The sequence below is a fragment of the Scyliorhinus canicula genome, chromosome 16 (genome assembly GCF_902713615.1).
Source record: "Scyliorhinus canicula chromosome 16, sScyCan1.1, whole genome shotgun sequence".
In the NCBI taxonomy this organism is placed as follows: domain Eukaryota; kingdom Metazoa; phylum Chordata; class Chondrichthyes; order Carcharhiniformes; family Scyliorhinidae; genus Scyliorhinus; species Scyliorhinus canicula.
The window spans coordinates 63,593,378-63,737,556 of record NC_052161.1 but is presented as its reverse complement, the minus strand read 5'-3'; the positions used below and the strand labels follow the sequence as shown (position 1 = coordinate 63,737,556).

Genomic DNA, 144,179 nt, shown 5'->3' with positions numbered 1-144,179 from the left:
AATTTTTTTTGTCAGAACTAGAAAAAGTTAGAGACTTACCAGAGTTTGAGCAAGGGAAAGATTTCGGAGATGTGGTGGGCGGGTCAGGAGAACAAAAGGGAGAGGTCCTGGTTGTCAGGCAGGAGAGTGAAGAAACGATAAATCACATTTTTTCTGATGATGGCTCCTTCCACATCAGTTCTTTTTTCTTCCTCAACTGTGGATTCCCCGTGTTGGACAGGATCCTTGACTGTGTCCATCCCATTTTCCACACCACCCCCTTCCCTTCTTGAATCATGATAGCGATCCCAGTGACCATACCTGATATCCCAACAACCTCTACATTCAATAAACCCTCCTCCCTCCTTTCCACTATGTCCAGTGTAACGCCATTTCCAATGCACCTTATGTCTCCTTTCTGCATTCTGAAAGGAACCAGACACCTTGGTCCACTCTGCAAATCACCTCCAGCAACCTATCCTCCACCCAAGATACCTTCACACTCAAGCACAAGACATGCAGCACCAGCACATTCACCTCCTCCAAACACTCCATCCAAATGAAACAGCAACTAATGTGACTCAGGCTCAGAAATGAACACCGAGGCATCCACGCAGAATGACAATGTCATGACCAGGGCTGTGATCCTGGCATTAGCCCTCCAGAATTCGTCCAGGCAAAGATGGTCAATCAACTGTTCAATGCCACCTGACCACAACCCTCCACAGGCAGAAGCTCAGCCTCCGGCAAAGTGGCGCAGAGGCCCCCACAGTGTATTGGTTGCAGAGGGGAGACACTTAGACTTGCGACCGGGGGGTGGGGGTGGGGGGGGGGGGGGGGGGTGTCAAATGCCCCACTCGGCCCACGGGGAAACCACAATCGATCTCCTCATGGGGCTTGTGGAGTACTGAATTCGCTGGTAGTGCTCGCAACACTGAGCACGAAAGCCGGCCTGAGTAGGGACCAGCATGTTGGTTGTCTCAGTGGGGACTGTGATTTGCAAATCGTCACTGCCATGGGCAGACTTTATGTTTAGTTAAATAAAACTTGTCATTCCTACCCTTGGCTTCCTTGGTCATTAAAGGGCACAAGGTGGGGAACTGGTCAAGAGAGTATTGGATTAGTTTCGGTTTTCTTATTCAGTGGATGTGCGTTTATTGTCCACCCCTAATTACCTTGAAATTAGTGGCATTTCAGAGTCGAATCACATGTAGGCCAGATCAGATAAGGATGGCAAGTTTCCTTCGCATAAGGACTTTAGTGAAACAGATGAGTTTTTTACAATTCCAGTTTTTACAATTTACAATTTTTACGGCAGGCCGCTCAGCCCATCTGGGTCGGAGAATCGGCGTTCGCCGTGAAGAACGGCGAGAGGTGATTCTTCCAAGCCGGGGGGGGGAATCGCGGGGGGTGCCAGGGGGGCGTGTAATTTGTCGGGGGGCCCTCCCGCGATTCTCCCACCCGGCGTGGATTTGGAAGTAAGCTTCAGACAGTTGCAAGGAATAGACATTGTGTCCAGGGAATGGAGTTTGTGATAGGAACCAAAGACGATGACTTCAGTCTTCCCATATTTAGATTTCGATGTCAGAGATGCAGTGTGACAAATCAGACGTGGGGTGAAGTAGAGCCGAGTGTCATCGGCATGGTATGGAAGAAATCAAAAATGTATATGTGCATCAGTGTATTCGTTTGGAACTGACCAATATCAAAGTTTCAGGACAATACTGCAGTAACCAATGGTTACTCAACATCCAAAGGTGTCAGTGAATACTTTCGGGCCATGTAAGATGCTCTTGTACCCCTCTGGGTCTGTGACAAGATAGTGTCAATCTTACTCAGTCTGGCTCAGCTCATTGGGCAGCACGGTAGCAGAAGTGGATAGCACTGTATCTTCACAGCACCAGGGTCCCAGGTTCGATACCCTGCTGGTTCACTGTCTGTGCAGAGCCTGCACGTTCTCCCCGTGTCTGCGTGGGTTTCCTCCGGGTGCTCCGGTTTCCTCCTACAGTCCAACGACGTGCAGGTTAGGTGGATTGGCCATGATAAATTGCCCTCAGTGACCAAAAAGGTTAGATGGGGTTACTGGATTACGGGGATAGGGTGGAAGTGAGGGCTCAAGTGGGTTGGTACAGACTCGATGGGCCGAATGGCCTCTTTCTGCACTGTATGTTCTAATGTGTACTTCTTTCAATTTAGTAAACTGCTAATAATGTGCCCTCCTGGACTGAAGTGGAATAGTGAGTCTGTGAACATAACGTTGAGCTTCCAGTCATTTACCTTTACCTTTATAAGTCCCCCCCCCCCCCCCCCCCCTCCCCCCCCACTTATTCCCCTCTTGGCCTCTTGGGGAATATCCAACACTGCAGTAATGAAGTTCAATGGAAACCCATGCAACTTTCTACAGCAATCCCCCATTTTACATTACCTCACTTTAAGTCATTCTACTTTAAAGTTACGCAATTTTTAGGCTGGTATTCCCAATTTGCATTTTCAACTTTGATTTAATGGGATACCGGGTCCCATAACCGGATCAGCACTATTCTGAAGTGAGTGTGCCTGGAGGTATTCAATCACACTTGAGGGCGCGTACAAAGCAGCGGAGAGAGCGAGAAAACCTCCCAACGTCTAACTGACCCTCCAAGCAACATCTGACCCACATGTACAGCAGCAGAGTCTCTTGGATTTAACAGCCACCTCAGAACCCACCAAACTGGAATAGAAGCTTATCTTCAAACCCGAGGGACTTCCAAAGAAGAAATAGAGACCGATGAATGTTATCTAATTTGAATTTATATGGTTGTTCTTCTATGTTTAGTAATTTATTTTAATTAACAACTTATTTCAGCTCAGAGGGCACACTACTGCTGATGTATATACAATATTTCAACTTGTACATTGATTTTCCTGAACGTGAAATGTCCAAAAGAATGTAACTCTGGGTTTTATATTGATTCCTATAGGAACCAATAGGCCTGTGCTTAAAGTTAAAGTCGGGATTTTACGGAATTAAAGTACAACTTGAAATTAAGACTTACTGTTAACATTTTACAACCTTCAGGGGTCAACATTGAGTTCAACAATCTCAGACCTTTTGTTTGGACAGTTGATTCTGCTGTCGCCAGTTAAATCTCCTCTGAACCCCTCTTCACTTTTCCATTACACCCTTTTTAGTCATTCCTGTCCTCAATCCTATCACAGAGCTTCTCTTGTGTTTTATCCTCGCCGGATCCTCCAACTTACCCTGCCTCTGTACTTGCTTATTTACTATTAGCCCTCCAACCTCCTCCAGTTCTGGTAAAAGTCATCCATCTGAAATGCTAACTCTGTTTCTTTCATTTCCAGAACTTTTGGCTTTTATTTCCGATTTGCAGCATCTGCAGCATTTTGCTTTTGAATAAGTTAGGTTAGAGGTGGTCCGCCCCCTTGTGTCCAAGCTGGGAAATGTATCACAAGGATGGAACTGAGCCTAGTAATGCCCTTTGCAGGTTTGAGGCTGTGATTTCTCCAGCAAAGTAGATTCAGGAGGGCTTGTGCAATCCTGGGTAAGCGAGAAATGAAGAAAAGTCAGGCTGGGTTTCCCACTCTTCATTGACTCGCAATTACACTGGCTTACATGTGATGCCCCTCTTGGGGGAATAGCCCACCAGCACTCACATTTTACTAATAAGGGGGAAACCGCAAAAGGAATGCAACACCGGTGGAGCCTGAAATAAGTTCAACATTCCTGATCAAAAAGAGATTGATTAATTCCACAATGGGTAGGGCAGCATGGTGGCACAGTGGTAGCACTGCAGTCTCACGGCGCCGAGGTCCCAAGTTCGATCCTGGCTCTGGGTCACTGTTCGTGTGGAGTTTGCACATTCTCCCCGTGTTTGCGTGGGTTTAATCCCCACAACCCAAAGATGTGCAAAGTAGGTGGATTGGCCACGCTAAATTGCCCCTTAATTGGAAAAAATGAATTGGTACTCTAAATTTTTTTTTTTAATCCACAATGGGTTAAACAAATAGGTTTTGCAAAATACATGTACATTAAGAAATAAAAAATCCAGGCACTCTGTAGACTCGTCACAAAGCTAAATTGATACTAACTCTAATATTCATCTGAACCCCCATATACAGACAGGATAATCTATAATAATACAATAGATGTATTTGCGTGCACAGAAGCATGCGTATTAGGAATATGCACTTTATTTACTGTGATGTTAGGTCTTCCAGAACAGAAAGTTTTTCTCCACCTTTAGATTCAAAGCAGCACAGTACAGCATGGACCAAAATTCAACTCAATGTGTCACCTGTATAGAGGCACAACCAATGTACTGATATGCCAGCAGAGTAATGTTAAGTTCACCTAACACAGCTGGAATTGACCCAAATTCCCATAAACTAAAGCACAATAAATCACGCCGTAGTTTATGGGCAGTTTAAGATCAACCTTGTAATTGTGTGTGTATATACATAACTTGTTAATGTGCCAGTTAGAAAGATATACTAATGTATAATTGCACAATGGGTGCTCTGGGTCCTTCTCTTAAAAAGAACCAGGTATATAGTGGAATGTGAAGTTATGTATAGAGCCGCATGGGCAGAGTGGTGTTCCGAGATGATAGTGGAGATTATGGTCGAGGGTGAAGTTATGTGTAGGGTAGTGGGAGTCTGGAATTCGCTGCCCGAGTTGGTGGTGGAGGCAGAGACCCTAAACTATTTTTAAAATAACCTAGACCTGCACCTTAAGTGCTGTAAACTACAGGACTATGGACCAGTTGCCAGAAAATGGAAATAGAAAGGGCATCTGGGTGCCCTCGGATTGGCATGGACAAGATGGGCTGAATGGCCTCCTTCGGTGCTGTAATGATTTTCTATGGTTCTATGGCTGCATGGGTGGAGTTGTGTTTACAGAGTATAGTGTGATTATAGTGGAGGGTGAAGTTATGTACCAAGCTACATGGGCAGAGTAAGCTGGAGGGGATGAAGGTAATGCTGGTCAATGTATATGTGCCAAATTGGGATGATGTGGAATTTATAAAGAGGATGTTGGGGAAGATACCGGACCTGGACTCGCACAAGCTGATCATGGGAGGGGACTTTAATAAAGTTATTGATCGGTCATGCTCAAAAATGGGCAGGGTGAATAGCAAAGGAACTGAAAGAGTTAATGGAGCAGTTGGGGGGGTGGATCGATGGAGATTTAGGCAGCCGAGCGTGAAGGAGTTCTCCTTCTACTCCCACGTGCATGAGGTATACTCTCGGATCAATTTCTTTGTTTTGGGTAGGGCCTTACTGGCAGGGGTGGTGGACACGGGGTACTTGGCAATCACAATCTCAGACCATGCTCCGCACTGGGTTGATCTGCAGGTTAGTAAAGATAGCAATCAGCACCCGCAATGGAGGTTAGATGTAGGGCGTTGGCGGACGAAGCGGTGTGCGAGAGGCTGAGGAAATGCAGACAAAATTACCTGCAGGTAAATTATACGGGGGAGGTCTCAGCAGCGGTATTCTGGGAAGTGCTGAAGGCAGTGGTGAGAGGAGAGCTGATCTCAATCCGGGCTCACAGGGACAGGACAGACAGAGACGGACCGACTGGTAAAAGAGATTCTACAAGTCGACAGGAGGTACCGGAGACTCCAGAGATCGGGCATCTAAGGGAACGGTGGAGGCTACAGGCGGAGTTCGGGTTGTTAACCACAGGGAGGGCAGTGGAACAGCTCAGAAAGGTGAGGGGGGAATCTACGAGCATGGTGAGAAGGCCAGCAGGATGTTTGCACAGCAGCTCAGAAAGAGGGAGGCAGCTGGATAAATAGGGAAAGTTATTGACGGGGATGGGAACTTAGTTGGGGACTCGGCAGGGGTGAACAAGGCGTTCAGGGATTTCTACAGCAGGCTGTACAGATCGGAACCCCCTGCGGGGCCGGAGGGGATGAGGCACTTCCTGGAGGGGCTGACTTTCCCGAAGGTGGAACGGGAGCTGGTAGAAGGACTGGAGGCCCCGATTGGGTTGGAAGAGATAGTGGAGGGCTTGAAGGCTATGCAGTCGGGTAAGACTCCAGGACCGGATGGGTGCCCAGTGGAGTTCTACAAAAAGTTCTCTGGGATATTGGGACCGGTGCTGATGAAGGTGTTTAACGAGGCAAGGGAAAGAGTGGTTCTGCCCCAGACGATGTCACAGGCCACGATTTCGGTAATCCTGAAATGGGACAAGAACCTAAAGCTATGTGGGTCTTACAGGCCGATTTCCCTGTTGAACGTAGACGCCAAACTGTTGACCAAAATTTTGTCCTCCAGGATTGAGGGTTGTGTACTCACCATCATTGTGGAGGATCAGACGGGGTTCGTTAAGGGCAGGCAGCTGGTGGCCAATGTAAGAAGGCTGTTAAACATGATCATGATTCCCCCGGAAAGTAGGGAGGTGGAGGTAGTGGTCGCGATGGATGCAGAAAAAGCTTTTGACCGGGTTGAGTGGGATTATTTGTGGGAGGTTCTGGGGCGGTTTGGATTTGGGAGGGGCTTTATCGACTGGGTCAGGTTGCTGTACCAGGCTCCTGTGGCAAGTGTACGGACGAACAGGACGACTTCGGACTATTTTAGACTGCACCGGAGGACGAGACAGGGATGCCCCCTCTCCTCACTGCTGTTTGCGCTGGCTATAGAGCCGCTGGCAATTGCTCTGAGGGCCTCAAGGGGCTGGAAGGGGCTGGTCCGGGGGTGCTGGAGCACAGAGTCTTGTTGTATGCGGACGATCTGCTTCTGTATGTTTCAGATCCAATTGAGGGAATGGAAGAAAGCATGGGTATTTTAGGGGAATTCAGCTGGTTTTTGGGATATAAGCTTAACATGGGGAAGAGCGAGATGTTTGCGGTCCAGGCGAGGGGTCAGGAGAGGCGACTGGGGGAACTGCCGTTTAGATTTGTAGGGGACAGTTTCAGGTACCTAGGTATCCAAGTAGCGCAGGATTCGGACCTGCTACATAAATTGAACTTGGCCCGGTTGGTGGATCACATGAAAGATGATTTCCGGAGATGGGATGCGCTCCCGTTGTCTCTAGCTGGGAGAGCCTAAACAGTGAAAATGACGGTCCTCCTGAGATTCCTGTTTGTATTTCAATGTCTCCCCATCTTCATTCCGCGGTCCTTTTTTAAGCAGGTCAATAAGTTATTGCGGGCTTCGTGTGGGGGGGCAAGTCCCCGCGAGTGAGGAAGGTAATGCTGGAGCGGAGTCAGGGAGAAGGAGGGCTGGCGCTGTCGAACTTTAGCAATTATTACTGGGCTGCTAACATAGCCATGATTAGGAAGTGGCTGGTGGGGGGAGGATCGGCCGTGTCGCGTCTTTTTGTCCGACGTCACTTCGTCCAACGACACTTCGTCCACGTCTTTTGGTCCAACGTCTTTTTGTCCGCACGTCTTTTGGTCCAACGTCCTTTTGTCCAATTATCCAATTACAAATTTAGCTGGACTTACCTGGTGATTTTTCTTAACTAGAAATAACTGCAAATTATCTTCGATGTAGTGCAGTAACACAGACAATACTTGTTTAGAGTTCGAATGCTCTTATTTGACTGTTAAGTGCATGAAACTAGAAAGTTTCCTTTCCCACAAAACTTCATAAAATGTAGCCGATTTAAGTTATTTTTAAAAATCTGCGAGGGACATGCAGAGCGTTGTCACCTCACGCCTGTGAACTTCTGTTAGTTCATTAAGGGAGGCATATGCAGGGTGTACTTGATTTTCCGGTGATTGACATTTTAAAATATATCCATCATTTGGGGCACTGGCGCCTGGCATATTTTAATGCAAAGGTCTTTGCAAAATGTGAAATGACAGCTTTGCGTTTCGCAGATATTAAACAGATTGTCGGAAGGAACTTGGTTCCCGTAAGTACACTAACACAGCAAAATCTGAATCAATCCGTACATGATCGGAATATACATTATTCAATATAAGATTTCAACCCTCTGCTAGGTAAAGTGCAAACACCCCTCTTGTAGGAAACACATACGAAAGGTGTATCACAAGGAATGGCGTGATTATGACAAATTGCAGCATCGGTTTTCAGTGATGTCCCCACTGCTAGTTACAGAGCCGGATCAAATTTAGACTGAGTAAATGTTCTGTTTATATAATCCCTATTTCAATAATCGCAGAGATCAACTCTGGCAATATAAGTCAAGTTACAAAAAGTCTTTGACAAAAAAAATCATCCGAGAAAAAAACGTAACAAGTCACAAAAAGTCTTTGACGAAAAAAATCATCGGACAAAATGACGTTGGACCAAAAGACGTGCGGACAAAAAGACGTTGGACCAAAAGACGTGGACGAAGTGTCGTTGGACGAAATGACGTTGGACGAAAAGACATAGCACCAGGATCGGCATGGGTGCATTTGGAGGCGGCTTCTTGCAAGGGCACAAGTTTGGGGCACTGGTAACTGTGCCTGTGCCTGTGCCACTCCCGCCGGTGCGGTACGCCACCAGCCCCGTGGTGGTGGTGGCCTTGAGAGTCTGGGGGCAATGGAGGAGATATGTGGGAGCAGTGGGAGCATTAGTCTGGTCCCCAATCTTCGATAATCACCGGTTTGACCCAGTGAGGATGGACGGGGGGATGGTTCCGATTATGGTGGAGAGCAGGGATTGAGAGGATGGGGGACTTTTTTACAGAGGGGAGCTTTCCGAGTATGAGGGCGCTAGAGGAGAAGTTTGCATTGGCGGGGGGAAACGAATTTCAATATCTGCAGGTGCGGGACTTTCTGCGTAGACAGGTATCAACCTTCCCACTCCGACCACTAAGGGGGATTCAGGACAGGGTAGTTTCCAGAGGATGGAGAGGAGAGGGGAGCGCTTCTGACATTAATAAGGAACTTATGGGATCAGAGAAGATGCAGACCGAGGAGCTGAAGCGAAAGTGAGAGGAGGAGCTGGGGGGAGAGATAGAGGAGGGCCTTTGGGCGGACGCGTTAAGTAGAGTCAACGCGATCGCAACTTGTGCCAGACTCAGCCTGATTCAATTCTAGGTCGTTCACCGGGCTCACATGACAGTGGTCCGGATGAGCAGCTTCTTTGGGGTGGAAGACAGATGCGCAAAATATCCGGGAGGACCAGCAAACCATGTTCACGTGTTCTGGGCATGTCCAAAGCTGAGGGGATTTTGACAGGGGTTTGTGGATGTCATGTCCAAGGTGTTAAAAGCAAGGGTGGCATTGAGTCCAAAGGAGGTAATTTTCGGGCTTTCGCAAGATCTGGGAATCCAGGAGGAGAAAGAGGCAGACGTTCTGGCCTTTGCTTCCCTGGTAGCCCGGAGGCGGATATTACTAGCATGGAGGGACTCAAGGCCCCCGAAGTCGGAGACCTGGCTATCGGTTATGGCTAGCTTTCTCAGTCTGGAAAAAATGAAGTTCACCTTGAGAGGGTCACTGTCAGGGTTCACCATTCGTCAACTTCTTTGTGGAGAATTAATCGTCAGCAGAGGGGGAGGGGGGGAGTGGGTTAGGTTAGCGTAGATTAGGGGGTTAATTAATGGTGGGACCTATTGGGGAGGGAGGTGGTATTTGCACTATGTTTATATTTTCATGTACATTGTTTATATTGCTGCTGTTACAATGCCAAAAAATACCTCAAGAAAAGGTTTATTAAAAAAAAGCTACATGGACAGAGTGGTGTTCTGTGATTATAGTGGAGATTATAATGTGATTATAGTGGAGGGTGAAGTTATGTATTGGGCTGCATGGGCAGAGTGGTGTTCTGTGATTTACAGAATGTCACAGTGCCCCAGTGTACCCAAGTGTGTATAGCCTGGTTTGGCATTGTAACTGAGGCATTATTCCAAACACTCCATACCAGCAGGTGAGTCTGGCAAGGCCATTATTATACCATCACCCAAATAGTGCTGAATAGATCCACTTCACGGCACACTTGAATTTGTGCAAAACATTTATTCAGTACCTGTTTTCCCAAAGAAGGTGGCAACATTTATCCGAGAAAATTGCCTTTTATACTTAAAAGTAAACTTGCTGCAATAGACTTTCCACTAATCAGCTTGGTCTACAACCCGAAAGGCAGTGCTACGGTTAATCAGAGTGAAAATACAATTGTCCCCTCACAAACTCTCTAATCACCATCAGACAAAGAGAGGGAGTATGCAATACTGAAATGTCAGCTCAGCATTTAACCTGGCAGGTCAACCAATCTCACCAGCCCTAACATCGAAGCAACTGTTATCCACGTGTGACTTGATGTAAAGTGTCAGGCAAGCCTGCCATATGATTTTGCACAAATCAATTAATATGCAAATAGCCAAGGCAGAAGATTCGAAAATTCCCTGGATGGGCTGGCATTCCAAGGGTTAAAAAAAGAGCGTTTCAATTATTGTGGTTGCTGAGTTTCTCAAATGGTCTTGTTTCACAAGTGTTATATTTTTTTTATCTGATTTAATAAAGATACATTATGCATTCGTCAGTCTATGGTGATTGAGTTTCCTCAGATCACCTCGCCCCAGTTAGCACATTCAATATGATCAACTGATTAGCTGCCAGTACCTCGCAATTTCTTTCCAAAGTTACTATTGGTGGGGGTTTGATTCCAAGGTACTCACATGTCATCAGAAACAGTCACGTTCAATCTAACAAACCTTCCAAATAATGGCTCTGCTTTAAAAAGTGCAATATTTAAAATACTTGTTCCGTTTCTTTCCTTTCTGACGAATGTTCAGCCAACAGCAAACCTTTAATAATTCACCAAGATTTGACATGTGTGTATAAGTCCTCAGTTGTGGTGGATTTTAGTACTATCATGACACAGCTTAAATCGTATGGGATCCTTGGCTTTTATTTTGTTGCTTTTACATATTTTGACTAATTATTTACTATTGCCTGCTGCATATATTAGCCAATATGCTCTATTATAAGTTAAGCATGTTTTCAAGGTCTTTGCAGTTTACATAGTGTAGTCCAGACATAAGGACATAAAATTCCTAGAGTGTAGAAGGAGGCCATTTGGCCCATCGAGTCTGCACTGACCCACTGAAAGAGCATAGTTCCTCGACCCATTCCCCACCCTATCACCAAAATCCCATAACTTCACATCTTTGGACACTGAGGAGCAATTTTAGCATGACCAATTCACCTAACCTGCACATCTTTGGACTGTGGGAGGAAACTGAAGCAGCATAGAACATAGAACAGTACAGCACAGAACAGGCCCTTCGGCCCTCGATGTTGTGCCGAGCAATGATCACCCTACTTAAACCCACGTAACCCGTATACCCGTAATCCAACAATCCCCCCCATTAACCTTACACTACGGGCAGAGGAAACCCACGCAGACACGGGGAGAACTTGCAAACGCTACACAAGGCCAGAATTGAACCCAGTTGCTGGCACTGTGAGGCAGCAGTTCTAACCACTATGCCACTGTGCCACCCACATTTTAATGAATTAATTTTCAAATTACACACAGCTGCCACTTAAATATTTCTACACAATGTGAAACTACATTTTCACTCATTGATAGGTTTTCCACTTTAAAATAGTTGGCAGCCCCTGGATACAATTATTATGTGTAATGGTTCCCTTGGTGAGGCTGATTGTAGTTGTGCCCCTCTCTCCCCTGCAACTCCTCCATTCTCTCCCCCCCCCCCCTCCCCCACCCCATTCTCCCTTCCAGATGATTGGTTGGATGCTTTGCTGTTCATCTCTATTGGGTTTCAAAGTATGATCCTTACGTTTCCTTTCTTCCACCCCGCCCTCACATTCACTCTTCATCACTCCATCTTCAGCTCACAAACAAAACCTGCCCCCCCCCCCCCACCCTCCCTCCTCAGCCCTCTGTCACAAAGATCATGAACTTCAGGCCTAAGTTGTGCCTCCCATTTCCTGAAGACAGTAAGAAGTCTTACAACACCAGGTTAAAGTCCAACAGGTTTGATTCAAACACGAGCTTTCGGAGCGCAGCTCCTTCCTCAGGTGAATCTGAGGAAGGAGCTGCGCTCCGAAAGCTCGTGTTTGAATCAAACCTGTTGGACTTTAACCTGGTGTTGTAAGACTTCTTACTATGCTCACCCCAGTCCAACGCCGGCATCGCCACATCATTTCCTGAAGAGGTATTGGTTGCTGAGGATGTACTGTCTGTCATCAGCTACGGGAGCTAGGGCATGCTGATCCTTTATCGGAACACAGCTGTGGCAGCGGAACTCATGACCCAGAGCGATTGACCCATCTTTCCACATTTTGGGCGCTGGCTACATGCAGTGTATTTCCAGTATTCACTGGCTACTTTAGCATTGTTCTTTGATTTGAGCTGGGTTCCAGAGCTCTGGAATTTGCTGTTTTTATTGTTTTCCCATATCTACAGGGATAGATTTGATTGCCTGAGCATCACGAGGTGGGTTTGTGATCAGTGGCGGACTGGCCCGATGGCAAGTGGGCCCCTGATGAAGTGGGCCCCCTATATCAAATAAAAATGCAATAAAGAAACAAACACAGACAACTGTTTTAGTAATAAAAAGGAATAAGAAAAAAAAGAGAACAGGGCACAAATAAGCAGTGCATGAAAAGGAACGAAGCAGGGGAGGTAGTGGAAGGATGTGGAATAGGGGGGCCCGGGTCGGGCATAATTAAAGAAATTCCATGTTTTCAGCAAGAGTGTGTGAATTTAAAGATAAAGTTACAATTCGTGATTTGAGATGGTCGGCAACTTCAAAGGATATCAAGCAGTAGTCTTGGTTCAGCCGGCACATCGGTCCGGGGCCCGGAGAGCCAAGAAGGGGCCCGTGAATCTCTGAAGGGCCCTTAAAAATTATAATTAATTAGATAAATAAATCTCCAACTTCTTTCCTGAGATTTGTATTCTAACTTAATAAAATATAATTGTTTTTAAAAAGAGCAATACCAAATAAAAATACAACAAAGAAACAAACAAATAATCACTCAGTGTATGAAGGAACGAAGCAGTGTTAAACGGATGTGAAAAGGAGTGGGGGGGGGGGGGGGGGGGGGCTGGTTCACCCGGGTCGGACATAGTTGGAAATCCACGTTTTCAGCAAGACTGTGTGAATTTAAAGATAAAGTTACAGTTCGTGATTTGAGATGGTCGGCAACTTGAAAGGATATCAAGCAGTACATAGGGTCGTGAGGTCACCGAAAAGGAGAAGCGGTACCTTTGACCGTGAATCATGAGGTCAAAGATATTGAAGTGATAAGCCATGATCGGTAAACTCAAAGGGTTGCGACTTGTAACACTACACTGGTATCAAACTGGACATGTTAACTTTGGTTGTGGGACCATTCTTAATGTCTTACTATAGTCGGACCAAACTTCTAAGTTTCAACAGTTGTCTCAGTTGCTTGCTGGTGTGAACACTGGACAGTGGATTGTCTCCTCTTCTGAAGCTGTATAGGCCACAGTAGTATTGACTAATGAACATAGCCTATTGAAGTGTAAGTAAGTTATTTTATATTTTTTATCAAGTAGGGGTTTATCTGGTGTTCCTTCAACTTATTCTTGCAATCATCAATATTCATTTTTCCCAATGTGGGCTATTTTTTAATAAGTTTTTATTTCAGGAATATTACCCCTACCAGCATGGAAAAGAAAAAGCATAAATGGGTCACTAAAACGTAAAGAACAAAAAGAAGCAGAAAGGAAGGAATCAGCCAAGCAATGCAGGCCTATTACAGAGTTTATAATACCACAAGCACAATCCACATCAATATCCAGTTCTGCAACAAATAATCAAGAAGCAAGAAACAATGCTCATGGTGATGATGCAATGACATGCGAGTTACAAGAACAGAGAAGAGCTACTTTTAATGTAGAGACAAATACAAGTGCATCCATTACTAATAAACCCAGGCCCAATATTTTTCTGGCTTCCTTGTTCCGGTATCTGTACTGCCTGTAGTTGCAACATCTGAACACATAGATTCAACTAGTGACAAGGAATTAGATATTCCTTCAAGCATAAATGACTTGGTTTCTGAAGCACATCCTGTAAATGAACCTACGCAAGAAAATGAAAGATCAATTACTGGAATCTTCCAATATCCATCACGAGCAAAGCTAAAACAGTTTTTTGCTGAACATCCACTTCAGCCACTTGATGATCTGCCATTTGATGCTCGTGTGTGTGAGAGGAAAATTATGAATGACTCAGTCCCAAGAAAATGGCTAACATATAACAAAGAAAATAGATGCTTATATTGTTCATACTGCTTAGCCTTTGAGTTTCCCAACATTTGTAATCCATCACCCTTTGTATGTGGCTTTAGTGACTACAGGCGTATTAGCCAGAGCTTGACTTTACATGAATCGACAACAACACATGTCAGAAATGTTCAGCAATATATCAGTGTGGTTAATGATGGCACCTTAGATAAATTTTTTGCAGCATCACTAATTAAAAGGAAAGAAGAAGTATTGAAGCAGAGAAGTATTGTCATGAGGATTATAGACATCATAAAGATGTTAGGCAAGCAAGCACTTCCTTTTCAAGGTCACAGAAATGAATCGGCCTACACTCTAGATAATGAGGTTCTGAATCATGGCAATTTTTTAGCTACAGTGTAGTTGATGGCAAAATATGACCCCATTATGGCAGCTCACGCTTCTGCAGTGCAAAACAAGTCTAAACAAAGAATCAAACGATTAGAGCAACAAGGAAAGGCTCAAAGTAAAGGCCATTGTGGACTTGTTACATACCTGAATAAAACAACTATAAACATGTTAATCAAAATTATGAAGAATATGATACAAGAAAGAATTAGTCATGAAGTTTCTCAAGCAAAATATTATTCTATTCAGGTTGATTCAACACAAGATAATTCATCCATCGATCAGTTTAGCATTATTATTCAGTATGTGCTTAAAGGTATTATCTGTGAGCGACTACTCTCAGTTGTGCCAAGTAATGATGGTACAGGACAGGGACTTTTTGATCTATTGATTGAAACATTACAGCATCTTAAAATTGACCCCAAAAAATGTTTATCTGATAGCACAGATGGCGCTGCAAGCTACCATGGCCAGTATAATGGTTTACAAAGTAAAATTGCTGATGTGGCTGATCAACATGTTCATATATGGTGCTATTCCCATGTCTTGAATTTGATGATAACTGAAAGAACAAAATGTTGTGTGCCTGCAGTTTCTTTTTTCAATTTGCTCCAGAATATAGCAACTTTTGTGAACGCATCATACAAGAGAATGGCTGTATGGATAGAAATTGTTGGAAAACATCTAGGACAAGAAAAAATGAAACGATTAAAGCTAATTGGTGAGACCAGATGGTCAGGAAAATCCAATGCAGCAACAACTATATTTGGACGTTTTGATGATGCCGCTGCCGGTACTTTCATAAATCTATTGACATGCTTATCAATGATACAAGATTCAGAAAAGTTTCATGCAAAAACAAAACATGAAGCAAATGTTTTACTTCAAAGTCTTCTAAAGTTTGAAACCATATTGACAGCATTTACTTACTTGTATATATTTGAAACTACAACCCCGTTATCAAGTTATCTACAGACAAGAGGTTTAGATATGTTTACTGCATGGAGTTTGGTGGATTCAGCTACAACAAAGTTGAAGGAACAGACAAGAACATTTGATAACGTTCACAGCAAGGCTTTGGAATTTGTAAATAAATGTAATGACAGGATTTCACAGATGAATATGGATGAAAATCAAACATTGGAAATTGATGCGGTGGAAACAGCATTGCCAGTTAAGAGGCAGAGGAAGAAGAAAAGAATGGCAGATGAGCTTATTGACGATGAAAGAAATTCCTCAGATTCTCTAGCTGATTTTCGAGTAAATGTGTTTAACCTAATAATGGATCGCATTGTCCAGTCACTAGAATCACGCTTTGTACAACACAAACAGTTGTATAAAGATTTGTCCTGCTTGGACCCAGCAAAGTTTAAAACTATTGCAGAGAAGGGCCTTGAAGATGAAGCATTGGAAGGTGTTATTAAGCTGTTTCCACAAATCAGCAAAGATCAAGTAATATTGGAATTGTTTTCTTTTGCTTCAAACTTTGATGTATTAAAGCTATTGCTTAATGATGGTGAGAATATGGATTACAGTTGCAACAATTGTAAAATTTGCAGCACTTGCCCATTGTGTGTACTAAAAATTCTGGCATCCAACAGACTTCATGACAAGGCATATGATAACCTTTATGAACTTTATAATGTCATCTGCACACTATCAGTTACTCAAGTCCAATGTGAGAGGACATTTTCAAAGATAAAGATCATAAAGACAAGGTTAAGAAATTTGCTGTCTGAGGAGAATTTGGAATCATACATGTTGCTATCCATTGAAAAGGAATTGTTAGATGAATTGGATGCAGAAGCAATTATTGGCAGATTTGCACAATCATCTAGCGAACACAAACGATTGCTCTTAATATAGTGGACTGCATGCAATGCTCTATTGTGCTTTTGAACTATCTGTTAATGTGTAAATTGTGCAGTAAACTATTTAAAAATATCAACCAATTACTTAAAATTTTAAAAAATAAATAAAAAATTCAATTATAACATTCTGTATTTACATTTGGTGTCTACTGCCAATAATATGTACAGTACATGTACACTGTAATTACTAAGAAATACACATTTTTTCCACAAAAATTTTAATTGTACCCTTTTTTCCATATGTATTTTTTGAAAATTTTATTTATTCATTATGAAAATTAAATGATAGCATTGTAGTTGTGGGTGGGCCCCCTTTGTCTCCGGGCAACCAATATTTTTAGACCCAGTCCGCCACTGTTTGTGGTATCCCCAGGCTTAGATTGGTGGGAGACAGCGTATCTTTTGTTTTTACTTCAAGTTTGTATGCTCATTTTCAGTTTTTAGCAATCTCTTTTAATGTATTTTCATTGCCTCATTGACCATGGGTGGGTTTTTCCGGCCTTACCTACCACAGGACTCATTGCAGACAAGTAGAAAAATTTGATGGACCCATTGACTTTGGGTAGGAATTTCCGGTCCCATGGCAGGCAGGATTTGGAAAGCCCATCCCTGGTCTTCAAACTTCCTCCATCAGTTTCTATCTTTTCAATGGCATATTTAGCGGGGTGTTCCAAGAAATACCCCGCTATTCAATGGCACTTTGCCCATTTTTTGCCTCGGCAAGGAACTCCCCACCAAGGCAACTGAGCTAACCCGTGCAAGAAGACTATTCGTGGATGGGGGTGCCGTTTTTAAAGGCAACCACGATCTTTTTACCTCCCTCAGCGCCCCCCCCCAACAGACTGAGGACTCCCCCCCCCACTTCACCCAACTTGTCTCTTTCGTGGTCCTCGAACCCCCGACCCCTTATCCCACGTCATATGGATAAGTCCCCCCTCCCGCCACCAGCCCAACACCTGGCACGGACAACCTAACACAAGGGTACCTTGACACTTGAGACTAGCAGTGACCCTGTCAGCTGGGCAGTTCCACCCAGTCACTGTGGCAGTGGCAGGGTGGCACTGCCAGGGTGTCTGGGTGGATGCGCAAAGGTGCCAGGCTGGTAGTGTGCCCAGGTGCCAGGGAGAGTGCCAGATGCGACCCTGCACTGTCCCAGGACACCCAAGGGCCTCAACTCCCCAGTAAGATCCCCTGAGGCCATCACAAATTTGTGAACCAGCAGCAAACGGCGCCCGGTTCAGGCCTCGCTGTTGAATCCCGGCCCATGGTGAATTGGGTGAGCGTATATTTAAATGAGCCTAATGGTTCATTTAAATTTGTGCGCTGGATCTCGCTCAGCGAGAGCGAGGTCCAGATCCCAACGCGCCTCAAGATTCTGTTGAATCTCCACAAATCCCGATCCAGACCCCTCGCGAAAGTCCAGGGTCTCATCCTGACACCGTCGGGCGCGCCGAGGTCGCTGAACCGTGTGCCCTTAGTATATCCATTGTTTACCTTTCTCTCCTTCACATTTTTTGTTTGCGCAATTTACCACAGATATGTGGGTGGCACATTGGTTAGCACTGCTGCCTTACAGCACCAGGGACCTGGTTCAATTCCGGCCTTGGGTGACTCTCTGTGTGGTGTTTGCATGTTCTTCCCAGGTTTGCATGGGTTTTCTCCCACAGTCCAAAGACGTGCAGGTTAGGTGGATTGGCCATGCTAAATTACCCTTTGGTATCCAGGGATGTGCAGCTTAGGTTACAGGGATGGACCGGGTGGACAGGGATGTGGACCTTGGTAGAGCTCTCTTTCAGAGGGGCAGTGCACGCTCAATCGGCTGAATGACCCCCTTCTACACTGTCGCGATTCTATGATTCGATGGTGTCTGCAACTGCAATGCATTTAGTAGATACTCACATGTTGCAATCACCGCACACTACTTGCTTGCCATCTCTGTCAACTGTTATTTAGTTAATTAGTTAATTCGTCACTAATTTGGTGAGCTAAAGTTAGAGCAAATTATAGTTTCTGAGCTTTCAGACAAAAGAAGAACAGCCAACAGTGGCTTGAGGAATGAATAAAAAGCAACGCCTCCTTTTCCTTGGTACCAATTTCCCAATTTAGCAATCAGCTCAGAAAGCATTCTGTTTTTAGATCACTCTGCATTCACAAAACCTTAGTGCAGTGGTAACACTACTGCCTCTAATCCAAAGGTTAGGGCAGCAGGGTAGCATGGTGGTTAGCATAAATGCTTCACAGCTCCAGGGTCCCAGGTTCGATTCCCGGCTGGGTCACTGTCTGTGTGGAGTCTGCACGTCCTCCCCCTGTGTGCGTGGGTTTCCTCCGGGTGCTCCGGTTTCCTCCCACAGTCCAAAGATGTGCGGGTTAGGTGGATTGGCCATGCTAAACTGCCCGTAGTGTCCTAATAAAAGTAAGGTTGGGGGGGTTGTTGGGTTACGGGTATAGGGTGGATACGTGGGTTTGAGTAGGGTGATCATGGCTCGGCACAACATTGAGGGCCGAAGGGCCTGTTCTGTGCTGTACTGTTCTATGTTCTATGTTTGTGGGTTAACGGTCCTGCCACATATCCTCGGCTGACCCTCCAATGTGTATGGAAAGTACACACAGTATTGTTGTAGGCACCACCTTGTAGATGAGATATTAAACCAATGCTTCATTTACCCGCTCAGTTGGACTTAAAAATTCTTTGGGACTAATTGAGACAAGCAGGGAGCACTGCCAATGGCAAACATTGGTCTCACAAACATCACCAATAAGCATATTATCTAGTCACCTATCTCATTGAAAGTTGTGGGGTCTGTTTGAAAAGAGGTTTTGTATTTGACAGCTTTGCAACTGTAGCAACAATTCAACCATGAATTAATTGGGAATGTGAAAGTTGCTCCATGATATCGACTTTTAAAAAATCTGTCCTTTTACATCTGCTGACTGATGTGCTGTTCTTTTTCTAAACATTTTCCATTCTTAGTCACTTTAATAAAACTTCATGATGTTAAGGGAGCAATGCCCCATAAGTCCAGCATTCAGCCAACTTCATTAGGTCCACATGATGTACGGTTAGTTCTCAGCATCATGTCAACACCACGTGCCAATTCAACAGGAATCACTTGGCTTTTCAGCTCTCCTATTGGTGTGTGGCCACAACCTCGCAAGGTGTTCAGTATACTTGGGTATACTGCACTGCACTGCTTTGTGCATTTGGCAGTGAGATGGCAGCTGATTGGGAGATGTCACCAAGGTTTATGGTTGATCCTTGGAAGGAACCAAAAGTGAAGAGGTTCAAGGTCCCTGTGACCTCACACCAGGTATGGAGATATTTTTTTTAAATTAAAAAAAAAATTTAGATTACCCAATTATTTTTTCCAATTAAGGGGCAATTTAGCATGGCCAATCCACCTACTCTGCACATTTTTGGGTTGTGGGGGCGAAACCCACGCAGACACGGGGAGAATGTGCAAACTCCACAGGGACAGTGACCCAGAGCCGGGATCGAACCTGGGACCTCAGCGCCGTGAGGCGGTTGTGCTAACCACTAGGCCACCGTGCTGCCCTAGGTATGGAGATATGATGCACAATTGCAAATGCTAGTGCAAGTGGAATACCAGGAAGGTTTGAAGATGACTGACACAATTGGAAAGCAGGCATAAACACTTATTTTGTGATCAAAATCTTAGTATAGTGAAGATTACTTTAACCTTTAACGCTTCTTCATACTGTGCAATTTGACACTTGGATGACCAGTACTGAAATCAATCATTTAAAAACGTGAAGGGCCACTTGGTAAATTGCTCTATTTGTATTTTGTATTTTGCAAACTGTACTCAATTTTAGCAACAAGATTTCCTTGAATCATCCATACTTGCAATATTTTTTCAACCATTTCCATCTCATTTCAAAACTGAACGTTTTCAGTGACAAGACATGTAGTAATGTACCCAGAATATAAAAAGGGCTGGTCCCTTATAACAGAATCACTCTGCCAGTTCAGAAATTCAAACCGCATTCTTATGAATAAATCCATCAGCTATATTTTTGAAGACGGTCAAAAATATCTTTTCCGAAAACTATTGGAGGGCAATCAAACAGAGTACAGGAACTAGTGATCTTAAAGCATGCTTGTACAAAGTTACTCAGCTCCTGAACATCGAAACTCAAGTGGGCACAAGGAATTGAAGTGTTGGCTTCAATATTTCCCATCAGAATTTCCCGAAAGATAAAATTCTGCTTTAACACGATATTTGTAAAAAAAATAATAAGCACAAGATTGCAGCCACACTCTGCAACTTGTGCAAGTGTCAGTATATTAGCTTTGCCTTTATAATTGCTTTCATAGCTTCCTCAAAACATCAATATCAATAACATTTATAATGTGTTTACCCTTTACTGTGTCGGAAACTAGTTTCTCAGTGTCTCAGAGACAATTATTCAGAGGTAATCATTCATTGAGCTTCATCACAAAAGATGCACAAAGGCCACCGTTGACGAACCTTTGCACTCCTCCACACATTATCGAAGGTGAACATCTAGTTTAGATTTAACAACTTACAAAGTTAGTAATGGATGTCTGAGACAGGTAGCTTATTAAAAGGGTAATGGATGTGGATATTGTTGGTGAACTGTATATGAACAGACGAATATAGGAATAAGGATCAGCAGTAGGCCCCTCGAGCCTGCTCCACCATTTAATAAGATCATGACTGACAACATTTATATAATGGCTTTAACATTGTAAACACTATAACACCGTCACGTTTTCCACAGTGCTGCCCAAGAACAATATCAAATAAAATTTGATACCAAGTTTCATAAGAAGTTATTTTGCCTGCAGAGGCAGGTTTTAAGGATCATCTTAAAGGAATAGCAAAGAGAGCCAGAGAGAGTTAAGGAAGATGTTCCAGTGAGCTTCTGGCCTATTGATGAGCCAGCAATCAAACGCGAGACGAGTTGCTGTACAAAAGTTAGGCTTTAATGAGCTAGAAGTTAGCCCTGCGGTCGACTACAGTAAATGGACGACCGCCGGGTGTTCTGGGTATTTATACCTCGCTCTGAGACGGGGTTAACTCAGCCACTCGACCAATCGGGGAGCCGTCACGTGACTGGTCTCAACCAATCGGTCGAGAGGCACATGACCGACCAGGGCCAATGGTAAGCCAGTGTTCTGCACCAATGGCAGACAGCTATGCAAATCATACAATCACATTCACCCTTTGCGGAGAAAGAAGCCGGGGGGGGGGGGGGGGGGGGGGGGTATCAACGAGAGCCGTGGGGGTTGGGAGGGGGGGGGGGGGGCGAGCTGTGGTATGAGTAGCAGCCAGAGAAGGGAGAAAAAAATTTGGTTTCCCACTGGCCTAGACAATTAACAATAGTACATATTGTCCATACAAGGTCCATGGAGTTGTTGAAAATTAAATAGACTCGATCAGCCTTTTCGTTGCCCGTGACGTCCTGGCAGACCGCCGCAGTGGAGTTGGTGACGTTGGTTCAGCCGATGGTGGTGGGTCTGCTGATGTCCTGGAGTCCGGGAGCGATGGTCCTTGAACAGTCTCCGTCACCCGGGCTGGTGGTGGAGACGCCATGGATGGGGAAGGGGTGGCCTGGGAGGGGCGCTGGAGGAAAAAAAACAAGGGGGGGTCTGTGGTGAAGGGGGGGAGGGCCGCACACCGGCGGGTGCCAGGTCCCGGAGGGAGTCCGTGACCTGCCGACCGTCGGGGTACTCCACGTATGCACACTGCGGGTTAGCGTGGAGTAACTGGACTTGTTCCACCAACGGGTCGGACTTGTGCACCCGCACATGCTTCCGGAGCAAGATGGGTCCGGGGGCGGCCAGCCACGTCGGGAGAGGGGATCCGGAGGACGACTTTCTGGGGAAAACAAGAAGTCGTTCATGAGGTGTCTGATTTATTGCAGTACAGAGGAGTGAGCGGATAGAATGTAGGGCATCGGGGATAACCTCTTGCCATCAAGAAATAGGGAGATCTCTGGACCGGAGGGCTAGTGGTATGGTCTTCCAGATGGTACCATTCTCCCGCTCGACCTGTCCGTTACCCCAAGGGTTATAGCTGGTCGTCCTGCTAGAGGCAATGCCCCTGTTGAGCAGGAATTGATGCAGCTCGCCGCTCATAAATGAGGACCCCCGATCGCTATGTATGTATGTGGGGTAGCCGAACAGGGAGAAGATGGAGAGGAGGGCCTTAATGACGGTCGACGTGGTCATGTCGGGGCAGGGAATGGCAAAGGGGAAGCGGGAGTATTCGTCGATTACCGCCAGGAAGTAAATGTTGCGGTTTCTAGAGGGAATGGGCCCCTTGAAGTCAATGCTGAGACGTTCGAAGGGGCGGGATGCTTTGATCAGATGTGCGCGCTCGGGGCGGTAGAAGTGCGGTTTGCACTCTGCGCAGATGTGGCAGTCACGGGTTACTGTCCTGACTTCCGCGATGGAGAAAGGCAGGTTGCGGGCCTTAATGAAATAGTAGAAACGGGTCACCCCTGGATGGCAGAGGTCCGCGTGGAGGGAGCGGAGGCGGTCCATCTGCGCGCTGGCGCAGGTACCGTGGGACAGGGCATAAGGAGGCTCATTGAGCTTCCCAGGACGATACAAGATCTCATAGTTGTACGTGGACAACTCGATCCACCACCGTAAGATCTTGTCATTCTTAATCTTGCCCCTTTGTGCATTATCAAACATGAAGGCCACTGACCGTTGGTCTGTGAGGAGGGTAAACTTCCTGCCGGCCAAATAGTGCCTCCAATGTCGCACAGTTTCGACTATGGCCTGGGCTTCCTTTTCCACAGAGGAGTGGCGGAGTTCGGAAGCCTGGATGGTTCTGGAGCAGAAGGCCACGGGTCTGCCCGCTTGGTTCAGGGTGGCCGCCAGAGCTACTTCTGATGCGTCGCTTTCGACCTGGAAGGGGAGGGTCTCGTCGATGGCGCACATCGTGGCCTTTGCGATGTCCGTTTTGGTGCGGCTAAAGGCCTGGCAGGCCTCTGTCGACGGCGGGAAGGTCTTGGTTTGAATGAGGGGACGGGCCTTGTCAGCGTAATTGGGAACCCATTGGGCGTAGTAAGCGAAGAAACCCAGGCAGCGTTTGAGGGATTTGAGGGTATTGGGGAGAGGGAGTTCCATCAGGGGGCGCATGCATTCGGGGTCGGGGCCTATCACTCCGTTACGCACTACGTAGCCAATGATGGCTAGACAGTCGGTGCGAAACACGCACTTATCCTTATTGTAAGTGAGGTTAAGGAGTTTTGCGGTTTGGAGGAATTTTCGGAGGTTGGTGTCATGGTCCTGCTGGTCGTGGCCGCAGATGGTGACATTATCGCGATACGGGAAGGTAGCCCACATGACTGGTCTCAACCAATCGGTCGAGAGGCACATGACCGACCAGGACCAATGGTAAGCCAGTGTTCTGCACCAATGGCAGACAGCTATGCAAATCATACCACCACACCTATGCAGGTGGCTAAGGCACAGCTTCTAGTGATGAAGCAATGAGATTCCCAAGAGGCTGGAACTGGAGGAGCCCAGGATACACAAAAGTTCTTACAATATGAGAAGGTTGTAGAGACAGGGAAGGGCAAGGGCACTGATGGTATTGAAAACAAGGACAAGAATTTTTAGAACAAGGAATTTCTGGATCCTGGAGTCAATTTCCATCGACGAGCACAGGTCAATGGGTGAACGGGATTGATGCAATAGAATACAGGCAGCAAAGCTTTGGATGAGTTCAAGTTTACTAAGGCTGAAGAGATGGACTAGGATAGCCCTATGCTTGTCAACTCCAGAGGTAACAAAAACATGGAAGAGGGTTTTAACAGCCAACAAGCTGAGGGAAGGGCAGAGACAGGCAGTAAAGGTAGGCGGCCTTGGTGAGTGTGAGGTGTAGGATTGGAAACACAGCTGAGGGTTAAATAGATTCTGTTGTGGCTCGAGACATACACTGGATTCTTCCAGTAATGAATAACAATAATCTTTATTATTGTCCCAAGTAGGCTTACATTAACACTGCAATGAAGTAACTGAAAATCCCCTAGTCGCCACATTCAGGAACCTGTTCGGGTACACAGAGGGAGAATTCAGAATGTCCAAATTACCCAACAGAATGTCTTTTGGTGCTTGCAGGAGGAAACCTGAGCACCCGGAGGAAACCCATGCAGACACGGGGAGATTGTGCAGACTCCGCACAGACAGTGACCCAAGCGAGGAATCGAACCTGGGAGTCTGGCGCTGTGAAGCAACAGTGCTAACCACAGTGCTACCGTGCCACACACTAACAGAGGGTTTTATTGATGAAAGGCAAAGGCAGTTAGATAACAGGCACTGAACACTATGCAATGAGTCTTTACAGTTCAGCTCCCTAGTCTACATTGCCCAGGGTCCTGCTCCCAGGTAAACTTCCCATTGGCCGGGCTTCACGCTCTTCTGCGATTGGTCCTGAGCTGGTCACGTGGTCAGTGGAGCCCGCCTTCTTAAAGGGACTATCACATCCCTCCCCCCTTAAATCTCTTAATACACTTCCCCATAACAATGTCCAGCAGTCACAATTGTTAATAGGGACACCCAAGGAAAGAGAGTCCATCAAAAAGTCAGTCTGGAGCCCTCGAGTATTCCCGGACCTCCAAGAACAAGCCACAGGCTTGGCACTCCTGTGGGTGCAGAAGTGCTCCATTTCAGTCATCACCACTTCAACAATGGGCGAACTAGCCTCACCAGACTTGACAAGTGAATGGAAATGGGAGCCCCTGGCTCCCCTTGGCCGGACCGAGTTACTGGAGTATTCACAGTGCTCACCGAACTCATCAACTCCACACTGGAGTTCACCACCCCTCGACTCCTCAGGTGCTTCTTAACATCCTTGTAGTGATATAACCACTGTAGTTATGTGTACTGCAGTAGGGGGATGTATGGCTGTACCTGTAATACAGGTTCCTCCGGTAAGCCCCTGCCGGCTAGCTCCGCCCACAGGGAGCTTGTGTATAAATATGCGTGTGAGTCACTGAGATCCTATTCTGCAGCCGCCGCCGGAGGAATAGCATCACACAGCAATAAAGCCACGATAGTACATGTCTTGAGTCTTTGTGTGCAATTGTTAGCGCCACAATTTATTGCTGTGTGATTTTCCTTACACCATGGACATCAAAATCAAGCCTGACCATCTGCAGCTGGATTCGCAGTCGCCTGACACCAGGAAAGACTTTGTTCACTGGCTTGCAGTCTTCGAGGCCTACATCTCTTCAGCGGACCCTCCCCTGACGAAGGCTCAAAAAACAACTCCTGTACTCAAGACTTAGCTCCAGTGTCTTTCCGCTAATTTGAGATGCGCCTGTCTACACCAGAGCTATGGAACTGCTCAAGGAGAACTATGCACAGTCGACGAACACCCTGTTTGCGAGACATCTACTCTCCACTCGCGTCCAGCAGCCGGGTGAGTCAATTGAGGACTTATGGAGGGCCCTTATACCTCTGGTACGAGACTGCGACTGCCGGGCCCTCACAGTCACATAACACTCTGATTTACTCATGAGCGATGCCTTTGTTACAGGCATTGCATCGGACCCCATCCGGCAACGACTGCTGGAAAGGGGCCGCCCTCGACCTCGCGGCCACAAAGACTCTGGCGCTTTCAATGATGGCCGCCTCCCATAGTGCGCGATCTTACTCCGCTAGCCACTCGGCCCACCCGTCCTACCCCTCGTGGACCCCGCAACCGGCCCCCCCAGCAGCCGCCCCCGCACACTACGCCTGCACTGCTCGCCGCACCGTGCTCCCTGGGGGTCCCCGCTGTTACTTCTGCGGTCAGCAGAAGCACCCCCGCCAATGCTGCCCGGCCCACACCGCGACCTGCAAAGCTTGTGGCAAGAAAGGCCACTTTGCAGCGGTGTGTCAGTCCCGGAAGGTTGCCGCTATCGCGCCCCCGTTCCCCCCCTCGCCTCAGCCGTTCGCACAATGGGCCCTGCCGTCCGCTTCCCCCGACCCCATGTGCGATCAGTGGGCGCTGCCATCTTTCGCCGCCCCCGCCATGTGCGCTCCATGGGTGCCGCCATCTTCATTCCCCACCACCATGTGCGTTCCATGGGTGCTGCCATCTTGTCCCGCCCCCACAACGTGCGCTCTATGGGCACCGCCATCTTGTCTGCCGCCATCTTCTCCCACACAGGTACTCCAGAAGCCGCCATTTTGTCCTCCCGGGACAGGGCCACGGGGCACAGGTCGCTACCGCTACTCATCGGACTCATCAGACTCGACTGCCGATCGCCCATTACTCGCCTCCGTTACGCTCGACCAGTCGCGTCCTCGCAACCTAGCACCATCTTCCACAACGGTGCTGGTCAATGGCCACGTGACCACCTGCCTCATCGACTCCAGGAGCACCGAGAGCTTTGTCCACCCGGACACGGTAAGGTGCTATTCCCTTGCGGTCCATCCCGCCAACCGGCAGATCTCTCTCGCCTCCGGTTCCCACTCTGTCCCGATCCGGGGTTTCTGCCTGGTTAAACGTACTGTACAGGGCGTGGAATTAACCGTTTCCGTCTGTACATTCTCCCCAACCTCTGCGCGTCACTCTTACTAGGCCTGGATTTCCAATGCAATCTCCAGAGCCTCACCCTCAAATTCGGCGGACCCCTACCTCCCCTCACAGTTTGCTGCCTCGCGACGCTCAAGGTCGAGCCTCCCTCACTCTTTGCCAATCTGACCGCAGATTGCAAGCCCGTCGCCACCAGGAGCAGACGGTACAGCACCCAGGACAAGGCCTTCATCAGTCCGAAGTCCAGCGGCTGCTTCGGGAGGGTATCATCGAGGCCAGCAACAGCCCTTGGAGAGCCCAGGTGGTAGTGGTTAAGACCGGGGAGAAGCACAGGATGGTCGTGGACAACAGCCAGACCATCAACCGGTACACGCAGCTCGACGCGTACTCTCTCCCCCGCATATCTGATATGGGTAATCAGATTGCACAGTACCGGGTCTTCTCTACTATTGACCTGAAATCCGCCTACCACCAGCTCCCCATCCGTAAATCGGTCCGTCCCTACACTGCCTTCGAGGCAGACGGTCGTCTGTACCAATTTCTTAGGGTTCCCTTCGGCGTCACGAATGGAGTCTCGGTATTTCAACGAGAAATGGACCGAATAGTTGACCGGTACGGACTGCAGGCCACCTTTCCGTACCTCGACAATGTCACCATCTGTGGCCATGACCAGCAGGACCATGACGCCAACCTTTCTAAATTCCTCCACACCGCATCTCTCCTTAATCTCACATACAACAAGGAGAAGTGCGTGTTTCGCACAGACCACTTAGCCATCCTCTGCTACGTAGTCCAAAACGGACTACTGGGCCCCGACCCCAACCGCATGCGCCCCCTCATGGAGCTTCCACTCCCCACTGCCCCAAGGCCCTCAAACACTGCCTGGGGTTCTTTTCTTATTACGCCCAGTGGATCCCACAATACCCGGACAAGGCCCGCTCACTTATCCAGTGCACACATTTTCCCCTCACGGCAGAGGCACAACAGGCCTTCGCCCGCATTTGATCTGACATAGCCAAGGCCGGGATGCACGCAGTAGATGAGACACTGCCTTTTCAAGTAGAAAGCGACACTTCAGATGTCGCCCTTGCCGCCACGCTGAATCAGGCAGGCAGACCCGTGGCATTCTTTTCACGCACCCTCCACACCTCCGAAATTCGACATTCCTCTGTTGAAAAGGAGGCCCAGGCAATCGTTGAAGCGATGCAGCATTGGAGGCATTACCTGGCCGGCAAGAGATTCACTCTCCTCACTGACCAACGGTTGGTAGCCTTCATGTTCAACAACACACAGCGGGAAAAGATCAAGAATGACAAAATCTTGCGCTGGAGAATCGAGCTCTCCACCTTTAACTACGAGATCTTGTATCGCCCCAGCAAGCTCAACGAGCCCCCAGACGCCCTCTCCTGGGGTACATGTGCCAGCACACAAGTGTACCAGCTCCGTGCCTTGCACGAGAGCCTTTGCCATCCGGGGTCACTCACATGTACCATCTAATCAAAGCCCGCAATCTGCCCTACTCCGCCGAGGAAGTACGGACAGTCACCAGAGACTGCCAGATCTGTGCCGAATGCAAGCGGCACTTCTACCGGCCAGATTGCGCGCGCCTGATGAAAGCATCCCGCCCCTTTGAACACCTCAGCGTGGATCTCAAAGGGCCCCTCCCCTCCACCGACCGCAACACCTACATCCTTAGTGTGGTCGATGAATTTTCTAGGTTCCCCTTTGCCATTCCATGCCCAGATATGACGTCTGCCACCGTCATCAAGGCCCTGGATTCCATTTTCGCTCTGTTCGGTTTCCCCGACTACATCCACAGTGACAGGGGATCCTCGTTCATGAGTGATGAGCTGCTGCAGTTCCTGCTCAGCAGGGGTATTGCCTCCAGCAGGACGACCAGCTACATCCCCCGGGGAAACGGGCAGGTAGAGAGGGAGAACGGGACGGTATGGAGGGCCGTCCAGCTGGCCCTATGGTCCAGGAACCTCCCAGCCGCTCGCTGGCAGCAGGTCCTCCCTGACGCGCTCCATTCCATTCGGTCGCTACTGTGCACCGCAACTAACAGTACACCCCATGAACGTGTTTTTGCCTTTCCCCGGAAGTCTACATCCGGGGTGTCGCTCCCGACTTGGCTCACGACTCCGGGCCCAGTCCTTCTCCGTAGGCATGTCCGGCACCACAAGGCGGAACCCCTGGTGGACAAAATACGCCTACTCCACGGCAAAACTCAGTATGCCTACGTGGAGTTCCCCGACGGCCGCCAGGACACAGTCTCGCTCCCTCAGGTGCCGATCCCATGCCCACGCCCCTTTTCACCCCCGCGCCACCCTCTTTGGCCCCGGCGCCCCCGTATTCGTCCCCGCCAGGTCCATCCCTCGTCCCCCTGCCCACACTGGAGGACATGGAAGATTTCGGCTCACTCTCGGAGTCATCCCGCCAGCGGCCAGCACCAACACCGCCAGCACCTGCACCATCGTTGCCATCACCGCCTGTGCCGACGTCGCCACCACAGCTACGCCGATCAAAGCGGAACGTTCGACCGCCAATTCGGCTCAACCTGTAACCTGCTAACCGGATGGACTCTTGGTTTTCTTTGTTTGAACCCTTTTGTAAATAGATCATCCTTTGTATTATAGTAACACATCACCCCCGCCGGACTCATTTTTTACAGGGGGTGAATGTGGTGATATAACCACTGTAGATATGTGTACTTGCAGTAGGCAATGTATGGCTGTACCTGTAATACAGGTTCCTCCAGTAAGCCCCTGCCGGCTAGCTCTGCCCACAGGGAGCTTGTGTATAAATATGCGTGTGAATCACTGAGATCCTATTCTACAGCTGCCGCCGGAGGAATAGCATCACACAGCAATAAAGCCTCGATTGTACATGTCTCGAGTCTTTGTGTGCAATTGTTAGCGCCACAATCCTTCCAGTTAACATCGATGACATAAGACAGAGGACTCGTCCTGGACTCAACCTCTAACCCATCTTTCTAACCAAGGCAAATCTGCTGTGAAATTTCTGACCAAAATCAGGTCTCCCAAACGGAACCACCTGTCCTCTCTGCTCTGACTGCTGTCTCTTCTGGGAGCCCTGACATACCTCCACCCTGCATGCCAAATTTGGAAATGTAAGATCCAATCGGGTTCTCAACCAACAGCCCATGAGCAGCTCAGTTGGTGTGACCCCCTGTGGTTGAATGAGGGGTCGAGTTATACAGAAACAAAGTTAGCCAACCTCTGGAAAAGTGGTTTATCTGACTGCATTCATGGCATTCTTGAAAGTTTGAACTTCTTGGTCAGCCAGTTCAAAGCTGGGTGATGGGGGGCTATTCTCGTGTGCCGTATGCCATTCGCTCTCACAACTTGCTAGAAATCATCGCTGGTGAAAGGAGTACCATTGTCCAAAGCAATAGGCTCAGCAAGCCCATGAATGCCAACCACACGGTGCACAGCCTCTACCGTGCCCACCGAGGTACTAGTCCCATCTCCTGGACTGATAGCCACTTAAGTGGGCATCTACCAACACCAAAAATATCTCGCTCAAAACCAGGCCAGCTTACTCAATGTGGGCTCTGCTCCATGGGTTACTTGGCCATTTCCAGGAGTGAAGTGTGACGGAAGATGTCAAAGATTGCTGCATTTAGAAAGGGTGACACTGTTGTACGAGCTGTTCAATGGCTTTGTCTATTCCCAGCACCAGATGTTACTGCGTGCCAACATCTTCATCATTGTCTGACCTGGGAGGGTGTTATGTAACTATTGTAGGAGGGACCCCTAGCCTGAGACGGGATGATCACGTGTGATTCCCCAGAGAATCATGTCATCTTCACATGTCAACTCAACTTGACGAATGAAGTACGGCCTAAGCAGTTCAGACTCGTCCTCGTATTGCCAGCCAAATTGTATCATTCGTTTGATCTTTGGAAGAATAGGGTCTCTTTGAGTCCAGCCGCGGATGTGCCCATGGATACTAGCAGGTAGTCTCGGAGGTTTAGGGCCAGAATGATATCCTGGGGTACAGGTGGCCGCAGAATGCTCCTTGGTAGTGGCAAGCGACTTAACGCATCCGCATTTGCAATTTGCATCCCAGGCTGGAGCTGAAAAGCATAGTTGTCGGCCGTCAACAGCAGGGCCCCATACTGACCCTCACTGAGGCTTTGGCGGTATGGGCTTATCTTCACTTAAGAGGTCCAGCAATGGCTTGTGGTCAGCCACAATGTTGAACCATCGACCGTGCACACACTGGTGGATTTCCTCACACCGAATATAACCACTATGCCCTCCTTCTCAATCTGGGTATAGTTTTGCTCTGCTTCAGAAAGAGTATTTGAGGCAATGGCAATAGGTTGTTCCAAATCATCCACCATTTTGTGGGATAAAATGGCCCCTGTAAGGTAATTTGATGCATCACGGGCTGAATCACCAAGAGTGGCTCGGTAATGCCACCACAGACCGAGCAGGCTGGGTCCCAAAGGACATAGCTGCTAAACTAGGACTGCAGCAGGTGGTGAGGGAACCAAGAGGGAAAAACATGCTGGACCTCATCCTCACCAACCTGCCTGCTGCAGATGCATCTGTCCATGACAGTATCGGAAGGAGTGACCACCACACTCCTTGTGGAGACAAGTCCCGTCTTCACCATTGAGGATACCCTCCATCCTGTTGTGTAGCACTCCCACCGTGCTAAATGGGATAGACTTTGAACAGAGCTAGCAATTTAAGACTGGGCATCCACCATGAGGTGCTGTGGGCCAACAGCAGCAGCAGAATTAGAATTCTCAATTCTCCGATGGGCTTGGACCTTAATCACGGCTGCTTCTAAGGGCTGTTGGGCAGCCAGGATCAAGACCTTGATTAAATTCTCATGCTGTATGTGTCCTCCGCTGGCGGTCACAAATCCTCGCCTACTCCAAGCTGTCATGTAGTCATGAACTACACCAAAAGCATACCTACTGTCCGTGTACACATTGATTTGCTTTCCCTTGCCCCATTCCAGGGCCCTTGTTAAAGCTATTAGTTCAGCTATTTATGCTGAGTGGTTACCGGGGATCTGTTCTCCTGCAATCAACTCACCTTCAGTATCCATTACAGCCCATGCTGTACGGGGCTCTCCTATATACTTCCTTGCTCCATCCACAGATAAGTTGCTCACTCCCTCTCCCACCAGTGGCTCTTCTGCCAAGCCTCCACTCGTGTCCTCCTCCACGTCCACAATGCATTCATGCTCCGTTCATTTTCCCTCATATCTTCTTTTTTTAATTTAGTTTACCCAATTACTTTTTCCAATTAGGGGCAATTTAGCGTGTCCAATCCACCTACTCTGCACATTTTTGGGTTGTGGGGCGAAACCCACGCAGACACGGGGAGAATGTGCAAACTCCACACGGACAGTGACCCAGAGCCGGGATCGAACCTGGGACCTCAGCGCCGTGAGGCGGTTGTGCTAACCACTAGGCCACCGTGCTGCCCTTCCCTCATATCTTTACAGATTTCCACATGTCTGTCCCCAGGTAAAATATTAGCTTCCCACTTTGAGCGCCTACTATCCGACACGCCCTTCAGTCTTCCAGCCTCTAAGAGTTGAACAACGGTTTTTTAATGGGCCATATAGGTGAATTAGTACAGGAGGAAGTTTTAGTTACAATCCGTTGCTGTTCCAGATCAGCAATGATTCTGGGTTAATAGGATACTGCTTGTGTGGAGGGTGAACTCCTCTAGGGATTGCTGTGGGGGTGGCGGCAAGGTAACAGCTATCCTGCTTGTGGCCCAGACTTGGGGGTATTGGGAGGCTAGGTTTCCCCAGACCGTTTCCTTCTCCCAACTGGACCGAATAGTCGCTACCCGGGAAATTGTACATCCTTTCCGTTGCCCCCACTGGTCCCGTCTGTCAGGTTTGTTCCACATTATGGAGGCTGCCTTTGTGTCAATTACAGTTCCCAGCTGTTCTAATAAATCTATCCCCAAAATGCTGCCTTCCGCAGTCGAGCATTTCCAAATTTGAACCTGTTGTGCTTGACCCCCTATTTCGAAAAATATCGGTTCACTTAAGATTGCTGTTCGTGTTCCTCCAGTCACTCCCTGTAGTTGCATACTATGCTCAGTTGTCGGCAAGGGTAAATCTGTAATGGACACGGCTGCCCTGGTGTCAATCAGCATTGTACATTCGGGGGTCCCTGCCCTGGGTTCCCAGGGCTGCTAATTGTCATTTCTGTCCCAACACCTTCTGCAATTGGGAGGCTGTGATTTGAATCAGGTGAGGCTGTGCTGAGATGAGGTTGCTAGGGAGGAATGCTGTGCCAGTCTTTGATTGTTTGGGTTCCTGTCCTTCCTTTCCTCCCCCTTTCGCCTGGCAGTCCCGTTTCTCATGGACATTTCTCTGACAGTTAGTACATCGAATTACCCTTCCGGCGGCCCTGTTCTGATATTCTCTCGCAAAGTATCCTTTCCTCCCAAATAAAAAGTGATGCACTCTCAATTACGATGAGACGAGAGTAGAGAGTAATCAAGGCTTTACTACGCAGAGGTGTGGAGCCTCCCGCAGTTGCTGCCGAAATGGCTGCTGGGCGGAGCCAGCAGGCAGGGATCTACCCCCGTACCTGTAGTACAGGGGCCTTACCGTAATACTCTCGTATGCAGTACATAATACAACAGTGGTGACTACCACATTCACCCCCGTTAGAAAAAAGTCCAGCGGGGACGGTGGAAACTATTTACATACAGGTTGTTGAGAACTATTTACATACAGGTTGTTAAAAAAGCCTGAAAAAGTCTACAAATTCAGACGGTCGGCGCCTTGATCCGCCATTGCGAGCGTCGCAAGTATGGTGTTGATGCCGGCATTGGTTCAGTCGTCGGTGGCTCCGGGGAGCGTGTCAACCTCATCTTCATCCACGGGTGGGACCAAGGGGAGGGTGGATCGTCCTGGAGCGGGGGCTGTGGAGTAGAGCAGATTGCGGACCTTTATGAAGCGATAAAAGCGGGTGACCCCTGGGTGACAGAGATCGACGTGCAGCGTGCGGAGTCGTTCCACTTGTGCACGGGCACATGTACCTCCGGTTAGGGCAGCGGGGGGTTCGCTGAGTGTACCGGGGCGATACAAAATCTCGAAATTATAGGTGGAGAGCTCGATCCTCCACCTCAAGACTTTAATGTTTTTGATCTTGCCCCGCTGTGTGTTGTTAAACATGAAGGCAACCGACCGTTGGTCAGTGAGGAGAGTGAATCTCCTGCCGGCCAGGTAATGCCTCCAATGCCGCTCAGCTTCTACTATGGCCTGGGCCTCCTTCTCCACAGAGGAGTGCCGAATTTTGGAGCCATGGAATGTGCGGGAAAGGAATACCACGGGCCTGCCTGCCTGGTTGAGGGGGGGGGGGGGGCGGGCAGAGCGACGTCTAGTGCATCGCTCTCGACTTGGAATGGTAACGTCTCGGCGACCGCATGATCGCGGTCGTGGCGATGTCGGCCTTGATGCGGTTGAAAGCCTGGTGAGCCTCGGCTGTCAGTGGGAAGGCGGTGGATTGAATGAGTGGGCGGGCCTTGTCCGCCTAGTTTGGGACCCACTGGGCGTAGTACGAAAAGAACCCCAGCCATCGTCTGAGGGCCCTGGGGCAGTGGGGGAGTGTGAGTTCCATGAGAGGGTGCATGCGATCGGAGTCGAGCCCTAGAACTCCGTTCTGGACCACATAGCCGAAGATGGCTAATCGGTCCGTGCTGAACACACACTTCTCCTTGTTGTAAGTTAGGTTAAGAAGTTTGGCGGTGTGGAGGAATTTGGAAAGGTTAGCGTCGTGATCCTGCTGGTCGTGGCCGCAGATGGTGATGTTGTCCAGGTACGGGAAAGTGGCCCGCAGTCCGTACCAGACAACCATTCAGTCCATCTCCCGTTGGAAGACCGAGACCCCATTAGTGATGCCGAAAGGAACCCTAAGGAAATGGTAAAGGCGGCCGTCCGCTTCAAATGCGGTGTACTGGCGGTCCGCCTTGCGAATGGGGAGCTGGTGGTAGGCAGATTTCAGGTCTACTGTCGAGAAAACCCGGTACTGTTCAATTTGAGTGACCATATCAGATATGCGAGGGAGGGGGTACGTGTCGAGCTGCGTGTACCAATTGATGATCTGACTGTAGTCAACGACCATCCTGTTTTTCTCCCGTTTTTACCACAACCACTTGGTCTCACCAGGGGCTGTTGCTGGCCTCGATAAAACCTTCCTGTAGCAGCCACTGGACCTCAGACCTGATGAAGGTCCTGTCCTGGGCACTGTACCATCTGCTCCTGGTGGCGACGGGTTTGCAATCCGGGGTGAGGTTCGCAAACAGGGAAGGTGGGTCGACCTTAAGGGTCATGAGGCCGCTTACAGTAAGGGGTCGTAGGGGCCCACCAAATTTCTGGAGGTTGCACTGGAAGTCCAGGCTGAGTAGCAAGGCAGTGCAGAGGTTGGGGAGGACGTAGAGGCGGAAGCCACTGAACTCTATGCCCTGGATGGTGAGGGTGGCAGTGCAGTACCCCCGGATCGCCACGGAGTGAGATCCGGAGGTCAGGGAGATTCTCTGGTTGGTGGGGTGGACCTCAAGGGAGCAGCGCCTTACCGTATCGGGGTAGATGAAGCTCTCAGTGCTCTCGGAGTCCAGAAGGCAGGAAACCTTTTGCCCGTCGATCTTCACCATCGTCGACGTGGTCGCGAGGTTGTGCGGTCGTGTCTGGTTGATCGCAACGGAGGCCAGGAGTGGCTGGTCGGCGGTGGTTGCAGGCGATGGGTGGCCATATGAGGTGTCCGACGAGCAGGGATCCTGAGGCGGGGAAGACGGCGGCACCCACGGACCGCACGAGGTCTGCAGGGAGGAAGATGGCGGTGCCCGGGGGTCGCACATGGGGGCACCAGGGCAACGGCGGCTACCGAGCGGGCCTGACACACAGCAGCAAAATGTCCTTTCTTACCGCAGGCCCTGCAGAGCGCGCTCCGTGTGGGTTAGCGTTGTCGGAGGTGCTTTGACTGTCCGCAGAAGTAGCACTTGGGTCCCCTGGGGTTGTGTGGTTGCCGCGCGGAGCAGGCCTGGGTTGGCTGGGGGCGGTCGCTGACAGGGTCCATGATGTCCAGGAGGGGTGGGCCGCGCGGTCGGGGGCATATACTTAAATATTGCGTGAGCGAGAGCGCTAATTTCTTGGTCGCTACGAGGTCAAGTTTAGCCCTTTCTAAGAGTCACTGCCGGATGTAGACCGACTCTATGCCTGTAACAAACGCGTCTCTGAGTAGCAAGTCCGAATGTTCAGAGGCCAAAATGGCCTGGCAATCGCAGTCTCTCACTAGGAGTTGCAGGGCACACCACAAATCCTCCACAGACTCACCGGGGAGTTGATATCGCGTGGAGAAGAGGTGCCTAGCGTAGATCTTGTTGGTCTGCTGCGTGTAGTTCTCCTTCAGTTGCGCCATGGCCTTAGCGTATGTTGGCGCATCCCTGATGAGGGGGAAGATATCCGAGCTCAGGCACATGTAGAGGATCTGGAGCTTCTGTGCCTCTGAGGGTGGTTCAGTCGCAAATCCTATGTATGCCTCGAAGCAAGCCAGCCAATGTGCGAAGGCTGACTTGGCGTTGTCTGCTTGAGGGTGCAGCTGCAGGCGATCAGGCTTGATGCGGAGATCCATCGTTTTAAATTCTCTGTATAATAAATTGATGCACTATCAATTACGACGAGACGAGAGTAGAGAGTAATCGAGGCTTTATTGCAGAGATGTGTAGCCTCCCGCAGCTGCTGCCGAAATGGCTGCAGCTCGGAGAGCTCACACATTCATACTCCGCCAACTGGGCGACCGTGAGCAAGAGCGCTAGTTTCTTGGTCGCCGCGAGCCACCAGGCAGGGATCTACCTCCGTATCTGTAGTACAGGGGCCTTACCGTAATACACCTCATATGCGGTACATACAACAATGGCGACTACCACAAAGAAACATTCCCCTTTTGCTTTGGGTTGGAATTCCACAGTTTGAATTGCGGTTAATTTGGAGTTTTTCTGGCAATTTGCCTCAGCTTTCATGGCCCAACTCATAATTTCCTGATATGTATTTCCTACCGGAGACCCATTTCTACTATTTTAGTCAGGGCTGGACTGAACCCATCCTTTAACATATTTAAAAATATCTCATCATCTTTCTGGGGGTTGACTATACATCCCTCATCTACATAACTTGGGAACTTCCGTTCCCTGTATTTGTCTGCTGTTTCTTTGGGACCATGTTTAACGAGTGTCAACTTTGTCCAATTAGCATTATCGTGTCCTAAGGCTCGTCCCAGGTCCCATTTAAAGTGATCACATTTCTGCTGGTCTGTTCTGCCGGCTGCCGTTATCCAGCCCCTGCTTTGTACATTGGCAGGTAACATCTGCCAGGCTGAACCAGGTCATTTCCCCTATGTTAACAGTCTTGCATCATCCATGGTTAGATCGTGGGTTTCCCTTAATTCATCCATGGTTTCCCAAAAGGCTGAATTAGTATGGTTTCGGCGCTATGAACCGAGTTTGTCCATGAACATTTGTTTCTCCGCTGCAGTCAGCGGCATTGCTTGAGTGGCCGTTATGGCTCCTCTCCCACGGCAGATTTGAATGTGGTTCGAATTGGTGCCATGGGAGTGGATGGGATTTTAAAATTATACAGGGGTGGATAGTCATTATACTGGGGTGCTTCGTCAGCTAAACATCCCCCGTCTATTTTCCCCTGTTCTCCTTCCTCCCCAGGGAGGGATATAGTGACCCAGCCACCATCCTTCGCTGTGGTTTGTTAAGTCCCTCCTCCTGCGCTTTTCTTATAGAGGCTGCTTGTTTCTGCTCTGCCTCAGTGTTGAAGCAATTTTTCATCAGAGCAGCAAGTATTACCGCTGCCATCTCTGCTTTATTTTTAGTCTGCCCTAGCCACCAAGCCTTTTGCTCAGCTTCGGGTGCTTCTGAATCATATCCTTTTTCAACCATCTTTTTAATCAACTTCCTATGCTCAATAACAATGGTTTGTATCATACTGCCATCAGGTCCCTACTGGGGGCTTCCTGTTTTGGACTCCATCGAATCATCGCGGGGCCCTACCCTTTCCAGTCTTCCTTTATTAAAACGCACGGCGGTTTATCCTGCACTGCTCCTTGGTGTGGTACAAAAGTCCGCCTTTGCCCACCCAATATTAGAGCATTCTCAGTGTTGCTTGTGTCTGCTGCTACCTACTCGCAACTTGCACCCCTTATTCGAATCGCACAACTTATGGATCCGACCTGTGATACGCAACCTCTATCTACTGGGTGGTAAATTAAAATGTACTCAACCGGGGAGGCATATCATTCTGGTCAGAATCCTGTGGACAGTAATGAGCGGTATCAAAGCCTGTGTATTGAGTCGACTTCCATGTGGGCTTTTCTCCTGTGGCTCAACTCAGTACAAACAGCAGCAGACACATCAACAATCTGAAGATGGTTTAATATTCTACAAGCTTGCTTTCATGTACATGAGGGATAAGACATGGATAGCTGCCAAGGTCCTTCTACAGAACAAAAACACAAACACAGCACGTATACAACATTCAAAAATCAATAGCCTTCCCCAGTGGGATGTGATTCAATCCCTGAAGCTGCTATGTTTAAACTCACCCAATAGAATTGCAAGCAATGTTTAAACTTCACCCAATAGAATTGCAAGCAATGTTTAAACTTCATCCAATAGAATCGCAAGCAATGTTTAAACTTCATCCAATAGAATCGCAAGCAACCCATGATTGATGCCAGGATCCTCATCCTGACAGCAATGTACAATCTCAACATCTTGTGCTGTTTGTTTGTGAGAAACAGAACAACGGAACCAGCACCCTGGATTGTTTCACTATTGATTACTTATTACTGCTATGTCCTAAAAAATACATGTTTAATGGTTAATAATGATTACTTGGTACACTTCCTCTAATTCATCTCAATCCTTAAGAAAGTAATTTATGTAAAACTACTCTGGAGGCATGCTAACTATTTAGTTTTAAGTGGTATCATCGCTGAACCCCCCCCCCCCCCCCCAACTTCATCTGCAACCCCATGGCCCGGCATATCCCCCACTCTACCATTACCACCAAGCCAGGTAATCAACCCTGGTTCAATGAAGAGTGCAGGAGAGTATGCCAGGAGCAACATCAGGCATACCTAAAAATGAAGCGCAGTGGTTAGCATTGCTGCCTCATGGCACTGAGGACCCAGGTTCGATCCCATCCCCAAGTCACTGTCCGTGTGGAGTTTGCACATTCTCCCCCTTGTCTGCGTTGGTGTTATCCCCACAACCCAAAGATATGCGGGCTAGGTGGATTGGCCATGCTAAAATTGTCCCTTAATTGGAAAAAAAATAATTGGGTATGCTAAATTAAAAAAACTAAAAATGAAGTGTCAACCTGGTGAAGCTACAACACAGGACAACTTGTGCCCCAAACAGCATAAGCAGCAAGCAATAGACAGAGCTAAGCGATTCCACAAAGAATACATCCGACCTAAGCTCTGCAGTCCTGCCATTTCCAGCCGTGAATGGTGGTGGACAATTAAACAATTTATTGGAGGAGGAGGCTCCACAAATATCCCCACCCTCAATTATGGAGCAGCCCAGCGTATCTGTGCAAAATACAAGGCTGAGGCATTTGCACTAATCTTCAGCCAGAAGTGCCGAGTGGATGATTCACCTTGGTCTCCTCTGGAGGTCCCCAGCATCACAGATGTCAGTCTTCAGCCAATGCGATTCACTCCACATGATATCAAGAAATGGCTGAAGACACAGGATACTGCAAAGGCTATGGGCCCTGACAATATTTTAGCGATAGTATTGAAGACTTGTGCTCCAGAACTTGCCGTACCCCATGCCAAGCTGTTCCAGTACAGCTACAACACTGACATCTACCTGGCAGGGTGGAAAATTGTCCAGGTATGTCCTGTACAAAATAAACAGGACAGGGCAGCACGGTAGCATTGTGGATAGCACAATCGCTTCACATCTCCAGGGTCTCAGGTTCAATTCCGGCTTTGGTCACTGTCTGTGCGGAGTCTGCACATCCTCCCCGTGTGTGCGTGGGTTTCCTCCGGGTGCTCTGGTTTCCTCCCACAGTCCAAAGATGTGCAGGTTAGGTGGATTGGCCATGATAAATTGCCCTTAGTGTCCAAATTGCCCTTAGTGTTGGGTGGGGTTACTGGGTTATGGGGATAGGGTGGAGGTGTTAACCTTGGGTAGGGTGCTCTTTCCAGGAGCCGGTGCAGACCCGATGGGCCGAATGGCCTCCTTCTGCACTCTAAATTCTATGAAAAACTTAACCCAGCCAATTGCTGCCCTATCAGTCTACTATCCATCATCAGCAAAGTGATGTAAGGAGTCATCAACAGTGCTATCAAGCAGCACTTGGAAATAACCTGCTCATGGATGCTCAGTTTGGGTTCCGCCAGTGTCACTCAACTCCTCATTGCAGCCTTGGTTCAAACATGGACAGAAGAGCTGAATGGCAGAGGTGAGGTGAGAGTAACTGCCCTTGACACCAAGGCAGAATTTGACCGAGTATGGCATCAAGGAGTCCTGGCTAAACTAAAGTCAATGGGAATCGGGGGGGAAACTCTCCATTGGTTGAAGTCATACCTGGCACAAAGGAAAATGGTTGTGGTGGTTAATCATCTCACCTCGGAGACATCACTGCAGGAGTTCCTTAGGGTAGTATCCTAGGCCCAACCATCTTCAGCTGCTTCATCAATGACCTCCCTTCCATCATATGGTCAGGAGTGGGGATGTTTACAGATGACTGCACAATGTTCAGCACCATTCGCAACTCCTCAGATAATGAAGCAGTCCATGTCCAAATGCAGCAAGGCCTAGACAATATCCAGGCTTGGGCTGACAAGTGGCAGGTTACATTTGCGTCACACAAGTGCCAGACAAATATTATTATCATATAATTATTATCTCCCACAAGAGAGATCTAACCATCGCCCCTTGACATTCAATTGCATTACCATCGCTGAAACCCCTACAATCAACATCCTGGAGATTACCATTGATCAGAAACTGAACTTGATGAGCCATATTAATGCTGTGACGATCAGTGAAGGTCAAAGGCTAGCAATCCTATGGCAAGTAACTCACCTCCCGAACCCCGCAAAGCCTGTCTATCATCTACAATGCACAAATCCAGAGTGTATTGGAATACACTTGCCTGGATGAGTGCATCTCCAACAATACTCAAAACGCTCGACACCATCCAGGAGAAAGCAATCGGCTTGATTGCTTCCCTTCCACAAACATTCAAACCCTCCACCACCGACAAACATTGGCAGTCATGTGCACCATCTACAATATGCACCACAGTAACTTGTCAAGGTTCCTTCGGCAGCACCTTCCACGACCGCTACCATCTACAAGGACAAGAGCAGCAGATATCTGGGAACCCCACCACCTGGTAATTCACCTCCAAGTCACTTACCATCCTGACTTGGAGATATATCGCCGTTCCTTCACTAATTAACCAAAAATTTCTCATCCTTGGTGTTTTATATATTCATTTGAGAAAGGACAGAGACTTTGTGCGAAAATATTATTTCCCCAATAAAGGATACAATGAAGTAACCATCAGCCTGTGTATCTCACAATATCCAATGTAATTTCTTTCTTCCCATCACAAATTAGGGTAGCTTCACAATTTTCTGCCCAGATGTCAGTCATATTGGATCAGCTGCCTGGCAAAGAACCCACCCAATTTTCACTTCAATGGATCAAGCTGGACATTAAAAAATCAGGCAATTTCCAGCATGGGCTGCAGATCTGTAATTTCAGTTCTATAGCAAGCTGATAAATTGCAAATCTATACCACTGTATTCCCAAATCTTAAAAAATATCTCTTGAAGAGTTTCATGAAGATTTTGGTTTCTGATCAATGATGCCTGTAAAAGTCCAGTGTCATCACTGAAGAATAACCCAGATTATAACAGTCAATAGTTGATTTGGATTCATCAAAAGTAGCATCTGAAGTTATCAGCTCTTAATATTTCATATTACTTTAACTACATCTATAATAAAGTTACAAATTTAATTAATATAAGAATTCACCATAACACAGTTTTCAAAGATTGCGGTGACTGGAATTTTACAATCTCCCAGGAAAGGGGTGGCAGGTGAGAGGGGGGGGGGGGCATAACATTGGGCGCCATGGCAGAAACCTGGCAGACTTGTGGCCGTGCAATGTCAGAGGCTAGAGGCTCCGCAGACAATGACATAGGACCTTGAGAAAGCCGCCACGGACCAAGGGGACTGAATCGCGGCACATGAGGCCGAGGTGGCGAGGCTGGTCGAACCAGAAGGGATTGAGGGACAAAGTCGACGACCATCAAAACCGATCATATCAGCAAAACTTGCGAATATGGGGCTGCCAGAGGCAACAGAAGGAAGAAACCCCACAGAATATATTTCAGCGATGCTCGGGAAGCTGGTCATCAAGAAGGGCTTTGTCAAGGCCCTGGGAGTAGACCAAGCCCACATGTCGCTTCGGCAGCGACCCAGATCTGGTAAACCATTTTGGGCGATAATCATGAGACTCCATGGATGCCAGGATAAAGAAGGGATCCTGAGGTGGGCAAAGAATTCAAAAGGGTGCAAGTAGGAAGGACCTTACATTCACATGTTTCAGGATATCGATACAGATCTGGCCAAGCGGCGGAAAGAATTCAAAAAATGGACTGGGTAACCAATAATAGAGAGCAATGGCCAAATCGAGGGCTGCAAGAATCTGAGAGGGATGGGAGCAACCAAATGCAGAGGTGTAGGGGGGGGAGGGATTAATTGGGGAATCCGACTGTTGGGGAGCTGTGACACGAATGCGCAGGGTGGCGTATGGAGGTACAATGAAGGAGGAGCCCATGGTGCACCTCCCAGGAGGGTGGGAGTGCAATGGAAGAGGGAAGGGAACAACAGAATTTCAGGGGAAACAAAGGGCAAGAAAGGGCAGATCGGAGGGGCGGGGGGGTGCACAAGGGTAGGGCAGTGCAGGGGAGAATTAGAGGTGGAGTAGGGGGAAGGGGAGGGTACAGCACTGGTTGCAACAGGTCACATGTGAAGACGGCGAAAATGAGGAAGTAGTCGGCGGCTATCGGGAATGGCCTGTGAGCAAGGGCGGGACAGGATGAACAGGGCCACGCCCACAGGGTGAGTAGGTGGACCCCAAAGGAGAGGAGTGCATAGTAACATGGAACGTGAGGGGCCTCACTGGGTCGATGAAAAGATCCAGAGTCCTCTCCCATCTCAAGAGTCTGAGGGTGCACATAGAGTTCCACTTAGGAGAGAGGACCGACTGTGTGTAAGGAAGAGCTGGGTGGAATAAACGTTTCATTCATGTTTCGACATTAGGGCAAGGACGTTGGCCATACTAGTCAACAGGATTGTTTCATTCATGGTGATAAGCACAGTGATGGACCCTGGGGGGGGTGGTTCGTTATAGTCAGCCCAACCGTGGAAAGGGACCCGTTAGTCTTGGTAAACATATACACCCAAACTGGGACCACGCAGCAATTGTCAAAAAACAGTGGCTGAAATGCCTAACCTAGACACCCACTGGCGTATCATAGCGGGGGGGACTTTAACTGAGTGCAGGACCCAACAATGGACAGGTCCAACCCTAGGACAAGAACCCTGTCAGGTATAGCACGGGAATTAAACGCCTTTATGGAGCAGATGCGCGGGGGTGGGGGGGGGGGCCATGATGGTTCAATCATCCGGGAGAAAAATAATTTTCCTTCCACATGGACAAGGTTGACTCGCATACAGACATTTTTGTTATCTGTGACCATGCGCCACACTGCGTGGATGTGAAAAAGAAGGTCCAGGCCCAACCATGGTGGCTGGATACAACTCTCTGCGCCGATAAGGAATTCTGTACAAAGATATCCCAAGCCATCGATGGTTATGTAACCTGCAACCAGAACGGGGAGGTCTCACCCTCTCCACATTCTGGGAGGCATTGAAGGCAGTGATAAGGGGTGAAATCATAGATTATAGGGCCTTTAGGGTCAGGAACGAAAGGGCAGCTAAGCAGTGGCTGATGGACTCCATAGTCAAGGTGGATCGGCAGTAGTGCAGGTGGATCGCGGTAGTGGAGGTGGATCGGCGGTAGTGGAGGTGGATCAGCGGTAGTGGAGGTGGATCGGCGGGTAGTGGAGATGGATCGGGGGTAGTGGGTAGATCGGCGGTAGTGGAGGTGGATCGGCGGTAGTGGAGGTGGATCGGCGGCAGTGGAGGTGGATCGGCGGTAGTGGAGGTGGATCAGCGGTAGTGGAGGTGGATCGGCGGTAGTGGAGATGGATCTGGGGTAGTGGAGTAGGAGCGGCGGTAGTGGAGGTGGATCGAGGGTAGTGGAGGTGGATCGGCGGTAGTGGAGGTGGATCGGCGGTAGTAGAGGTGCATCGCGGTAGTGGAGGTGGATCGCGGTAGTGGAAGTGGATCGGCGGTAGTGGAGGTGGATCGGCGGTAGTGGAGGTGGATCTGCGGTAGTGGAGGTGGATCGGCGGTAGTGGAGGTGGATCGGGGGTAGTGGAGTTGGATCGGCGGTAGTGGAGGTGGATCGGCTGTAGTCGAGGTGGATCGGCGGGAGTGGAAATGGATTGGCGGTAGTGGAGGTGGACCGGGGGTAGTGGAGATGGATCGGCGGTAGTGGAGGTGGATCGGCGGTGGTGGAGATGGAGTAGTGGAGGTGGATCGGCGGTAGTGGAGGTGGATCAAGGGTACTGGAAGTGGAGCGGCGTTAGTGGAGGTGGATCGGCGGTGGTGGAGATGGATCAGTGATAGTGGAGGTGGATCGAGGGTAGTGGAAGTGGAGCGGCGGTAGTGGAGGTGGATCGGCGGTAGTGGAGGTGGATCGGGGGTAGTGGAGGTGGATCGGCGGTAGTGGAGGTGGATCGGTGGTAGTGGAGGTGGATCGGCAGTAGTGGAGGTGGATCGGCAGTAGTGGAGGTGGAGCGGCGGTAGTGGAGGTGGATCGGGGGTAGTGGAGGTGGATTGGCGGTTGTGGAGGTGGATCGGCAGTAGTGGAGGTGGATTGGCGGTTGTGAAGGTGGATCGGCAGTAGTGGAGGTGGATTGGCGGTAGTGGAGATGGATCGGCGGTAGTGGAGGGGATTGGTGGTAGTGGGGGTGGATCGGTAGTAGTGGGGGTGGATCGGTAGTAGTGGGGGTGAATCGGCGGTGGTGGAGATGGATCGGCGGTGGTGGAGATGGATCGGGGGTAGTGGAGGTGGATCAGCGGTAGTGGAGGTGGATCGGCTGTAGTCGAGGTGGATCGGCGGGAGTGGAAATGGATTGGCGGTAGTGGAGGTGGACCGGGGTAGTGGAGATGGATCGGCGGTAGTGGAGGTGGATCGGTGGTAGTGGAGGTGGATCGGCGGTAGTGGAGATGGATCGGCGGTAGTGGAGGTGGATCGGTGGTAGTGGAGGTGGATTGGCGGTTGTGGAGGTGGATCGGCAGTAGTGGAGGTGGATTGGCGGTTGTGGAGGTGGATCGGCAGTAGTGGAGGTGGATTGGCGGTAGTGGAGGTGGATCGGCGGTAGTGGAGGTGGATCGTGGTAGTGGAGGTGGATTGCGGTAGTGGAGTGGATCGGCGGTAGTGGAGGTGGACCTGGGGTAGTGGAGATGGATCGGGGGTAGTGGAGGTGGATCGGGGGTAGTGGAGATGGATCGGCGGTAGTGAAGGTGGATCGGGGGTAGTGGAGATGGATCGGGGGTAGTGGAGGTGGATCGAGGGTAGTGGAAGTGGAGCGGCGGTAGTGGAGGTGGATCGGCGGTAGTGGAGTTGGATCGGCAGTTGTGGAGGTGGATCGGCGGTAGTGGAGGTGGATTGGCGGTAGTGGAGGTGGATCGGGGGTAGTGGAAGTGGAGCGGCGGTAGTGGAGGTGGATCGGTGGTAGTGGAGGTGGATCGGCGGTAGTGGAGGTGGATCGGGGGTAGTGGAGGTGGATCGGCGGTAGTGGAGGTGGATCGGCGGTAGTGGAGGTGGTTTGGCAGTAGTGGAGGTGGATTGTGGGTAGTGGAGGTGGATCGGCGGTAGTGGAGGTGGATCGGCGGTAGTGGAGATGGATCGGGGGAAGTGGAGATGGATCGGCGGTAGTGGAGGTGGATCGGCAGTAGTGGAGATGGATCGGCGGTAGTGGAGGTGGATCGGCGGTAGTGGAGATGGATTGGGGGTAGTGGAGGTGGATCGGCGGTAGTGGAGGTGGATCGGCGGTAGTGGAGGTGGATCTGCGGCAGTGGAGGTGGATCGGGGGTAGTGGAGGTGGATCGGCGGTAGTGGAGGTGGATCAGCGGTAGTGGAGATGGATCGGGGGTAGTGGGTGGAGCGGCGGTAGTGGAGGTGGATCGGCGGTGGTGGAGATGGATCGGTGGTAGTGGAGGTGGATCGAGGGTAGTGGAAGTGGAGCGGCGGTAGTGGAGGTGGATCGGCGGTAGTGGAGTTGGATCGGCAGTTGTGGAGGTGGATCGGCGGTAGTGGAGGTGGATTGGCGGTAGTGGAGGTGGATCGGGGGTAGTGGAAGTGGAGCGGCGGTAGTGGAGGTGGATCGGTGGTAGTGGAGGTGGATCGGCGGTAGTGGAGGTGGATCGGGGGTAGTGGAGGTGGATCGGCGGTAGTGGAGGTGGATCGGCGGTAGTGGAGGTGGATTGGCAGTAGTGGAGGTGGATTGTGGGTAGTGGAGGTGGATCGGCGGTAGTGGAGGTGGATCGGCGGTAGTGGAGATGGATCGGGGGTAGTGGAGGTGGATCGGCGGTAGTGGAGGTGGATCGGCAGTAGTGGAGATGGATCGGCGGTAGTGGAGGTGGATCGGCGGTAGTGGAGATGGATTGGGGGTAGTGGAGGTGGATCGGCGGTAGTGGAGGTGGATCGGCGGTAGTGGAGGTGGATCGGCGGTAGTGGAGGTGGATCGGGGGTAGTGGAGGTGGATCGGCGGTAGTGGAGGTGGATCAGCGGTAGTGGAGATGGATCGGGGGTAGTGGGTGGAGCGGCGGTAGTGGAGGTGGATCGGCGGTAGTGGAGGTGGATTGTGGGTAGTGGAAGTGGAGCGGCGGAAGTGGAGGTGGATCGGCGGTAGTGGAAGTGGATCGGCGGTGGTGGAGATGAATCGGCGGTAGTGGAGGTGGATTGTGGGTAGTGGAGGTGGATCGGCGGTAGTGGAGGTGGATCGGCTGTAGTCGAGGTGGATCGGCGGTAGTGGATGTGGATCAGCGGTAGTGGAAGTGGATCGGCGGTAGTGGAAGTGGATCGGCGGTGGTGGAGATGGATCGGCGGTAGTGGAGGTGGATTGTGGGTAGTGGAGGTGGATCGGCGGTAGTGGAGGTGGATCGGCTGTAGTCGAGGTGGATCGGCGGGAGTGGAAATGGATTGGCGGTAGTGGAGGTGGACCGGGGGTAGTGGAGGTGGATCGGCGGTAGTGGAGGTGGATCGACGGTAGTGGAGGTGGATCGGCAGTACTGGAGGTGGATTGGCGGTTGTGGAGGTGGATCGGCAGTAGTGGAGGTGGATTGGCGGTAGTGGAGGTGGATCGGCGGTAGTGGAGGTGGATCGGCAGTAGTGGAGGTGGACCGGGGGTAGTGGAGGTGGATCGGCGGTAGTGGAGGTGGATCGGTGGTAGTGGAGATGGATCGGGGGTAGTGGAGGTGGATCGAGGGTAGTGGAGGTGGATCGGCGGTAGTGGAGGTGGATTGTGGGTAGTGGAGGTGGATCGGCGGTAGTGGAGGTGGATCGGCGGTAGTGGAGATGGATCGGGGGAAGTGGAGGTGGATCGGTGGTAGTGGAGGTGGATCGGCAGTAGTGGAGATGGATCGGGGGTAGTGGAGGTGGATCGGCGGTAGTGGAGGTGGATCGGCGGTAGTGGAGGTGGATCGGCGGTAGTGCAGGTGGATTAGCGGTAGTGGGGGTGGATCGGCGGTGGTGGAGATGGATCGGTGGTAGTGGAGGTGGATCGAGGGTAGTGGAAGTGGAGCGGCGGTAGTGGAGGTGGATCGGCGGTAGTGGAGTTGGATCGGCAGTTGTGGAGGTGGATCGGCGGTAGTGGAGGTGGATTGGCGGTAGTGGAGGTGGATCGGGGGTAGTGGAAGTGGAGCGGCGGTAGTGGAGGTGGATCGGTGGTAGTGGAGGTGGATCGGCGGTAGTGGAGGTGGATCGGGGGTAGTGGAGGTGGATCGGCGGTAGTGGAGGTGGATCGGCGGTAGTGGAGGTGGATTGGCAGTAGTGGAGGTGGATTGTGGGTAGTGGAGGTGGATCGGCGGTAGTGGAGGTGGATCGGCGGTAGTGGAGATGGATCGGGGGTAGTGGAGGTGGATCGGCGGTAGTGGAGGTGGATCGGCAGTAGTGGAGATGGATCGGCGGTAGTGGAGGTGGATCGGCGGTAGTGGAGATGGATTGGGGGTAGTGGAGGTGGATCGGCGGTAGTGGAGGTGGATCGGCGGTAGTGGAGGTGGATCGGCGGTAGTGGAGGTGGATCGGGGGTAGTGGAGGTGGATCGGCGGTAGTGGAGGTGGATCGGCGGTAGTGGAGATGGATCGGGGGTAGTGGGTGGAGCGGCGGTAGTGGAGGTGGATCGGCGGTAGTGGAGGTGGATTGTGGGTAGTGGAAGTGGAGCGGCGGAAGTGGAGGTGGATCGGCGGTAGTGGAAGTGGATCGGCGGTGGTGGAGATGGATCGGCGGGTAGTGGAGGTGGATTGTGGGTAGTGGAGGTGGATCGGCGGTAGTGGAGGTGGATCGGCTGTAGTCGAGGTGGATCGGCGGTAGTGGATGTGGATCAGCGGTAGTGGAAGTGGATCGGCGGTAGTGGAGATGGATCGGCGGTAGTGGAGGTGGATTGTGGGTAGTGGAGGTGGATCAGCGGTAGTGGAGGTGGATCGGCAGTAGTGGAGGTGGTTCGGCGGTAGTGGAAGTGGATCGGCGGTGGTGGAGATGGATCGGCGGTAGTGGAGGTGGATTGTGGGTAGTGGAGGTGGATCGGCGGTAGTGGAGGTGGATCGGCTGTAGTCGAGGTGGATCGGCGGGAGTGGAAATGGATTGGCGGTAGTGGAGGTGGACCGGGGGTAGTGGAGGTGGATCGGCGGTAGTGGAGGTGGATCGACGGTAGTGGAGGTGGATCGGCAGTACTGGAGGTGGATTGGCGGTTGTGGAGGTGGATCGGCGGTAGTGGAGGTGGATCGGCAGTAGTGGAGGTGGATTGGCGGTAGTGGAGATGGATCGGCGGTAGTGGAGGTGGATTGGCGGTAGTGGAGGTGGATCGGCGGTAGTGGAGGTGGATCGGCAGTAGTGGAGGTGGACCGGGGGTAGTGGAGGTGGATCGGCGGTAGTGGAGGTGGATCGGTGGTAGTGGAGATGGATCGGGGGTAGTGGAGGTGGATCGGCGGTAGTGGAGGTGGATCGGCGGTAGTGGAGGTGGATCGGCGGTAGTGCAGGTGGATCGGCGGTAGTGGGGGTGGATCGGCGGTGGTGGAGATGGATCGGTGGTAGTGGAGGTGGATCGAGGGTAGTGGAAGTGGAGCGGCGGTAGTGGAGGTGGATAGGCGGTAGTGGAGTTGGATCGGCAGTTGTGGAGGTGGATCGGCGGGTAGTGGAGGTGGATTGGCGGTAGTGGAGGTGGATCGGGGGTAGTGGAAGTGGAGCGGCGGTAGTGGAGGTGGATCGGCGGTAGTGGAGGTGGATTGTCGGTAGAGGAGGTGGATCGGCGGTAGTGGAGGTGGATCGGGGGTAGTGGAGATGGATCGGCGGTAGTGGAGGTGGATCGGTGGTAGTGGGGGTGGATCAGCGGTGGTGGAGATGGATCGGTGGTAGTGGAGGTGGATCGGGGGTAGTGGAGGTGGATCGGGGTAGTGGAGATGGATCGGCGGTAGTGGAGATGGATCGGTGGTAGTGGAGGTGGATCGGCGGTAGTGGAGGTGGAGCGGCGGTAGTGAGGTGGATTGGCGGTAGTGGAGGTGGATCGGCGGTAGTGAGGTGGATTGGCGGCCTAGGGTAGTGGAGGTGGAGCGGCGGTAGTGAGGTGGATTGGCGGTAGTGGAGGTGGAGCGGCGGTAGTGAGGTGGATTGGCGGTAGTGGAAGTGGAGCGGCGGTAGTGGAGATGGATCGGCGGTAGTGGAGGTGGATCGGCGGTAGTGGAGGTGGATCGGGGGTAGTGGAGGTGGATCGGGGGTAGTGGAGGTGGATCGGCGGTAGTGGAGGTGGATCGGCGGTAGTGGAGGTGGATCGGCGGTAGTGGAGGTGGATCGGGGGTAGTGGAGGTGGATCGGCGGTAGTGGAGGTGGATCGGCGGTAGTGGAGGTGGATCGGCGGTAGTGGAGGTGGATTGTCGGTAGTGGAGGTGGATCGGGGGTAGTGGAGGTGGATCGGCGGTAGTGGAGGTGGATTGTCGGTAGTGGAGGTGGATTGTGGGTAGTGGAAGTGGAGCGGCGGTAGTGGAGGTGGATCGGGGGTAGTGGAGATGGATCGGCGGTGGTGGAGATGGATTGGTGGTAGTGGAGGTGGATCGGGGGTAGTGGAGATAGATCGGCGGTAGTGGAAGTGGAGCGGCGGTAGTGGAGATGGATCGGCGGTAGTGGAGGTGGATCGGCGGTAGTGGAGGTGGATCGGCGGTAGTGGAGGTGGATTGTGGGTAGTGGAAGTGGATCGGTGGTAGTGGAGATGGATCGGGGGTAGTGGAGGTGGATCGGCGGTAGTGGAGATGGATCGGGGGTAGTGGGGTGGGAGCGGCGGTAGTGGAGGTGGATCGGCGGTAGTGGAGGTGGATTGTGGGTAGTGGAGGTGGATCGGCGGTAGTGGAGGTGGATCTGCGGTAGTGGAAGTGGAGCGGCGGTAGTGGAGGTGGATCGGCAGTAGTGGAGGTGGATCGGCGGTAGTGGAGGTGGATCGGCGGTAGTGGAGGTGGATCGGCGGTAGTGGAGGTGGATCGGGGGTAGTGGAGGTGGATCGGCGGGTAGTGGAGGTGGATCGGCGGTAGTGGAGGTGGATCGGCGGTAGTGGAGGTGGATTGGCGGTAGTGGAGGTGGATCGGCGGTAGTGGAGGTGGATTGTGGGTAGTAGAAGTGGAGCGGCGGTAGTGGAGGTGGATCGGCGGTAGTGGAGGTGGATCGGCGGTAGTGGAGGTGGATCGGCGGTAGTGGAGGTGGATCGGCGGTAGTGGAGGTGGATTGTCGGTAGTGGAGGTGGATCGGGGGTAGTGGAGGTGGATTGTCGGTAGTGGAGGTGGATTGTCGGTAGTGGAGGTGGATCGGGGGTAGTGGAGGTGGATTGTCGGTAGTGGAGGTGGATCGAGGGTAGTGGAGGTGGATTGTGGGTAGTGGAGGTGGATCGGGGGTAGTGGAAGTGGATCGGCGGTAGTGGAGGTGGATTGTCGGTAGTGGAGGTGCATCCGGGGTAGTGGAGGTGGATCGGCGTTAGTGGAGGTGGATCGGCGGTAGTGGAGGTGGATCGGCGGTAGTGGAGGTGGATTGTCGGTAGTGGAGGTGGATTGTCGGTAGTGGAGGTGGATCGGGGGTAGTGGAGGTGGATCGGCGGTAGTGGAGGTGGATCGGCGGTAGTGGAGGTGGATCGGCGGTAGTGGAGGTGGATCGGCGGTAGTGGAGGTGGATCGGGGTAGTGGAGGTGGATCGGGGGTAGTGGAGGTGGATCGGCGGTAGTGGAGGTGGATTGTCGGTAGTGGAGGTGGATCGGGGGTACTCCAGAGCCCCAACTGTGGAATTGCTGATGGAAAAAGCTGCAGATTAAATTTGATGTGCTCTCCACAAGGAAGGCAGGCCATCAACTCCGCCAGGCATGGGGGGGGGGGCCTTTTACGAGCATGTAGACAAGGCCAGCTGCATGCTGGCACACCTGCTAAGAAAGCAAACAACCACAAAAGAGGTAGCAAAATTAGGGACATAAATGATAGGATAGTAGCAGACCCAAACAAGGTTAATGAGGCCATTGCAAACTTTTTCCGAGGTCTGTACACCTCTGAATCCCCGGAAGGGGACTCGGACATGAAGCAGTTCCTCGACAAACATGTCCGCAGTTTAACAGCACAATCCCAATTTCTTCCACCTCCTTCCAGATGTCCTTCCAAATGACTAACTTGGCGTTTGGAAGGGATAATGAGGCAGGTGTACTTCGGCTCTTCCCACCTCATTTAAATGTGATTTGCATACCTGCACCTGTTGCAGGAGCAGGCATGCTGCCACCACTAAAGGCAAACCCCTGATAAAAAGCTCAAGGTGTAGATGAAGGGGTCATCAGAATTATCTCAACCTTTCTCCTGCATTTTGTCATTGGGAAAAGGCAGAGGAAAATCGACTCTCACATCTAAAGAACAACGTTGCAATGTGTTGCAATAGATCTTAAGCTTGCACTCCACTCCAACCCTGCACTAAGTTGTTCACAGAGTACTGGCCTCAGGCAGTACAGTCCCTTCCAATCTGTAACTGAAACAAGCTAACACACTTTAGCTAAGGAAGCAAGCCCATTGATTGGCTTTGTACAGAACTCAGAACTAAGAAATAGCAAGAATAATTATCAGTATGCTTGTCAGTAAGATTTAGTGAAATATTGGAAATTTGATATAGTAACATTATTTATACAAAATCATTTGCTGTGCGTAAAATATGAATGGGCATATGATAGCACGGCGTGTATGTTACTGGACTAGTAATCCAGAGGCCTAGACTAATGATTGTCATGAATGTAAGAAACTTGTGTTATATATTATATTTTATATATGTTGCAGTCATATGTTGTGGCAACACAAATGGACAAGGTAGTCAAGAAAGCATACGAATGCTTACCTTCATTGGACTGGGCATCGAGTTTAAAAACTGGCAAGCCATGATACAGTTGTACAGAATCTTGATAAGGCCACACTTGGAATATTGCGCACAATTATGGCCACCACACTACCAGATGGATGTGAGGGCTTTGGAGAGGGTGCAGAGGTTTGCCAGGATGTTGCCTGGTCTGGACCGTGTTAGCTATGTGGAGAGGCTGAATAGATTCGGACTGTTTTCATTAGAAAGACAGAGATTGAGGGGTGACCTGATAGAGGTTTACACGATTATAAGGGGCATGGATAGGGTGGATGGACAGGCACCTCTTCCAAGGGTGGAGAGGTTAGTCACCAGGGGGCATAGGTTTAAGGTCCGTGGGGCAAAGTTTGGAGGAGAAGTGCGAGGCAGCGGGTGGTGAGTGCCTGGAATGCATTGCCAGGGGAGGTTGTGGATGCAGATACATGCCGTTCAAAAGGTATCTTGGCAAACACATGGATAGGATGGGTATGGAGGGATACAGCAAAAGGAAGTGCTGATGTTTTTGGCAAAGGTTGGTATCATGACCAGTACATGCTTGGAGGGCTGTAGGGCCTGTTCCTGTGCTGTATTGTCATTTGTTCTTTATTATTAAAATCCGAGGTTAAGGTATATATTGGTTGCTATAATATTATTAAATAACCTAGGTTAAGGTATCCAGACTGTGTGTCTGCTAAAGCTGTAATTAAGGAGTCATAAAAGGTGACGCTATGGTTCATTCTAACCACTTACTTGTTTACATATAGAGGGCAAATGGAATATTGTTATGGTTGGTGGAGATTCCCTGGAGAGTAGATAATTTATGAGGGGCTGTATTTAGACTTGCTAAGCAGGTCTTATGACATCTTAGTGGGAGGAGCCAGGCCTGTCTGTCATTTTGTAGTTTGCCATAGGATTTGAATCTGACAAGACAGAAGGATTTAAAGTACAACAGCAGATTGAGCAGAAGTGTACTGAATCTGCTCTTGAAAGGAACATTCTCCAAAAGTCTCTACACTGCTGAGCACGTAAACCTGTTCTGTTAACTTTATTTATAAGTGGCATTTGAAATAGGGTGCTTAACTGGAGTTAGTAGCAGGTATAGATAGTAAGTTTAAATTATTCCGTTTGTTTAAGAACTGTTTAACTGATAATTGTAAAGATATTTTTATGTTAATGTAGTTAATTCTGTGTTGAAAATAAATTTTGTTTTCATATAAAAGATACCCTCTTGAGGTGAAGTATGCTTTCCTCACAGTTTTACAAATTTAAAAAAAAATGTTTGCTGTTCTCGCCTGGTATCCTAACAAATGTTGGGGAACTGGTCCAGTATCTGAACATGATTTAGATAGATGTGCACAAGCCAACACAGCATCTGAGGAATTTAAACTCAATCGATTGGATTTGTTTTTAAAAGCCAGTCTCAGTAATGTGACTGTCATAATATTCACTCGTGTATATCATGAGATGCAGACAGGCAGTGATTGACACACAGGATAACCAATGAACACACATGACACGGAACAACCAATCATCAGACAGGACACCACCACTATAAAGCCCACAGGGCATTAAGGCTCTCCCTCTCTCACAGGACACGGCTAGGGAGATAGTCACAGTGCACAGGCCAATGAACATCATCACCATGTGATAGAGAGCTAGTCTGGTCAAGGTAGTAGGAGGTTATCAGTTAGGTTAATAGAGTGTCAACCCACAGCAGATTATGTACAGCAAACAGCAGGTTCAATAAAACAGTGTTGCAACATCTCCTGTGTTGGAAGCCTGTTTCTCGTTTTACTGCATCCAGTTGCAGTCGATGTTAGACCAACACAGATAACACATCAGTGACCACGAAACTAGTGGATTGCCACACAAGCCAATATGGTTCATCAATGTCCTTCAGGAAAAAAAGCCTGCGACCCTTACCTGATCTGGCTCCAATGCACAGCAATATATTTGACTCTTAACTGTCCTCTAAAATATTCTAACAAGCCACCCAGTTGTACCAAACCACTTGCAGAAAGTTTATTAAGAATAAAAATGGTGGGCTACCCTGTACTGACCTTTCTTTTTATAAATTTCGACTACCCAATTATTATTTTTTTATTTTCCAATTAAGGGGCAATTTATCGTGGCCAATCCACTTAACCTGGGTTGTGGGGTGAAACCCACGCAGGCATAGGAAGAATGTGCAAGCTCCACACAGACAGTTACGCAGGGCTGGGATTAGAACCCGGGTCCTCAGCACCGCAGTCCCAGTGCTATCCACTGCACCACATGCCGCCCCACACCCTGTACTGGCCTAAGCACTGGATTTGAACATGACAAAGACACAACCTTCCATGCCAACTCTACAAACGCTTCCTCACTCCCATCTGATGGCTTGTACCAACATTGGGAGAGTTGTCCCATAGACTGGCCAAGCAACAGCCTGACATAATCATACCTACCTCACAGCCAATGCTCCAGATTGTCCCTGGTACCAGATGTGGCAGCACAGTGTTACACAATCAGAATAGCATCGTCCTGGGAAATGTCAACATTGATCTCAGACCTCATGGCATCATGTCAAACATGGGCCAGGAAACCTCTTGCTGATTACCACCAAGCACCATCCCTCAACTAATGAAGCAGTATTTATTATTTATTTATGTGAAAAAGGTATTGAGGGTAGTAAGTGCCCAGAAATATACTAGGTAGGGTACCATACCTACTGATCAAGCTGGTAAGTCCCAAGGGACATAGTTGTCTGACTGGACATGTAAATGGTGGCGAGATACCTGACGCAGGAAATGCAGTAGGATGTGGACAATATTCAGGCTTGAGCCTATCAGTAGCAAGTAAGATTTTCACCACACGTATACCCAGCAATGACCATCTCCAACAAAAGGGTTTCTACCAACCTCCCCATGACATTCAATGACATTAACATCATCAATACCTTGGTTGTCACTATTTTTTTTTTAATAAACAATTTTATTGAGGTAGTTTTTGGCTTTATAAACAGTTACAAACATCATCAGAAAGGAAGCAAAAAAGGCAAAAATGTGCAAACATCCACGTACTTTCAATACTTCCACCGTAACATATTGCACAAGCCCGCTCCCCTCCCACCGGTACTACCCGCCATATTTTCCCTCCTACTCTACTCTAACCCCCCCCCCCCCCCCCCCCCCCCCTGCTGACGCTCACTCTCCCGCAAAGAAGTCAATAAATGGTTGCCACCTCCGGGTGAACCCCTGCACAGAACCCCTCAAGGCGAACTTAATTTTTTCCATCCCCAGGAAACTCGACATGTCCGCAAGCCACCACTCCGTCTTCGGGGGCTTTGAGTCCCTCCACGCCAATAATATTCGTCGCCGGGCTATCAGGGAAGCAAAGGCCAGCACATCGGCCTCTTTCTCCCCCTGGACGCCCGGGTCTTCCGAAACCCCAAAAATTGCCACCCCTGGGCTCATCACCACCCTTGTTTTTAGCACCTGGGACATGACCCCCGCAAATCCCTCCCAGTACCCCCTCAGCTCAGGGCATGCCCAAAACATGTGAACATGGTTCGCTGGTCCTCCCTGCGCACCTAGCGCATTTGTCCTCTATCCCGAAAAATTTGCTCATCCGAGCCACCGTCATATGGGCCCGGTGAACGACCTTAAATTGGATCAGCCCGAGCCTAGCACATGTCGCGGTCGAGTTTACCCTACTCAGGGCCTCTGCCCACAGCCCATCCTCCATTTCCCCGCCTAGCTCCTCCTCCCATTTAAGTTTCAGTTCCTCTGTCTGGGACCCTTCCTCCCTCATGAGCACCTTATAAATACCCGAGACTCTACCCTCCCCTTCATCCCTCCCAGAGACTATTCTGTCTAGGATCCCCATTGGCGGGAGGCGCGGGAAAGATGGGACCTGTCTACGAACAAAGTCCCGCAACTGTAGGTATCTAAAATCATTTCCCCTTACCACCCCAAATTTCTCCTCCAAGCTCCTCAAACTCGCGAAGCTCCCTTCCAGGAACATATCACCCACCCTTCCCGCCCCTGCTCGCCGCCATACTCGGAACCCCCCATCCATACTGCCGGGGGCAAACCGATGGTTGTCGCAGATTGGCGCCCAGACAGACGCCCCCATCTCCCCCACATGCCTCCTCCACTGGCCCCATATCCGCAGGGTCGCCACCACTACCGGGCTGGTGGTGTACTTGGCCGGCGGCAGCGGTAGAGGAGCCGTGACCAGGGCTTCCAAACTGGAGCCCCTGCACGAAGCCGCCTCCACCCGCTCCCAAATAGACCCCGTACCCACCATCCACTTCCTTATCATAGCGATGTTGGCCGCCCAGTAATAATTGACCAGACTCGGCAAAGCCAGCCCTCCCTCGCTGCGGTTCCTCTCCAACATCGCCTTCTTTACCCGCGGAGACTTTCCCGCCCAGACAAAGCTCATGATCAGCCCGTTAACTCTTTTGAAGAAGGACTGTGGGATAAAGATCGGGAGGCACTGAAAAATAAACAAAAATCGAGGGAGGATTGTCATCTTTACAGTCTGCACCCTCCCTGCCAGCGACAGCGGGAGTGCATCCCATCTCCGAAACTCTCCCTTCATTTGCTCCACCACCCTGGCCAAATTTAACTTATGCAGCCTGCCCCAGTCTCGTGCCACCTGGATTCCCAAATACCGGAAATTTTCCTCAACCAGCCTAAACGGTAGCCCTCTCAATCTGTTCTCCTGGCCCCTTGCCTGGACCACAAACATTTCACTCTTGACCGTATTTAATTTGTATCCTGAGAACTGGCCGAACTCCCTCAGCATTCCCAGTATAGTTCCCATCCCGGCCACTGGGTCCGACACGTACAGGAGCAGGTCGTCTGCATAAAGGGAAACCCTGTGTTCAACCCCGCCCCTCACCATCCCCTTCCAACCCTCTGCGGCTCTCAGCGCCATCGCCAGCGGCTCTATGGCCAGCGCAAACAGCAGCGGGGAGAGCGGGCAGCCCTGCCTGGTCCCTCGGTACAACCTAAAGTACTCCGACACTTCTCTGTTGGTCCTGACGCTGGCCCTCGGGGCCTGATATAATAATTTGATCCAATCCACCAATCCCTCCCCGAACCCAAACCGTCCGAGCACCTCCCATAGATAGTCCCACTCTACCCGGTCAAAGGCCTTCTCGGCGTCCATTGCCACCACTACCTCCACCTCTCTACCCGCCGGGGGCATCATTATCACGTTGAGCAATCTCCTCAGATTGGCCGCCAGCTGCCGACCTTTCACGAACCCAGTTTGATCCTCCCCAATCACCTCCGGTACACAGTCCTCCATTCTCCCCGCCAGTACCTTTGCCAGGAGCTTGGCATCTACATTAATCAGGGAGATTGGCCTGTAGGACCCGCACACCTCCGGGTCTTTACCCCGCTTCAATATCAGAGATATGGTGGCTTGTGACATTGTCGGCGGCAGGGTCCCTCTGTCCCTTGCCTCATTGAAAACCCTCGCCAAGACCGGGCCCACCAGCTCAGAGAACTTCCTATAAAACTCTACTGGGTATCCATCCGGCCCCGGGGACTTCCCCGACTGCATGGCCTTTAGGCCCCCCAATACCTCCTCTACTCTAATCGGGGCGCCCAGCTCTTCCACTTGCCCCCCCCCAACTGTTGGGAATGTTAACCCGTCCAGAAACCTTTTCATACCCTCCGGTTCTTCCGGCGGCTCCGAAGTATACAGCTTACGATAGAAGTCCCGGAATACCCTATTCAATTCTGCCGGATCCTCCACTTTGCGCCCCCCCTCGTCCCTCACTCTACCTATTTCCCTGGCCGCCTCCCTCCTCCTGAGTTACTGCGCTAACAGTCTGTTAGCCTTTTCCCCATACTCGTACACCACTCCCCTCGCCTTCCTAAGCTGTTCCACGGCCCTGCTCGTGGATAGTGCCCCCAGTTCCGCCTGTAGCCTCCGCCTTTCCCTGAGTAAAACCTCCCCCGGGACTCCGCGTGCTCTTCATCTATCCGGCCCATTTCCCTGACCAATCTATCCATCTCTGCCTGGTCTGCCTTGGCTTTGTGGGCCCCAATTGAAATCAGCTCCCCCCGAACTACTGCCTTTAGCGCCTCCCACACGGTCGCCGCTGAGACCTCCCCAGTGTCATTCACCTGCAGGTAATTTTTTATACATTTCCGAAGCCTCTCGCAGATCCCCTCCTCCGACAGCAGTCCCACATCTAGCCTCCATTGCGGGCGTTGATAACTCGCTCCCCCGAACTGCAGGTCCACCCAATGCGGGGCATGGTCTGAAATGGTAATTGCTGAGTATTCCGTGTTCTTTACCTCCCCATACAGTCCCTGCTTATTACAAAGAAATCTATCCTGGAATATACTTTATGGACGTGCGAGTAAAACGAGTAGCCCCTTCCTGTTGGCTGTCCCTCTCTCCAGGGGTCCACTGCCCCCATTTGACCCATAAACCCTTTCAGGTCCCTTGCCATTGCTGGGAGTCTACCCGTTCTGGGACACGACCGATCCAAAGTCGGGTCAAGGACCATGTTAAAGTCCCCTCCCATTATTAGCTTGCGAGAATCCAAGTCCGGGATCTTCCCCAGCACTCTTTTAATAAAGTCCACGTCATCCCAGTTCGGGGCATATATATTCACCAGCACCACCCTTCTCCCCTCCAGTCTGCCCCGTACCATCAGGTATTTGGTTGTCACTATTGACCAGAAATAGGATCAGTCACATAAATGTTGTGACAACAAGAGCAAATCAGATGTTGAGAATTCTGTGGTTAGTGATCCACTTCCTGAATCCTCAAAAACTGTTCACCATCTTCAAGGAACAAGTCGAGAGTATGATGAAATACTCCCCACTTGTCTGGGTGAATGCATCTCCAGCGATAAGTAAAAGGTTAAATGCCATTCATCACAAAGCTTGATTGGCAGCCTACCTACCACCGTAAACGTTCACTCCCTCGACTGCCAGCATGATGTTGGTGTATTGTGTGCTGCCCACAGGATGCACTCAATAACAGGCCAAGCCTCCTTCAACAACACCTCCAAAACGTGAAATTTAACTGGAAGAACAAGGGTAACTGTGTGGAGTCTGCACTTTCTCCCTGTGTCTGCGTGGGTTTCCTTTGAATGCTCCGGTTTCCTCCCTCAGCCCAAGGGTATGGCAGATTAGGTGGCTTGACCATGCTAAATTGTCTCTTAGAGCGCAAAGGTTAGGTGGGGTTATGGGATTGCAGGAGGCTGGGCCCAGGTACAATGCTCTTTCAGAAGGTTGGTGCAGACTCGATGGGCTGAATGGGCTCCATCTGCTCTGTCGGGATTCCTTGAATCTATGATTCTTTGAACTGGCACACAGAAATACCACCAATACAAGTTCCCCGTCAAATCATACACCACCCTGACTTTGAAATATATTGTCGTGCCTTCATCGACACTGGGCCAGAATGCTGGAACTCCCTCACTGGTATCGTTGAAGGATTACCTTTACCACATGGGCTGCAGTGATTCAGGAAGGTGGCTCAACGCCACTTTCTCAACGTCACTTAGGTATGGGCAGCAAATGTTGGCCTTGGCAATGACGCCCACATCACGTGAATGAACAAATAAATAAATCAATTGAAAGACTCCAGTCAAATTCCTCGTGATATTGTGTGTACAGCTCTTATGCGCGGTGGAATTTTCCACCTTGTGTTGCTATTTTTTGTCCTTTTCGTTTTGATTTGATCAATAATTTGTTCTGAAGATGGCTTGGCTCAGTCCACTTTAAAAATTAGTTACTATCTCCACAAAAGTAAAGGATTCCAACCTTTTCTGAAATGCCCGACAGAACAATGTACAAATATTGCAAAACTACCATCAGTAAAACCCATTTATACAACACCCTCATTATAAAATCTAGGTTTATGACAAACATTAAACCAAACGTAGTTTTTTTGGAAAATATATTTTGTAGGCGTCGTATAAGTTAGTCAAGCTCAAATGTTCATTGTACAATGTAAACATCAATGCAGCATTTTAAAAAGTTGATTGTATTGCCACAGATCAATAACAATAAAATCTGGCTACACACAAAATTATTTCGCCTAAAGTTGATGTAATCTTTCCTTCAAATTATTAAATCAGGGCATTTCTTTGAAACTACGCTTTTGAATTTATATTGGAAAATGCATTGTAACATTATTTTAAGGTGCCATTTCCAGTCTAGGCTTAATTTTAAACAGCTTTTCCATTGTCACAATTTTAGGATTTCACACTGCGTAGTTTCTTGAGTTCATGGGTACAGGTCAATCCCATGAAATGGACTTTATACTCCTTACAATCTAGTGTGTATCTTTTCCTGTCCTTATCTAGTTAACTTATAGCATCACCCAGATCATAACAGTGAACCTTTGCTCTGTGCACTTGCTGAAGTGTGTTATCAGTTGCCATGTGAACTCTGGCTCTGTGGAAAGTGGATTGCATACACACCGAAACAAATCTCAGGCTTCAAATCAGTAAGTGGTCTAACTGCACCAGCTATATGACTGAATTATAGCGGGAGATTCTCCGACCGCATTGCGCCCGATGCAAATCCTGCTATGTCAGGCGAAGAGCGAGAGAGTCCCAGGGCTGGATTCTCCGATCCCCAATGGTGAAATCGCGTTCGGCGGCAGGGCGGAGAATCCCTGATGACGCCCAAATCGGGCGCGGCGCCGCTTTTGCGATGCTCTGCCCCTTGAAAAGCCACGTTTTCTAGGAATAAGCCGCATACCATATCCACGGCCTCAGGCCATTGTCTGAAGCCCGCCCCACGATCCTCCGTCCCTGACCGGCCGAGTTCCTGACAGCGTGGGACTCTCATGGTCTCACCCGCCGTGAACTCAGCGTGGCGGCTGCAGACTCAGTTCAGCGCTGCCACAGTCGGGGCAGGGTCGATCCCCAGCTTCAATCAGTGCTGGGGGCACTGTGGGGGGTGGTCTGGGGCGCACGCGCCATCTAAAGGGGAGACTATTTTTGCGGTCAGGGTCCGTGGGCTGCGTCCGCCATAAAGCACGGTGTGGCCGTTGCAGGCAGCGGCCGTGCACACGCACGCCTACTGACCCGGCAATGCTCCGGGTCGTATTGGCAGCTAGAGCTGGGAGCTCTATGCTGCCTCCCAACTAGCCCACCCCATCCCCCCTGGAGCAGGGAATTGGTGGTTGTTTTGCGCCAGTTTTCCTGAGGTAAAACACTACCGTTTTCACACCGCCATGGGGACTTAGTCTCCCAAACGGAAAACTCCAGCCCCCAAAATGGGGTTCGGCCGGGCGCTGAACAGAGCGTGATGCTCCCGTCCCGCTGAAGCAGACAAAATCTGATTCATACTTAGATTAGCATATTTAAATAGCAATTTAAATATGCAGGGTCAGTTTGAGGTTCATTCTCCCGATTCCAGGTTGTCCCCCCCTCTCCCCTCCCCATCCCCCTCAACCGGAGCAGCAAGTAGCTGATAGGAATTACTCCAGGTCTTCACCACAGAAGGCCAGGCATGATGACCATGCTGGGGAGTTCTGAGAGCATTGGAGCTCCCAGATGGTCGTGAATATGGCAGTGCCACGGTGCCAGGGGACAGTGCTTGGTTGGCACTGTCAAGGGGAAGGGGTGTGACCGGCAAGAGGGGGGCATGAATGGGGGACATGAAGGAGGGGCATGAAGGAGAGGCATGAGGGGGAGAGCAATGGGGCGGGGGGGGGATTTTGCCGACCCTATAGAGCGGTGTTGCTCACCTGCAGGTGGAATAGGGGGGGAGGTCAGGGGCGCTTGTGCCAGCAATGGTGGGATGCCTGATGTCGGCAAGAAGGGGGGTCTGAAGGGAGAACCATTGGGAGGGTCCTTGTTGAATCCGCCGAAGCAGCACGCATGAAATAGTCGGTAGAAAACCATGAACAATGTTTATTTAGCAATACAATAAAACACTCCTCTCCCCAAAGGATCTCCCTCCCTGACCTGCACCCAGGTCAGGGTCTTTATACTAGTGAGGGCTCCACTTGTTGAGAGGAAATACCGCACCTGGGAAGTTCATATTCCGTGGAGATCATGGGAAATCGGATTGTTCTTGTTCCTTGACCTCCATGGGGTTATAATATTCCGTTGCCCTGATTCCAGAGATCCTTGGGGGGGGGCCCTGATTCCAGAGATCCTGGGGGGGGGAGTCGGAGGGTATTGATGCCGCCAAGGATGATGGGGAGGGGCAATGAAGCCCGAAGCCAGCGATGTTGAGGGGCCTGAACTGTCAGTTTGGAAGCGGGGTACTCTTTATAAATGGTGCCCTGATCTCCATGAATCTGGGCTTGCTAGTGTGTTTAGGCCCCGTCCTCTCAGTGCCAGTGCAAATCACATCCCCTCCAAAGAAAATGACTCAGTGCATGAAGATCGCGAAGAGAATCTGGCGTCACTCGCACCGATTTTCTCGCCCGAAATGACACTTCATCAATTTTGGGAGAATTCCACCCATGCAGTATTAGAATGTGAACTTTCATAAACTCTTTAGCATGTAAAATTATAAAGACATGTCTTGCTTTTTATCGAAACCCCGGCTCTTATGATCACTTCCAGGAACCTCATCCCTCACAGCTAAACACAGCTTTAAGGCACGAACAGTCCCTTGGATCTTGGCTAAGAAATTTACATACAATTTGGCTGACAGTGTTTCTTTGTGAACCATCCCGGGTGGATTTGCAAGGCGATGTTTCGACCCATCAAATTGTCAGTCATGGAGGAAATTAGGTGCTTGCCTGATCTCTAGGGGGGGGGGGGGGGGGGGAACAGACTGGCTTCAGGCTGACATTGTAAAATCAATGGGAGTTGACCCCTTATATACTGAATCTAGCATATAAACATTGATCTAATTTGTCACCTGTGGTGTGGAACAGAAAGAGGGTACAAATAGCACAATTAAAACAAGATAAACTCTGTTAAACCAGGACAAAGTGCGATAAAACTGGGGAACAGCAGTCGAAACACACATACCCACACAAAGACACATGATAATCATATTCTTCAAATGGCATCATCCTCCACATACAATATAATCTAGGTGGACAGGTCCACAGGTCACTGAAAGGGGCAACACAGGTGGAGGAGGTAGTCAGGAAGGCATACGGCATGCTTGCCTTCATTGGTCGGGGCATTGAGTATAAGAATTGGCAAGTCATGTTGCAGCTGTATAGAACCTTAGTTAGGCCACACTTGGAGTATAGTGTTCAATTCTGGTCGCCAAACTGCCAGGAGGATGTGGAGGCTTTAGAGAGGGTGCAGAAGAGATTTACCAGGATGTTGCCTGGTATGGAGGGCATTAGCTATGAGGAGCAGTTGAATAAACTCGGTTTGTTCTCACTGGAACGACGGAGGTTGAGGGGCGACCTGATAGAGTCTACAAAATTATGAGGGGCATAGACAGAGTGGATAGTCAGAGGCTTTTCCCCAGGGTAGAGGGGTCAATTACTGGGGGGCTTAGGTTTAAGGTGCGAGGGGCAAGGTTTAGAGTAGATGTACGAGGCAAGTTTTTTACACAGAGAGTAGTGGGTGCTTGGAACTCGCTGCCGGAGGAGGTGGTGGAAGGAGGGACGATGGTGACATTTAAGGGGCATCTTGACAAATACCTGAATAGGATGGGAATAGAGAGATACGGACCCAGGAAGTGTAGAAGATTGTAGTTCAGTCGGGTAGCATGGTCGGCACGGGCTTGGAGGGCCGAAGGGCCTGTTCCTGTGCTGTACTTTTCTTTGTTCTTTGTTTATAATCTATCACAAGTCACAATGACCTGAGGAAGAGTCAGAAGAACGCCATCCCTTTAAGTCACTTGCTGTGGCAAAAATCAACTTCATGAAAAAAACTAGTTCTATCTACAGCAATAGATGCATTGTTTCAGGAGGAAATTGCATCAAATTGAGCTAATGCAACTACATAAATTAGGGCAGAGTGATATGTAAACTATGTATCATCTTCAGTTAGAATAGCATCCAGCAGCAGTTTATTATACGCCAAAGAAATTATTGAAGACCAATTTATAGGACTAAAGTATAAAATTATGCATTTTGTTGTTATTAACCATTGAGAAACACTTGGTTAAAGCCCAGGATATAGGAAATCAATCCCAAGATTGGTTCCGGAATGTATTGCCTGAAAGTGTAGTGGAGGCAGATTCAATGGAGGCATTCAAGAGGGAAACAGATGTTTATTTGAATGGAAACAATGTGGAGGGTTACAGGGAAAAGGCAGGAGAATGGCACGCAGTCATAATGCTCAGTCGAAGAGCTGGTGCGAATGCAATGGGCCGAATGGCCTCCTTCTGCACGGGAAGAATTATGTGATTACCAATGAACCCTTCAGCAGCAAATGAACAGATTCTCTCACGTCTGTAAAGAGTTTGGTGTGACCATTATCATCAGGAAGAAAAATGCCACGGTCCAGGAAGTTGCCGTACCGTCATCGATAATATAAAGCCAAAAGTTGTTGACAGCTTCACACATCTAGACTTCACAATCACCAACAATCTGTCAATTGATGTGAAGTTAACATGCATTTGAAAAGTTTCAGCTGTTATGTCCATGCTGAGTGAGAGAGTGTGGAACACGCAGCCTGACTGAAAACACCAAACCGCGAGTCTACCACATCTGCATTCTCAGCGCATTCCTCGACAAGGTTGAGACCTGAACAACATGTGCTTGTCAGGAGAAAAGGCTGAACGATTTCTATCTTTGCCATCTCACACATATTCTCAACAGCTTTTGGCAGGACAAAGTCCAATTCAGAGGTCCCGCAGCATCCACATTCCATCAGCATCCATTCATTGTGAAGGCAAAAATGTCTGTGCTGGCTCAACTACATTGCATTATTTGTTGTGTTACGGTGAGCTGGTCATTTTGTCAGGCTACTCCCCCTGGAGGACAGGTAGTGCAACTGCACTTACAATACAGACACATGTATATACAGATTATAATCCGGTGTGAATCACATTCACCACTACAACCTCTTGGGCTTTCATCCCTCCATTGCGAGAATGTCTGCAAGTGGGATGTGAAGATGGTGGAGATTCACATTGGCAGCCAGGAGACAGTTGCTGACGGCTGTGCCCTCTGGAGGCTGACTGTTTCGAAGGGCATTGGAAGAGGTGAGAAGAAACAGAAAGCTCAGCTGGTCGAGAAGAGAATCCAGGGAAAACAGAGGGCAGCGAATCGTGCACCTTCGCAGCCCACTACCTTCCTCTGCGGCAAATTTAGCAGACTTTGCCGAGCCAGAGTGGGGCTCCTGTGCCACATCAGGTGATGTTCAACATAAAGTTAGCCACAAAAATAACCATCGTCTTTTGAGATGGAAGGTTGCCAAGCACAATTCTGAAATGTACAAAACGTTTCCACAGCACTCGGCACAGTGGTTAGCACTGCTGCCTCACAGCGCCAGGGCCCCGAGTTCAATTCCAGCCTTGGGTGGCTGTCTGTGTGGAGTTTGCACTTTCTCCCCGTGTGTGCGTGGGTTTCCACCGGGTGCTCTGGTTTCCTCCCACAGTCCAAAGATGTACAGGTTAGGTGGATTGACCATGTTAAATTGCCCCTTAGTGTGCAAAGATATGCAGGTTAGGTGGGGTTACGGGCATAGGGCGGGGGTGTGGGCCTAGGTGGGGTGCTCTTTCAGAATGTCGATGAAAACTCTACAGGCTGAATGGCCTCCTTCTGCACTTGTCGGGATTCTCTGGTTCTATAATGAACTCCATTCTAAGAAACTGAGAAAATGTTACTTGTGAATGTAACTATCAATTTCTTTCTTTCAAACTTTGGGAATGCTGGATATATATTTACTTTCCTTATCAATCATTCCAACTAGTTAGGCGAGACCAAGCCAGATGGGATACAGGGGGCGGGATTCTCCGACCCCCTGCCGGGTCGGAGAATCGGCGGGGGCCAGCGTGAATCCCGCCCCTGCCGTCTCCCGAAGTCTCCGGCACCAGGGGGAGGGGGCGGGAATCGCGTCGCGCCAGTCGGCGGGCCCACCCCCGACGATACTCCGGCCCACGATGGGCCGAAGTCCCGCCGCTCTCATGCCGGTCCCGCTGGCGGGAATCAAACCACCTACCTTACCGGCGGGACTAGGCGGCGTGGACGGGCTCCGGGGACCGGGGGGGGGGGGGGGGCACGGGGCAATCTGGCCCTAGGGCGTGCCCCCACGGTGGCCTAGCCCGCGATCGGGGCCGACCGATTGGCGGGTAGGCCTGTGCCGTGGAAGCACTCTTTTCCTTCCGTGTGGCCATAGGCTTCACGATGGCGGATGTGGAAGTGACCCCCTCCCCTGCACATGCGCGGCGATGACGTCAGCAGCCGCTGATGCTCCGGCGCATGTGCGGACTTCTGCCGGCCAGCGAAGTCCCTTCGGCCCTGGCTGGCGTGGCGCCAAAGGCTGTTCCCGCCGTCCAGCGGGGCTCCACGGCCGAGCCCCTCAAGGTTAGGGCTTGGCCCCTAAACGTGCAGAGAATTCCGCACCTTTGGGGCAACCCGACGCCGGAATGGTTCACGCCACTCCATCCCGCCGGCACTCCCCGCCCCGCCGGGTAGGGGAGAATCCCGGCCAGGATCCTTGCCATTTACTACGTGAAAAGAGATACAAGTTATCCTGAATAAAAAAACACTTGGGGCGTGATCTTCCGGCCACTCTGCGCCAGAAAAGCATATCGCAGTGGCACAGTGTGGCCGGTGAAAGCCAGGAGACCCTGCTCCCGGGATCTACCTGGCTCGCAATGCCTCTCAAGATTCAACGCAATCTCATGAGATGTTGCAATGTGAATCCCGCCCACAATGGGTGAGATTGCTTTTTGGCAAATCTGCATATTAGAGCGAGGCAGTAAGTCTTACTCTAATATGCGTATTCCCGAGGTATCTGAGGCTTTGGGACCAGATAGAATGGCACTCGTGGGGGTCTTCAAGGAGATCCGAGGCCCCCAACTGCATGCCCTTTGGGCAGGGTGGTGCCCTGGCACTGCTGGTGCCACCTGGGTACCCTGGCAGTGCCATATTTACACCCTGTCAGTGCCAGCAGAGCACTCAGGCATTATTAAGGTGCCCAGCTGGCAGTGCCAACTGGCAGGGGCACTGCTAAAGTGCTAAGATGGCATTTTTTGCACGTGCGCCATTGGGCCGGGGTTACCCGGTGTGGGTGTTGGGGCGGACAGGGGGACCCTCCTATGTTGCAGTTAGACCGGGGGTGGGGGGAGGTTGGGGATTTTTTTGTGGGCCTCAGAGATCGAGCCGCCACTTACAAATAGCATCCCAATCTAACGCTCTCACTCGGGGACTTTGTTCCCTTTTGGGAAGTCATACCCTTGGTGTTTCTGCAATCTCTCACAGGGCTCCTGGAGTTTCTTATTCAAGGTTATCTCAAAGTTCTAAAGGACCTATCCATGGAATGTTCAAAACAATGAGCCACGGAACAATCTAAGTCATTCATTTTGAACTCAGGGTTGATCTGGCAATGTTTCCGGACATTGCTAAACCCAAGGACTGACATTCATAAAGCACATGGCTCTGCAAATAATTGATTGAAGTCTGCCGTGCAAACTAGCATTTACCTTCACTCTCCAAAATGTGTGATCCTTTTCCACAAAAATTGTAACCCTTACCTTGTGTTCAGTGGGGTAGTTGGGGGGTCTTGAGTGAGATGAGACTGACGGCCAAAGGCTGGCATTGAAACACTTGTATTGTTCAAGGTTCCTAATCGGATATAAATTAAAGCAAAATCTAATAAAAGAAATGTTGCTGGAATTCTGGCAATGAAGTGGGAAAGGTAAATCTGAAATCAGTGTTGCCTTCCGAAGCAGCACATCTGCAGAGTTAGTAGTCCCCTTCGTATAAGTTGTACAACAGATAATCATGGAATCATAGAATTTACAGTGCAGAAGGAGGTCATTCAGCCCATCGAGTCTGCACCAGCTCTTGGAAAGGACACCCTATCCAAGCCCACAATCCCACCCTATCCCCATAACCCAGTACCCGCCCAACACTAAGGGCAATTTTGGACACTAAGGGCAATTTAGCATGGCCTATCCACCTAACCTGCACATTTTTGGACTGTGGGAGGAAACCGGAGCACCCGGAGGAAACCCACGCACACAGGGGGAGAACGTGCAGACTACGCACAGTGACCCAAGCCGGGAATCGAACCTGGGACCTAGGAGCTGTGAGGCAATTGTGCTAACCACTATGTTACTGTGCTGATAATGAAGATAATCAAACAGCCGAGACTCCCTTGGGCACCTTCATTGATTGCAAAGCCTTATATCAGTTTGAGCACAGCATCATATGTCAGAAAACACTTCCTGTGGATTTCATACGTCAACAATTCTCTGCAGAAAGACATCTCTCCCAATATCTCTCTTAATTCACAAATAAAAGTATAAATTAACGGCAGCTAGAGTCAAGCCCCAGTCTCTACTAGATTAATGAATTTAATCAGAATATAATTGGAATACCACCATTTATCTCCAATGCTTGTGGATTGGGGATGATGGTTGGAAGAGATGGTAAGGGGAGATAGGAAGGAGGAAAAAGATTTGTCTCTGCTCTCAAATAATCTCTGCTAAAACCGGCCTGTGAGTCTGGGGTTAAACACAGATGCAACACATCATATAGTTATTTACTGATGCTCAAATTCGAGGTTTACACATGAAGATTGGCACATTAGGTACAGGCCTAGTGTGCAGAAGTCATGCACATAGCAGGTGTCAGCAGTTTAAAATAAATTTTGAGGTAATATTTGATTTCAGGCGGACTTATCGCACATGGAAAAACAAAAAAATTAAGCTCAGTAAACAGAAGCTTGAACCTTTGAATACCCTTCTGCAAAAATAAATAATTTTGACCTTTAGGTTTTTGGCAAGACTGCCAAACAGCAACATTTAAAAAAAACATCAACTTATAGAAAGACTGATAATTTATTTGGCACATTTTCTATCTCTCAAATATCTGCGACTTTCATGGACAGTAAATTACTTCAAAGAGCAGTGATAATTGGTAAATATGCAGTCCAATAGTGCTACATGAGAACAGAGGCCGATTTATAATGAAACATTGGGCAGGATTCTCTGCTCTCTGACACCGAAATCTCGTTCAGTGATCGGCCGGTGGCTCCACTTTGGTGCCGAAATCGGGGGCGGTGCCGCTTTTGCAATGCTTCGCCCCCTCCAAAACAGTGTACTATAGGAGTATGCTTCACGCCGTCAGGATGGCCGCAGGACGTTACCTGAGGCCCTCCCCCCGAAGCTGTTCCCCCGATGGGCCGAGTTCTCGATGGCGTGGGTCTCTCACGCTATTTTTGTTTTGGTAATCCGGCGTGGCGGCTGCAGACTAAGTCCAGCGCCGCCACAGTCAGGGGGGAGCCGATCTGCGGGCAGGGGGGGCTTTGGCGGGGGCTGGGAGCTCTGGTGGGTGGTGGTCCGGGGGTGGCGAGCTTGGCCAAAGGGCGTCACTATTTGGCAGGCTGGATCCGCGCGTGGCTGGCGTGATGTTGCACGGCGTGGCCGCTGCAGGCCGCCTCCGTGCACATGCACGGCCTGGGGCCCGGCAATTCTCCGGCCGTATCCGCAACCAGAGCTAGGTGCTCTACGATGCGTGCCTGCTAGCCCCCCACCAGATGAGGGATCGGTGGCCGATTTGCACCGTTTTTTCCCGGTCATAAAACGCCACCGTTCCCATGCAGGCGTAAGCACTTAATCTCAGAATCGGAGAATCCAACCCATTGTACCTCGGCACAGAGTCTCTACCAATGGAGGATCTCCATGTTGATTGGTGGATTTGGGGGCAGCAATCATTGGGAGAGTTCCCTTAGGGCAGGGAACACTGCCTGAGATTGTTGAGCGGTAATGGTGATTTAGAGGGAGAGAGTGCAGTACTGAGGACCTCCCAAAAATATTTTTTTAAATGCTGGTTTCTGATTGGGGGTTGAGGAGGCCAGATAGCTAGGTAGGTAGCCATGCCAACAGCAAGATGGTCAAGCTTGCCTCAGATGTGCGAGCCTGTGAGGGCCAAGCAAGGGACAGGCAGGTGCTGGCTGGCAGTCCTCAAGGGGAGTAGTGGTGCAACTCCCGGCCCCCAAGCCAGGGCTGAGGAAGGTGGGTGCGCAAACTAAAAGTATATTTAAAAAGCAGCAATTTCTGTCCGAGGGCCAGCGGGCTGAGGACGCCAGAGAGCCAGGCAGGCAGCCTGTGAGACAACACAACTCCCGAATGTATCACTGAGTAGAGCTTGAGGTGAGGTACGAGGATTGAGGAGGCTCCCTGTGGTCGTCAAGGGAGAGAACTCAGCGGGGTGACTTAACCAGGCCAGAGGGGCTGAGGGGGGCTGGGCCATGAGGCGAGGGTGAAGGGAGGAGCCTAGATAGCCAGCCAGATCACAAGTGAGTCAGCACACCTCCCAAGGTCGTCGTCAGGCAGGGCTCAAGATGGGGTGCGAATGCCGAGGAGGCACTGGCAGTCATCGAGGGGACAGCGGGGCCATTCGACCCGGCTAACAGGGATAAGGAGGGCTGGGCGAGGTGAGGAGCCCAGATAGCCAGGTAGGCAGCCAATGAGCTTGTACAACTCTCGAGGTCATTGTTGAGCAGTGCCGGAGATGAGGTGCGAGGGCCAAGGAGGCGCAGTGGTCATCAAGGGTAGCAGCAGGGTGACTTGACCCCCAGGCCAGAGGCTCAGTTGGGCTGGGTGATCAAGGGAGACGCAAGGCCAGAGAGCCAGGCAGGCAGCAGTGAGGCACAGCAAGGGGCACAGCAGCAGGGGCGACTTGACACCCAGGATTAAGAAGGGCTGGGCAACCGACAGCGAGGCCATGCCATAACCGGGCAGCCTAAGCCAGCACCGAGGCGAGGTTGTCAAGCTGAGTAGCGACAACTTGAGCCCCAGGGCTGAGGAGGGAATGAAAAGCCCGGGGCTGGATTCTCCACAAATGGGGCTACATCCTCACCTCAGCGAACGCACGCTGGCGTTTCACTCTGGACTTTCCTTAAGATACGGGGCCTCGCACTTCCGGTCGGGAATCCGTGCCTGGCCATCCATGAGGCCCCCCCCCCCCTCGGTGAATCACGGGGGTGGGGCCTCTATCAATGGTTCCATACCCGCGCCTAGTAGACCATGCGCGATTCGCACAATTCCCATGCGAACATCCATTCTCCGCCCCCGCGCCGAACGCGATTTCAGTGCAGCGGCTTGGAGAATCCTGCCCCTGATCTTTCAGAAAATTAACTTGTGAAAATCAAAAATGATCAGCCAATATGAAGCGACGCTACCAATCTGGCAGTCTAAAGCGTAGAAAATTGAAGGCGAGGTGAGAGGACCAAGTTAGGCAAAAAGGTATTGCGATTTTACTTTAGAATGTTTGAGGTGTTAATAAGTGCACAAACTGTGCATTCATCCTCTTCCATCCGAGGTGAATTATCTGATGACTTCCACGTTGCCTGCAAAAGCTGAACAAGAACATGGAAATAAAATATATGCTGATTCTTCAGCTGAATTGAGAGAAGAAACCTACTCTGAAGACATTGCCTTCAGGCCAAAGTCTGCTCCACTGGGTATGATGGAAAATATCACACTGAATTGGCAAGTCATGTTGCAGCTGTATGGAACCTTAGTTAGGCCACACTTGGAGTATACTATTCAATTCTGATCGCCACACTACCAAAAGGATGTGGAGGCTTTAGAGAGGGTGCAGAAGAGATTTACCAGGATGTTGCCTGGTATGGAGGGCATTAGCTCTGAGGAGACGTTGAATAAACTTGAATTGTTCTCACTGGAACGACGGAGGTTGAGGGGTGACCTGATAGAGGTCTACAAAACTATGAGGGGCATAGACAGAGTGAATATCAAAGACTGTTTTCCAGCATAGTGTGGTTAATTACTGGAGGGCATAGGTTTCAGATGCGAGGGGCAAGGTTTAGAGGAGATGTCCGAGGCAAGTTTTGTACACAGAGGGTAGTGGGTGCCTGGAACTCGCTTGCCGGAGGAGGTGGTGGAAGCAGGGATGATAGTGACGTTTAAGGGGCATCTTGACAAATACATGAATAGGATGGGAATAGAGGGATATGGACCCCGGAAGTGTAGAAGATTTTAGTTTAGACGGGCAGCATGTTCGGCGCAGGATTGGAGGGCAAAAGGGCCTCTTCCTGTGCTGTACTTTTCTTTGTTCTTTGTTCTTCTTTGAATAAACCAGATGACATAGGTAATATGGCAAATTTGAGAGAAGTGTTTGAGGTCGGAGGCCGAAAGCAGTTTAGAAGTCTTCATAAGTCCCATTTTCCAAGGTTGAAGAAAAATGGGATGATGGAAACAAATAATTGGTTGATTTCTTTGGCAATCTCTAAGGCAGTCTCCCAAATTATTCCCCAACCCTAGTAAAGGGACACAAGCATTTGTCGACGGGTACTCGAAGTGGAGAACTGAATATGAAGCTTCCAAAGCTCATACAAAATCTATGCGCGCGTTCATTGAAAGATGTAAATTATCTGGAAGAATTGATTCTGAGTTATCGGCTCAGTTTGAAAAGGAGTGTTCTTATTGGAGGAAAGTGCCACAGTCAAATGCTGTCTTCTTTGGGTCTGCCTTGAATATCTCAGTGAATTTGATGAGCTTCTCAAAGACCATTTGAAAAATTATAAATATTATGGCTCAGGGAAGACCAACTTTTTACGCACAGACGCTACGCCCATTTCATCGCTATAATGGCAGAGCAGCTCAGGAACCTATTCACTCATGAAGTAAAAGATGGCAAATACTATTCCATAATAGTTGATTCATTACCAGATGTGAGTCATGTGGATATAAGTTCATGAGATATAGGAGCAGAAATAGGCCATTCGGCCCATCAAGTCTGCTCTGCCATTCTATCATGGCTACTATGTTCCTCATCTGCTACCTGCAATGTTGCAGACCATAGCTGGATTGCGAAATCAGTTAGAGCATCTCCTGCCTAGAATACATGACCTAGGAGCAGGAGTAGGCAATTTAGCCTCCCGAGCCTAAATACCATCAATGTGATCATGGCTGATCCCATCCTGGCCTCAACTCACCGCCTTGCCCATTCTCTATAACCCTTCAACCCATTACCAATTAAAAAGCTGTCCCTGCATCCACCACACTCTGGGGTAGCGAATTCCACAGATTCACAACGCTTTGGGGGAAGTAGTTTTTCCTCAAATCTGTTACCTCTTATTCTAAGATTATGACCTTTCATTTTAGAATGCCTCACAAGAGGAAGCATCAGCTCCACGTCTACTTTATCCATCTATTTCGCATCGTGTATACCTCAATTAGATCTCCCCTCATTCTTCTAAACTCTAGAGAGTAGAGGTCTAAACTGTTCACTCTCTCCTCATATGACAAACCCCATATCTCTGGATTCAATCTAGTGAACCTCCTCTGAACTGCCTCCAATGCCACTACATCTTTCCTCAAATAAAGGGACCAAAACTGTGCACAATACTCCAGGTGTAGTCATACCAATGCCTTGTATAATTGCAAAAACACTACCTTACCCTCATACTCAATTGCTTTTACTATAAATGCCAACATTACATTTGCTTTCCTTATTACGCGCTGTATCTGCATGCTAGTTTTCTGGGACTCATGCACAAGGACACCGAGATCCCTCTACATCGGAGCTGCCCAAAGTCTCTTCCCGTTTAGATAATAAGTTGCCTTTCCATTTTTTCGACCAAAATGCATGACCTCACATTTATCCACATTAAACTCTACCTGCCACATTTTGGCCCACTCTCCTAATCTATCTATATCCATTTGTAAGGTTCTTATTTCCTCATTGTAACTTCTGTCCCACCTATTTTTGTGTCATCTACAAATTTGGCCATAGATCCTTCTATCCCTGTATCCAAGTCATTAATATAGATTGTAAATAGCTGGGGCCCAAGGGCCAAACCCTGTGGCACCACTAGTTACATCTTGCCATCCAGAAAAGATCCAATTTATCCTGACTTTCTGTCTCATGCCTGTCCGCCAGTCTTCTATCCAAGATATGTAGAGGGATAGGTAGCATTGAGGAAGCAAGAGGGCTGCAGAAGGACTTGGACAGACTACGAGAGTGGGCAAAGAAGTGGCAGATGAAATAAAATGTGGAAAAGTGTGAGGTTATGCATTTTGGGAGGAGGAATGGGGCATAGACTATTTTCTAAATGGGAAAATGCTCAGGAAATCAGAAGCACAAAGGGACTTGGCAGTCCTTGTTCAAGATTCTCTTAAGGTTAACATGCAGGTTCAGTCAACAGTTAGGAAGGCAAATGCAATGTTAGCATTCATGTCAAATGGTCGAGAATACAAGAGCAGAGATTTACTTCTGAGGCTGCATAAGGCTCTGGTCAGACCACATTTGGAGTATTGTGAGCAGTTTTGAGTCCTAAGGAAGGATATGCTGCCCTAGGAAGAGGTCCAGAGAAGGTTCACAAGCATGATCCCTGGAAAGAAGAGCTTGTCGTATGAGGAACTGTTGAGGATTCTGGGTCTATACTCATTGGAATTTAGAAGGATGGGGAGGGAGGACCTTATTGAAACTTACAGGATGCTGCGAGGCCTGGATTATCATAGAATGTACAGTGCAGTGGGAGGCCATTCGGCCCATCGAGTCTGCACCGGCTCCTGGAAAGAGCACCCTACCTAAGGTCAACACCTCCACCCTATCCCCATAACCCAGTAACCCCACCCAACACTAAGAGCAATTTTGGACACTAAGGGCAATTTATCATGGCCAATCCACCTAACCTGCACAGTTTTGGACTGTGGGAGGAAACCGGAGCACCCAGAGGAAACCCACGCACACACGGGGAGGATGTGCAGACTCCGCACAGGCAGTGACCCAAGCCGGAATCGAACCTGGGACCCTGGAGCTGTGAAGCAATTGTGCTATCCACAATGCTATCGTGCTCCCCGATAGAGTGGACGTGGAGAGGTTGTTTTCAATTGTAGGAAAATCTAGAACCAAAGGGCACAATCTCAGACTAAAGGACGATCCTTTAAAAAAGAGATGAGGAGGAATTTCTTCAGCCAGAGGGTGGTGAATCTGTGGAACTTTTTGCTGAAGAAGGCTGTGGAGGCCAAATCACTGAGTGTCTTGAAGACAGAGATAGATAGGTTCTTGATTAATAAGGGGATTATGGGTTAAGGGGAGAAGGCAGGAAAATGGGGATGAGAAAAATATCAGCAATGATTGAATGGCGGAGCAGACTTGATGGGCCAAGTGGCCTATTTCTGCTCCTATATCGTATGGTCTTATGTGGACCAATTATCAAAATTTCATGACATGTTAACAGCGATGATAAAGTTGCTGAGTGATTTCTCTGACTTGTCCAGTTACAATCCCACATTTCTGAATGCCTGGAGACAACTGTTTTGGAAATAATTGCAAATTTAGGTTTAGACATTAAAAAATGTTTTAAGACAGAGATTCTTGATTAATAAATGCTGGCTTTCATTAACAGGGTGATTGAGTTTAAGAGCTGTGAGGTTTTGCTGCAGCTTTATAAAAAATTGTGTCCAGTTCTGGTCACCTCATTATATGATGTGGATGCTTTGGAGAGGGTGCAGTGGAGATTTACCAGGATGCTGCCTGGATTGGAGGGCATGTCTTATGAAGAAATGTTGAGGGAGTTAGGGCTTTTCTCACTGGAGCGAAGAAGGAAGAGAGGTGACTTGATAGAGGTGTAAAGGTGATGAGAGGCATGGATAGAGTGGATAGCCAGACATTTCCCCAGGATGGAAATGGCTGTCATGAGAGGACATAATTTTAAGGTAATTGAAGGAAGGTGTAGGGGAGATGTCAGAGGTAGGTTCTTTACACAGAGAGTGGTGGGTGCGTGGAATGCACTGCTAGCGGAGGTGGTGGAGTCAGAGTCAATAGGCACATTTAAGCGACTCTTGGACAAGCACATGGACAGCAGTAAATTGAAGGGGTGTAGGTTTGGTTGATCTTAGATTAGGATAAATGTTCGGTACAACATCGTGGGCTGAAGGGCCTGTACTGTGCTGTACTGTTCTATGTTCTATGTTCTAAGTGGATCAAGGGTATGGGGAAAAGGCAGGAGAATGGGGATGAGAAACATATCAGCCATGATTGAATGGCAGCGCAGGCTCGATGGGCATAATGGCCTAATTCTGTTCCTATGTTTTATGATCTTATGGGTAGAGCTTCTATAATGCTGCAAATATAGCTATTCAGGTCTACAAGCTAGACAGAACAATGCAAGACCCTGTGAATTCTTCATCACATGTTCCAGTCAGTCCTTGAACTTAATGCTGCAGCTGAATCCTATAAGGCAGCCCTACATGGTTTTGACTTTGTTCAAAACTTGTATGCTTTTTTTTCGGTTTCCACGCATCGCTGGAATATGCTGCATCACGCTTGGAGCAGACACAGGAAAAACATTTGACGGTGAAAACTGAAGTGAAATCCTTAGAAAAGTAGTTTGAAAAGTACAATATTAGTTTTGACTGTTTTGTGAAACAGTTTACTTCAACTAATTAATTCCGTCAACAACTCACTGCAAATTTTGATGCAACTTTATTAAATGTTGCATAATTGTTAGCCTCAGTTAAAAGATTTGTCATGGAAGTTCTAAATGACTATAGCTCGGTGGAAGCAGAGGCACTAACAGTCGCAAAAATTACAGTTCCCTCTGGTGATAAGCGTACAAGACACAGAAAGCTACTTTTCGATGAAACTAGAGACAATAAGGTCACTTTAAAAGAAAAAGAAAAGATCATCGTTGAAAGTATCAATGATATTTGGGACATTATAATGGTGCAACGCAGAGTAGAATTGAATCTCTGAAGAAAACTGATGATTTTTTTTCTATGTTTCTCAATAGCAGTTTGGATGAGAATGCTAAAAGCCACTGTAGTAAGAAATTAAGTAAATTCCATCAGGAGGACCTAGACACAAATCTTTTTGCAGATGAAGTGAAACAATTCATTCATTTCATCGATAAGAATGAGCTTTGAGATCACCAGCTGACTTGTACGTGATGGTTTGCTGGCAATCTTTCCAAATGTGGAAACCACTCTGAAAATATTTTTAACACTGCCTGTCACAAATGCTTCTGGTGAATGTTTTTTCTCTCTTCTGGAAAGAGTGAAAAATTATTTCTGAAGTACAATGAGTCAGGAACATTTGACAAGTTCAGCAATATTGACGATTGAAAGTGCGTCTTTACAAGGTTTTACCTACGATGATGTATTTGATGATTTTGCAGAGAAAGAACATAGAATAAAAACTATATAAATTGCCATGCCAACAAGGGGTGAAGCAAAAAAAATCTTTAAAATATGCCCCTCTTCCATTTTGTCTTGTTTCAATTCTGTTTTTCAAAAGGGTCCAATTTGCTGATCTGATATAGTGGCTGCTGGTCACATGCAGGCTGTTGTAATTGTCCTTCTCCCATCGCTCTCAAGTCTTGTCTTCAGAAAGTCTCTTCTAGGACAAAGAAGGGAATCCCGACAAAGCCACGCCACTTATATTGGACTTGGACCTAGTGGACTTGACTTGATTGGAGTATTTGCTCCTGCACTTGACTTTCTCTGGCTCAATCTGTCCTGCACTGGCCTGTGCTGCAATCATGTCATCGGCTGATTTTTTTCATCTCCTTACTCATCGGCCAGTTCTGTATTTTCTCGCCTCACGATACACAGATCGCAATGTTGACTATCTTTACCATCCTTCTGAGAACAGGTAGGCTTGGATTTCAGACGTATTTTTACAAAGAACTAAAACGGTTAAGCAGTGATAAATTTGTTTATTTTGATAGCTTGCGCCTTTGCATTCCATGGTATGAAGGTTGGCGGGGTCGGGAGAGCCGAAGCATCATTGAGGGGTGGGGTGACATCATGGGGGGTGGGCCATTATTTCACTGGGGGTGAGGAGTTGCGTCAATCAGGGGTTGAAAAAGCACATGATTGGGGGTGGGGCGTAACCTCATGGGAGGGGAGGGGGCGCGTCGGCTGAGAGATTCTGCCTCGTGGAGCGGTTCTCAAGGTCTTCCAATTTCTCTCTTAACTCCTTCTGGCTATTCAGTACCATCCCCATCTTCATCTCCAGTGAGGCCAGCCGTTCCTCATGCTCCCCCACCGAATCGTCCACCTTCTGGATTGCCAGGTTCTGAGCCTCCTGCCTCTGCTCCACTTATTCAATCGCCACCCTGGGCGGTTGCGCCAGAGGAAGATCTATTAAGGGACAGACAGAGGTTCCAGACGGAGTTCGGATTTGTGTCCACGGGAAAGGCAATGGGGCAGTTGCGGAGGGCTGAGGGGCAATGTACGAGTATGGGAATAAGGCAAGTAGGATGCTGCCTCACTAGTTGAGGAAACAGGCAGCAGCGAGAGAGATTGGTAGGATGAGGGATGAGAGGGGAAGGCAGTGACGGACCCAGAGGGGGTGAATGGGGCATTCGAGGCCTTCGATAGGAGGCTGTATGAGTCGGAGTCCCCAAAGGAGGAAGAGGTGATGGATGGGTTGGAGTTCCCCAAGGTGGAGGGGGTGAGGATTCAGGGGCTGGTGGCCCCAGTTGGGGTGAGGGAGGTAATAGTTGGCATGGGTCGATGCAGGCAGCGAAGACCCGGGGCTGGATGGGTTCCCAGTAAAAATTTATAAAAGGTTTTGCGCGGAGCTGAGGCCACTGCTGGTGAGGATGTAAAATAAGGAAGAGGGGGGACCTCCCACCCATCCCCATCCCCCCACCTTGTCATAGGCCTCCATCTATCTGATATTAAAGAAAGACACGGAGCCGGAGCAGTGTGAGATGTACCGCCCGACATCACTGCTGAACGTTGATACTAAGCTGTTGACGAAGGTGCTAGCAATGCAAATTGATGTGTGCCGGTGGTGATAGGTGCGGACCAGAAGGGATTTGTGAAGGGAAGGCAGTGGCCGGTCAATGTGTGGTGGCTACTTAATGTAATTAAGATGCTCTCTGAGGGGCAGGAGGTAGAAGTGGTCGTGGCAATGGATGCAGAGAAGGCTTTTGATCAAGTGGAGTGGGCATATTTGTTGGAGGTGCTGGGGCGATTTGAGTTCAGACAGGGATTTGTGGACTGGGTGCAGCTGTTGTACAGGGCTTTGGTGGCGAGCGACAGACGAACCGGATGAGTTTGGGGCACTTTGGTCAACATGGGGGGTGGGGGGGGGGCTGCGAGGCAGGGGTGCTGGCTCTCCCTGTTGATTTTTGCCTTGGCGATAGAGCTGTTGGCAATGGCGCTTAGGGCGGTGAGGGTTTGGAAAGGGGTTGAGCGGGGGGGATACCGAGCATAGGGTTACGCTACACACGGATCATTTGTTGTTATATATCTAGGACCTGGTGGGCAGCGTCGAAAGGATTATGGAGATTTGGGGGGCTTTGGCCGGTTTTCAGTGTATATATTAAACATGGGAAAGAGCAAGGTGTTCCCAATCAATGCCAGAGGGCAAGAGAGGAGACTAGAGGAGTTGTTGTTCAGGGTAGTGGGGACAAGCTTTAGATATTTAGGAATCTAGGTGGTGCGGAGCTGGGCCCAGCTACACAAATTGAACTTGGCATGATTGGTGGAGGGAATGAAGTCGTATTTTAAGATTGATGGAGAGGTAGGGCGCTCCAGTAGAGGAGATTAAGCGCAAGTGGGAGGAGGAGCTGGAAGGGAAGGTGTGTGCCAAGACATGGGAGGAGGCCTCCTCGTCGTGTGCAAGGATGAAACTCATCCCGTTTATTGTGGTGCACAGGGCCCACGTGACGGTGGCGAAGGTGAGCAGGTTCCTTGCGGAGCTGGAAGACAGGTGTGGGCAGTGCGCGCGGGGCCTGCGAATCACGTCCACATGTTCTGGCCATGTCCAAGACTGAGGGGGTTCTAACAACGGTTCTCAAATGTTATGTCCGAAGTTCTGGATGTGAGGGTGGCGCCGAGTTCAGAGGTGCCGATATTTGTGTCGGAAGACCCAGGAGTCCGGGGGGGGGGGGGGGGGGGGGGGGAACAGAGGCCGATGTATTGACCTTTGCCTCTCTGATAGCCCGTAGGCAGATTTTGTTGTGTTGGAGGGCCTTGAAGCCTCAGAAGGCAAGAGTGTGGGGAGTGACCTGGCAGAATTTCTGAAGTTGGAGAAGATCAAGTTTGCTCTATGGGTGTCGGCCATTCATTGATTTCTTCAAGGAGGGTTGAGGGGTCAGGAAGGGCAGGTTGGGGAGTTCTAAGGGGGTTAAAAGGAGAGGTGTGGTGGTATTGATATCAGGGGAGTTTGGGGATCTTGGTTGTTTGTTTCAGTTGATGTGTTCTTCTAATATTTTGTGTATATATGTAAAAAGTCTTGAATAAAAATATTTTTAAAAAAAGAAGGCAGGGAGAGAGATATCAGACATCAGGAACATTTTGGAATCTATTATTAAGGAAGCGCAATGCATTTAGAAAATCATTGAAAGATCAAATAAAGTCAACATGATTTCACAAACGGGAAAACATGTTTGGTGAGTGAGCTTTTTGAGAATGTAACCAGTAAGTAGATAAGGGGAGCCAGCAATCATAATATATTTGGATTGCCAAAGACATTCAGTAAGGTGCTATATAAATGATTAAATGGCAAAATAAAGGCTCATGGAATTGGGAGTAAAATATTAGCATGAAAAGAGGCTTGGTTAGAGACATAAAGCAGACAATAGAATAAATGCAGCATTTTCAAATTGCCAGACTACTGTGTGACAGAAGGATTGGTGCTGGGATCCAGCTATTTCCAAAGTATGTTATGACTCAGTTACAAAGGGAATAAGAGTAATGTATCTAAGTTCGCTGATGATACAAAGCTGGGTGAGAATGCAAGCTGTGAGGAGGACACAAAGAGGCAGCACAGAGATAGATGTAGGTTAAGTGTTTGGGCGACAGGTGGCAGGAAGATGGAATATAAGCAGGAGGAATGTGAGGTTATTCACATTGGTAGCGACCATAGAAAGCATGTAAGTACAGCAAGACTTATGACATCATTTGGCATAGTGGCAATTATTGGAAGCGTCTAGAATACTAGAACAAGCGATTCTTGCTGTAATTGTACAGAGCTTTGGCGGGACTACACCTGAAGTACTGTGCACAGTTTATGGTCAACTTTTCTTAGGAAAGATATGTATGCATTGCAGGTGGTACAGCGAAGGTTCACGAGATTTGTTCCTGGGATGATGGCTGCCTTTACTGTGAGGTGGAGTGAATATAGAATTTAGGAGAATAAGAGATTAACCTCATTAAAACACAGAAAGTTCCGAAAGGATTTTACAGGCTAGATGGTGAGAGGGTGTCTCAGCTGGCTAGGAAATCTAGAATGGCAGGGAATAGCCTCAGGTTAAAGGGTTGATAATTTAGGGCTAAGATGAGGCGAACTTGATCATTTAAAGGTTAGGTGAATCTTTGGCATTCTTTACCCCCAAGGATTGTGGATGCTCTATTGTTGGGTATATTCAAAACTGAGATGGAATCAAGTAATACGGAGAGCAAGCAGGAAAATAGAATGGAGACGGAAGATTATGGTATTGAATGATGAAGCAAACTCAAGGGGCCAAGCGGTCTATTCCTTCTTCTGTCGATTATGTTCTTATGTTAAGGCATATTAGTAAGTAACCCAATGTTCAGCGATCACACATATATCTGTGAAGGTCTAAAACAGTTGGCACTGAAATCTTTGTATGAAGGATATCGCCTCGGTGCTTTTGTCATTGGAAATAGTGAGGGGTTTTTTTTGTACGTGGGTGTAAATCCACTGGGTGGAACAGGATTGGAGGTCAACTGCCTGAACTCATCAGAAATCCAGCTGAGTTTCTGGTTTCATCATAATTTGAACTTTTGGGACAAAAATAAACATAATTGTTTGGGGTGGCAACTTGCCCATTTGGGAGGTTGGATATCAGATGCCACCAAGTCTCAAAGGCCTACAGCAGCTTAAAGAAACAGGTCGCCGCTCTTGATTAAACAGAGAGAAGCATCTCCGGGAGTTTCACTGTCATGTCTTTCCGAATCAAGAACAGTGGATGTCTGTGTTCTTAGTCAGAGCCAATGAGCTCCTTGTGGAACCAGCTGGGGCCAGGAGGGGTACCCTGTTTCTGGTGCTATATCGCACTAAGAATTGGAGTGCAAAGAGTTGACAGGAAGTCCCCAGACATGTCTTTCTGATCCCCAGTCTCCTTTCTGGATACAAGAGCACCTCCACGTGCTGTAAACGGCCCAGCAGTAACCCCACAATTTTCCCAAAGCAAGGGCCATCTCCAAATGTTACCAAAATCCAGGATCCCCTTCCCCACCTCAGTATTCGACCACTGCAGGACATCAGATCTTGTGATGCATTCTCAGCTTTAGCATGTTAAGGAGCAAAGAGGAAATGGTTGGACATGATAATAGCCATTTATTTACAACTGCCACCAAATAATTATCAACACCGTGAAAAGTGAGAAATCCCAGATTATTACATTATTATGAAACTTGACCTGTTCTGTCCGTGTCCACCAGTGGCCCAGAGCCCCCCCCCCCCCCCCCCCCCCCCCCACATCACCACCCCGTTCATCCTGACTGTTCCTGGACAGTATGTCTGATGCTTCACCATGTGGAATGCTACAGAAGATCCATCAATATTTTTGGAAAAGTTTTGCACCCCTTCTTCGATGAAATGGAAGGAGGGAGGATCTTCATTTACATAGCGCCTTCAAGGCCCCAAAGTGCCTTTCGACCGCTGAAGTACTTCTTAAACTGGTAGTCCCTGTTGGTCATGGAGAAGTGAATGTAAGTATGACCCTCCAGATCTCCTGTCCTATTCACCACCCACAATGGGTAATGGGAAGCATGCCAAAGGCCAGAGGGAGGAAATGTAAAATGGAACGAACAGGCAAAACATTAAAAAAAAGAGGCTAACAGGTCCCGGGAGGTCCCACACTTGTTGGGTGCCATGTATGTTGACCAATATTAAAACAAAAGGGTTTTAAAAGGAACAACCTCCTGCAAAACTCAGCTCCCTCGCAGCTTGACTCTCACTCTCGGCCTCTGTACAATAACCTTCCAGTTGCCAATCAAACCGAGCAAAGGCTGCCCGGCGGGGAGATAGAGCAAAGTTAAAGTTTAACCTGAGCCGATTGTTAAACAGCCGCCCGGCTGAACCTTTGGATTTTTGATATGATGACTGCAGAATAACATAGGTGACACGTCGCAAACCTGATCATAATCAAGGAGGACTTTTCCGGGCGCTGATCTCTGGAATTGCTCAGGTATTGCCTTATTTTTTTCTTCCTTGGCGTCAATTCACAAGTTAGTTGTGTTGATGTGTAGTTGTAGTTGGTTTGTGTGTGTGTGGGTGTGTGGCAGGAGCAGCTTTTATTTCTGCCTCTTCTTCAGGGGAGCAGGCTTGAGATTTTGCAGTGGGAGGGTGGCCGGGGGCGGTAGGGGCATTGCAAACTTAGCTGGAGCATTTGAGTGAAGTTTGAGAAGAGTATGAGAGAGCAAGAAAAGCGGTCATTGATTGATTTGGCGAAAACGCCCGAACAGGATTTCTTACAGCTAAACACCTCGAGTCATAGTGACACACACACACACACACACACAGTATCAGGTAAAGCATCTTTAAAAATAACGCGTCAGCCTTCTGCTGCGTTGGCTTTCAAATCTACATTCAAATGTATTAAGCTGCTGCAAACTCCTCTGTCAAGGCTGTGGTGCCCTTTTAACTGTGTCGTACCGTGGCCCCCGTCACCATATGGGGTTTTAACTAAAGTCAACATGTCTGCAACAAGCCACCATCGATCTGCACAAGACAAACAGCCGAATCGTGTTATCTCGTGTGTGCAAACAGTAACCAGGCTTCTCCAGAGAGCTCTTTCGCTCTGGAGGTAAACGAGCTGCAGGGAACAGACCAAGTCAGCAGGAGTTTACCCAGTTAGCATAATCCAATCTTCTCAAGTACCTGCACTGTGCTGGAAGGGAGGAGAGCGAATGTCCAGCTCTGGGTAACATCAGCATGTGGCTGGTATGTCTGTGTGTGTGTGGGTGGTGGGGCTAATTAATGTTAATACAATGTCTCCCTTTTATTAAAATATAGGAGATTGACAGCTTTAAGGCCATAAAGCAAAACAAGTCGGAAGAGTAGGGTCAGTAGGCAGTAATCCCCCTCAGTTGATAAGGCAAAGTGATATGAGTGAGGGGCAGTGATGTAATGTGTCCCTCTTCAACCTGGAAATATTTTGCTAAATCTCTCCCGCCCTAATAAAATAAAAACTGCCAGTGAATGTTTCCATATTTGGTGCAGAGACACAGGACATGTTTGCATATGTTAACCCACTTCTGTTACTGACCTGAAGTAATGGACGGAGGTACATCATAAAGCATTGGTCAGTGAATATAATGGAGTACTTCAAACAAGTTTTACTATCTTTACAACAATGATAGTTTCTGATAAATATTGATAGCCATGGAACTATACAGCATAGAGAGTTCATTTGTGCTGTTGTGGCTGAAGTGGCAGCACAGTGGTTAGCACTGTTGCTCCACATGCCAGGGTCCCAGGTCCGATTCCCGCCTTTGGTCACTGTCGGTGCGGAGTCTGCACATTCTCCCCGTGTCTGCATGGGTTTCCTCCGGGTGCTCCGGTTTTCTCCCATAAGTCCCGAAAGACGTGCTTGTCAGGTAATTTGGACATTCTGAATTCTCCCTCAGTGTACCCGAACAGGTGCGGGAATGTGGCGACTACGGCCTTTTCACAGTAACTTCATTGCAGTGTTAATGTAAGCCTACTTGTGTCAATAAAGATTATTATTATTAAGTAGTTATCACTTAGTCACATTTTAAATGTTTTTTGTTTGGATATTTATCAGTTCCATTCGTTATGATGATAGACTTTAGCAAATATTCAATGCCCCACACACTCTCTGTGGAAAAAAACCTCAACCTTTGTTCCTTTGAAGATCATTTTAAACCAGTGATGGGCAACCTAGGCGAGTGAGTGGGCCTCCTTCATCTCAGTGGGCCACAAGATTGAAATTGGGCTGATTCACTAACCAACACCCTTGAATAAGATGGAATACATTTAATACACGCCGAGCTATGGAAAATGTTTAATCATTTATATATTAATAGAGCTGTCATCAACAGTAAAAGTGGTAAAAACAAAATAAATATTTACGCTTGATTGGACACACGGCTCTCACAGTCAATGTTGTGAGCAAGCAGCACGCACCTTGCTTCACTTGTCCTTGATTTATGTGTGAATCACTTTAGTTATACTGGGAGGAAAAAAGCTACCGGGGTGGAAACCAGCAGAATGTGACAACCCTGAGCGAGGCTAACGGTCAACAAAATGTCTCGTGGGTGGCGCTCAGAACCCCAATGGGCCGCATGTGGCTCCTGGGCCATAGTTTGCCCACCACTGATCTAAACTGATCCTCTCTAGTTACAAAACTTACTGACCACAGAAAACTATTTTTCTGGTTTACTTCATCAAAAGCTATCATTTTTCACGCCTTTATCAATTCTCTTCTTAATCTTCCTTATCAAACGAGAACAATCACAGTTTCTCTGACTTCTCCTCATAATTAAAACTACTCATCCCTCGTGTCACCTGTGTGAATCATGTCCGTATGAACTCAATCTCCTTGTAATTTTCCAGAAATAAGGAGGCAAAGCCTGGCCTGATTGGCCTTTCCACAGGAAGTACATGTAGTTGCTTAGTACACAGTATGAGTTTTGCTGAAAATAAGCGACATGTTGTTGAAGCCTTTCATCTTGCACTCATCAGAACAGATGCAAGAATGCCAAATTTCAAAGGCAGCAACAATTTATACTGCATGGGAAAAGGGTGCTGATTGATAGATTGCATGAGTTTGCAATATGGCTCACTTACACTTGCTAGAAGTCACATATATTCATACACAGGGACCTGTCCTCTGTAAGCAAAAGGAACATGTCCAGACATTGTGCCTTTTTGAATTAAACAAGAGCCTGGGGGACAATAGTTCCCAGGTGCATTCTTCATGACAATGCCTTAAGCAAACAGAGTCAACTTGCCCACCAATCAGCACCCTTTTCTCATGCAGCATAAATTGTTGCTCCCTTTCAAATTTGGGATTCTTGCATCTGTCCGGATGAGTGCAAGACAAATAGTTTCAAAAGCATGCCTCTTTTTTCAGCAATGCTCAAGAACTACACGAACAACTGAAATGTCACAAGCAGAGCTAATTGTCCTTTTGGCCTGGAATGTGGCAATGAAACTTCACTAATTACAAATCAGCACCAATTTTAGGCCCTGTGGCATAATATTGCAATGTTAGCCATGGTTCATTTGGTCATGCCTGTACATCAGAGGTTGTGAGTTCAAGTCCACTCGAAGACTTGAAAACAAAAATGTCTATGCTGACACACCAGCGAACTGAGTGCTGCATTGTCAGAGATTCTGTCTTTCATGTGAGACAATAAACTGTGGCCTGTCTGCCGACTCAGGTGGATGTAAAACATCCTATGGCATTATTTTGAAGAAGAGTAGTGGAGTTCTCCCCAGTGCCGGGACCCTTAGCATCACAAAAAGCAGACAATCCAGCCATTATCACATTAGTGTTTATTCAAGCTTATTGTATGCAAGTTGACTGTTGCATTCCTTCATTCCAATGGTGACTGTACTTCAAAAAGTACTTCATTGGCTGACGTGATGTTGCAGTTCAATAGCTCACATACAGTTGTCGAAATTCCAAAAACTGAGCCTCTTTTTAAATGTCTTCAGATACTCAACAAAACAGGAAAGAAAGTAAATAAACACCTAGCTCATCTTTGAGCCTAACTTTATACACAATATATCTGTAATTAAACATAGACGGTTAATCCGTTTCCCCGGAAAAATTCGACACAGTATATAAAAGCGACGATCAGATTACCAATACGGGTTCTCATACAGACCAAAGTTCATTCTAAATCAGGGTTTTTGTCGACTCCGAGGTCAGCACCGAACACACAAAATGCACACAGCAAATTCTTCACTCTCCGAGTTGGCTTCTCCCCGAGCAGGGCTCAGTGCTCTGCTCATATAGTCTATCAAGGCTACACTGCTGATCCTCCTTGCACTGATTCCTGATAGGGATTTTCCATCAGTCTGCCATGTGACTTTCAGGATGATTTTGTGTGGCCATCTTAATAGGGGGAAACTCTTGTCAAGAAACCCGAGAATCTATTGAGAAAAGTACCGTCCTTCCATACACAGCCCCTGGTGAAACCACACTGCAAAGTACTTTGAAGTGTCCAGCGATCATGAAAGTTGCTATATAAATGCAAGTCTTTCCTTTCTAAATTTTGTTAGCACATTTATAAAAAACATAGTTGGCAAGATTCAATAGACCCCAGAAATGGACAGAGAATGCGTGATGAGTAATAAACCCAGACACATTGAGGGCGATGCAGGCTGTGCACCAATTTGTGCTGCTTAGACATTTCAATGATCTCAACTTCTAGCCAACGCTAACCGTGCTGTTCATTGGCAGTAGACATCATCAGGAGGGCCAATATTATGAGTGGTTAGTAAATGTTAAAAGCCACCCTGCACTGTTTAAAGCTGGCCTGAGCCTCTGAATGTGGCTGCAGAAGGTTCCGTCAGTTGTGCAGGTGGAGAATCTGACCTGGTAAACATTGAATAAATGCGGGAGACAGCAGGCTTCCAGGTTTTCACATGCTGCACTGGAGGGCTTGGTGGTCGAGATGGACAGATGGAGAGCTGATCTGTATCTGCAGAGGGCCAGGATGCCTCCTTGGCCCATCCTCCCCAACACACTGTCAGAAGGCAGTGGAAACAGACAGCCATGGAGGTCACTGCCAGGATCCAAGCCTCTAGGATCTGGATGCAGTGCCGCAAGAAGTTGAATGAACTCAGACGAGTGATCAAGGTCAGCGAGTGTATCTTCAAATGTCATATCCCACCAACTGCACCACTAGCCTCAGATACTGCTCCATTCATCACATTTACGTTCTTTACCTACCAACAGTCTCTATCAATTAGGACTCATACATAATACTGATTACTACACCTCATCTTCATACACATAGCCCTGTTGCAAGCAACGTTCCATTCAAAGTTTATTTGCCGTACACAGCCTGTTTTCCAATGGGTGGCCACTTTAAATTTTGATGTGCAGCTACACACGTGTTACTTATCACAGAACAGGGTACCTGTTAGGCTGATGAGTGGCTGCACATCCATGTAGCTTAGTGGGAACATTGGCTGTAAAACCTCATGCCCACATCTCACAGCTTACACACACTGCCAGCTACTCAAGCATGACAGCTACATCACCCATAGAGATTGCCCACACTCACTGATGCACTTGCCTCTCTCTTGCAGGACAGGCTGGTGCACCACCCGCCAAAGGTCATCAGGGGGAGCTGCATATTCTGACTGCCAATGATAGTGATGGCCACTTCTGAGGCCTGGCCAGCAGCTGGGTTGAAGCCATTGAGGAAAGCAGTGCCCTTATTAACTCTCCTTCTTGCATCCCACGATCCCCTCATCCCACACTCTCTTCTGATTTACACCACACACCCTTCTGCCTTTCTCCTTTCACATGCTGCAGACGTGCAAGCCTTGCTATCGTGCTTTCTAGCCCCAGATATGCTCAAAGTTGTCCCCACTTGAAAGTAAGTAACATTTGACGTACTTTTGACAAGATCTGCCATTGTATTGAGAGCCTCAGTGACCTTCATGACATCCCAGTGGCGATGCATTCCTTGCATTATTCCAAGGTTGCAGCTGCAGCTGCAGCAGGTGATAGATTTCAGTGATAACATCCTTAATGAAGCACAGACCTCTCACATTTTCCTTGCTGATGTTCAGGTAGGACATTTTCTCCTGGATATTCAGGACAAATATGGTCTCCACTACCTCCAGCAACTTGACCTGCTCTGCATGGCCTCTGTTTATTCTTCAAGTCATTCTGTATTCCAAGGGAAATGCTTCCAGTGGTCTTTCACCGGCCACCTCACCCATGAGACATCTAGCAGGATTTGCCCCAAAAGTGTGTGGCAGCGACAGACACCATTTGAAGCTCTAAAGATCACTCATAGTATCCCCAAATTGGCACAAGTTGTCCCAATTTCTCTTCTGCAGTGCTCTAAACCGTGTGGTGGATATGGTCACATATTCAGATCCCAGTAGAAGCTTAGGCTGTAATTTATACTGTACAAGCCAGTCTGAGATCAGTATGTACTTTGATGGATATCAGTCATCAAGATCAAACTTCTGGCCCCAGTACACAATCATTTTCTTTCCTAGTTGGTAAGACAATTGAGATTTCCCACAACTGATGGAATTAGATACATTTGTGCAGGATCAACCATGTGTGCATAGGCATTGGTTATTTACATGGAGTTCCTGTCCGTACATAGTAAGCACCTGTTCCTGAGAAGGTTAATGGTATCCTTAAAAGAACAAAAGGACAGCACAGTACGGACAGCAACTTTGATTGACTTTGTCTTGCTGTAAAGTGCAATGCTTGCCGAAAATCATAAGTGATGAAACAACAGCATTCAACATAAAAACAATGTCATCCCCAAAGATTTATTTCATGGTATCAGGTGTAAAAGTGTCAACTATAGGGGGCTAACATTTCTTGCTGTCCAATATCAATTTAATACCCACATCTCCCTGTTGCAATAGTGCCTATGAAAGGCAGAGGAATAAAATGGGAGACAATACAAGGAAAATTGGCTTCTAATGTGAGCGTTGACTAAACTAAACTCATAGGTGAGCATGCTGGCTTGAGATCACTCCACTGTTGTACGCTGATGAGAGTTAAAGTGTGTTGTGCTTCTGAAGTCACCAACTTCTGTTTCCTCTATTATTTGCCAATGTCCAATTGTGTCCGAATTCCCCTGTTAAAGCTGGACGTCAATTTTTCTTTTAAATGTTACCGAAATCAAAATTATCTGAAATGTAAACTTCCTTTTATTGGTTTGTCAATCTGAAATATTATCCCATTTCATCCATATTGCCTCCTCCAAAATTCGGGGCAGGATTTTACGGGTTTGAGACTGCACGTTTGCGGGTGGCACAGAATTCCTTGGGTGGCCTTTGCGCCAACCTCATACCCACCCAGTTGTCTGTAACTTTCCAGGGAACGTTCATTGCCTCAGGTGGCCAATTCATACCACTTCAGGGCAGCTTCCCATCCAGTCTCAATTTTGAGGCCTGCAGGGAAGGTTTATGGGTGGGAGGGGTGATGCCAAGCAGGTCAAGCATTGCCTCCATTACTGACTCCCTTTCAAGATCAGGCGCAAACGTTCTCTCCCCAACTGTCCTTCTAATTAACCACTCAGCCCCCTCCCAAGGTCTGCCCGCGAGTCCTCGGACCTCCCTGTCTCCTGTAGGCCCTGCACTTTGATTTGGGGAGACTGCCTGCAGTCCCAGCAGTGACCACTGCTCCCGGTGGCAGCTGCTGAGATTGCAGAGCTGCCGGCCACTCGGATTCGCCAGCAGCTCTCCGAGACAGGGCTTCTGCCCGCGTGAGGGATGGAAGTCTCACCTCTGGCCCATTAACACTTCTGGCAGTGTTACCTGTCTGTGGGGCAGCCAGGATACCGCCAACTTCTCTGGTGATGGGGAAACTCCACCATTGGAAAATTTTTGCCTGGGTGCCATATGTATGAGAGAGTTACTAATAAAGCTGACAGAATTAATGAGGAAGCTCTTTACCCAGAGAGTGTTGTGTATGTCGAACTTCTGACACACAGATTGAGATGAGTAACATTAATACCTTGAAGAGGAAGGTAGATAGACACTTGAGAGAGACTGGAATAGCAGAAAATTTAAATAGAGTGAGATAGAGTGAGCTGAAGCAAGGCTGTAGGAGGTTCGAATGGAGCATAAACCATGACCTAGACCAATTGGGCTGAATGGCTCTTTCTATGCATTAACTGCTCTGTAATTCTGTTTAATTTTATGTAATTCTATAACTTAGGTGTTGTCTATCATTTATCGATACAATTGCAGATTAATGGCAATATTTTTACAGAGCTTGAAAAGAAACGCACCAAACATTTTAATGTAATTTGACTTAAATACGTGTTGAATTTGGATTTGATTTCAGTGAGCACCTCTAATTATCCTGATTTATTTTGCTGATAATCACACACAATGGAATCAAATCAAAAAAACGGGGATGGATTGACCGGAACTCAAAAAGAGGCAACTTTACGTGCATTGATTCAGCGCACAGGATATAGCTTGGTACAGGTAGGAGTTCAAAAACACCAGGACAAAAGAATTGCATTGATTTTTTTTTTAACCAGACCACTTCTCATTGGTGTATAAGAACTCAGGAACAAATACAGGCCCTTGAGCCCCTTGAGTATATTTTGCCATTAATTTAGATCATGGCGAATCAGGGCCTCAACCCTATTTACCTGCCTTATCTTCTTGTCCATTGCAGCTCTGCAATCTCAGCAGCTGCCACCGGGAGCAGTGGTCACTGCTGGGACTGCAGGCAGTCTCCCCAAATCAAAGTGCAGGGCCTACAGGAGACAGGGAGGTCCGAGGACTCGCGGGCAGACCTTGGGAGGGGGCTGAGTGGTTAACAAAAATCGATCTATCTCAGTATTAACAGCTCCAATTGTCCCGGGAGAAGAAGGTTCCTGGTTTTTCCAGGTACACCGTCTCAAAGCTAGCTCTTTGAAAACTGATAATGTCTTGAAAACTGGATATTTGTTTCAGCTGCCATGCAAGAATTTTTGTTTTTATTAGATGAGGAAAATTACCCACTGGCTTGCTGAACTAGTTGCTGCATCGGCATGGTGGCATGAAAACTAGTTATCGGCTTCACCCGTCTGCTTTCTCCTGTGCTCCAAGTGGCCTGAGCGACCCTTGACCTGGCCGAGCTCAAACTGCCCAACCCAAAAACTAGCACACTCCGAAATCTGGCACGGATCCGGCCCCAAGGTTGCCGGTTTTGAGACACTGTACCTGTCGGACTCCGTGGATGGGATTTTCCGGGGCCCTTCCAGCCAGCAGGATCTTCCGGTCCTGCTGAAGGTGACCCCCCCCCCCCACACCCCCGCCCCCACCCACCCCCCCTCCCCGGTCTCTGAAGCAGGTTCCCTGCTGGCGGAACAGATGAACCATGCAAACCACTGTAAACATCGGTGGGACCGGAAGATCCTGCTGTCAGCCAATGAAGATCAACCTTTGCCATCGGAAAACACACCACGGGGGAGGGGCAGAAAATCCCACCCTGTGTGTGAAAAAGCATTTCCTGATTTCACTCTGAATGGTCGAGCTCAAATGTAAAGATTATATTCAAACTTGATTCAATAGCCTGCATCATTAAATATGAACAGCCTATAATTTGTAAATGTTATTTCTGGAAAAATTGTACACAGGCAAGTTTGATCCACCTTCAATAATCATGGTCCGAAGCTAATTGATCCATGTGGTCCCATTTATTTTGCTTGACCAAATTTCCCCTACGATAACTTATACTGATGTGCTGAGGAGGACATGTTGAGTGAGGTAGAATTTACAGCAATTCAGAATATGACAGGGATCTGTTTTGATTTACCCTGATATTTTTTATCATCATTTTAACATTTGATCTGACGAAGCAGAACAAGTCGTTTATGAGGAATTAATGTTTCAAACAGAGTGGCCAAAACTTTAAGGAGCAAGATGAGTTTGAAAATTTTCTTCTTGGCCTAATTGCTAGAATGAAATGCATCAAGTGGACAAGCATCAGTAATTGCCGTTTATTCAAATATATTAAAGACAGCTCCATTTTTTTATCGGTTTAAAATCCCATGTTTTCTTTTCCAGTGCCAAAAAGCAGGAGAAAATTTGAGGGGAAATATTGGACCCTCAAATCACATATTGCTGACCCAATAATAAATCAAATCAGAACAGGAAGCAGATGTGATTATATTGGTGACAAACATAAACGACGGCTGTAAATGTGCTTTTTTTGTCCCCACTCGTTGAGATTTTAGAAAGTTTGATATTTGCGACAAAATGTGAAAGAAATCACGCTGAGGTGAATTACGCAGGACAGAACTGACACTTGGAATTAAGAAATAAAAGCCTGCTGTCAAACTTAATTTCTTTTCACCCTATTATCTAATTTCTACCTTGTGGCTTCATTATATGTTACTGAATTAAATGCTCTCTTTAATCTTCTGGCTGTAAATATCCATCAGTTCATCATATTGAAGCCATCTCCATGAGTCCTCGGACCTCCCTGTAATTAATATTTATAGAAAACTTATTTTTTATTCAAATATATGAACATGTGACTACCTGATCTCTCTCTCTCATTGCAGGAAAATGGACAAAGAAAATATGGGGGTCCCCCTCCAGAATGGGAAGGTCCAACTCCTGAGAGAGGCTGCGAGATTTTCATTGGCAAATTACCCCGGGATCTTTACGAAGATGAACTCGTACCAGTTCTGGAAAAAGTAATGCTTTATATCTGCTTTTTTTAAACTACTATGTGTATATTTGATTTGAAACAACAAGGATTTTCTTACAAATAACCAAACAAAGCTTGAAAAGTCTGAGATCTGGGACGAGATTTTAACTCACTCAGAAACCATTCACTTGAATGCAATTATCTGGATTTTTCATCAATGGATTGTTTTTTCAAGATTAAATTTAAAAATAAAATTAGGTCAGGCATTATCTTCTTTCAAATTACTGTTCAATTGCCTATACAAAGGAACATTTTTGTACCTTTTCCAGTGTTCACTGTCCCCTGCTTTAAGTCTCTCAGGTCTCCACCAACTTTCCTTGGTTTAATTATTAATAGTAAATTAGAGGGGATTTTCAATTTTAATGTTTCCTTCCTGTACAAGTACAGGTAAAATCATAAGTTCATGCTATGGGGGAATACCTGCTGAGATCTTTTTCCAAATTCCTATTTGGGTGGAATTTCCCCCCAAAAGGTGTCGGCTTCAGTCAAAAAAACGGCGTGTTTGAGAAACAGGCCGGTTTCCGGATGAGATCTTCCCACACTTTGCCAATTTTTTGAAGGGGGTTGTGTTTTGCCCGTCATTGGGAGGGGCAGTGCCTAATCATTCCGGCAAGCCTAAGCCACCGGCAGGAAACCCGCGGGCATTGGTGCGCGGCTGGCGAAGCAGAAGATCCTGCCAACAGAGAATCCCGCAGTGATTCTTTTTTTAAAAATATTTTTATTGAACATTATATATATAAAACAAATACCCCAAAAGAAAAACATGCCCACCCCTCTTCCCTGCTTCCCTGCCCCCACCTCACACCCACTTCAACATCTGATGCTGACCAATTCCTTGAAATGCATGTCAAATGGCTGCCATCTTATATAATAAAGATAGATTCTTAATCAGTAAGGGTTACGGGGAAAAGGCAGGAAAATAATGTGAGGAATGTCGTCGGATCAACCATGATCCTATTGAATGGTGGAGCAGGCTGGAGGGCCGAATGAACTACTCCTGTTCTTTATTCTTATGGTCTTTATCTTGACCCTCCTGTTTTTTTTTTTGATTCCCTTAGCTTGCCCCAACACAACCCCACCCCTCCCAACATGGCCGCCTTCCGCTTGTTGTTCAGTTTTGCTTTCACTGAGCACTGACCTTTGTTCTCCTATTAGCACATTCTGCTATCTTACCTTTATGCCACTTTTAACACTCTTCAGTCCTTTGAAGACTGAATACCCCCTTTGGCTTATGTCCATGACATCTTTGTCAAGTTCTCCGTAGCTCCGACCTAATCCAGAATTTCCGTTAATTGAATATTTATTGGTCATCAATAGCAACCAAGATCTCAATAGGTTAGACCGTAAGATTTAAGAACAGAATTAGGCCATTCAGCCCATCAAGTCTGCTCCACCATTCCATCATGGCTGATATGTTCCTCATCCCCATTCTCCTGCCTTCTCCCCATAACCCCTGATCCACTTAATAATCAAGATATCACCTTATTACTTAAAAACACCAGATTGTGCTTGAGGTGCTGTTACATACAAGGCTACAGACCAAGAGCTGGAAGGTGGAATTAGACAGAATAGTTCTTTCTTGCAACATAAGATCATATGAACTATGAGCAGAAGCAGGTAATTTAGCCTCTTGTGCCTCATTCACCGATTCATACGATCATGGCCTCAGCTCCTCCGTTCTGCCCAATCTCTGTAACCCATTACGAATAAAAATCTGTCCAACTCCTCCTTCAATTTACTCACTGTCCCAGCATCCACCACACTTTGGCGCAGCGACTTCCACAGATTCACAACCATTTGGGAGAAGTAGTTTCTCCTCATCTCTGTTTAAAATTTGTTACTCCTGATCTTGAGACTATGACCTCCTTCTAGAATGCCCCATGAGAGGAAGCATCCATTCCGCGTCTACTTTATCCACACCTTTTATCATCTTGTCTTCCTTCATTTGAACTCCGCTCATTCTTCTCAATTCCAGAGAGTATCAGCCTATACTGCTCAATCTCTCTTCATAAGACAACCCCCACATCTCTGGAATCAATCTAGTGATCCTCCAATGAACTGCCTCCAATGCAACTACATCTTGCCTCAAATAAGGGGACCAAACTGTGCACAATACTACAGGTGCGGTCTCACCAATGCCTTGTACAGTTGCAGCAACACTTCCTCACTTTTGTACTATTGGTGGCTGTGGAATTGTTATTTTGACACATGTCGCCAGTTGCTGGTGGTATATTCTCTCCTAGCAAAGCAACTGCAATTTCATGCATTAGTCTATCATTCTAGCAGATACAGTGAAGGCTGCATGGGCAGCTCATGGCCACCTTCAATAATTGTACACAGTTTCTAGAGACTGAGATATCTAGGCCACGATTCTCCGAGCCCACGTTGGGTCGGAGAATCGGCGGAGACGCGGGAAATTCCCCCCACGCCGCACCAACACCGGGACGCGATTCTCCGGTGACTGGAGAATGGGCCCGACGCCGGGCGGGGGCCATTGAAAGTATCCCCCGCAGCAATTCTCCGCGCATGACGGGCCGAGTACCCGCCGCGTTGCGCCGAGTCCCGCCAGCATGGTTTACATATGGTCCCACCCGGCAGGACCTCAGCGTTCTGGCTGCAGGGCCATCCTGGTGGGGGATGTGGGGGAATCCGACTCCAGGGGGGCCTCCACAGTGGCCAGGTCCGCGATCAGGGGCTACCAATCGGCGGGCGTGCTTATTCCAGGGGCGGCCTATGTTTCTCCACACCGGGCCCCTGCAGGGCCCCACCAAGTTGCCCGGGGGCTGGCGCTGGTTGTGTAGGGCCAGCTTTCGGCGCCGGAGCAGCGCACAGCACACTGCTGTCATGGGAGAATGACTGGGCCTGGGGGCCGGTTGATGAATTGTCGCTCGCGCCGGTTTTGAAGCCGGCGCAAACACTTGGCTGGGATTTCGGAGAATCCCGACACTAGTCTGTCACAAGGGTGTACCTTTCTATGCAATAATTGTGGGCAGAGAGCTGAGTGAAAGCAGTAAGTGGATTCAGGAGGGCTGACATTGCCCAGCACCTGTCTGACAGTGATAGCCTGACCGGCTTGACTCCCACAGGAAGTGGGAGTCAAAGAACATCCCTTTTCCCGTACTAGTAATAAGCTTCAGTGTGTGACTATTTTGACGTTAGCACAACAAATTAGATGGTGATTTATTTCATTGCTATTTGTTTTGGACATTGCTGTGCACAAAATGCCTGCTTGTTTTTGCCTGCAAACCAACTGCGACTGTAGTAAATAACATTAAAAAATTGTGATGCTATTGAAGAAAGAAAGAACATGCATACATATAACATTTTACTTGACCTCAGAATGTCCCAAGCGCTTTACCCGAACAAATACATTCTGATATGCAGACCAACGGTTTTTGACCCTCCCCATCCTCCCCTCCGGCGGAATCTTCAAGTCCTGCCAACGGCGCGTTCCCTGGTGCAAACGGTGCAGGGCATGCAAAACCCTGTAGATATCGGCAGGACCGGACGATCCTGCTGCCAGCCATTGACAGGTTATCTTTGGCACTTGAAAATATGGCATGGGGGGGGGGGGGGCTTGAAAATCCCGCCCATACTCACTGTTGTAATTTAGGAAACGTGGCAACCAATTTGTAACCAAGAAGCTCCCACAAACAGGTCAATAGCCAGATAATTTACTTTGGTGGTGTTGATTGAAGAATAAATATTGGCCAAGGCACAAGCGCAAAATGTCGAAACTTCTAATTTTTTCTGCCCAATTAACTTATGCTGCCTGCATTAGGAATGACTAGCCTGAATACAAATATTTCATCATTTTCTTGCTTCCTCCCTCAGATCGGAAAAATATACGAATTGCGGATGATGATGGACTTTAATGGCAATAATAGAGGATATGCCTTTGTATTGTTTACCAGTAGACAAGATGCCAAGAATGCAATTAAACAGCTTAATAATTATGAAATAAGGTTAGTTAATGACGCAGCTGAGATATACAAGCATGGTGTCAAGCAGTGCCTTGAATTTAAGAGTTGCATAACTCATACCAGCCATATCTTGTGTTTACTGAAGCTTTGGTAAATGTGTCATAAAGCAAACATAATGTGGATGAACGAACATTACAGATTCTCATATTATAGTAGCGTTTGCTACACCTTACATTGGGTAGCAAATGGCACCTAATCAACTCACCAGAACATAGAACAGTACAGCACAGTACATGCCCTTCAGTCCACGTTGTTGTGCTGACCATTTATCCTAATCCAAGATCAACCTAACCTACACCCCTTCAATTTACTGCTGTGCAGGGGCAAAATTCTCCGACCCCCCGCAGGGTCGGAGAATCGCCCGGGGCCGGCGAAAGTCCCGCCCCGCCGTGGCCAGAACTCTCCGCCACCCGAGAATTGGCAGGGGCGGGATTCACGCAACGCCGATTGGCGTGCCATCCGTGCCGATCGGCGAGCCCCCTGCGGCGATTCTCCGGCCCGCGATGGGCTGAAGTCCCACCGCTGAGAGGCCAATCCCGCCACCGTGGTTTCAACCACCTCTGGTAGCGGCAGGATTGGCGGCGAGAGGTCCCCCGGGGCCCTGGGGGGGGGGGGGCGCGGGGCAATCGGATGCCGGGGGTGCCCCCACGGTGGCCAGGCCCGCGATCGGGGCCCACCGATCGGCAGGCGGGCCAGTGCTGTGGGGGCACTCTTTTTCTTCCGCCGCCGCCACGACCTCTACCATGACGGAGGCGGAAGGGAACCCCCTAACGTGCATACGCCGGTGGTGATGTCAGCGGCAGCTGAGGCACCAGCGCATGCGCGAACCGGCGAAGGCCTTTCGGCCAGCCCCGACGCCGGCCGGCGAGCGTCAAAGGCCGTTGGCACTGGTTTTGGCGCCAGTCGGAATTCTCCGCACCTTTGGGGGCTAGGCCCGCGCCGGAGTGGTTGGCGCCACTCCGCTACACCGGGACCCCCTGCCCTGCCAGGTAGGGGAGAACCCAGCCCATGTGTCTGTCTAACAGTAGCTTAAATGTCCCTAATGACTCTGACTCCACCACCTCTTTTTTTTAAAATAGTTTTTATTGAAAAATTTTGAATTTATACATCGAACCATAATAAAATACCAACAATAACAATAATGATAGCAATCATAAGCATTCGCCCCTCCTTAATGAATAACACAACATATTAACAACAACTTAAATTAACACAATGTTAAGTTACATAACCGTAGCGAAAAAGAAATAGAAACTATTATAAGGAACACCCCCCCTTACCCCCTTACCCCCCCCCCTTCTCTCTCTCTCTCTCTCCCCCCCCCCCCCCCCCCCCCCGGTTGCTGCTGCTCTTGACCAAGATACCTATCTTTGAGCCAGGAAGTCCAGAAAAGGCTGTCACCGTTTATAGAACCCTTGTACTGATCCTCTCAGGGCAAATTTGACCCTTTCCAATTTTATAAATCCCGCCATGTCACTGATCCAGGTCTCCACACTTGGGGGCCTCGCATCCTTCCGCTGTAGCAAGATCCTCCGCCGGGCTACTAGGGACGCAAAGGCCAGCACACCGGCCTCTTTCGCCTCCTGCACTCCCGGCTCCACCACAACTCCAAAAATCGCGAGTCCCCACCCTGGTTTGACCCTGGATCCAACCACCCTCGACACCGTCCCCGCCACCCTCTTCCAGAATTCTTCCAGTGCCGGGCATGCCCAGAATATATGGGCATGATTCGCTGGACTCCCCGAACACATGGTGCACCTGTCCTCACCCCCAAAGAACCTACTCATCCTAGTCCCGGACATGTGGGCCCGGTGCAGCACCTTAAATTGGATGAGACTAAGCCTCGCACATGAAGAGGAAGAGTTGACTCTCTCCAAGGCATCCGGCCAAGTCCCGTCCTCTATCTGCTCCCCAAGTTCCCCCTCCCATTTAACCTTCAGCTCCTCCACTGACGACTCCTCCACCTCCTGCATTACCTTATAGATGTCAGACACCTTCCCCTCTCCGACCCACACCCCAGAAAGCACTCTGTCCATCGCCTCCCGCGAGGGCAGCAAAGGGAACTCCTCTACCTGTCACCTAGCAAACACCTTTACCTGCAAGTATCTGAACATGTTCCCTTGGAGGAGCCCAAATTTATCTTCTATTTCCCCCAGGCCCGCAAACCTCCCGCCAATAAACAGGTCCCTCAATTTACTGATGCCCACCCTTTGCCACCCCCTAAATCCCCCATCATTGTTCCCCGGGATGAACCGATGATTTCCACCCAATGGAGCCTCCATTGAGCCCCCTGTTTCCCCCCTATGCCATCTCTACTGTCCCCAGATTATTAGGGTCGCTGCCACCACCGGGCTCGTGGTATACCTCTTAGGAGAGAGCGGCAACGGCGCCGTTGCCAAGGCACCCAGGCTCGTACCTCTACATGACGCCATCTCCATTCTTTTCCACCCCCCCCCCCCCCCCCCCCCCCCCCCCCCCCCCCCCCCTCCATCACCCATTTACGCACCATTGACACATTGGCCGCCCAATAGTACTTCAAAAGGTTGGGCAGCGCCAGCCCGCCTCTATCCCTCCCTCGCTCCAGGAAAACCCTCTTCACTCTCGGAGTCCCATGTGCCCACACAAAGCTCAAAATACTGCTAGTCACTCTCCTAAAGAAGGCCCTGGGGATGAAGATGGGCAGGCACTGAAAGAGGAACAAGAACCTCAGAAGCACCGTCATTTTTTATATAGAATTTACAGTACAGAAGGAGGCCATTTGGCCCATCGAGTCTGCACCGGCTCTTGGAAAGAGCACACTACCTCCACCCTATCCCCATAACCCAGTAACCCCACCTAACACTAAGGCAATTTTGGACACTAAGGGCAATTTATCATGGCCAATCCACCTAACCTGCACATCTTTGGACTGTGGGAGGAAACCGGAGCACCCGGAGGAAACCCACGCACACACGGGGAGAACATGCAGACTCCACACAGACAGTGACCCAAGCCGGGAATCGAACCTGGGACCCTGGAGCTGTAAAGCATTTGTGCTAACCACTATGCTACCGTGCTGCCCATTTTGACGGACTGCACCCTCCCCGCCAACGACAATGGCAGCATGTCCCACCTCTTGAACTCCTCCTCCATCTGATCCACCAGCCTGGTGAAATTATGCTTGTGAAGAGTCCCCCAGCCCCTGGCCACCTGCACCCCCAGGTACCTAAAACTCTCCCCTGCCCTCCTAAGCGGGAGCCTACCAATTCCTTCCTCCTGGTCTCCAGGGTGCACCACAAACACCTCACTGTTGCCTAAATTTAGTTTATAGCCTGAAAAGGTCCCAAACTCAGCTAGCAGCTCCATCACCCCCGGCATCACTCCCACCGGGTCCGCCACATACAGTAACAGGTCATCGGCATACAACGACACCCTATGTTCCTCCCCACCTCGCACCAAACCTCTCCACCTCCCTGAATCCCTCAACGCCAACGGCTCGATTGCCAATGAAAACAACAAGGGGGACAGGGGGCAACCCTGCCCGGTCCCTCGGTAAAGCCGGAAGTACTCCGACCTCCTCCCATTCATGGCTACACACACCATCGGGGCCTCATATAGCAGCCTCACCCATCTAATAAACCCGTCACCAAATCCAAACCTCCCCAACACCTCCCATAAGTACCCCCGCTCCACTCTATCGAAGGCCTTCTCTGCATCCAGTGCCACCACTATCTCAGCCTCCCCCTCAATCGCCGGCATCATGATCGACTCCACCACCTCTGCTGGCAGTGCATTCCACGTACCCACCACTCTCTGTGTAAAGAACCTACCTCTGACATCTCCCCTATACCTTCCTCCAATCGCCTTAAAATTATGTCCCCTCGTGACAGCCATTTCCACCCTGGGGAAAAGTCTCTGGCTATCCACTCTATCCATGCCTCTCATCACCTTTACACCTCTATGAAGTCACCTCTCTGCCTTCTTCGCTTCAGTGAGAAAAGCCCTAGCTCCCTACACCTTTCTTCATAAGACATGCCCTCCAGTCATAGATCATAGAACCCTGGTAAAATTCCTCTGTACCCTCTCCAAAACATCCACATCCTTCCTATAATCAGGTGACCAGAATGGACACAATATTCCAAGTGTGGTCTAACTAGGGTTTTATAAAGCTGCAGCAAAATCTTGGGGTTCTTAAACTCAATCCCCCGTTAATGGAAGCCAACACACCATATGCCTTCTTAACAACCCTGTCACCTGGGTGGCAACTTTAAGGGATCTATGTATGTGGACCCCAAGATCCCTCTGTTCCTCCACACTTTCAAGAATCCTGCCTTTAACCCTGTATTCAGCATTCAAATACAACCTTCCAAAACAAATCACTTCACATTTATCAAGGTTGAACTCCATCTGCCACTTCTCAGCCCACCTCTGCATCCTATCAATGCCCTGTTGTAACCTGCAACAAACCTCAACACTATCTATAATTCGCCCAACCTTCGTGTCATCGGCAAACTTACTAACCCACCCTTCCACTACCTCATCCAAGTCATTTATAAAAACCACAAAGAGCAGAGGTCCCAGAACAGATCGTTGCAGGACACCTCTGGTCACCGACCACCAGGTGGAATACTTTCCATCCACTACCACTCGCTGTCTTCTTTTGGCTAGCCAATTCTGTATCCAGACAGCCAAATTTCCCTGTATCCCATGCCCCCTTCCTTTCTGAATGACCTACCATGGGGAACCTATCAAATGCCTTACTTAAATCCATATACACCACATCCACTGCCTGACCTTCATCAATGTGTCTCGTCACATCCTCAATGAATTCAATGAGCCTTGTGAGGCATGAACTGTCCCTCACAAAACCATGCTGACTATCTTTAATCAAACTATGTTTTTCTGAATAATCATAAATCTGGGGCGGGATTTTCCACCCCCCCCCCCCCCCCCCCCCCCGGGCCGTGTCGAAGAATCACCCGGGGCCGGCGTCAAACCCGCCCCCGCCGTGTCCCGAATTCTCCGCCCCCCGAGATTCGGCGGGGGTGGGAATCATGCCGCGCCGGTGGGCGGGCCCCCCGCGCCGGTCGGTGGGCCCCCCGCAGCGTTTCTCCGACCCGCGATGGGCCGAAGTTCCGCCGCTGACAGGCCTCTCCTGCCGGCGTGGATTAAACCACCTACCAGATCGGTGGGATAGGCGGTGCGGGCGGGTGCCGGGGTCCTAGGGGGGGCGCAGGGCAATCTGACCTCGAGGGGTGCCCCCACGGTGGTCAGGCCTGCGATCGGGGCCCACCGATCGGCGGGCGGGCCTGTGCCTGGGGGCACTCTTTTTCTTCCGCCTTCGCCATGGTCTTCACCATGGCGGAGGCAGAAGTGACCACCTCCCCTGCGCATGCGCCGGTATGAGCCAAAGGCCATTCATGCCAGCCGGCAGAGTGGGAACTACTCCGGTACGGACCTAGCCCCTCAATGTAAGGGCTTGGCCTCTAAAGGTGCGGAGACTTCCGCACCTTTGGGGCGGCCGATCGCCGGAGTGGTTCACGCCACTCCAACACGTCGGGACCCCCCGCCCCGCCAGGTAGAGGAGAATCCCAGCCCTTATCTCTCAGAATCCTTTCCAATATTTTGCTCACCACAGACATAAGACTGATGGGTCTGCAATTCCCAGGGATTTCCCTATTCCCTTTCTTGAATAGGGGAACAACATTCACCTCCCTCCAGTCATCTGGTACTACTCCAGTGGAGAGTGAGGACGCAAAGATCATCGCCAGTGGCGCAGCAATCTCCTCCCTCCCTTCCCATAGTAACTTTGGGTATATCCCGTCAGGCCCAGGGGACTTATCTATCCTGATGCTTTTCAAAATTTCCAGCACATCCTCCTTCTTAATATCAACCTGTTTGAGTATATTAACCTGGTTCACACTATTCTCATGAAAAACAAGGTCCCGCTCTCCAGTGAATACTGAAGCAAAATATTCATTTAAGGCCTCCCCCATCTTCTCAGACTCTAGGCGCAAGTTCCCTCCACTATCCTTGATCGGCCCTATTGTCACTCTGATCATCCTCTTATTTCTCACATAAGTGTAGAACGCATTGGGGTTTTACCTAATCCTTCCCACCAGGGCTTTTTCATGCCACCTTCCAGCTCTCCTCAGTCCATTTTTGAGATCCTTCCTGGCTACCTTGTAACCCTCTAGAGCCGAGTCAGATCCTTGCTTCCTCAACCTTACGTAAGCTTCCTTCTTCCTCTTGACTAGAAGCTCCACTTCTCTTGTCATCCGAGGCTCCTTCACCTTACCATTCCTTCCTGTCTCAGTGGGACAAAACTATCCAGCACTCGCAGCAAGTGCTCCTTAAACAACCCCAACATTGCTGTTGTGCATTTCGCCAAGAACAATTGTTCCCACTTATGCTCCTCAGCTCTTGTCTAATAGCAATATAATTTCCCCATTCCCAATTAAATACCTTCCCATACTGTCTGTTCCTATCCCTCTCCATGACTATGGTAAAGGTCAAGGAGTTGTGGTCACTGTCACCGAAATGCTCTCCCACTGATACATCTGACACCTGGCCAGGTCCGTTGCCGAGCAACAAGTCCAATATGGCCTCCCCCATAGTCAGCGTATCTACATATTGAGTCAGGAATCCTTCCTGTACACACCTGACAAAATCTGCTCCATCCAAACCATTTGCACTAAGGAGGTTTCAGTCAATATTAGGGAAGTTGAAGTCACCCATGACAACAACCCTGTTACTTCTGCACTTTTCCAAGATCTGTCGACCAATCTGTTCCTCTATCTCTGTGCTGCTATTGTGTGTGTGTGTGTGTGTGTGTGTGTATGTGGGGGGGGGGGGGGAGTTCTGTAGAAAACTCCCAATAAAGTGACTCTTCCTTTCTTGTTTCTGACTTCCACCCATACTGACTCAGTAGACAAACCCTCCTCAATGACTCCTTTTCTGCAGCTGTGGTGCACATCCTAATTAACAGTGCCATTCCCCCGCCACTTTTACCACCCTCCCTGTTCTTCTGAAAACATCTGAACCCCGGAACATCTAACAACCATTCCTGCCCCAGTAAAATCCATGGGCGAAATTCTCCGACCCCCACGACAGGTCGGAGAATAGCGGGAGGGCCTTCCCGACATTTTTCCCGCCCTCCTGCTATTCTCCCCCCCCCCCCCCCCCCCCGCCCAACTCCCGACACGAATCGCGTCCGCCGTTTTTTACGGCCGGCAGCGATTCACAGCTGTTCGATGGGCCGAAGTCCCAGCCCTTTACGCTGTTTTTACGAACGGCAAACAGACCTGGTCTGGCCGTTCGTAAAAACGGCGGGAACAACTCGCTTTTTATAACCATGGCACCGATTGGCACGGCAGTACCACGGCTGTGCCACGGGTGCCATGGGCCCGCGATCGGTGGGCACCGATCGCGGGCAGCGGGCCCGATGCCCGCGCACTATTTGTCCTTCCGCCGCCCCGCAGTATCCATTCGCGGGGCGGCTGAGGGGCATCCCGGCCCGCGCATGCGCGGGTTTCGCGCAAATACGCGATGACGTCATCCGCGCATGCGCGGGTTGGAGTCTTCCAATCCGCGCATGCGCGGCTGACGTCATATGACGCGAAATTCGTTAAGCCCGTGATGCCGGAGCTTGCGGCGTCGGGCTGCTAGCCCCGACCGGGGACCAGAATCGGTTCCCGGTCGGGAAGGGGCGCGCTGGCGTCAAACCCACCCGGGTTTGACGCCAGCCTTACGATTTCTCCCGTTTTGGGAGAATCGCGCCCCATGTCTCCGTAATGGCCAGAACATCGTAGTTCCAAGTACTGATCCATGTTCTAAGTTCATCTCCCTTATTCCTGACAATACATGCATTGAAACAGACACACTTTAACCCATTCCACTGAGTGCAACTTTTCCCTAGCAACTGTCTATCCTTCCTCACAGACTTGCTGCATACTGTTTCTGCCTGTTCATCAGCTACCCTATCCTTTGATTCATAGCTCTGGTTCCCATTCCCCTGCCAAACTAGTTTAAACCCTTCCCAAGAGCTTTAGCAAACCTCCTACCCAGGATATTGGTGCCCCTCCAGTTTAGGTGCAATCCGTCCTTCGGTTACAGGTCCCACCTTCCCCAGAATGTATCCCAATGATCTACATATGAAGCCTTCCCTCCTGCACCAGCCCTGTAGCAACGTGTTCAGCTGCACTCACTCTCTGTTCCTTGACTCACTTGCATGTGCCACCTGTAGCAATCCTGAGATCACTACTCTGCTTGTCCTGCTCTTTAGCTTCCAACCTAACTCCCTAAAATCACTTTTTAGATCCTCATCCCTTTTCTTAGCTATGTCGTTGATGCCTATGTGCACCACGACTTACGGTTTCTCACCCTCCCCCTGAAGAATCCTGTCGACTCGATCTGAGACATCCCTGGCAACCAGGAGGCTACATACCTCGTTCGCGACCACAGAATTTCCTATCCATTCCCCTAGCCATTGAGTCTCCTATCACTATTGCTTTTCTATTCTCCCCCCTTCCCTTTTGAGCCATTTGCCAGGCTCAGTGCCAGAGACCTGTCCGCTAGGGTCTTTCTTCGGTAGGTCATCCCCCCCCAACACCATTCAAAACTGTATATTTGTTTTGAAGGGGAACGGCCACGAGGGATCCCTGCACTGTCTGCCTCTTCGTTTTACTTACCCTGACTGTAACCCAGCTACCCTTGTCCTGTACCTTGGGTTTGGCTACCTCCCTGTAACTCTTCTCTATCACCCCTTCTGCCTCCCGGATGATCTGAAGTTCATCCGTCTCCAGCTACAGTTCCCTAACGCAGTCTCTGAAGAGCTGGAGTTGGGTGCACTTCCCGCAGGTGTAGTCAGCGGGGACACTGATGGTATCCCTCACCGCCCACATCCTACAGGAGGAGCATGCAATTGCCCTAGCCTCCATCCCCTCTGATCTGAATTCACAAAGAGATTTAAAGGGGGGAAAAAAGAAAAGATTAAACACCCGTTAGGCCCTTTTAAAATATATATCTATATATTTATATATATATTTATATATATATTGTTGCTCCTCTCCCAAGTGAACCCTCTAAAATTGGTGATTCTGCAAATGATACAATGATAGCTTGCTGCCCCCCCCAAAATAAACAAACACAAAAAATAAAAAAATGTTAAATTAAAAATTTTAAAACCCCAAAACAAACAACTCTTACCTTACAGAATGTAGCTGCCCTGTGAACCAGCTGCAACTCCGCCCTCCAACTCAGCTCCCAGTCAGCTGTACTCTCTGTAAACTCCCGGCTCCCTTGACGCTCTTTGAGGAAGTGTAGGAAACAAAATGAAAGGAACACCTTGCTCCCTCCTCACCTAACTCCCTCAGTCACCACACTCTCACTATAGCACTCAAATGCACCCAAATTCAGCACTACCTCAGTCACCACACTCTCACTATAGCACTCAAATGCACCCAAATTCAGCACTCAGTGCAAGCAAAGTCAGCACTGCAAGCTGGCTCACATTAATACTGTGGTCAGCTAAAAGAGAAAACAGGAATTTCTAATCAAAGTGATGTTTATTTTATTGCCTCACTGGTACAAATTTTAATTTTTGGTGACATCGTCTACAGGGCCCAGTCACCTATACATGAAGGAGTTTTTAACTTCCAAATACACTGCAAGTGGTATTGGGGATTGGCCTAAAAGCATGTGGAAAACTACTGGGAGTATGAGTTTTCCCATGTATGAAATTTTAACATATGACTTTCGGACCTGACGATTTCTTACCAAAATGCCAGCATGATAAGACCATAAGACATAGGAGCTGAATTAGGCCACTCGGCCCATCGAGTCTGCCCCGCCATTCAATCATGGCTGATATTTTCCTCATCCACATTCTCCTGCCTTCTCCCCATAACCCCTGATCCCCTTATTAATCAAGAACCTCTGTATTAAAGACACTCAGTGATTTGGCCTCCACAGCCTTCTACGGTAAAGTGTTCCATAGATTCACCAAGCTCTGGCTGAAGAAATTCCTCCTCATCCCTATTTTAAAGGATCAACCCTTTAGTCTGAGATTGTGTCCTCTGGTTCTAGTTCTTCCTGCAAGTGGAAACATCCTCTCCACGCCCACTCTACTCAGGCTTCGCAGTATCCTGTAGGTTTCAATAAGATCCCCCCTCATCCTTCTAAACTCCAACAAGTGCAGACACAGAGTCCTCAACCATTTTTCATATGACAAGCTCTTTATTCCAGGGATCATTCTTGTGAACCTCCTCTGGACCCTTTCCAAGGCCAGAACATCCTTTGTAAATAAGGGGTCCAAAACTGCTCACAATACTCCAAATGGGCCTGACTGGAGACTTATAGAGCCTCAGAAGTACATCCCTGCTCTTGTATTCTAGATCACTCAACATGAATGCTAACATTGCATTTGCCTTCCAAACTGTGGACTGAGCCTGCACTTTAACCTGAAGAGAATCTTGAACACGGACTCCCAAGTTCCTTTGGCTTCTGATTTCCTAAGCATTACCCCATTCCTCCTTCCAAAGTGCATAATCTCACACTTTTCCACATTGTATTCCATTTGCCACTTCTTTACCCACTCACCAACCTGCCCAAGTCCTTCTGCAGCCCCCCCTCCCACTGTCCCTCTACAGATCTAATTGACAGATTTAGTTTCCAGTCGGATGGGGAGTATTCAACAGGGGGCCACAGGACTGAGGTGGATACTCCAAACCCCAACCCTGGCAAGGGGGGAGGGTTGCCCAATGATGGGGGTTCTGATCCTGAGCTCTGGGGATCTAACCTGGGTTGGGAGATGGAGTTCTGATGATGGGGAACTTTCAGGAAACTGGAGGAAGCACTTTAGCTTTTACCACTTGCTATGCTGTCCGCACCTTGTTGGAGCTGCCCTGGTTACTGATCGGGCTCAAGACCGGTCACAGTTAAATCAGCAAAGCAGGTTAACTGCAAGGCTTTCTTCCACATTAACATATTTAACCCACTGCCTGGGTGAGGGTTATCCTGCTTCAGCAGTACCAGAAACCAGTGTGTTGGAGCAATCTTCCCTATGCACTTGGAATTTCTTTTTTTTAATTTAAAGTACCCAATCATTTTGTTTTCCAATTAAAGGGCAATTTAGTGTGGCCAATCCACCTACTCTACACATCTTTGGGTTGTGGGGCAGTGACTCGGGGCTGGGACTGAACCCGGATCCTCAGTGGCGTGAAGCAACAGTGCTAAGCACTGCACCACTATGCTGCTCCCCTCCCCGCACTTGAAATGAAAATGAAATGAAAATCACTTATTGTCACGAGTAGGCTTCAATGAAGTTACTGTGAAAAGCCCCTAGTCGCCACATTCCGGCGCCTGTCCGGGGAGGCTGGTACGGGAACCGTGCTGCTGGCCTGCTTGGTCTGCTTTCAAAGCCAGCAATTTAGCCAAGTGAGCTAAACTTGGAATTTCTATCCATTTAATCACCTGACCCACACCCACATATACTCAACAACCCCCCCCCCCCCCCCCCCCATGGAAAGTTTTAACTGTTAGTCACATGCTAGATCCTTGTACAGAAAAGCTGACATATCCAAAAGCATTAACAGACACTCATCCCGATACACAGGTTGGAGAATGGTCTCAGAGTTGTGAAGCCAGTGTCGTGTTTACTAGCAAGAGCAGTTTGTAGACCGGAACCTGAATTTTGATATTCGTTTTCACACACTCTTGGACTTAAATTTATTTAAGTGCAACTAATACCTACCTGCATTTATTCAAGCTCTGTTTATTGCCTGCTGGCATCATTGGCTGACACCACAGCTTGAAGAATGCCAACTAACAGATGAGAGCTGAAACTGAAGGGTTAATTATCCAAATCCTGTTGGGAATCTCACCCAGCAGTATCGGAACTTTACAGGGCCAGCGAATTAGCCTACTGAAATGCTTCCGGTTATTCTGTGTCACTTTTGTCAGAGTTCACTGCGAGTGTCCGGACACTGGTTTTGCTGAGTAAAGATTCAATGGCCTTGCCCCGCCCCCCCCCCCCCCCCCCCCCCCCCCCACCCCCCGCAATGTGAAAGAAGATTAAAGAAACAATTGTACATACACACATGCTGTGAATTAAGCTGTAAAGCAAAATCAAAATATAGATACATTACAGTGCTAAGAATAGAAACTGTTCCACTGGTGCTGGGTTGATTACCAGAGGACATTCATTTTAGATAATCGATAAAAAGAACCAGACAGGAGACGTGGAGGATTTTATTTGATGCCATTATTTGCATCCACTGCCTGAAAGGATTGTGGAAGTACATTTAATGGCAAATATCAAAAGAGAATTAGATTTATATTTGGAGAGGAAAATGGTCAGGGGAGTGTGGTGAAAGAGCAAGGGTGTGAAGATAATTGGATAAATGATTGGATAAATCAGCAGAATGAAATGAAAATCACTTATTGTCACGAGTAGGCTTCAATGAAGTTACTGTGAAAAGCCCCTAGTCGCCACATTCCGGCGCCTGCCCGGGGAGGCTGGTACGGGAATCAAACCGTGCTGCTGGCCTGCTTGGTCTGCTTTCAAAGCCTGCGATTTAGCCCAGTGAGCTAAACCAGCCCCTATGGGCACGATGGGCTGAATGTTATCCTCCTGCGATGTAAGATTCCATGAAGAAAATTTGCCTGGTGATCCGTAACCCAGGTCTCTGCTTTCCCTGCAGAAACGGCCGGCTCCTGGGTGTGTGCGCCAGTGTAGACAATTGTCGGCTGTTCGTTGGTGGGATTCCTAAAACAAAGCGAAGAGATGAGATTTTGGCCGAGATGAAGAAGGTGACAGAAGGGGTCGTTGATGTGATTGTGTACCCCAGCGCGGCAGACAAGACCAAAAATCGGGGCTTTGCCTTTGTGGAATATGATAGTCATCGGGCTGCGGCTATGGCAAGGCGTAAATTGTTACCAGGTTTGAAGTCTTTTTGTAGCATGTTTCTGCAAAGGGCAATTGCGAGATAAGCTGAGATCTATCCCAGGATCTCATATTAATGTTAATGTACTTATACAGTGTGATAATCTCTCTGAGTTAAAGTAACTGCCACGAATGTTGATTTTAATTTTGTTTGACTCAATACTAATTGATAAAGTTATTGTGGAGCCACTTTTAAAATGGAAAATGTTGTTAAATGTCAAAATATTTGTGCACAGATACCATATTGTAGGATTTGCAGACATGCACTGTTACTTTAAAGATTTCAATGATAAAGTATAAACATAACAGCTAGCTGATCATAGCTAGATTGACAACAGGACAGTACTATCTGCTTCACAGCCCCGGATAAGGAGGAGGAAGCTCTCCAACCGAGGCTCCCATTCCTGATTGATAAACAATGCAAGCCACGGCCTTCCCCATTTGTGGAATCTTTCTGAAGCCCTATCCTGCAATTTACACAAATCTAGTAAGTGGTCAATAGCCACCAATCTTCCCTAGTTAGTAGCCACTCCACAAACTGTTCCTGACTGTTCCAAGTGCAGAGTGGTGGAGCAGTGGCAATAAAATTCGGGTAGGGGTTAAATTTGGCATGTCATTCAGCTGCAGCTAGTAAGTGGGAGATGCTTTCAGTGTCTCACTCTGCGCAATTCGAAAGTTCATCGCTTAATCTCACTCAATTGCTGAGAATGAGCGTAAAACCAGCTGAACAATGATCAGGTCAATCTGAGCCAGGGCCAGCTTTTGGCTTCATTTAGCTGCACTGTAGCTTATTGGGCAAGGGCTATTGTTTCACTGCAATCTGGGAAAGTGAAGATCACAATGCAAAATTGAAAGGTTTCACGCTGGAAAAATACAGTGTTGTGAATTTCTCTCCTTTTCATAGAATTTACAGTGCAGAAGGAGGCCACTCGGCCCATCGAGTCTGCACCAGCTCTTGGAAAGAGCACCCTACCCAAGGTCAACACCTCCACCCTATCCCCATAACCCAGTAACCCCACCCAACACTAAGGGCAATTTTGGACACTAAGGGCAATTTATCATGGCCAATCCACCTAACCTGCACATCTTAGGACTGTGGGAGGAAACCAGAGCACCCGGAGGAAACCCACGCACACATGGGGAGGATGTGCAGACTCCACACACACAGTGACCCAAGCCGGGAATCGAACCTGGGACCCTGGAGTTGTGAAGCAATTGTGCTATCCACAATGCTACCGTGCTGCCCTAACTTAAGTTAACTGCCCTAACTTAACTTAAGTTAACTCATTTCAAATCTCTGTCCCCGAGATGTGTATTTATAAAGGACATTGTCTGCTATTATCTAATTCATCCCTGCCTCTCAGTATGTTGCAAGGTTAGGTTATTTTTATGAGTCTTGATCCTGTTATAGTCCTAAAGTTAGCTTCCTGCACGACTGTGCCTTGTTTATACTGCCTCGATAAACTTACGTCTTATTACTGGAAGTGAATTTGGTGAATACGTGGTAACAAGCACATGCAGATCTTTTCTCCCAGAGTCGAAATGTAAACGCTTAGATGCTGCCCCCGGCAGCAAACTAATATCTAAATATTTGAACTCAGAAACCTCCAAGTGGTAACGTTTTACTCTGAACTGGAATTACATTGTACGGCTTGGGTAAAAATTAGAAACGGCATCACATTAAGGCTGATGCTACTGAGTAAACATACCCTTAGTTAAATGCCTGCAAGATCCAGGGAGAGGACTCTTTTCTTTGTGAGGGACAGGAATCCCTGGAATAAGATAATCCCGGCAGGGGGAGGGGGGTTGGGGGGGCCTCATATTTCTTGGAAAGGACCCTAGTTTGGTAATCCTGTGGTGACCCTTACACTGGATCTTGAAAAATTTGGGAAAACGTGCAGTCCTAAAACTCAGAAGGCCATTCAACCCATCATATCTGTGCTGAAATGAAATGAAAATGAAACGAAAATTGCTTATTGTCAGAAGTAGGCTTCAAATGAAGTTACTGTGAAAAGCCCCCAGGCCCCACATTCCGGCACCTGTTCGGGGAGGCCAATACGGAACCCGGACAGTTCTGGACAAGGGTGTGCTGGGCGGACGCAGGAAAGGTGGCTGTCCTCCTGGAAGTTGGAATTTAGCCCAAACATTGGCTACTAAATTCTGCAACCCCCCCCCCGCCGCCCCCTGCACCTGCCCCTCCGTCCCCTCCCCCTCCTCCTTCCAGACCACCACAGCTACCGAAAAATCCCACAAACAATTCTAGGGGGCGAAAAGATGGCAGGATCAGTAAGAGCCTGTAAAGAAAGAACGGGGTGACAACGAGCATAGGGAGTGGGACAGAGCCAGTAGCCTCCTAAATCACAGAGATACCATCAAACTAGAGATGGTGGCAACAGTGAAGACATCATTTGCAGACATTCTGGTCCCCTTTAAGGTGGTGCTGGAATAGATGGAGCAATGACTGGAGATGCAGGAGGCAACCATCAGGGAGCTGGAGAAAGCAGCAACCGACCACAGTGGTTGAATTGCCTCATTGAAGACAGCAATGGCATGCTTGGTGGTGAACCAGGGGACTCTGAAAGGGAAAATCGAGGACCAGGAGAACCGGTCGTGAGGCCAGAATCTCCGCCTGTGGGCCGACCGGAGGGTATCGAGGGCAGAAACCCCATGGAATAATTGGCCAAGATGCTGGGGAAACTAGTCAGGGGAGAGACATTCCCCATTCCCCCAGAGGTATGCAGAGCCCACAGGTCACTCCAACCAAGCCCATCATCACGAAGCTACATCAGTGCAAAGATGTGGAGAAGGTCCTGGATTGGGCAAGGCACACATGGTCCTGTAAGTTGGAGGGACACTCGATCCATGTGTACCAAGTGATTTGGGTGGACCCAGCCAACCAGGCCAGGCGCCAAGCTGAATTCAACACAGCCAAGGCAGCCCTATACAAGAACAAGGTGCGGTTTTTGGATGCTGTACCCGACCAAGCTCTGGGTAGCCATCCAGGAGAAGGAGCATTACTTCACCGCACCGGCCGAAAAGGACAGACTTGTGCTCAGGCACGAGCTGGGAAGGCAGCAGCAACAACATTGAACACAAACTTGTTTAAGAAATAAGGACAATTGCGCGGGATAGAACTGCCTCATTTTCGCTCTGCTATGAGTCCCAGCCACCGCACTCGCAAGCAAGCTACCGCAGTGGGGTTTAGGAGAAGTGTGAGCCATGGCACAGCCCCCGAGGGGGATAGAATGCCTGGCAGATGGGGGGGGGGGGGGGGAGAGAAAACTCTAGATAGGGAGGAGGAAGCGGGGAAAGAAGAGGGAGGTGGGGGGAGGCCCTCAGGGGCATGGGGAGGGGGAAAAGGTGGGTAGACAAGCCCAGGGGGAAACTGGGAGTGGGCTGGGGGGGGATGGGGTAGAACACTGGCTACAGTAGGGCGCATATAGCAACAACAGAAACAAGTATACCACAAATGGCACTTTTGGATGGCCCCCAAAAAATGGAAACCCCAACGTGCAGGGGCCCATCCACATGGTGAACATGGCGATAACGGCCATCTTGGATGGCCCCCGGACAAAGAAAAACCCCAGATTGCAGGGACGCAGCCGCAAGGTAAGTATGGTTGACCCCGCAGGAGAGATGGTGGACAGAAAACCCCATCAGGATAGTCACCTGGAACGTCAGAGACTTAACGGCCCAGTGGAAAAAAAATCCAGAGTCTTCACCTATCTGAAAAGTCTGAGGGCCGATTAATTCTTCCTCCAAGAGACATCTGAGGGAGAAGGACCGACTGTGGGTTAGAATGAGCTGGGTAGGACAGACTTACCAATCATTCTACGATAGTCACTATTTGAAAGAGCGAGACCGAGGGGAAGGGATCTACGCGGACATGTATGGATGACTGTTAGAAGAGGTACACTCACTCCTGGATGAGACAAAGAACAAATGGAAGGCAGAGCTAGGTACGAAGATGGGGGAGGACTATGAATCAAAGTACTGCACAGGGCAAACATCACCTCCACATGCGCAGGGCTGAACCCAACGTAAATAAAGGTGGTGCGCAGGGAGCATCTAACGAGAACCCGAATGAGCAGGTTCTCCCCGAAGGTGGAGGCCAAATGCAAACAGCTGGCGATCGGCAGCACCATCCAAGGCTGCAGACCTGTAGTCCAACCTGGCGGAATTTCCCAGGCTGGAGAAGATAAAATTTGCCATCCATGGGTTGGAAGCCATTCGCCAACTTGTTTCAAGACCTGTAGACCTGTTCTTAGCCAGCAACCAATAAAGGCGGGTGCGGTGTGGGGGATGCAGAGCAAGTCATGCAACAAGGAAGAGAAAGAAAGGGGGAGGGCAAGGGAGGGAGGTAAGGGGATGAATGCACCCAAGAGGATCAGGCAGAGGGAAGGAAAACTAAAACAGATCGGTTTGTTGGCAGATCAATGCCAGAACCAGATGCCAGAACAATCAATGCCAGATCAATGCCAGCAGGGTAGCAAGGCAGCAGGGTAGCATGGTGGTTAGCATAAATGCTTCACAGCTCCAGGGTCCCAGGTTCGATTCCCGGCTGGGTCACTGTCTGTGTGGAGTCTGCACGTCCTCCCCCTGTGTGCGTGGGTTTCCTCCGGGTGCTCCGGTTTCCTCCCACAGTCCAAAGATGTGCGGGTTAGGTGGATTGGCCATGCTAAATTGCCCGTAGTGTCCTAATAAAAGTAAGGTTAAGGGGGGGTTGTTGGGTTACGGGTATAGGGTGGATACGTGGGTTTGAGTAGGGTGATCTTGGCTCGGCACAACATTGAGGGCCGAAGGGCCTGTTCTGTGCTGTACTGTTCTATGTTCTAACCACATTGTACATAAACCACTGTAAATATGTGTTTTGGCCAAGTCTGACAATGTAAAGTTGGGCTACTGTTGCAGTTGTCTGTTGGAACTTTCTTTTTGTTGATATTCGTGTTGGTTTTGTTTGGCTTTTGTGATAAAGAATGTTAAAAGCTCAATAAACATATTAAAAATAAAACTAGAGGAAATAATAATATTTCTGTACTGACTCTTTGAAGAGTGTCACTCATGCTTGATAGCTCTGAAGATAGGTGTAAATCTTGTACTCGAGTGTACAAATTCCCATGGCACGTTTCCTAAGGTGAGCAGCTGCTCATAATTTTCTTTGTTGTCTGTGGCATTTTCATACATAAATGCGAGCCCTTTAAATTATTCTGCACGCCCGCGCACACACAGTAACTTAAAGGAAGCTACATGTATTCGGTACCCGCTTGGTGTCATCACTGCTGCAGGTTGCCTGGAAATCCTCGTGACCTGGTGCCAAATTCCAGCCAAATAAAGCAATTCAATAAATTGAACAGAGGTGTTTTCATTTATGGAGGAATCCATAGGAATCCTAAATATAAAGATAGTCACTAATAAATTCAAGAAGAAATTCAAAGGAAACGTCTTGACAGAGACAGTGGTGAGAATCTGGAGCTCCCAACAGTGGGGAGTGGTTGAGGTGAATAGCATCTCGAGGGAAAGTTAGAAAAGTGCAAAATGTAAAAATGTAAGAGGATATTCTGATTGAGTTAGATGAAGCAGTATGGGAGAAGGCTGGTGCAGAACCTGGCATGGCTCAGCTCGGCAGGATGGCCGGTTGGCCGGTTTCTGCATTATAAATATTGTAGAAATGTTGTGTAATTATATAACAATAACCTTTTATTATCACAAGTAGGAAGTTACTGTGAAAAGCTCCTATTTGCCACATTCCGGCGCCTGGTCGGGTAAGACTAGCATGGGAATTGAACTCGCGCTACTGGCTTTGTTCTGCATCACAAACCAGTTGTCCAGCCCACTGAGCTAAACCAGACCCTCCGGTAACTGGATTCAGAATTCATATTCTTTATCCTTTTGGAAAACACATTATCGAGGTTCTTGCAATTATATAGAGAGAATGTTTCCTCTTGTGGGGAAGAGCATAGCTAAAGGCCTTCAATAAAGATACTCACTATGAAATCTAATAGGGAATTTAGAGGAAACCTCTTTTCCCAGAGAGTGGTGAGGATGTTGAACTCTGCCTCAGAGCGGCTGAAGTGAATAATGTCACTGCATTTTAGGCAAAACTAGGTAAGCATATGAGGGAGATGGGATAGAGGGTTCTACTGATGGATAAGATTGAGGAAAGATGAGATGATTCTTGAGTGGGGAATAAGCACGGGTATGGACCGGTTGGGCCAAATAGCCTGTTTCTGTGCTGTATATCCTATGTAATCCAATGTAATTTGAATTCCAGGTTGCTGTGCAGCTTAGAGGGAGCATTGGGTATGTCGATAATAACCAAGACCAATATTTTCAAATACTGAATTGTACAACACAGACTTGTGACTGGCTCATACCACTGGTAGACCTCTCCGTCCTTGTGGCACAGTGGTTAGCACTGTTGCCTCACAGTTCCAGGGACCCGGGTTCGAATCTGACCTTAGGTGACTGTGTGGAGTTCGCACATTGTCCCCATGACTGCGTGGGCTTCCACCTGGTGCACCGGTTTCCTCCCACAGTCCAAAGCTATGTGGATTGGCCATGCTAAACGTGTGCCGTAGTGTTCAAAGATGTGCCGGTTCGGTGATGGAGTGGTGGAGAATGGGTAGGGCCGTGGACCTAGGTAGAGAGCTCTTTTGGAGGGTCGGTGCAGACTCAATGGGCCTCATTCTGCACTGCAGGGGTTCTATGGTGCCTGTTTTATCATTTAATGGAGGACTTAGCAATTGAAACATGCTGCCTTTCCAATTCAGGAAGGATTCAATTATGGGGACATCCAATAGCAGTGGACTGGGCTGAACCAGAGGTTGAAGTTGATGAGGAAACAATGTCGTCAGTCAAAATTTTATATGTACGTAATCTTATGCTGCCAACCAGTGAAGAAGCGATTGAAAAAGAATTTAATAGCATCAAACCAGGTACGAACGGTACAATTTGAATATTAGCAATGTGTGATTTGGAAAGGTTGTAATCTGATTTAAATGTCTTCTTTCAGATTTTAGAGTACCTGAATTTTATATTATAAGTGGAGCAATGTCAACTCACTGTGTACAATGTAGCACAAGTCGTAAAATATCTCAATCTTGATATTTTTAATTGGCATATCTTCAACAGCTTTTTGGGGGGAGAATGCCAGACTTCCACCATACACTTTATGAAGATGTACCTTGGATAATCTGGCTCTAATTTTAAGATTGTTCCTTGTTCTGGACTCACCCACGAAAGGAAATGATCACTACCTATCCAATCAACTGCTGTGATCATCATTAACACCCCAATTAGATTACCCCTTAATCTTTTACATTCAGTGTGTATCTCAACAATGCACTGCAGGGCTTCTTTTGCAACACGTTCCAAACCCTTGATCTCTACCACCTAAATGAACAAGGGCAGTAAATGCATGGGAACATCAGCACATGCAAATTCTCCTCCTGGTTATGCAACATCCCGCCTTGAAATTGTGTTGCCTTCCCTTCACCGTCACTGGGTCAAAATCCACAAACTTCGTTCCTAACAGCACCATGGGTCAACTACACGAGATGGACTGCAGCAGCTCAACAAGGCACCTCGTCATCACATTCTGAAGGGCAGCCCCACACAATCCAAGAATGGAAAGTAGAAAATTCACGGGGATACAACCCAATTTATACAACCCATTCTCATGGTTTAATACTTTTAACCCCAGTATCATTCTAGGCCGTCTGCTCTGCAACTGAGCAAGAACAATGGCCTGGATTCCTCAAAAATGGAGCTATGTCCCCATGCCCGCCAGAAAACGGGCTCGAATCACTCCGGATTTTTTTCTAAAATGTCCGGGGTGAGTCCCCGTTTTTAAGGGGGCTTGCAGGGCCCCGGTGTGCACCGCGCAGCTCCTGCTGCCGATATGGGCCTGGCACATGCGCGCAGCGGCCACCTGAGGGGCCGACCCTGCAAAACTTGGCGGACCCACACAGCGGGCCAGCGTGGAAGAAGGTAGCCCCCCTCCAGATTGTACGTGCCCACCAATCATTGGCCCCCGATCGTGGGCCTGGACGTCGTGGAGGCCCCTCCCAGAGACTGATCCCCCCGCCCGCCACCAGGACGGCCACCGGAGCCGCAAGCTAAGGTAGAACCATACAAGAACCACGCTGGTGAGAACACGGCTGGTTGCCCATGGAGAGTCGCAACGGCCCCCGACCGACACCGCTTCGGCCGCACGCGTACGGCTGGCGGCGATTCTCCGGTCACCAGAGAATCGCGCGAAGGCGTCGCGGGTCCGATGCCCCATTCTCCGGGAACGATTGCAGTGCGGGGGCTCAGAGAATCCCGGCCAATATATTCCTCCTGAGGTGTTGCACTCAGAACGGAATGTGTTCTTCAGATAAGATGTAAGCCGTGCTCCGTACAGCAGTAACGTAAGTTCTACCCCTTTAAATCCCAGCCTTCCTGCGATAAAGGCCAATATCCCATGAACCTTTTTAGATTCCTCATGTCCGGGAATTTCTTTTCCTCCTGAATTGACGCAGGGTTTTAGTAAATCGGAATTTTAATCTGAATTTTTTTTTCTCCCCCAACAGATCGCGTGGCTGCTGGTGGGGTGTGTGCTGTGTGTGTGTGTGGGTGGAGGGGGAGGAGGAAGGATTGTGGGACATTGTGGCGGCATGGGGTGGGGACTTTGTTCTCCAGGGCACATTGGAACAGATGGTCTATTTTTGTACATTCATTACAGGTGTTCATATTTGTAGTTGACGGGGCAAATTAATTCCATGAAAGAAGTTTATTCGATCACCATTATGAGATTTGAATGTTTTGAATTGGTGTGATCGCACATTCAAACATGGCATGATATGGAATTACAAGTTCTTGCACCATGCAACAGATTCATGATTTTCATCCTGTACAATGGCCCTGAGGTTCCACCAAGACATCAGTGCGTTCTGGGCCGAATTGACTGAAACAATGCAAACGTTTGGGCAATTTAATCATGACTAGGACTTTGTTAGATACAATGACTGTTTCAATGGACATGAACTTGGCTCAAATGTGTTTACTTTCAGGCATAGTTGAAAGAGTCAAGAAAATCCGAGATTATGCATTTGTTCACTTTGTTACCCGAGAAGATGCGATTAATGCCATGAACAGGATGAATGGAAAGGTATTATTGGAATTTCTAATAACCAAGGCAAACTGTGAGTTATGCATTGGAAGATATTGATGATAACACATGTTTTCTGTGCGTTCCTGAAGGTGTTAGATGGCTCACCGATTGAGGTCACGCTCGCCAAGCCTGTGGATAAGGACAGCTACGTGCGTTATACCCGAGGCACGGGCGGCCGAGGGGCTTTGCTGCAAGGAGAATATACCTACACCTTAGGACAGGTATACGATCCTGCAGCTGCCTACCTTGGGGCTCCTGTTTTCTATGCACCCCAAGCCTACGCTGCTATTCCCAATCTGCGGTTCCCAAATAAGGGGCATCTCAGTGCGAGGGGGATGATACGAGCTCCCTCTGTGAGAGGTAATTCCAACTTTCGGCATCTATCCTACAATAACAGCAGAAATCACAAGTACAACAACAGTATTGATTCTAAATGTTAGGAGCTGGTGCCTTGATAAGCCACTAACAGCTTCCGAATTCCTTTCGTAAAATCGGAAAAGAAAATGGGATCAAGGATCAGTGAAAGAATTCAGGATGTAACATTAGTCTCGTAATCCAGAGACACCACAGGTACTTCATATTGACTAAAAATAAAGCAAAGCGTAAAGGCCACACAACCATTTACAGTTATTTGGAGAGCTCTGGCTCGAGAGAAAAAAGTGGATCAATCAAATTGCAATAGATGTTTAGGAAAATTTCATACAACAAATGATAGCATCACTGAACTAGATGAACATCTTAAAACCACTCCCCCTTCAATTCAATACTAAATCTTTTTGGCGGTTGAAAGGCCTGGAAAGCATTCAGTCATCAAAATGGTCAGTGTGTATGTATGATGTACAAATGGGACTGGACAAAAGTGGAAGACGAAGTGGACAGATTTGCTGGTATGGTTCCCTGGGGCCATATCGAGTGTAAGATGAGGGCCCCATCAAGAGAATGGTCAGATCTCTCAATAAATTTAACTTCACAACCGTCACCCCAGACATGGAGGGCCACTGCTGTGACTGCAGCCTGTCCAGGTTCCCCCTCCACAGTCACAGCCTGGCAGCTGAGGTCACTTTTTATTTTTAAACATTGAAATTTCTTAATCTTGAGACCCCTCGCTTTCTCCAACCTACATTGGCAGTGCCCATCTCTGACCAGGGCAGCACGGTAGCATAATGGTTAGCACAGTTGCGTAACAGCTCCAGGGTCCCAGGTTCGATTCCCGGTTTGGGTCATTGTCTGTGTGGAGTCTGCACGTTCTCCCCGTGTCTGCATAGGTTTCATCCTGTGCTCCGGTTTCCTCCCGCAATCCAAACATGTGCAGGTTTGGTAGATTGGCCATGCTAAATTGCCCTGTAAGTCAAAAAAAGGTTAGGTGGTATTACGGGGTTAGGGTAGAGATGTGGACTTAGGTAGAGTGCTCTTTCCAAGGGCCGGTGCAGACTCAATGGGCTGAATGGCCTCCTTCTGCACTGTAAATTCTATGAACTATCTATCTATGAACTGTGACTCTTAAACTGCCAATCCTTCAGTGTTGGGGGATTTCCTATCGGCCATCCAGCCTCGGGAGTCAAGCTGCTGCCTTTTCTTGGACAGGGCTCCCGGAAGAGGCTACTAAATTGTTTGCATCCTCCAAGATCTCCCTTGGGGGCATTGGCACCTGAGGGTCCCTGACCTGCATTTAATCCCAACAGCGTAATCAGGACTCTGAAATGAAAATCCTGCCTATTGTGTGGGCAACAATAAGACTACATTCTCCTTAATAACACAGTTCACTGGTGTATCGGTGCAGTTTTCAACCATACTACTCAAAGAAAAGAAAGATTTGAAATGCAATAGTTTTCCAATTTTATGTTCAATTGGCTGCAGTTGCTAAATTATTTGTGCTGGAGGCAGTCATTCACTTTGTCCCATTTCTATCCATGTGTATTCAGGACAAACTAATGTGTTGGAAAGAAAGAGTTACAGATCTGACTGAGAACAAAATAAATGGTGCAAAAAAAAAAGTAAATGAGTGATGTGACTGAAAACAGTTCAGTTGTTACAGTAAATGTGTGAATTTATCAATTTTTAAAAAACATTTTATTCAATGTGAGCATCACTGGCTGTGCCAGCATTTATTGCCCATCTCTAATTGCCCTTGAACTGAATGGTTTGCTAGGCCATTCAGAGAGCATTTAAGAGGCAACCACATTGCTGTGTGGATCTGGAGTCACATGTAGGCCAGACCAGGTAAGGATGGCAGATTTCCTTCCGTCAAGAACATTAGTGGCAATGGTTTCATGGTCATCATTAGACTTTTAATTTGAGATTTTTAAAAATTGAATTCAAATTTCATCATCAGCCGTGGCGGAATATGAATCCAGGTCCCCAAAGCATTACTCGGGGGTCTCTGGATTACTGGAAAGTGACAATACCACTATGCCACCCTAAAATTGAAAGCATTTGAAGGTGATGCTGATTTGCAATGATATGTTTTGAAAAGTCTTGTGTGTCACTAAAATTCAGACAGTGGGACAATTTGTCAGTTGGATAATCTACATTGGGAATGTCTTGAGCAAAAGAAAAGTACTTTTTCTGGTTTGCACATTAGTAAATCCTGTTAGAATATGTGTGGTGTCTTATGAAGGAACCAGCTTAATTTTGATGAATGATTATAGTCATAAAGGAAGAGTATTGTGGTTATACGTTCAAAGCATGCCAACCTTGGAATGGGTATCGTTTTCAATCACTAATCACAGGTACTTTGATTTCTTTACTCACAAATTCAAAATTAAAATCAGATTTCCATAAAGGAATCGCAAATCTAATCAAAATGTCTCGTATTTTGAATGGCAATGTTTTGCTATCAGATATTTTGCATTCAATATGGAAATAACAAAAACAGAATCAGTTTTAATCTGTGCATGTTATAAATAATGCTGAACCTCAAACATAAGCAATATTCTGAAAGATGAGCTCATTGGAAATTAATCGGCAACATTTTCACATGGAGTTGATGTGCTGATTAAAAGCTTCTTCGGGGGTATGAAAACCTGCCTCAGGATATTTACCCAAGTCTTTCCCACCCCCTCACCCCCTATTTTGTTCATTAATATGTAATCTTTACAGAAACTGACCACAAAATCATCATGGTAGCTTTCTCCATGGCCTGCAATCAAGGGAAATATTTCACCTAAGTCATTTCCTCTTTAATTTTCATACCACCATGTGAAGTGCCGAAGTGGAAGATGCACATGCCATTATTTAGTGCATGGACGCCATCTTTCAACCAGCTTGATGATCGAGGTTCAGCCTTTTCATTTAAAAATGAGAATCAAGGTGATTTCTGGTGATTCAGTTTGATGCCTTCTTGCATTCCTAGAAATTTACATGAATGTACCTGTAGGGGCTGCAGGAGTTAGAGGGCTAGGAGGTCGAGGTTATTTGGCTTACACGGGTATTGGGCGTGGTTATGCAGGTTACCACGTGAAAACAGACAAACGGCAAGAGGAGAAACTTTACGATCTCTTGCCCGGAATGGAACTCACTCCAACCAACCCAGTGACCCTAAAACCACAAGGAATGAAGCACTCATCTCAGGTAAGAGCTTTTATATGTTCCTCCCAAAGGTTTCGAAGCTTCATGGCAGTTAAAGTTGTTCAATGATGCTGACATGGGGACAAAATATAATTATGTTTTAATCCAGATCTTAGAAGATATATGCCAGAAAAATAGCTGGGGACAGCCAGTTTACCAGCTTCACTCTGCAATCGGGCCTGACCAAAGACAGCTCTTCGTATACAAGATCACCATCCCTGCTCTTGCCAATCAATACACAAACATGTATGTCATAACATTTAATTTTGCATTATATTTATCTCGCTTATGTTCCTGCAATGGATCATGTGTTGAGACTACTAACATCAACAGCAAAATTAGAGGGGCGAACTGACTATCTAGCCAGGTTTGAAACGCAGTCTTTATTGTAATGCGGGAAATGCAGCCGTCAATTTGCTAATCAGTAAGGCTCTACAAAAAGCAACTAGATAGCCTGCTTTTAGTGATGTGAGCCGACAGATAAATATTGAACAGGACACCAGGAGAATGACTCTGTTCATCCATAGCACTTCCAATGATACAGCATTCATCAGTACCTGCACCATCATATGGTCAGCCTCAATCATATGCTCAATTCCCTGGAACAGGATTTAAAATCGCACCCTCCTGACTGAGAGGTGAGAAAACTAAGCCCTGAATTATGGCTGACACCTCTGCTGGTAGCGCTCAAGTACAAAGTTTCACACTGCTCCTCACTGCGCACAGTGTAACTCAAGTGTAGTGCTAGACCACATTTAGAAGGTTGCCGCGAGGCCCACTGCACCTTCTGAGGACTTTGCAAATTTATGCACCCTTTGAAACTTGGGATTCGTGCAAATCGTCCTGTTGAGTGCAAAATGAAAAACTTTTAACAGCATGTCTCTTTTTTCTTATTTTAATCCAAGTTGAAATGTTCTTTTTGATATAATTGGATTTGAGATCTAGTTCCACAATCAAGATTTTTTTTTTAATACATCTGGACATGACCAGAACACTGGCCGGGATTCTCCGATCCCGCGCCAGGTTGGAGAATCACCGGAGGGACGCGCCATGCCGCTCCGACATCAGCCCACCGATTTCCCGGCGCCGATTCTCGGGCTCCCGCGGGATTGGCGGTCCGGGCCCGCCCCCGCGATTCTCTGCACCTCGACGGGCTGAGTGCCCGCCGAATTCTGCCACGTCCCGCTGTCATGGGTTACGTATGGTCCCATCCGGCGGGACCTCAGAGTTCTGGCTGTGGGGGCCATCCTGGTGGGGGTGGTGGGGGAATCCAACTCCGGGGGGGGGGCTCCACGATTGCCTGGCCCGTGATCAGGGCCGACCGATCGGCAAGCGCACTAGTTCCGTGGGGGGCCTATGTTCCTCCGTGCCGGGCGCCTGTAGGGCTCCGCTATATTGCCCAGATGCTGGCGCGGAGACGGGATCACATGTGCATGCGCGGACTCGCGCCAGCCGTGGCACACATGAGCGGACCCGCGCCGGCTGTGGCACGCCGGCTTTTAAGCGCTAGAGCAGCAGACACCACTCCGGCGCCGCACTAGCCCCCGAAGATGGGGTGAATACCTGGGCCTGGAGGCCCATTGACACTGGAGTGGCTCGCGCCGCTTTTGAGCCGGCATCAGAACTTGGCCACGGGATCGGAGAATCCCGGCCACCATGTCTGATAGAGATGATAAAAATAATTATTTTATCCTGGTACTCAAGGAAGATTGATTTCACAAATCGACAAGCTAATTGCAGCCTGTACAAAACACTTAAGGGAGCAAACACAATTAAATCCTTCTGGTGTCTCATCTCTGAACATTCTTATTAGCCTCACTACTGTTATCTTAAGATATGAGCTGTGAATGTAAACTAAATTTTAGCCATCTTCAAAGAGATAGTTCAGATGGAAGAAATGATAATGTGGAAGAAATACTTCATTTCAGTCTTTTCGTCCTTTTTGAAGCAATCTTCAAGCATTACTTAATACTTTTTTAATTTTCCTGTATCATTCCCATTTAATTCACATTCAACAGGCACTTTAAGGGAGCACTTGATTTAATGCCTTGATCTCAAATTAACTAGTTAGGAGTTGCTCTGTTTTTGCTGCCACCATTTAAGGTGAATAGACATTTGGACTTATATGCATAGAGAGCTCAGTGCAAGGTTCAGTGAGCAGTGTGACTTGAATGTGCTACTTGAGTTTTGCTCTCTACAGAAAGTTTCAAACCAGAAATGCAACTGCACCGTCATCTGTAATGGGGAAATTATGGTTTTTAAGTATTCGTTCCAGCTGTGGATATTGCCACACAGAAGCATATTGATTATAAACGCAAACAGGGAGATACTTATTGGTGCTATTTCCTACCACATCTTCAGTCAGTAAAGGTGAAAAGGTATAATCAAGGCCAAGAGAAAACAAGATATAGGTTAAGGTGATAGTCTGAACTCGACAAAGATTGTAAAGTCTATAAGAGATGAAAGAAATAAATACAGGAAGGAAATCGTCTCAAATTGAAGTCTTCAACAAACAACAATCACTTGTCCTCAGTTCTTAACTTTGAGATTTTACAATTGGACTTATTCATAAATGAAACAAACCAGCCAGATAAAGAAAAAGGTCAACTGCAGATATATCTCTGATAACTGAAGGGTTACCAAACCGTGTTTGAAATTTGGCATTGTATTAAAAAACTAGCTAGTGATTTATTTCCTGTGCAATACAATGGCAGTGACAGTGCAGGTGACCAGCACTTGATGTATTTTAAGTGTTCTCTTTCCAACATCCACTTGAGCAAAGAACATTCTCTCTCAGGCAAAGTTAGTAAATTCCAGTAGCATTGTGAATGCCACAGAATTTGTGCCAAGTGCAACAACTTGACAAGCTTGAGATATCCCTGCAAGACGGATGAGGGAGAAGGATGGACAAGCACCAGAGAAGTTTCTGTACCACCTTCAGAAAAAGACACCGACTATTCAACCTGCTGATGGGGTGTCCTGAGTACAGTGTTAAAGAGTTTCCAGTGGAAATAGTCCAGCCCTTCCTACTACTTGAGAATGGTTATGCCAGGAAAGTCAGACTCTTCTCCTGAACTACGTTAGGGGAGGAGAAGGAAAGTCTCTATCGAATCTATCGTACACTTGAGAGGAAACTCTACAAAGTGGCAAAAGCAGTGGGTGCAAAAGAGCCCAAGTATTAATTCTAAAATAGATTGATGGTGAACCCAGCGGAACCTGGATAATGGAGCCCAAAGAGCACATTGATAGTCTTGGCAATTGATCACCTTCCATGTCAAACATAAGAACATTTTTAAATATAAGTATATATGGACAAACAAAAAAAAGTATTTTATTGTAAACATGCTGATGATTAAATAGTTACTCTGAAGGCCAATGGCTTTCAAATATTTGGAAATTATCCACTGCAATATTCAGTCAAACAACCGTGTAAACATTCTATCCCCCATCACTCATTCCAGTACTGAGCTCAGAGTTATAACAACAGCCCAGTAGTGGAGACAATGATTTATAAGTAGATTTTGGCCATACGCCTCACCATTCAAGAATATAGACAAGCGACTGGATTTTTGCTATCAAGATGGGAAGCTTCAGTCAGGAATAGTCCTGACTCAACAGACCCAGCTCAATATACATCGACTCTGCATGCACTCTTTTTGCTCTGAGGAGGTAGGGGTGAGGTTGAGTTGGCCCTGTTGACCTGGGAGCAGTTTGGGTACAACTACAAAGACAGCCACAGCTACAGACACAGCCAAGTGCAGAGGCAGGCTGGTTAGAAGGCCCACCTCCTCATCCATCACACCCACCCACTCCCCAAATGACCTTCCCCCCCTTCTATGGTCTCCATGCCACTTTATGTCCCAATGCCAACTCCATGGCCCCATGTCCCTGTTCTACCTCCATGTTCCCATCCAAACTCGATATCTCTTCCGTGCCCCTTCCCGTATCCGCCATCCCCAATCACCCAGTATGCATTACAGAACCAACGAATCATATAATTTTTTAAAAAATAATTTACTGGATTTAGGCATCACTGGCTAGGCCAGCATTTAATGCCCATCCCTTGGGATCATTCACAAGGTGGTGATGAGCTTCCTTCTTGAACCGCTGCAGTCCTTGAGGTGTAGGTCGCTAGTCCAGATCAGTTTCTGATCAATGGTAACCCCCAGGATGTTGATAGTGGGGGATTCAGCGATGGTAGTGGTAATGTCAAGGGCCAATGGTTAGATCCTCTCTTGTTGGAGATGGTCATTGCCTGGCACATGTGTGGCATGATTGTTAGTTGCCACTTGTCAGCCCAAACCTTGATATTGTCCAGTTCATGTTGCATTTGAACATGGACTGCTTCATTATCTGAGGAGTTGCGAATGATACTGAACATTGGGCAGTCATCTGCAAACATCCCCACTTCTAACCTTTTGATGGAAGAAAGGTCATTGATGAAGCAGCTGAAGATGGTTGGGCCTAGGACACTACCCAGAGGAACTCCGGCATTGATGTCCTATTGCTATAACAATAGCAAGTCTTGAAGTGCACTTTTTAAAACACTAATTCAAAATCTGCTTTGAAAGGACTACTGAAACAAATAATTTTTTTTAACCTCAAGGATGTCAATCAGTCAAAGCAAATACCCCTGTAAAAACAGACCAGAACTGTATCAACAGAAAGAGCTGACCTTATTATGAATGCTTGGCAGAGCTCCACAGCTCACATGTGTTCACTCAGCAGACAATCTCCTTTCACAGACTGAAGTGGGATGTTTGATTTTATTGATTGGCATTTTTGAGGTTATTATAAATTATCCTTTCTTTAAACTGTTTCTTTCAATGTCATCTGTTTATTTGGACAATATGAAGAGTGGTGAAATAAGGTAAAGCTTCTGTTATTGACAATATGGTGGTTCTGATTGGCACTTTTATGTAAGGGACATGGGTGATATGGAGGGGAATGCATTCAGCCTTTTAAACATACCATTCAAAAAGTTTCCAAATCCAGACTACGCTTCACAACTGCTCTGAAGGGCCGTGAACCATGTGTCCTCGAAAAGCTTGCTCAACTTCATGAAACTTGTTAGGGATGGTGAGGTATGAGATACCTACCCACCCATCACACCCCCCCCCCCCCCCCCCCCCCCCAACAATGGAACCAGCCACGTTGGAAGTGTGGGCTCACCAGCTGAATGCTTGACTGCTTATCCCATGTTGGCAAAACTTGCGGGTGCCAGGAATGGGGTTGAGAATCCCGGAACTGAGTTCTGCCCGTCATTTAGCCATTAAAGTGCATTATTTAACTCCTACTTTTAATTATGCCATGTAATGGTATTTCAGTCTATTGTTTTTGCCTCCAGCACTACGGCAGATATCACTTTCTTTTTTCTAATTTAGAGTACCCGATTCTTTTTTTCCAATTATGGGGAAATTTAGCGTGCCAATTCACCTAACCTGCACATCTTTGGGTTGTGGGGGTGAGACCCACACAGACATGGGGAGAATGTAGAAACTCCACACTGACAGTATCCTGGGGCTGGGATCGAACCCAGGTCATCAATGCCGTGAGGCAGAAGTGCGAACCACTGCGCCACCATGTTACCTTAAATGATATCACTTCTGAAAAGAACTTTTATTTTCATATTTATTCAGAATTTACATTTTGCTATTTTTAAATTATCCCTTGATCCTTCATTTTTAATGGACCCCAAAGCAATAATCTAAGTTCATTTTATCCGTACTATTTGCTATCTTCTAAGTTTCAATAGGTGAACATATGGATTAGGAATAGGAGGAGGCATGACCCCTCGAGCCTGCTCTGCCATTCAATAAGATCATGGATGATCCGATTGCGGTCTCAATTCCACATTCCACATACCCCCGATAAGCTTTGAACCTATCACTGCCTTAAAAATATTAATTAACCTGCCGCCACCGCTTTTCGAGGAAGAGAGTTCCAAAGACTCACCACCCTCTGAGAAAGGAAAAAAATATCCTCATCTCCATTCTAAATGGGAGACGCCTCATTTTGAAACTGTGTCCCCTGGTTCTAGTCTCTCCCTCATGGGGAGGCATTCTTTCAGCATCCACACTGTCAAGTCCGCTCACGATTTCATGGGCGCGATTCTCCGCTGCCCACGACGGGTCGGAGAATAGCGGGAGGGCCTTCCCGACAATTTTCCCACCCTCCCGCTATTCTCCCCCCCCCCCCCCCCCCCCCCCCCCCCCCACGACACAAATCGCTGCTCGCCGTTTTTGACGGCGAAGAGCTATTCTCCCCAGGCCGATGGGCCGAGTTCCCAGGCCTTTACAGCCGTTTTCACGAACGCAATCACACCTGCTCTCACCGTTCGTGAAAACGGCCGCAAAGTGCCGTCCCGGACAACCATGGCACCGATTGGCACGGCCGCACCACAGCCGTGCCAAGGGTGGCATGGGCCTGCGATCGGTGGGCACTGATCGCGGGCAGCGGGTCCGATACCCGCGCACTATTTGTTCTTCCGCCGCCCCGCAGGATCAGTCCGCGGGGCGGCTGAGGGGCATGAAGGCCCGCGCATGCGCGGGTTTTACGCGTCTGTGTGATGACATCATCCGCGCATGCGCAGGTTGGAGCCGTCCAACCCGCGCATGCGCGGCTGATGTCATCGTGCGCGTCAGCCGCCGTGACGCTTGGCGCGCAGACTTAGCGACGGTCGCTAAGCCCACGATGCCGTGATTCACGGGGCCGCGCTGCTAGCCCCACCCGGGGGGAGAATCGGGTCCTGGGAGGGGGCGCGGAGGCGCTTTTGCGGAGAATCGCGCCCCATATGTTTAAATAAGACCACCTCCCAATCTTCAAAACTCCAATGGATATAGGTCTAACCTGTCCAACTTTTCCTTGGAAGATGACCCATTGCCTCTTTTATAGTGTGTGTTCCACCGTGAGAGGCAGCACTCTTCATGAACGTTTTTTAAATTACTCAGTATAATTTTATGGAGAATAGAATACATTTACTTTTCCCAAAAGGTCGTGACTGTGCTTGAAAAAGGTAATTACCTCTCGGTCAATTGATACATTTGTAGTGGAAGTTGATCAATAAAAAATTGCGAAATGTGTTTGAATGCTGGAGAACTGTTAAGAGGTATGTTTCAATCACATGAGATTTATGAAATGAGTACAAAAATCATAGTGGGCATAAGGCCATGATTGAGAGAGCCAGGCAAGGAGCATGGAAGGAGAGAAACCCTAGTGTGGTTCCCTTAGTCCAAACTTCATTCTGCAGCTGGCCATGGGAAATAATTAGAGAAATACAGGCCTTGATATTCCTGGAAAAGCCATTATCAGGGAGTAGAGAGTTTGTGACAAAGAACTGGTGAGGCTGAGGGTGTGGAGGATCTCATTATAGTTTCTGATTTTCCATTTCCTTTGACCAAATTGTCAAGCTGGCTAGCTGTCAGACAGAAAAGGTAGAAGAAGAATAGGGGGATGGTCTACCCCAGAGAAAATCACATTGAAGGCAAAGGTTAATGTCCCTGTTTTCATGCTCCAGATACTACCTATGTATCTGATTTGCAGTACATTAGTAAAACATAACCCTGTGTACATACCCGATTATAAATTATGCATTTGCTTGCCGTGAAGGATTGTAGTGGATGTTTGTACTGAGAAATGAGCAGAATATTTTTTTTCTCCCAGCCAACCATTCACGCCGCCCAAACTCTGCACGGCCGTAGAAGAAGCAAAAAGTTATGCAGCGGAACATGTACTTCAAATCCTAGGTCTTCAGACTGAGGGCGCGGAGCCCCCTGCAGCTGCAGCTTTCACAGGTATGTGAAGGGGTATACTGACACCATTCATAATAACTTGGAGTATTGTGACTAGAACCATTTTATTGCAGTAAAGTAACTGAGTCATCATTTGCAAGGGCATTTTGCTGTTACAAGTTAGTATGTTTTATGCTCATAAAGACGAAAAGTTTCAATCCTGGGAAGCCGCGCTACTTGCTTCGAGTTCTGATACTGCACAGCCAGATAAAGAGCAATTCTCTGCATTCTCCCACTCTGTACCTCAACTGCAAAGGATACATATGTACTGTCCTAAGTACATAAGAACACAAGAAATAGGAGGAGGTGTAGGGTCTTCAACCTCTCGAATCTGCTTCGACATTCTGTAAGATCATGGCTGATCTGATTGTGGCCTTAACTCCATTTTCCTGCTGTCCCCTATAACCCTCAGAACATAGAACATAGAACAGTACAGCACAGAACAGGCCCTTCGGCCCTCGATGTTGTGCCGAGCAAATGATCACCCTACTCAAACCCACCTATCCACCCTATACCCGTAACCCAACAACCTTACTTTTTAGGACACTATGGGCAATTTAGCATGGCCAATCCACCTAACCCGCACATCTTTGGACTGTGGGAGGAAACCGGAGCACCCGGAGGAAACCCACGCACACACGGGGAGGACGTGCAGACTCCGCACAGACAGTGACCCAGCCGGGAACCAAACCTGGGACCCTGGAGCTGTGAAGCATTTATGTTAACCACCATGCTACTGTGCTGCCCTTGACACCCTTGTCGATCAAAAATCTGTCCAGCTCAACTTTGAATATATTCAGCGACTACTCACTGGGGAAGAGAATTCCAAATGTAAATCCTCCTCACTTCCGTCTTAAATGGGAGACCCCTTATATTGAAACTGTGGCCCTTAATTCTAGGTTCCCCTATGAGTGGAAAGACCCCCTCAGAATCTTGTGTATTTCAATCAGATTACCTCTCATTCTTCTGAACTCCAATGGGTAATAGGCCCGACTTTTCCTCAAAAGACAGACGCCTCATTTCAGAATCAGTCTGCTGACCCTTCTCTGAACTGCCTCCAATGCAAGTATGTCCCTGCTCAAGTACGTTGACCAAAACTGTATACAGTAATCTAGGTGTGGCTACACCAATTCACCATAAAGTTGTGACAAGGCTTCCCGATTTTTATACTCCAATCTCCTGGCAATAAGGGTCAACATTCTATTTGCCGCCCCCCCCCCCCACCCCCGCCAATTACTTGTTCTACCTGCATGCTGACTTTTTGTGATTCGTGTACAAGGACACCCAAATCCCTCTGTGCCTCAGCATTCTCCATTTAAATATTCTGCTTTTCTATTCTTCCTGCCAAAGTGGTCATCCACACTTTTTTGCATTTCTTTCATGGAGTGTGGTTGCCGCTGGTTAGACCAGTGTTTATTGTCGATCCCTAATTGCACTTGAGGTGGTTGTTGTGGTCAGCCACCGCCTTGAGCTTGTGAAGGTCATGTGGTAGCATTCCGAATAATTTGACCTAACCCTAAATGAGGGAAAATCTGATTTTAAGGATTGAAAACTTTAAACTTCAATAACAACCTCATTAAGATCCCACCGGATGGCTCATACCTTATTCAAAGCATCATTGCTCACAGGTTTAGTAGAGTGCAGAGTCTGGGAAGCTGAGGAATATGGGTGCTCACTTACTAGGGAACCTACATAGCGAACAGGCTCTTCCTCACAGCTAGATTGTCAGCCAGTGAAAATCTGTGGCAAAGCTTTGGAAATCCATCTTTGCTTTACAAGAACGAGCAGCTGTTCCCAGTGATGGAGGAGCGGTGTCAGGAATGAAGGTGAAAATTCAACTGTGCTGCCATTTTTTATAAGTGGGCAGCCATTACCCAGCTTGAACCTGGGCAAGCATAGTTCTTCATAATACAGTGGGACTGGTCATGAGTTTGATTGTGTGTGGACCTCACATAACACACAGAGAGACCCATTTAACACAATACACATTAAGCTTTGAGGTTAAATGTTGGGCTACATCAAATTCTGGCAGATTGGGTTGAATTTATGAATTTGAAATTTCAACTGGGGCGGCACAGTAACACAGTGGTTAGCAGTGTTGTTTGACAGTGCGAGGGTCCCAGGTTCGATTCCTGGCTTGGGTCACTGTCTGTGCGGAGCTTGCACGTTCTCCCAGTGTCTGTGTGGGTTTTCTCTGGGTGCTCCGGTTTCCTCCCACAAGTCCCGAAAGACGTGCTGTTGGTGAATTGGACATATTGAATTCTCCCTCTGTGTACCCAAACAGGCGCCTGAGTGTGGTGACTAGGGCATTTTCACAGTAACATCATTGCGGTGTTAATGTAAGCCTACTTGTGACAATAATGATTTTTTTTTTCAACTGAATTGCATAGAGACTAGACGTGGCAGTTGAACTTAGAGGCCTGTCCAATCTAACCTTGAATGGTTTCTTCCTGAGGCTGTTTGACTCTCCCAGAGGTCATGTTACAGTTGGACTGAACTAGGCAGTGATCTGGGACAAGGTTGATCGCCTGCTGCCTCATGCTGATAATAACTTATGATGTTTACTACCTTCCCACGCCCCACAGCTCATAGAATTTTCATAGAAGCATAGAATTTACAGTGCAGAAGGAGGCCAGTTGGCCCATCGAGTCTGCACTGGCCCTTGGAAAGAGCACCCTACTTAAACCCATGCCTCCAACCTAGTAACTCCATCTAACCTTTTTGGACACTAAGGGGCAATTTAAAGAACAAAGAACAAAGCAAAGTACAGCACAGGAACAGCCGTTCATCCCTCCAAGCCTGCGCCGACCATGCTGCCCATCTAAACTAAAATGTTCTACACTTCCGGGGTCCGTGTCCCTCTATTCCCATCCTATTCATGTATTTGTCAAGATGCCCCTTAAACGTCACTATCGTCCCTGCTTTCACCACCTCCTCCAGCAGCGAGTTCCAGGCACCCACTACCCTCTGTGTAAAAAACCTGCCTTGTACATCTTCTCTAAACCTTGCCCCTCGCACCTTAAACCTATGCCCCCTAGTAATTGACCCCTCTACCCTGGGAAAAAGTCTGGGAAATTTAGCATGGTAAATCCACCTAACCTGCACATCTTTTGACTGTGGGAGGAAACCGGAGCACCCGGAGGAAACCCACGCAGACACGGAGAGAAAGTGCAAACTCCACACAGTCACCCAAGGCCAGAATTGAACCTGGGTCCCCGGAGCTGTGAGGCAGCAGTGCTAACCATTGTGCCGCCCAACACCATGCCGTGCTGACAGCCACACAACCCTTCATAGCTGCTGTTTCCAGTGTTTTCTGTTAAAATGTACAATTTCAGGTGACTGTATTTTGTTTTTTTATTCATTTTTTCAAAGTCTTCCCACTTGTTATTTATTATAAGTCACACTTTATTACTTTATCAGAGTTACAAAGCCAGAGCTCAGAGTGTGGACAGGGGCAAACCCCTAATCCAGCTCCTTTCCTGCTCCAAAAAACAATTCAAATTGAATCCAATTAATGGTCACCACAAGAGAGACATACCAGATCCAGGCATTACTTAGCCCAAAGGCTGAGAAGCGATATACAATTGTAAAAATTAGCCTGGTGACCATCCAATTAAACCTGACTTGTCAGTTGTTATTAAATAGGGGTAGGTCGGTTTAGCTCAGTTAATAAAAGCAAATTACTGCAGGTGCTGGAATCTGAAACTAAAGAGAAAATGCTGGAAAATCTCAGTAGGTCTGGCAGCATCTGTAGGGAGAGAAAAGAGCTAACATTTCGAGTCCAGATGGCTCTTTGTCAAAGCTTTGACAAAGGGCCATCTGGAATCAAAACGTGAGCCCTTTTCTCTCAACACAGATGCTACCAGACCTGCTGAGATTTTCCAGCATGTTATCTTTGGTTTAGCTCAGTTGGCTGATTAGCTGCTTCATGATGTAGAACAAGGCCAGTTGAGGTTATTCTTTGTAGGCCCTGCTTTCTCAACCTTGCCTGAAGTTAAATCACCACCAGTCAGCACTCCCTCTCACAGGGGAAAGCAGTCTATGGTCATCTGGGGCTATGGTTACTTTATTAAATGGGAATATTTTGAGAATATGACATGCCGTGAGGCGTGAAACAATCAGCATTAGGCCCGTGTTCAAGAGACTCCCATAAAGACCACCCAAACAAATCTGAAAGGAATTGTGAATGCTCGGAAGTCATCTCCAGGGTCAAGAAATGCAATCAACAATTACAGTCAGAAGCACATATGCCTAACATCTTAACATCAAATTCAATTGTTAGGGGTGCGTGCTTCTGACTTCAGTGAAATGGGAAAGTAAATGTGTAAAAAGTGTGACAAGCACTTACTCTGGGTGGCTGCTGACATTCTGTCGCATGAGGATGAGACAAGCATACCTCTGGTGAGCAGTCAGGATTTTGCCATTGGATCTCTAATTTCAAGCCTTACAAATGAGCCATTTTAATGAGAGCACCGAAATACAAATGATGTCTTCGGATCATTTCCTCGTGTATGTTCTGACAGTTTGTAGCAGGTTCATGTCAGGAAGTCCATTTCCTTTCTGACTTGAACATGGCCTAGAAAGACAGTGTTCACCGCTGCCTGCATGGAACTGGAATGTTCTCCCATTTTGTGCTCCTGGTCACAGAACTGTAAATCCGCAAATGGAACAGAAATGTTGTAAAGTCGGGTGTTTTTTGATAATGAGACACAATGTGACCAGCTATTATGAGGAAAGCAGGTCATTTGACAAAACAAGCATTAATAAAATAAAAATTTTCAACGCACCTAACATTTTCATTTACAATCTCCAGCTTGCAAGCGAGCACCCAGGGTAATGATTGCTTTACATCTTCTTTCAGGCAGACCTCTGTCTATGCCTGTCTCCTACTTGGCTTCATCCACTGATCTCCCATTCCCATGTTATGCTACAGGATATGCATTAGCAGGTGCGGCAGCCACTGTGGCAGCTACACAACTGAAACAAGCCGTTGCCCTTGGCCAGGACCTAGCTACATATGCCACGTATGAAGGTTACCCGGCATTTGCTGTGCCTACACGGGGAGACACCTACGGAGCATTCTGATCAGACATGGACAATGATGAGCAGGTTGCCAACACACTTTAACAGCAACAATGGAAATTCTGATTATAAATTACCAGCGAAATGTAGAAATAGATAAGTAGAATGTGATTATTCTTATTGATATGATTTCAACAACCACATTCAAGATTTCAATAATAGCTAGAATCTAATTAGATTGCAAGCCTGATCAGCTTGTATACAAATATATCTAACTATATATATATAAATACACATATATATATATATATATATATACATACGTTAAGGATGTATCTTAAGTTAAGAGAACTTTTAAAACAAAGTAAGAAAGCTATATAGCCCTTTAATATTTTTATATTTCTCAGGTATAATTTGGCCTTCATGTTTACATTGTACTTCACAATTTTGCCATACAGGATACTTAGTTATTAGACTATTAAAGTGTTCATGTAAGGTGTGTGCAACTACTTTAGGTATACATGGTTAGAAAGTACCCATCTACATCACCTGTATTTACTGATGGAGTTCATGTTTACTAAATTCAAACACGTTATTTGGGCTGCCAAAAATGGCAACTGCATCACCAGAAATTATTGAAAACATTTCTATGTCCAAATGTAAGGCAAGTTACATCTTGCAAATAATGTTGCCAGGGAGAAAAAACATTTTTTGAAAAAATGGCTTCAAACGTACAGCTGCTATATTCCAATATCTATCAGTAGATTAGCGACTAAAGTTGAGGTTTTTTTTCAGTATTTAGCACATCATCATTTTCCTAGCAGTTGATTCCCTTTCTCTATTGCTTTGGCTGACTTTTTAGTTTAAAATGGAACAAAACTATTATTGTATTGTGTCAAAAAAAAAGCATTGACATTTGTATTTGAATTTTGTGAGGTATTCAGGAAAGTGCCAAGGCAGTAAACAGTGATAACAGTATTAAAACAAGCGCCTGGGAGCGTTTAGAACCTATTTTTCTACCATTCGTCAAAATATCAATGTTTGTACAGAATATAAAATTTTCTCTCAGATATTGAAATGTGCATTAAAGAAAATTATCAATCATTCATTAAAGAGACTGGAAAGGGATCCACAAATGGAACCTCACCAGCCTGACGGAGGAAGTTAAAAAGGACCTGCAAAGATGGAACACACTCCCGCTCTCCCTCGCGGGGAGAGTTCAGACGATCAAAATGAACGTACTGCCCAGGTTCCTCTTCCTGTTTAGATCCATTCCGATCTACATCCCCAAGGCCTTTTTCAAAGCGCTGGACAAACTCATCATGGCGTTCGTATGGGGGGGTAAAAATGCTAGGATCCCAAAGAAGGTCTTACAAAAAACAAAAACCAGGGGAGGGTTAGCCCTCCCGAATCTACAACTCTACCACTGGGCAGCAACAGCCGAGCGAGTAAGGGGATGGATCCAGGAGCCAGAAGCTGAGTGGGTGCGTGCGGAGGAGGCCTCCTGCATGGGAACCTCCCTCCGGGCCCTCGCCACGGCAGCACTCCCATCCCCACCCAAAAAACACTCCAGCAGCCCAGTGGTGACAGCCACCCTCCAATCCTGGAACCAACTGCGGCAGCAACTTGGCCTGACCAAAATGTCGAACAGGGCTCCCATCTGCAACAACCATAGGTTCAAACCAGCACTGACCGACGCCACCTTCAAAAGGTGGAGGCAGGACGGGGGGACACTGACAGTCAGGGACCTGTACACGGACGACAGGATCGCAACACTGGACGAACTGACAGAGAAATTTCAGCTAGCTGGGGGGAACGAGCTACGGTACCTGCAGCTCAAAAACTTCCTACGAAAGGAGACAAGGACGTACCCACAACCGCCACGACAGACACTACTGGAAGACCTACTGGACGCAAGTATCCTAGAGAAAGGGAACTGTAGTGACATGTATGACCGACTGGTAGATAGGGACGACACCGTACTGGACGCAACAAGGAGGAAATGGGAGGACGACCTGGGGATGGAGATCGGGTGGGGACTCTGGAGCGAAGCACTGCATAGGGTCAACTCCACCTCCACGTGCGCAAGGCTCAGCCTGACGCAACTAAAAGTGGTACATAGAGCCCACTTAACAAGAACCCGTATGAGTAGGTTCTTCCCGGAGGTGGAAGACAGATGTGAACGGTGCCAAAGAGGCCCGGCCAACCACGCCCACATGTTCTGGTCCTGCCCCAGACTCGTGGAGTACTGGACAGCCTTCTTCGAGGTAATGTCCAAAGTGGTGGGAGTGAGGGTGGAGCCATGCCCGATAGTGGCGGTCTTCGGGGTTTCAGAACAGCCAGATCTATTCCTGGGGAGGAGGGCGGATGCCCTTGCCTTTGCCTCCCTGATCGCCCGCCGTAGAATCCTGTTTGGCTGGCGGTCAGCAGCACCGCCCAGAGCTGCGGACTGGCTGTCCGACCTCTCGGAATCTCTCCAAATGGAGAAAATCAAATTTGCCATCCGAGGGTCGGACGACGGCTTCCACAGAACGTGGGAGCCATTCATGCGACTGTTCCGGGACCTATTTGTGGCCAATGTACAAGAGGAAGAATAGTCGGGGGAAGGTAGCGGGAGGGGGGGGGGGGGCTACAGGTTCGTTACGGGGGTTCGATGGCTAGCTAAGGCCCAAAACCAAGCTAAATAAACATGTTGAGGGGGGGGGGGGGGGGGGGGCGCAGTTACTACTACGAAGATGCTTACCTGTAAATATGTGTGTTAATTTTTGCGTGTTTGTTTTTGTTTGTTTTTTTTTTTCTCTCTCCTAACAATTTGTAATTTGTTCAATATAAAATACGAAAACTGAATAAAACATTTATAAAAAAAAAAAATCATTCATTAAAGAAACTGTTATCAGGGGGAAAATTACTGACGAATAAAAGATATGAAGAAATTGGCACCACAGAATCATGGGAATACGATTAAGTTTTGTCTGGAATATTGTGAAGCCATAGTGTGTTTCATTGCATTTTAATTTCTCTATACCCAGTTACCAAAGTGATGTAAGACATTCATCTCAATTCCTTGTCATTAATGATGCTGTAATTTTTCAGAATGTATTCAGTAAGTGTGACACGAATAATTAAAGATATTTCCTTCATTATCAACTATGCTTCTGATAAATGTTTCATATTTGCATATTAGGTACAAAGGTGATTTCACTCACGAGAGCAGTTCAAACAGTGTCAGCTGTAGTTCGGTTAAAAGCACTCTCATCTCAGAGTCAGAATTGCCTGGTCCAGAAACTTGAGCACACAATCGACCCTAAAACAAAGAGAGCTTTGCAATGTTTTGAATCATAGAATCCCTACAATGCAGAAGGAGGCCGTCTGATCCAACCGGCTGAAAGAGCACTCCACCCAGGTCCACTTCCACACCCACCCTGCCCTATCCCTGTAACCTAACCTGTACATCCCAGGACACTGAGGGGGAATTTAGCATGGCCACCCCGCCTAAGCTGCACATCCTTGGACTGTGGGAGGAAACTGGAGCACCCGGAAGAAATCCACACAGTCAGGGAGAGAATGTGCAAACTCCACACAGACGGTCACCCTAGGGCGAAAACAAACCCAGTTTGGAGACAGCAGTGCTAACCATTGTGCTGCCGTGACACCCAAGTTCCGTCTTTCTGATGAGATGTTAAACCGAGGCCTTATCTACCCTCTCAGGTGCACGTAAATGACCCCATGGCACTATTTTGAACAAGAGAGTAGGGGATAGTCCCTAATGCATTTGCCAATACTTATCTCTTAACTAAAACCAGATTATCTGCGCATTATCACATTGCCATTCATAGGAACTTGCTGTGCACAGATTCTTGCATTATTTTCCATAGAACAACAGTGATCGCACTTCAAAAGATGCTTCATTGGCTATAAAGTGGGTTTGGACTTCCTGAGGTTCTCAATGGTGCTATATAAATGCATGTCTTCATTTCATTTTCCAGCCTTGTGTACCAAGTTGCATGAGCTATTCTTTTGGGTCAGGTTACTTTTATATCCTTCCTCTGCTCCAAGATGCATGGCAGAACCTTAAGAAAGGGCTGGGTGGGACAAACCTACCATTCCTGCTATGGGACGAGGGCCAGGGGGTGGCAATACTGATCAGCAAGAGGATGATGTTTAGGGCGACAAAGACGTTTACGGACCCAGGGAGACGGCACGTCATGGTCAGCGGAGCCCTGGAGGGGGCACCGGTAGTACTAGTTAACGTGTGCTCACCCAACTGGGACGACACAAGCTTCATCAAAAAGACCATGGCAGAAATCTCTAACCTAGCGACGCACTGACTAATCATGGGGAGGTATTCAACTGTGTACAGGATCCAACGACTGACAGATCAAACCCCAAAACAGGGAAGACCTCGAGCATGGCAAGGGAACTCAGTCTCTTTATGGAACAAATGGGAGCGGTGGACCACTGGAGGTTCACCCACCCAGGGGAGAAGGAGTTTTCCTTCTTCTCCCCAGTACACAACATATACACCAGAATTGACTTCTTTGTGGTGGGGAAAATGGTGCTTCCGGGGATAGATAAAGCGGAATACTCCGTAATTGTGATAACAGACAAGTGAATGTGAGGCTGGAGACGCGCAGGGCCCAACGCCCCACATGGAGGTTGGACGTTGCCCTACTAGCTGACAAGACCTTCAATGAAAGGATATCGCAGGCCATAGCAGAGGACACGGAGAACAACCAGAACGGGAAGGTCTCACCCTCCATGTTCTGGGAAGCGCTAAAGGCCGAAATAAGAGGGGAAATCATCGCTTTCAAAGCGCGAAGAGATAGAGAGGAAAGGACGGCTAGGCAGCAGCTGGTCGACTCCATACTGGAGGTAGACCATAAATACTTTGAGGCCCCGACCGTAGAGCTCCTGGCGGAGAGGAAAGAGCTACAAAGGAACTTTGATCTGCTCTCCACCAGGAAAGCAGTGCACCAACTTTTGCCAGGCACGTGGGACCCTATACGAACATGGAGACAAAGTCAACCGCCAGTTGGCACACCAGCTGAGAAAGCAGGCAGCCACCAGAGAAATTGCACAAATCAGGGATACCAGAGGCACATTAGAAACAGAACCAGAAAAGATCAACAAAACCTTCAAGGCCTTCTACCAAGGGCTGTACACCTCAGAGCCCCCAGTGGGGGAGTCCGGGATGAAATGGTTCCTTGATGGACTGGACATACCAGTCATGGGGAGGGCAGAAAACGGGACCTGGAAGCACCACTAGCACTGGGAGAGATCATGGACAGCATTAGCTCCATGCAGGTGGGGAAGGTGCTGGGATCAGACGGGTTCCCGGCAGACTTCTACAAATAATTTGCAACAGCACTGGTTGGTCCCGCACCTGCGGGAGATGTTCACAGACTTGCTAGCTAGGGGCACACTGCCACACACGCTAGCACAGGCCTCAATCTCGCTGATACCTAAGAAAGATAAAGATCCAATGGAATGTGGGTCATACAGACCAATCTCACTGCTGAACGCAAATGCCAAAATACTGGCCACAATCCTGGCCAAAAGGCTACAGGACTGCGTAGTAGAGGTGGTCGCAGAGTACCAGATGGGCTTTGTCAAAGGTAGACAGCTTACCTCGAACATCAGGCGCCTGCTGAATGTGACAATGACCCCCTCCGGGGAGAGTACCAGAGGTGATCAACTACCTAGATGCAGAAAAGGGCTTCAACAGGGTCGAATGTAAATACCTCAGAGGTACTGGAGCGGTTTGGGCTTGGAACAGGGTTCACCTCCTGGGTAAAGCTCCTATACAACGCTCCCATGGCGAGCGTACAGACCAACAACACCAACTCCCAATACTTCCAGCAGCACTGGGCCACCAGACAAGGATGCCCACTGTCCCCGCTGCTGTTCGCTCTAGCGATTGAGCCGCTAGCAATTGCGCTCAGAGCAGCAAAAAGCTGGAGGGGGATCCGAAGGGGCGGCAGAGAGCACAGAGTCTCACTCTATGCAGATGACCTGCTCCTCTACATTTTGGAACCATAAACACAACATGAGCAAAAGCGAGATCTTCCCGGTACACCCACAAGTAGCGGGGGGAAGAACTAACAGGACTGCCGTTTAAACAAGCCTGACGCAAATTCCACTACCTGGGGATCCAAATAGCCCATGACTGGAAAGGGATCCACAAATGGAACCTCACCAGTCTGACAGATGAAGTATAAAAGGACCTGCAAAGATGGAACACACTCCCACTCTCCCTCGCAGGGAGAGTCCAGACGATCAAAATGAACGTACTGCCCAGGTACCTCTTCCTACTTAGATCCATTCCGATCTACATCCCCAAAGCCTTTTTCAAAGCACTAGACAAACTAATCATGGTGTTCGTATATGGGGGAGAAGAATACTAGGATCCCAATGAAGGTCCTACAAAAAACAAAATCCGGGAGGGGCTAGCCCTCCCAAACCTACATTTCTACCACTGGGTGGTGTTGCTCTGTTTATCTGGCTCTAAATATGGTTGCCTTCCTTAATCCTAATTATGTTTTGCTCTAGAGTCGCCAGGTATCTTTCGATACCGCCACAAGGTTCAAACCCGAATACTGATCAAAGAACCAATGCACCAGTTAGTTCATTCAATGTCAATACTATTTATTTACACACACAGTAATATCTACTCGTGCACAAAATACCATAAACTAAACTATCTCTAACGCTAACGCCTATACTTAACTTCGGCTGCCCACTCAGTCAGAGGAACAATGGGCGTTGTTCGGATCTGAAGCTGTTGGATGCGAAGGTGCAACAGGAGAACAGCTAAGGTCATCCGTCTGATGGCGAGCGTTGACCTTGGACTTATTTGCTTCTAGTGCAGCTGGTTGACGGGTCTCTCCGCTTTGAGAGCCAAGTCCAAGAGAGTGATTCTCTCTCGGGGGCTTCTTATACCCAAAGGGGGCTTTACGTGCTTTTGGGCGGGCCTTGAACTTGGCCCCAATTAATTGGACCGCATCTTGATCATCGGTATCGATCTCGACCGATAAAGGGGTGGATGCCCTGATGGCTAGGCGTGTCCTAGGTGGCCGTTGGCCTTGCTTTGTTTGTGTCTTTCTGGCGCCGGGGTGTCTGCCTTAGTATCAGTTACTTGAATGTTATTCCTTTTTTCCCGGAGATGGGCCACCAATATGCTAATTGACCTAGAGTTTCAGTCTCGTCTGGGAGTTTATCTTCTCAATTCACATTCAGGCTCTATACCTGCCTGCTTTCTTAGCACTGTCCATGTTTCCCTATAGTCTTTGCAAACATCCATTTTGTAACCTGGAAATGGCCATCCCAGATGGCTACAGCGGCGACAGCCGAGCGAATAAAGAGATGGATCAAGGAGCCAGAAGCCGAGTGGGTGCGCGCGGAAGAGGCCTCCTGCATGGGGACCTCCCTCCAGGCCCTCGCCACAGCGGCACTCCCATCCCCACCCAAAAAACACTCCAACAGCCTGTGGTGATAGCCACCCTCCAGTTCTGGAACCAATTTGGCCTGACCAAAATATCGGACAAAGCTCCCATCTGAAACAACCATAGGTTCACACCAGCGCTGACTGATACCACCTTTAAA

General features: G+C 48.3%; 1 protein-coding gene across 7 annotated transcripts; it reads left to right on the top strand.

The window, feature by feature from the left end:
* Positions 1–83,806: 83,806 nt before the first annotated feature.
* On the top strand, positions 83,807–137,483 carry a1cf (apobec1 complementation factor). Of its 7 annotated transcripts, none has more exons than XM_038773112.1 (12): positions 83,807–83,930; positions 91,773–91,918; positions 93,991–94,125; positions 97,974–98,104; positions 110,803–111,041; positions 117,815–117,979; positions 120,098–120,195; positions 120,288–120,558; positions 123,647–123,768; positions 123,875–124,011; positions 131,428–131,558; positions 136,417–137,483. In XM_038773112.1, the coding sequence occupies exons 2-12, from the start codon at positions 91,820–91,822 to the stop codon at positions 136,638–136,640; spliced, it is 1,752 nt and encodes a 583-aa protein (XP_038629040.1). In that variant the 5' UTR covers positions 83,807–83,930; positions 91,773–91,819; the 3' UTR covers positions 136,641–137,483. The 7 variants fall into 7 exon arrangements, with proteins under 7 accessions (XP_038629040.1, XP_038629036.1, XP_038629035.1 ...); XM_038773108.1 differs by having other exon boundaries at positions 123,575–123,768; XM_038773107.1 differs by having other exon boundaries at positions 123,551–123,768.
* Positions 137,484–144,179: the final 6,696 nt, after the last annotated feature.

What these genes read in the sequence shown, in the direction of transcription:
- a1cf (XM_038773107.1), top strand. Translation starts at nt 91,820, where the DNA reads ATGGAATCAAATCAAAAAAACGGGGATGGATTGACCGGAACTCAAAAA. An exon ending in TGAACAGGATGAATGGAAAG is followed by an intron (nt 120,196 to 120,287) that starts GTATTATTGGAA and finishes GCGTTCCTGAAG; the next exon opens with GTGTTAGATGGCTCACCGAT. An exon ending in TGCAGCTGCAGCTTTCACAG is followed by an intron (nt 131,559 to 136,416) that starts GTATGTGAAGGG and finishes ATCTTCTTTCAG; the next exon opens with GCAGACCTCTGTCTATGCCT.